This window comes from Lacerta agilis, chromosome 8 (genome assembly GCF_009819535.1).
Source record: "Lacerta agilis isolate rLacAgi1 chromosome 8, rLacAgi1.pri, whole genome shotgun sequence".
Taxonomy (NCBI): domain Eukaryota; kingdom Metazoa; phylum Chordata; class Lepidosauria; order Squamata; family Lacertidae; genus Lacerta; species Lacerta agilis.
The window spans coordinates 6069602-6213336 of NC_046319.1; the positions used below are offsets into that span (position 1 = coordinate 6069602).

At 48.1% G+C, this 143735-nt stretch overlaps 1 protein-coding gene across 1 annotated transcript; it reads left to right on the plus strand.

The window, feature by feature from the left end:
- The first annotated feature begins 15706 nt into the window (after positions 1-15706).
- Positions 15707-97213, plus strand: GFRA2 (GDNF family receptor alpha 2). The gene is made up of 8 exons (XM_033159198.1): positions 15707-16069; positions 34440-34754; positions 41125-41208; positions 58856-59204; positions 82783-82892; positions 85727-85867; positions 87789-87946; positions 96884-97213. The coding sequence occupies exons 1-8, from the start codon at positions 16030-16032 to the stop codon at positions 97010-97012; spliced, it is 1326 nt and encodes a 441-aa protein (XP_033015089.1). The 5' UTR covers positions 15707-16029; the 3' UTR covers positions 97013-97213.
- The last annotated feature ends 46522 nt before the right edge of the window (positions 97214-143735 follow it).

The window sequence follows — 143735 nt, forward strand, 5'->3', positions numbered from 1 at the left end:
GATTCAGATAAAATAGCCAGAAGGAGGGAGACGTTCAAAGCAAGGAATCTCTTCTCCTCGCAAAGAGAAGGCGAAAGGGCCTCAGAGCAAACAAGGCTCTATTAGCAAAACTCGAAGTGAAGTGAAAATAAAATGAAGCAAAGAAAAAGTGAGGAACTAGCGCTGAGTGCAAGTCTGTTATTGATTCCTCTGCACCTTCACATTTTTCCTGTCTTCCGATTTGCTTTTCTCCTCTCATCCTGGCTTTTCTCACTAACATCCAGTTGGTTGTTAAATACAAACCCTCCGTGATGCTGCCTCCCCCCCCCCCAAGTGTTGGATCAGAGGCACGGGCACAATCCTGCAGCCTTTATTTTCTGCTGGTTTCTCTGCCTTGATGCCGTTTATAGGATTGTGTGATCTGCATTATGTTCTATATTGCATTTCTCTGCTCCACTTTTCATGCTGGTTTATTGTTTAGTTGTGTAGCATTTTTCATTCTTATGGTTTATTGTCAAGGAGGAGTTGCTTTTATTGGAGATTGCAAGCTGTTTTGGGGAGGAAAAGCAGGGTTTGAAATGGTAAATAAATAAATGCACGCACAGAAGCACAGAATTTCCCCTCCCACCCACAGCGGTGGAGCAAGCCGATTGGGCGCCTGGGGCTGCGCATGTGCCCTACGCCCAAGGGCGGGGCCAGCCGTTTGCGGGGGCGGGGCAAGCAGGGGCAGGATGCTCCATGGGGCTTCCTAAGAGTCTGCCTGCCTCCTCCCACTCAGCTGCCCTACAGCTGAGGTGGAGGTGGTGGGCGGACCGTTTGGGGCAGTGCATAGCCCGTGGGCGCCCAAGCCACCGCGTCACTACTAGGAAAAATGTGTGGCTCGGGCGCGCTGCAGGCCCTGGGTTGAGTGCCCCCCAGCATTTTGTCACCCCCCAGTGGTGACACCTGGGGCGGTTTAGGGAGCTGGGTATGTTTAGCCTGGAGAAGAGAAGGTTAAGGGGTGACATGGTAGCCATGTTCAAATATATAAAAGGATGTCACATAGAGGAGGGAGAAAGGTTGTTTTCTGCTGCTCCAGAGAAGCGGACACGGGGCAATGGATTCAAACTACAAGAAAGAAGATTCCACCTAAACATTAGGAAGAACTTCCTGACAGTAAGAGCTGTTCGACAGTGGAATTTGCTGCCAAGGAGTGTGGTGGAGTCTCCTTCTTTGGAGGTCTTTAAGCGGAGGCTTGGCAGCCATCTGTCAGGAATGCTTTGATGGTGTTTCCTGCTTGGCAGGGGGTTGGACTGGATGGCCCTTGTGGTCTCCTCCAACTCTAGGATTCTATGGTTCACCCCCTGCACCCCCCTTCCTTCCGCCCCTGCTCTCCCCGCATGTAACTGCCTGCCCCGCCGTGCGTTGACACTTGCTTCCTCCCCATGGGTCTAACTGATGCTGGATCCCTCCAATGGTGTTTCTCCACCAGACCTGGAGCTGCCCTCCCCACCACTGACCAAGATGTCAGGATGCTGAGAACAAGGAGGATCTCTTGAGGTACAAACTGGAGTTATTTTTAGAAACAGACAGCTGCAAGGTTTTGCACTGTGAGGTGCAAATACCTTGCACAATAGCACAGTCAGCCTAAACCCAGGCATGCTGTGAGATTTATGCAGATATTGCAGGTAACTTCAGGAGGCAATTTAGACTTTGATGGTGATGCAGCCACGAAACCTCCGATGTATCATCTGATTATCACCAGTTAAAGGCTTTTGGTGAAATGACTGGAGATTTCAGGCATAGGCCAGTCAGACCCGGGCTAATAATAATAATAATAATAATAATAATAATACAAATTATTAATAATACCCCACCCATCTGCCTGGGTTTCCCAGCCACTCTGGGCGGCTCCCAACCGAATATTAAAAACACAATACAGCATTAAACATTAAAAACTTCCCTAAACAGGGCTGCCTTCAGATGTCTTTTAAAATAAGGTTGCCAGATTTTTTCCCAATGAATCTGGGGACACTTTTCAACTTCAATGGATTTTGTATGGGGACTGGTTTGTAAATCCGGGAACTGTCCCCGGGAAACGGGGATGTCTGGTAACCTTATTTTAAAAGTAAAATAGTTGCTTATTGCCTTGACATCGGCTGGGAGGGCATTAAGCACAGCAGGTGCCACTACCGAGAAGGCCCTCTTCCTGGTTCCCTGAAACTTCACTTCTCACAGTGAGGGAACCACCAGAAGGCCCTCGGCGCTGGATCTCAGTGTCCGGGCTGAGCGATGGGGCTGGAGACGCTCCTTCAGGCATACTGGACCGAGGCTGTTTAGGGCTTTAAAGGTCAGCACCAACACCTTAAATTTTGCTCGGAAATGTACTGGGAGCTAATGTAGGTCTTTCAAGACCTGTGTTACTGGTATATGGTCTTGGCAGCCGCTCCCAGTCAACAGTCTAGCTGCCGCATTCTGGATTAATTGCAGTTTCCGAGTCACCTTCAAAGGTAGCCCCACGTAGAGCGCATTGCAGTAGTCCAAGCCAGAGATAACTAGAGCATGCACCACTCTGGAGAGACAGTCTGTGGGCAGGTGGGGTCTCAGCCTGCGTACCAGATAGAGCTGGTAGACAGCTGCCCTGGATACAGAACTGACCTGCGCCTCCGTGGACAGCTGTGAGTCCAAAATCACTGCCAGTCTGTGCACCTGCTCCTTCAGGGGCACAGTTACCCCATTCAGGACCAGGGATTTCAACGCTTTACGTTCTGTGTAGCTTTGAACCAGCTGCTCTCTGTCAGCCTCACCTACCTCAAAAAGGGCGGCTGTGAGAAGGTGGAATCACCTACACACGGCACCCTGAGCTCCGTGGGAGCAGGAGGCGGGAAGGTGTAGGATAAGCCAAGTGATGCTCTAGGTGGGCAACCAGCCAGGTGTGTAACATTCAAAATAAAGAAGGAAAAGCCCTCTAAATGAGAGCCTCCCTGCTACATCACAGCAAGACCCTCCTAGTCCAGTCTTTGTCAACCAGGTGCCCTCCACTATAACTCCCAGCCGCCCTGTCATCCTTCAGGAATTGTAGTCCACATGTGGTGCTTCACTGTGTTTGCAGCAGTGCCCCCTGCCAGACATAATGACATGAGAACACAAGAAGAGCACCTGCTGGATCAGGCCAATGGCCCATCTAGCCCAGAATCCTGTTCTCACAGTGACCAAGCAGATCCCCCAGTTGGAAACCCGCAAGCAGGATCCAAGCACAAGAGCACTCCCCTCTCCCCCTTGTGGCTTCCAGCGACTGGCATTGCTGCTTTCAACTGTGGAAACAGAACATAGCTGTCAGGAAACCCCCCTCCCCACGGCTGGTGGCATCCCAGGATCGTTTGCAGTACAGGGAACCACCCCCTTTGTTCAGCAGTTTGTCATCCCCCTCCTCAGGAGGAAGCAACCATTCATCCAGTGGGGAGGGTGAGTTGGAGGTAGGAAGTCGGCGCAGGGGCTGTGAAGGGATCGCAGAGCCTGAGCACCAAGGGGGAACTGGGGAACAGGGACAGTTTCCGAGTTCGCAGGCAGGAAAGACGTGGAAGGGGGAGGCGGGGGTTCAGGATCCCGCGCCTCTTTTGCTGGACCAAGAACCGGAAGAGGTCATTCCCGGACTCTGCGGAGGGATGAGATGGACGTTTGAACTTTTGCTCCACTGTAAATATCTTCACAATAAAGAAATTAGCTTTTAGAAGTTCTGCGTTTGGCTGATTACTCATGAGCAACCACTGAACGTCCTTACAATAGCCATCATGGCTTAATGACCATTGATGGCCTTCTCCTCCATGAATATGTCCAACTGTATTTTAAAGCCGTCCAAGTTGGTGGCCACCATTGCCTCCTATGGGAGCAAGTTCCATAGTTTAACTCTGTGCTTCACGGAGAAGGACTTTCTTTTAGCTCTCCTGAATATCCCAACATCCAGCTTCATTGCATGTCCACAAATTCCAGTGTTATGAGAAGAGCCTGGTAGCTGGCTCAGACTTCAGCAGTGAAGGTAGGACTCAAGTGTTATCCCAGCCAGAGCAAGGTTGCTACCGTATTTTTCGCTCCATAGGGCGCACCGGACCATAGGGCGCACCTCGTTTTTAGAGGAGGAAACAAGAAAAAAAAATATTTCTCTGGTTTTCCTCCTCTAAAAGTCCTGTTTTTTTGAGGATCAGCTAAAAGTTTTGCAGCTTTTTTTGCAAAGGGAAAAGCCCTGGTTTTTTTGAGGATTAGCTAAAAGTTTTGTAGCTTTTTTTGCAAAGGGGAAAGCCCTGGGTTTTTTTTTTGAGGATCAGCTAAAAGTTTTTCAGCTTTTTTGCAAAGGGAGAAAAGCAAAGCTCCTTTTGCAAAGGGGGAAAAGCAAAGAGGAAAAGCCCCATTTTTATGGGGTTCAACTCACATTTCTGCAGCTTCTGAAGGAAAGGGAGCCATTTCTACAGTTTCCAGACAGATAATCTAATCAGCCAGTCACATGTCGCTGGGGAAACAAACAACCTCCCTCTGCAGCACATTCAACAATAGAGAGCGGGGCTGAAAGGGAGCCGGGACTCTTATCTTCCTCCATCTCTTGCTGATCAGCTGCTGAGCAGGGTCCTTTCAACACCCCTTTTTCTCTTTGTAAAATAAAAAGCACTATCTGCTTTTGGCCCCTGGGCAATTCGGCTCCAGGGACCACCATTCGCTCCATAAGACGCACAGATATTTCCCCTTAATTTTTAGGAGGAAAAAGTGTGTCTTATGCAGCGAAAAAGACAGTAACTTTGTTCTTCAACCAATCTTCGTTCTTCAATCATTTCTTTAATCTCATGCATGCCTCCACCCCAAGGAGGTGTCCACCTCTCTTGCATTTGTACTCAAAACTCATTGCCCATCCTTTCTGGAGTCTGAAGTGGGAAAGGAAGGGATCTTGTGTTCCTTGGAAATTCCCACTGCCAAATGGGAAAACTTGGTCCTTCCACTCTGGCCAGATTCAAACATACTTTGCTTCAGAATAAATCCCAGACACAGTGTTTTCCGGTCACACATAAACTAAAAATAGTTATGTTGGCCCATAAGGGGGGAAATAATAATCCAAAATCCTTATTAGAGTGATGTCTTTATCAGGCCTAAACAACCCACTAGAGCAGACTCCGTGATAATAGATTTTGAGCACTTTTTTCTGTGTTAGTGGAGGAAAGAAATCAGTCCAAGGCTTTTGTTATAATAATGAATAATGGATCTCTCTCCCCCCCAGAGTTTCTGTTGCCTCCCAGCTAGAAGGAAAGGTAAAAATACTGCCTGGAAGCTTTGTGGAGGAGATCCAGGAAAAGAGTTGAGATGCGGGCTGTGTACACATGACTCCAGCATGCTTCCATCCCTGGCTTTGGATTCCTTGTAAGTACATGAGAAGAAACTGCTGGATCAGGCCAAAGTGTGTGCAGGGTTTAACTTTGGCAATATTGCGCCCTGAGCCAAGACAAAATTTGGCAAACACCCCCCCACACACACACACATTTCCACAATAATAAAAGAGCTATCCTGTTGTTTCTTGAGAAATGCTTCTGTTTGGTTCTTTGCCCTCCAACCAATTTCAACCCAAAAGAAAAACCTGAGCCACATGCACTTTGCAGTTAAGCTGAGGTGTGTACATTTGAGGCAGCCGTTGAACATGTGCAAATGACGCAGGTGGGGTGGGGGGAGTAATGCGGAGGCAGGGAATACAGAAAGGTTTGTGTGCATTGGGTGGAGACTCCTCCCGCCTGCTCTCTCTGATGTGTAGATCGACATGAAAACACAACTTGAAGCCCAGGCAGGGGCGTAGCAAGGGGGGGATAGGGGGCGGTCCGACCCATTTTCCATAATGGAAGGGGTGACAAATTATCAAGGAACAATTACTGCCCTACTAGGGTGGTTCATTTTTTTTTTTAATGCCTGCTCCGAAGGTCTTATCTTACTATACTAGGGATTATATAGCTATATATGAAATTTCATGCATATCGGTTAATATCTTGACCCTCCTCCACCATAATAGCTGTTCACTTGGCTGTTTTCCTATGTCATGAAGGCTGAAATTTCAGTTCAGTGGAGCACTTACTGTTCCCAACCCTAACCCTGTGGAAAGCCATCTAATTAGACTTTAATTTGATTTTGAGATGTTTTTAGGAGGTAATTTAATTATTATTTGATTTTATACCAATGTTATGTATCTGATGTTAGCCACCCTGAACCCAACTTCGGCCGGGGAGGGCAGGATATAAATAAAAGTTTATTATTATTATTATTAGTTATTATTCCTTTGTAAGAAAATATGAAATAACGTAAAACCATTTTTGCAGGGGGGGGATCAATGGGGTGGGGGTGACAAGAAATTTTCCACACTGGGTACCACCTGACCTTCCTACGCCTCTGGGGGGGGGCAATTCCCCCCCCAGGTACCAATTTACCTTGCTACGCCCCTGAGCCCAGGAAACGACTTTCTGCGTTTTAAGTCACTAATGTGTACATAGCCAAGTATGGAATAGCATTGAATTGGCGACTCACATGGTCGCCCCGAAATAGCCAGAAACCACTCTGTGCTGGGAATAGAGGGAACTGCTTTGTACTGAGTCAGGCCATTGATCTGCCCAGCTCAGCATTCTTTATTATGGTGATGGGCCTTTGGGGCCTCAGTCAGGAAGTATTTCCTTCTCCTGCAACACAGAAATAACGGGACCTCTCCATGTGCAACCTGCTTCTAGATCAGGGTGGTCCAATAGGTGGCCCTCAAAGGCCTTTTTTGTGGTCCTCAGCAACTTTTGATGCACCCCCCCCCCTGCAACCCTTGCACTGCCTTCCCAAAGTGAGGTAAGCAAGGCGCTGGGCTGCCGGGACCATTTAACACTGGTCCTGAAAGACATATATTGGGAAGTGAGGCGCTGGGCTTTGGGAAGGAGACACAAGGCACTGATAGGGTCCTAGAGTCCTCCCACCTCCATCCCAAAGCCTAGTTAGTGTTTTCCCACCTTTGGGAAGGATGTGGGAAGGAAGCTTTAGGAAGGCAGAATGAAAGCTGGGGGGGGGCATCAAATTTTGGCCTCACTTCCCACCCCACTGCAAGGCAGTGTGCAACCAGGGCCGGCACGTCCTTTTAGGCGAACTAGGCAATTGCCTAGGGTGGCAAAATGGAGGGGGCGCTGGCCAGGGTTGGGCGGGACAGGCTAGCCAGCCCCGTCTCGTCCATTGGGGCTGATGGTGCGGCATGCCAGGACACCGGCCCCCCCCAGGGGCGAGCCCGCCGGCATACCGGGCACCCACTCCCCAACCTGCCCTCACAGGCGGGTGGGCGGGCGGGCGCTCGCACGCCGGCGGCACAACCACTGCCACCCATGCTGCTCCCGGGCAGGCTGCGAGCCGGCTGCCCAGCCCCGTCTTCAAGCGCAGCGAGCGGGGGGAGCCGCAGGGCCCCGCCGGCGGCCTGCCCCCACCCCCACGGGCAGGCGGGTGCTTGCACCGCCCGCGCTCTCCCCCGGACGCCCCGGACGCATGGGGGCGCCGGAAGGATCGCCGCGCCACAGCGGCACATGTGCCTGAGACGGCCCTGGGGCTAGCAGCAGGAGAGGTGCTGCTTGCCCCCTACACCACCCCCTGGCTCCCGCTAAAGCAGGCTTTGGTGGGGGGCGGGTGGTGGGACGGGCGAGCAGCAGTTTCTCCGCTACAGCAGAAAAACTGCTGCTTGCCTCTCCACCACCCCCACCTCTCGCTAAAGCAGGCTTTGGCGACGACGGCGGGGGGCAGAAGGTGGTTCGCCTAGGTGCAAGAAGCCCTAGCGCCGGTCCTGTGTGCAACCCACGGGTTCCGTGTCCAAGTGTTCTTTCAGCACACTTGGCATGAAAAGTTTGACCTCCCTGTTCTAGATCTTCTCTGCGTAAAGAAGGATCTCTCAGCAGGCTTCCAAAGGCAGCAGCAATGGCTTAGCCCACACCAGTTAAAAGCTCCAGCCTGAAGGGGCCCTTTTCCAAGCCCTCTATTTCTTTTCCATGAAGGCCAGAGCCGGGGAAACCACAGCAGAAGCAGCTGCTGCCAAATTAGGACCTTTCCTAATTGGAAAGATGGAAAGGAAAACAAACACCACATTTATTTATAGTGCTTCCCTTGCAGTTGACCTAATCCGGCTCGGCGGTGGGAGGCAGCGTTGAACTCTTGCCTCAACATGCAACCCTGCTGCGTGTGGTTCTGGAATCATGAGGAGGGAAGTCTGTTCACAATGTTTTAAGCAGGGAAAGAAACCCTGCAATGCGGGGGGGGGGGACGGGATGTGCATTTCTGTCCTTGGAGGAGTGGAGCATGCTGCCTTATGGAGAGGGTCAAAGAGGCATGTGGCTTATCAATGGACAAAGCAGCACTGAGGAAAAGCAGGCACGCAGTTTGACACAGGCAGGGGCGTAGCAAGGTAAACTGGTACCCGGGGGCAAAAAACTTGTTTGTCACCCCCCCCCCCGAGGCGTAGGAAGGTCAGGTGGTACCTGGTGTGGAAAATTTCTTGTCAACCCCCCCATTGATTCCCCCCCCCCCCGGTGCAAAAATGGTTTTACGTTATTTCATATTTTCTTACAAAGGAATAATAACAACTAATAATAAAAAAACTTTTATTTATATCCCGCCCTCCCCGGCCAAAGTCGGGCTCAGGGTGGCTAACATCAGATACATAACACTGGTATAAAATCAAACAATAATTAAATTACCTTCTAAAAACGTCTCAAAAACAAATTAAAGTCTAATTAGATGGCTTTCCACAGGGTTAGGGTTGGGAACAGAAAGTGCTCCACTGAACGGAAATTTCAGCCTTCGCGACATAGGAAAACAGCCAAGTGAACAGCTATTTTGGTGGAGGAGGGTCAAGATATTAACTGATATGCATGAAATTTCATATATAGCTATATAATCCCTAGTATAGTAAGATAAGACCTTCGAAGCAGGCATTTTCAAAAAAAAAATTGTTCCTTGATAATTTGTCAACCCCTCCAATATGGAACCCGGGGCGGCCCACCTCCCGCCCCACTTCCTACGCCCCTGGACACAGGCTGCTCTTTTCCTGCAAAGGGTAATGTTCTTCAGAGTGCTGTTCCCCAGATGGGGTGGAACCAAAGTAGAAAACAAGAACCTAAGAACATAAGAAAGAGCCTGCTGGATCAGGCCAACGGCCTCTTTTTAGTCCAAACAGTGGCAAAGGAAGCCGCTTGGCCACCCGGAGCGGCAAACCCGGGAGCAGGGTGTCGCTCCATAGCACGCATGCGCAGTGTTGCTACGTATGATGCATGCGCCACTACGTAGTGATGCTGCGCATATGCGCTATGGAGCTGTGGCGCCAGCAAACCATGAGCAAGCCACGCTCGGCGGCTTGCTCGTGAACCTGCTCGCCGTGCGCGTTGCTATTTCCGGCTCTGCCGGAGGCGAGGGGCATAGAATCATAGAATCATAGAATCATAGAGTTGGAAGAGACCCCAAGGGCCATCCAGTCCAACCCCCTGCCTAGCAGGAAACACCACCAAAGCATTCCTGGCAGATGGCTGACAAGCCTCCGCTTAAAGACCTCCAAAGAGGGAGACTCCACCACACTCCTTGGCAGCAAATTCCATTGTCGAACAGCTCTTACTGTCAGGAAGTTCTTCCTAATGTTTAGGTGGGATCCAGGGAGGGGTGTTAGCGGCCGCTGCTGATGCCCCTCCCTGGCCCGCCCCTCGCCTCCGCCCAAGCTGGAAAAAGCGAAGGGCGCGCCGAGCAGGTTTGCGAGCCCTGCAGCCGAGCGTGGCTTTTTACTGGGCTTTGGGGCTCGGCTTGGGTGTCGCGGGGGGGGGGGTGGTGCCCAGAGTGTCACCCTCTCCAGGGTGGCACATGGGGCGCACCGCCCCCCAACGCACCCCCTTGCTCCGCCTCTGAGTCCAACATCCTGTTCTCACTCTGACCAGCAAGATTTGCTCACATGCTGCCATCACTGCTGGCAAGTTCCATAGTTTATGTGTTGCATGAAAATATACTTTCTATTATCTGCCCTGAATCTTCCCACCTTCAGCTTCATTGGACGTTCATGAGTTCTAGTGTTTCTCCATGTCACGCATGCTTTTATAAACTTCTATCATGTCACCTCTTACCGGTATTTGCTTTTTTCTCTAAACTAAAAATGTCCCAAACGCCGCAACCTTTTCATTCTCCGTTTTCTTTCTTTTCGTTATCTTCGCACTTTTTGTTGTTGTGAACCAGTTGATGAAAATTAAACAAAAGAAAACAAAAACGAATTCTGAACCTTTAGTTATATTTCCCCTGCAAAGTAGAGAGAGAAAGAAGAAAGCTCCCTCATTCCATGAGGGTGCAAAAGAAAGTCTCACGTGAAAGATCAACATTTTGAAGTACTTTAAAAAACAAGGATCAAAATCAACAATCTGGTTAAGTTTAGAGTGAAAGAAATTTGTGAAGAAAGGGAAGAAAGTAGGAGGATTTATTTTGAATTAAAATTAAGAAAGATAAAAGATAGGAAAATGATTTAAAACAGACGGAAGGATGAATTTGAAGTAAAGTACTGTATGGAAGGTGGAAGTCACTGTATAGACTATTTGTATGCAACTGTATAGATTATTTGTATGGAGCTGCAGTAATGCAGGGAGGAATATAGGAAAGATAAAAAAGTTGAATAATGTGTAACTAGAATTAATTACTGCTTTTTGTTTCCTTTGTTTGTATCTCTCTTGCATTGGAAGAAGCTACTTACATGACTATACACTTAGTCTTACTTTTTCTTTTTTTCTTTTCCCCCTTTTTTTACTTCCCCCTTTTCTACTTTTTGTGGTTCTTATTTTTGTTGCTTTTTTGTTTTTTTCCTTTTGTAGTTGTTGTTATTCCTTTGTATTTGTATCTGCGAAAGGTTTTTAAATTCGTTGTGAAATTGTTAAATCTAAATCTAAATAAAGTTGTTATTATTTTAAAAAAAAGAAAAAAGAAAGATCAACATTTGGTTTGACTTTCATTTTGCAAAACTGTGTTGTGTGTTTTAAGAAGTACCCACCATCATGCTACCTCCATGAGAGTTGAGAAATCTCACCCTGCTGGGAATTCCCTTGGGGACATGAGTGCCTCCTTCTACTATTTCAGCTTTCCAGTGGGTGGCCCCATAAGCCTGCTTGGTCATGTGGAGCTGACTTACCTTGAGCAGGGCTAATTTTAAGGGTGCCCCAGTTCTGCCCTCCTCTATCCCTTTCAGCCAGGCATTGTGCTCTAGATTCATTTCCTCCCACGCTCCTGACTTTGTGTCCAGGGCAGCTGTCTACCAGCTCCATCTGGTACGCAGGCTGAGACCCTGCCCACCCGCAGACTGTCTTGCCAGAGTGGTGCATGCTCTGGTTATCTCCTGCTTGGAGTACTGCAATGTGCTCTACGTGGGGCTACCTTTGAAGGTGACCCGGAAACTGCAATTAATCCAGAATGCAGCAGTGAGACTGTTGACGGGGAGTGGCCGCCGGGACCATTTAACACTGGTCCTGAAAGACATATATTGGCTCCCAGTATGTTTCTGAGCACAATTCAAAGTGTTGGTGCTGACCTTTAAAGCCCTAAATATATACAAATTAGCAAACCAGTGATGTGGACCGCCGGGACCAGGGGCGTAGCAAAGGGGGGGCGGGGGGGGCCCGACCGCCCCAGGTTCCATAATGGAGGGGGTCACAAATTATGAAGGAATTTTTTTTTGAATTTTTTTTTTTGAAAATGCCTTCTCCGAAGGTCTTATCTTACTATACTAGGGATTATATAGCTATATATGAAATTTCATGCATATCGGTTAATATCTTGACGCTCCTCCACCAAAATAGCTGTTCACTTGGCTGTTTTCCTATGTCATGAAGGCTGAAATTTCAGTTCAGAGAACCTTTACTGTTCCCAACCCTAACCCTGTGGAAAGACATCTAATTAGACTTTAATTTGATTTTGAGATGTTTTTATTAGGTAATTTAATTATTGTTTGATTTTATACCAATGTTATGTATCTGATGTTAGCCACCCTGAGCCCGACTTCGGCTTGGGAGGGCAGGATATAAATAAAAGTTTATTATTATTATTACTTGTTATTATTCCTTTGTAAGAAAATATGAAACAACGTAAAACCATTTTTGCGGGGTGGGAATCAATGGGGGGGTTGACAAGAAATTTTTCGCACCAGGTACCACCTGACCTTCCCATGCCTGGGGGGGGGGGGACAATTTTTTTTTGCCCCCGGGTACCAATTTACCTTGCTACGCCCCTGGCCGGGACCACATAACACCGGTCCTGAGAGATCTACATTGGCCCCCAGTACATTTCCAAGCAAAATTCAAAGTGTTGGTGCTGACCTTTAAAGCCCTAAACGGCCTCGGCCCAGTATACCTGAAGGAGCGTCTCCACCCCCCATCGTCCAGCCCAGACACTGAGGTCCAGCTCCAAGGGCCTTCTGGCGGTTCCCTCACGGCGAGAAGCCAAGTTACAGGGAACCAGGCAGAGGGCCTTCTCGGTAGTGGCGCCCATCCTGTGGAACACCCTCCCATCAGAAGTCAATGAAATAAAAAACTATCTGACTTTTAGGAGACATCTAAAGGCAACCCTGTTTATGGAAGTTTTAAATGTTTGATGTTTTATCGTGCTTCTAATATTCTGTTGGGAAACACAGCCAGATGGGCGGGGTATAAACAAACACAAACAAACAAACAAACAACTACAATAATTAATCTCTCCCCACCCCCCCCACCCACCCCCCCCCTCTCTCTCTCTCTCTCTCTCTCTCTCTCACACACACACACACACACACACACACACAAATGGAATACCTTGTGCTCAGAACATAGGAAGCTGTCTTATATGGAGTCAGACCACTGGTTCATCTTGCTCAATATTGTCTACACTGTGAATACGCAGAAATGGACAAACTAACGGGAAGAATCCGAGAGCAGCGGGACCAGAAATTCATCAAAGACTGGTTAAAGTTTACGAACTATTTGAAAGACAATTTACATTTGAATACGTTAATAGGATTTCAAGAAGTTTTGTAGTGAATGTGTAGAACTATTATTGTAAGTAGGATAGTAAAGTAAGGGAAATTCTTTTTTTTTTGAAAATGTAAGCAATGGTTGATTAAAGAAGTATAATATCAAGTTAAAATTTAGAAAACCACTTGAAGGGACTGACGGAAGTCACGGCTTGGTAGCCAAATGGAAAATATATGAAAATGTTTGTTAAGGATTATTGTAGTATTTTAGTGTAAAAATAATAAAAATCATATATATATATAAAAAAACAATATTGTCTACACTGGCAGGCAGCAGCTCTTCAGGGTTTCAGATTCAGGGGTCTCTTCTGAACCCTACCTGGTGATGCCAGGGATTGAACCTGGGACCTTCTGCATGGACGGCAGGTGTTCTGCCCTTCCCCCTCCCCTTCCCGTCCTGGCCAGTTGCAAGAAGGGACAGAGGTCGCTTGGAGGGATCTGTTTCTGCCCCATCCTCTTTGCCCCGGGCAAGAATTCTCATGGGAAGTGGGGAGAAAGTCAGCAGAATCCGCTGCAAGATGCAGGGTGGCCCCAGGGACAAAATCAGCCTCAATGTCACACGGACTCAGGCAGGTTGGGGAAGCAAGAGAAGCAGCGGGAGCTCAGAGCCCCCCCTCCAAGGATGGTGGCTGGGAGACCCACCTAAGAAGCGCAGGAGGAAGGAGATGGCGGGGCAAAACTAGCCTCTTTGGTTGTTGCATCATGTCCCCAGGAATACAGCTGGATTCCTGCATTGCAGGGGGTTGGGCTAGCTGACCCTTGGTGGCCCTTCCAACTCTTATCATTCTGTGATTCTAATGCCTGGAGAAATGAGCCACCCAGAAAGGCCAGGAGGAAAGGCCCAGTGGTTTGCAGGCTGGGCAGAATCATGGCCCTGTCTCAGCTGAGGCTGCCTGGCCACCTGAGAGCCCTCAGAGCAGCCTGTGGCCAGTAGCAGCTGCTCACCAGTCTACTGGGAGACACTCATGCATCTGTAGCCCAGGTTTCTCAGCTAGGGGTGGCAGGTGACTTAGAGGAGGGTGAAAAGGCCTCTCTCAGAACCATCTCAGAAGAATTGATGCTTTTGAATTATGGTGCTGGAGGAGACTCTTGAGAGTCCCATGGACTGCAAGAAGATCAAACCTATCCATTCTCAAGGAAATCGGCCCTGAGTGCTCACTAGAAGGACAGATCCTGAAGTTGAGGCTCCAGTACTTTGGCCACCTCATGAGAAGAGAAGACTCCCTGGAAAAGACCCTGATGTTGGGAAAGATGGAGGGCACAAGGAGAAGAGGACGACAAAGGATGAGATGGTTGGACAGTGTTCTCGAAGCTACTAACATGAGTTTGGCCAAACTGCGGGAGGCGGTGAAGGATAGGCGTGCCTGGCGTGCTCTGGTCCATGGGGTCACGAAGAGTCGGACACGACTGAACTACTGAACAACAACAACAACAGAACCACCTCCCCACCAGTAGGCCCACTGCACAAATCTGCACTCTGTCTCTCTCTCCTTCTCCATGCAGACGCCCCTCTCTTTAGAGAGAATGGGCAAAGGAGTGAGGCAACAGGTCAGATCTAGAAAATAGAAGATTCTCTACCTGGGGCAAACTTTCCAACAGGAAGGTTGTTGAACTGATGGGACAGGCCAGAGTTCCTTATGAGGTGGTGGAGGCTGCAGTTCTGAGATCCTGCACTGATGACCTCCAAGGTCTAAGCAAACTCCAAGACTCTTAAGTGCCTCTTTGCTGGGGGTCAGAAGTGTCTCCCCCAGCTGCTTTCCAGGGGCAGGGGAGGGAGCTCAATGCTGCCTGGAAGGAAGGCACAAAACCAGAAACTAGAGCGTCAGTGCGGCTTGGTGGTTAGAGTGCTGGACTAGGACTTAGGAGAGACCAGGGTTCAAATCCCCACGCAGCCATAAAGAAGCTCACTGGGTGACATCGGGCCAGTCACCGACCTGCAGCCTAACCCACCCCACAGGGTTGTTGTGAGGATAAAATGGGGAGGCGGAGGAGAACTGGGGACACCAAATTGAACTCCGTGGAGGAAAGGGTGGGTGGGATATAAATGCAAAGGTAGAATTCCTAAAAACGAACGTGGAGAGGTTTGGGGAGCAGGCTGCGTGAAATCGGCTGGGAGGGAAACGCACTCTGCACGCCCACAGAGGTCCTTGGGCGTTCCTTTGCTTGGCACGCTTGTACACGCCTCAGAGATGCCCTCGGGGCCGTTTGGCGCCAGCGCGGCAGGACGCCACCGCGAGGCACGATCTCGGTTTGGGGCGGCAGCTCAACGTCCCCGGAGACGTCCCGGGGAGTGGGGGCGGGGGGGAGGTCAGGTAGGTCCCGCGAAAGCGAGGCTCGACGGCGCGCGATCCGACTCTTCCTCGCCGCGCTGCACCCGTCTCTCGCCGCCTCGGAGGGGAGGCACGCCGCCGCCGCTGCTGGGGCAGAAGGTAGCAGCATCCCGGGCGGCGCGTCTGCAGGGCCAAGTTGGACGGCGCGCCCAGGCGAGGCTGTGCCCCGCCCTTGCTCCCTCCCTGGCGGAGCCACCCAGGGCCTCCCCCCTGCCTCAAAAGGTCCCCGCCCGTCCGCGCCTCCGCCGGGGGAGAGCTGTGCACGTCTGGGCTCCGGCGGGCTGCGGAGAGGCTGCCGAGGAGCGGGCGCGGAGGCCGGGCGAAGCACCGCGGACAGCTCCGCCTCCTCCGCCTCCTGCCGGCCACTTTTGCGGCTGCTTCCCGCGGCCGCCAGAGCGAGCCGAGCGCCGTCCTCGTTGTCGTCGTCGGGCAGGCGGAGAGCGCGGAGAGGCGGCGCAGCATGGAGCCTCCGCTCTGAGCTCCGCTCCGTCGTCGTGGAAGAGGCTGGAAGGCAAGATGCTGCCGGAGGAGCGGCGGACGGCGCCTCCGCCTCGCGGGGACTGAGGAGCAGGGCGGCGGCGGCGGCGGCAGGACGGGCGGACGGAGCCGGGAGAGCGCACGGAGCGCGGGAGCTGCTGCTGCTGCTGCTGCCTTGGCGGAGCCGCCGCCGGTCCCGGGGACGATTTGCCTGCCATGATCGCCGCCGGCGTGCTCTGCCTCTTCCTCTGCCTGGGTGAGTGACCGAGCAGGTGCGCTGGGGGAAGGTTGGATCCTGGACGGCGAGGCGGAGGGGCGCCCCAGCCTGGACTGAGCGGGGTGGGGGAAGCCTGGAAAGGGGGGGCGCCCTGATGGGTCTTCTTGTGTGAAGGTAGGACGGGTGTGTGTTAGAGGGGCGCATCTGCCTGGTAGGGGGCGTCTCAGCTGGTGGGGGGCACCGCTGCCTTTGCCAGCTGGGAGCGCGGCAGGAAATGGGACATGGCTGGTGGGAGATTGGGGGGGTCGGGTCGGCTGCTTTGCTTCACCGCAGCGCTCCTGATCCGAACTGCTTCCCCGCCGCCAAGGTCGGGTTGGAGGGCCCCCGCCGAAAGTTTAGTTGAAAGGAGAGCGAGGGGGGTGCCGGCGGCATTGTCACCTTTGTCTTTCCAGGCCAACCGGAGCTTTGGGGGTGGGGGTGGGAGGGTGGTGTATTTGGTTGGCGGGGTGGGGTGGGGGCGCGTCCTCTCTTTTTCTCCGGAGGAATCAACCTCCCTGGCTTACGAGCTGGGGGGGGGGGGGCATAAAAGAGCGCCTCGCTCGCCTGCTGGAGGGTAGTGAGAGGCCAGTCTCCTGGGGTTGCCCCAGGTCGAGTCCTAGGTTGAGGTGCGAGCGGGCGGGCGGGGGGGCGGGGAAGGGGTGTCTTGAAGGGCGAGTTGGAGAAATAGGCCAGGGCGACGGAGAGAGGGGTGCCTTCTGTCCCCCCCCCACACACACACACATGGGGAGAAAAGCAGGATACCTCCATCTCTCCCCAAATGAGACTGCTGACACCAGGCTGCGGGGGGGGGGGAAGCACCTCGCGAAGAGACCGCCTAGAGTGCTTTGCTGGACCTCAGTGGGAGCTAGGCACTCGCCCACCCCCAGAATGACAGATGTCTGTGCAGGGATGGCAGAACCAGAGAGGGAAAGGAAGGGGCTTCCTCAAGAGAAGGTCCAGCCTCGCAAAGGTCTGTGCCAGGAAGACCAGCTGCAGGGGTCCCAGGAGCCCACTGGCCAATCTTTGCCCTCTCTGGACATCCTGGCTATAGGTGGGCATGAGAGAGCAATCCTTGACACACTGGGGGATGCAGCTCACGCCTGCCCTGCTGCCAAAACCTCGCCACTCCCCGTTTGCCGCTTGGGCGAGTGACTGGTGCTGTCAAAGAGAGCCTCAATTCTCAATGGAGGAAGGGTGTGTGTGTGTGTGTCTCATTTCAGGCCTGCTGAGCCCCCCAGCATTTCCCCCACCTCTGCCTCTTCTCTTTCCACTGCCCTTGCCAAATGCAATGCTTTCGAAGGCTGAGGCTGACCCCAGTCCTCATGGGTTGTCTTTCTCTGCACAAATGTGTGTGTATGCAAACAACACAGTGTAAGGAGATGGTGGCCAGGATTGTTCCGTTGGCAACAGCAATGACCAGCAGGTGCCCAGGGCTGATGATGAGGTCCAGGGTCCACCCACCCAACCAGCTGGATCTAGACTGCCCACCTCCTTCCTTTCACCTTGAATACTCTTCAACAACCTGATGCCCTCCTGATGTGTTGGGGGAAGGGCTGTAGCTCAGCGGCAGAACATCTGCCTTGCATGTGGAAGGGCCTGGGTTCAATCCTTGATAGCATCTCCAGGTGGGGCTGGGAGAGATCCCCTGCTGGAAATCCTGGAGAGCAGCTGCCAGTCAGTGTAGACAATACTGAGCAAGATGGACCAATGGTCTGACTCACTGTAAGACAGCTTCCCACGTTCCTATGCAACTTCCCTTGGTGTCCTAACTAACCTACAGCTGTGTGATGCTTCAACGAATAGGAGAGTCACTGTGCTGGTGGAAAAAAAACTGCTCTTATGCTTCTGTGGTGCTGATTCTGGGAGTTGAAGTTGAGTTGCAAAGCCACGGCTGTCTCGTTCTACCCTTCAAGAGTGGCGTGCAACTGAAACCTTTCCCTTTGTATGATAAGGGAAGCTGGAACCTGTAAGCAGAACCAACAGCCCAGCTCCACAAATCTGCTGCCCTCTGTGTGTGTTGCCTCACATATGATTTTTAAAGACAAAGGCCTGCTGTTATATGAATGTGCTGTGGGTTTGGGGGAGAGCGTACAGCCCTGACTAGCTGGCAGTGAGCATTTCTGGCTTTCTTTTTGGGGGGTGGAATATTCTATCTTCAGGAGGTGTGTGTGGGATTTCTTCTTCTCTTGATACAGCAGCAAAGTGTGGGCTGGCACTAGGACAGGTGATCCAGGCAGGGGGGCAAGCCAATTACAAATGCAACCTTTGGAACAGGAGGTTGGCACCCAGACAAACTGCAGGATTAGATTTCCAGATCTGCTTTCCGTTTGCTGGCTGACCACAGGCATCAATAGGTGCCTGGGATAACTTGGGTGTCCAGAAGATTTGGCAGCGAAAGGCATTTGTGTTTTTTTGTCTTTTGCACAAGCCGGGTCTTGGATCACCAATGCAGAGCAGGTCCAAAATCCATGGAGAGTGTCTCATTGTGAACTGACAGGACATCAATTCCACAGATGTCTTTAGGCTGGCTTCTGAACAGGGTCACAAAATGAGGAAGAAGCTGAATTTTTTTAAAGTGGGATGGGCTCAGGCATCATGTGAAAGGAGAGAGATCCCAGTGGGAATGGGGAATATGCCCTTCTCTTCCTGGTTTTTTTGGGGGTGTGTGTGGTTTGCAGGCCCATGTTCTTGATACAGGGCATGGGATGTAGGGACTAGGTCTCCTGGAACGACCCTTTGGGGATTCCTATAGCACTGTGAGCTTTGTGTCCATGGCTTGGGTAAAATTATCCCCGAATGGAAGCATATTTTGGAAACGGTGAAACTGAAACAGGACAGTTTAAGCTGAAACTTAACTAAGTGGAGTATCTTGAGCTGGGTGCTCTTGATTGCAGTTGCAGTAGAGTAAATACGGTTCCTGCTGTTTTGTTGCTAGATTTAGTTCTGTCTTGATACCTTGGGATATAGTGGTCTCATCTGGGCTGGATTATTGTGAGTGGGACCTGTGGCAGTTTGGTGGTGATAAAGTCAACCAGTGTGGTGTAGTGGTTAGAGTGTCGGACTGGGGCCTGGAAGATCAGGGTTCAAATCCCCACTCAGATCTTGGGTGATCTTGGGCCAGTCGTTCACTCTCAGCCTAACCTGCCTCACAGAGGTCTTGGAGGAAAAGTCGGGATATCAATGCAACAAACAAACAAATAATATTCTGCCACCATTTGCCATTGCAGCTTTTCTTTGCTACCTTGCATAAGTGTCTGGTGAAAAACTGGCTAACCTCGTAGTTAGACAAGCACACAGTGCTAGCATGTTGGCCTCTAGGGCTGAAGTGGCTTCTGAATTCCGTCCTGGCCTTCTGCTGACAGTCACACAAGGAAAGGAGCAGGTACTACTACATGGGATGAAATTGTCTCTCAGCACATGTCCCCTGGGCGCTGGGCTCCACTCCTTTCCAGCAATTTGATCAGAGATGCATTGTCTGGTTACGCAAGACAGACTGCTATGCTCAAGGGGGTGTGTGTGTTGCTTTTCCAGGTGAGGGATGAGCTGCGATAGACAAGGGTACCAAAGTTGCCTAAAGGGGGAGGGAACACCATTGCTGAACACCATTCAGATAATGGCTCTCTTCCAAGTGCTTTGTGTGTGTGTGTGTGTGTGTGTGTTGTGGGGGGGGGGCAGGGGAGCAAGGAGCAGGGGGGATCAAATTTCTCCTGCACACAACAAAAATGAATGGCAACAGCCACTTCTTCACGCAGCACATAGTTAAAACTACAGAATTCCCTCCCACAGAACAGGAGGCAGTGATGGATTAGACAACTTCGTGGCAAAGAGGACTCCTAGCCAGTTGCTGGGAACCACTGGAGGGGAGAGTACTTGTGTGTGCTCGAATCCTGCTTGCGGGTTTCCCTTTGAGGCATCTGGTCAGGCACTGTGGGAACAGAATGCTGCCCTACATGGGCCCCTATTGGCCTGATCCAGCAAACTCTTCTTATATGTGCTCATGATCTTACTGTCTGTACCAGGCGAATCCACCTGGTGCTATAGAAGTGCCAGTGGTGGGCTGTTGATTGGTGGTCATGGAGGCAGTGAGGTCAAAGGTCGCAAGCTCCTCTTGCACAAACAACGTGCAGCCAATTTTGGGACTCTTTCCTGAAATAGCTGGTGTTTAAAACTGGTCACCCCTTCCCCAATGTAGGGCTCACATGCTTCCCACCCAACACCCTGTCCAATGACTGTTGTCCACACAAAATCATTTCACAAATCTTTCCAGTATTTTATTGCATTTACCGGTATACCCCACATTTTTCTGCAAGGACATCAAGGTGGAATATGTGGTTCTCCCCAAAGGTCACTGAAATATACTCGGAGTCCAGTGTGACTTTCATGCTCTTTATTCAGCTCATAGTAGTGAGGAATGCAGTTTCCCCAAAACGTTTGCTTTATATACACTATTTACACAACGGGCCCCACGTGATTGGCTAATTCCGGGATACTCCTGTATGCCAATCAGAGTGCGGATTCACTTCCACCTGGAGCTGGATTGGATGGCTCCTGCAGACCAATCAGACTGCTGCAATCTCAATCCTATTGTTCTGGGACCAATCAGACTGCTGCAATCTCAATTCTATTGTTCTGGGACCAGTCAGACTGCTGCAATCTCAACTCAGTACATAACAGTCACCCAGTGAACTTCATGGCTGAGTGGGGATTCAAATCCTGCTTTCCCAGGTCCTAGTCCAGGCATAGGCAAACTCGGCCCTCCAGATGTTTTGGGACTACAACTCCCATCATCCCTAGCTAACAGGACCAGTGGTCAGGGATGATGGGAATTGTAGTCTTAAAAACATCTGGAAGGCTGAGTTTGCCTATGCCTGTCCTAGTCCAACACTCTAACCAGTACACCACACTGTCTCTCAGAGTACACCGCCCCCCCCCCGCTCTGTCCACTGTTGGAGCAGAGCTCTGCTTCTTTGCAACGGGTTTGTTTGTTTACACAACGTGTTTACTTCGTACACGCTACAAAACGGTGTGCATATATTAAAACAATAAGCACCAATTAAAACGATGCAATAAAGCCACAGGGTGTGTGGGAGGGGGACAGCTGGAACGTGAGAAACTCTCCTTCCTTCAGGGCGAGATGCTGATGGAGTAGTTCTGCAGTGGTGAATTTTGCCAGGAACTCAGTGCTGTTGCTTGAGTACAGGAGAAATGTTCCAGTTACAGGTGGGTAGCCGTGTTGGTCTGCCACAGTCAAAACAAAATAAAAAATTCTTTCCAGTAGCACCTTAGAGACCAACTAAGTTTGTTCTTGGTATGAGCTTTCGTGTGCATGCACACTTCTTCAGATACACTGAAAGAGAAGTCACCAGACCCTTAGATATAGTGAGAGAGTGGGGGAATTTCTGAAATTCCTTTGCAGTAAGACAACTACTTTGAGATCTTCTGATTCCTGATATCAGATTTATGTCCATTTATCCTTTGGCATAAGGTTTGGCCTGTTTGTCCAATATAGAGAGCTGAAGGGCACTGCTGGCATTTGATGGCATACACAATGTTAGAAGGTGAGCAATTAAATATTCCTCAGATGGTATGTTTGATGTTGTTGGGGCCAGTAATGGTGTTGTCCGGGTTTATGCGGCAGCAAAGTTGGCATCTGGGTTTATTGCAGGCTCTGGTACCAGAAATAGACTGGAAAGAGAAGTTGCTGAATTGCAACTCATTACCAAACTTAAAACCATGGAGAGACCTGGTCTGAACAAAGACATTGGATTCTTATCTCATTATACATGACAAAGCTATCTTTAGCCATCTCACCCATTGCTTTTTCCTGTAAGACCAATTGCAGTCGTTAACAGCCGTCAACAGGTTTTCCACACCTATCAGCCAATCACCCATTCCCACCACCCTTCTGAGTAATACCCCTCCCCACTCTCTCACTATATATAAGGGTCTGGTGACTTCTGTTTCAGTGTATCTGAAGAAGTGTGCATGCACACGAAAGCTCATACCAAGAACAAACTTAAGTTGGTCTCTAAGGTGCTACTGGAAAGGAGAAATGTTAATACTTCTGCTCTTCCTGCCCTGCCCCCCCAAAACAGAAAGGCTGCCCCCTCCCCTCTAGAGGTGGCAAAGGACTTATTTTTTTTCTGTCTGGAAATGCTCTGAGGCTCAAGTCACTGAGCTTGGGAGTGACCACTGTCATAGGCCAATGGCACTACTTATTGCAGGCACCAGTGGAGGTTTAAGAGAGAATTGGACCAATTCATGGAGGAGAGACCTATAAAGGGTTATGGGCCATGATAGCTATGCTCTCCCTCCACACTTGGAAGCAGTCATGCTTCTGAATCTTGGGGCTTACCTTTCCTCCACTCTTTCCAGTGTTAAAACCAGGGGGGGGGGGGTGAATTGCAACACATTCTATTTTCCCTTATCAACAGGCACAGCCTGCGATTTAAACTCCGTGTCCGAGTGCCCACCCTCTTTTGGCTCTAGAGCTTTCCCCGCGAACACCCACCCTTTAAAATCTCATTCAGAGCAAGCGTCAATCCGCTGAAAAGCCAAATTGATGTTTTTCTCTGATTCAGCTTTAAAGAATGGGTATTTGCAGGGAAAGTTTTGGGGGCAAAAACAAACCCCCTGCTCTGAAAACAGACCTCTGCCTGGAAATAGGGGCGGGAGGGATTGAAGTGAGAATAATCCTCCAGTTGTACAGAATCGCAAGTGGCGAGAGAGTTGCTGTTATGCTCAGCTCCTGCTTGCAGCATTCCCTTTAGGGCATCTGGTTGGGCAATGTAAGAACAGGATGTTGGACTAGATGGGCCATTGGCCTGGTCCATCAGTTTCTTCTTATATTCTTGTGGAACCTCCCGGTCCAGAGGCAGTCTATCCAGAATCTTAAGTTCTTTAGAAGCATTTGGCCACTGTGAAAATGGGATACTGGGCTAGATGAACCCCCTTTTGGCCTGATCCAGCAGCCAGACCCTTCACGTGTTATTTCAACTGCTCCACTTTCGTCTCATTTCCTGAGGAAGGATAGGCCAGGACGTGAGCAGTGCCACACAAACAGCCGTTCCACCCAGTCCTTTCCATATTGCCTACCTCACAGAGCCCTCCGTTTTTGGCCTGCAGACCTCAGGCTAGTGGGGAGGGGGGGGCCTATGGCCCCAGCTGTTTCACCCTCCTGCCTTTGCCCAGGCAGCTCCACCCCGGACTCCCTGAGCCTCTGTGTGCTGTAGAGCCAGGTCAGGAGGGATTGGGGCCTTGATCACAATCAAAACAAGGCCACATGTCTGAAGCAGTCCAGGAAGACTGGCCTCTCACCATTTTGACTCCCAACTGACCAAATATTTCTTTGTCTCAGGAACAAAGGGGGGGGGGTTGCCCCTCCAGCTACTCAGCAGCCCCCTGCCTGGGTGATAATCCCTGGCATCCTGATACCAGAGTGCCAGACAAAAGGGTGTGATTAACTTGGCTGGGAAACAGGGAAATGTAAATATCTCTTTGGTTTCACTTGATGGGTTTTTGGTGGAGGGCAAGAGGAGGCATGGGGCAGGGTCCAGAATGCTCAGATTACTGCTACCAGACCTCCCTTTTCATGATGTATCTGGGGGGTGGTCTTGGGCTACACCCCTTCTGTGATATATGTGATACCCCTCCCCACTCCCTCACTATATTTAAGGGTCCGCTTCAGTGTATCTGAAGAAGTGTGCATGCACACGAAAGCTCATACCAAGAACTAACTTAGTTGGTCTCTAAGGTGCTACTGGAAGGAATTTATTTTATTTTCTTTTGTTGTGATATATGTGTGAGGTTTCTGGGGGGTGGGCTGAACTCCAGCGTGGGGGAAATTCAAATTTCTATATAAGGAAAGGCGGCCCTTTGTTCTAGGTTCTTCCCTGCTCACCTGTGTGTGAGGAAGGAACCCCCTGTTGCAACAGCGAAAAGAAAGACTTTGCTTCTCAATCTTCTCCGGTTGGACTCTGTTATATTCTCCTACCGATGGAGAACCTGCAAAGGGCTCTTGTGTGCCCCGTAAGGGAATAAGGGCAGATTTTTGTTTATTACAGGGGGTCTCCATGCAAGGCTTCCAGGCCAGTGTCCAGGGTCTCCCATAAGCCTCTGGGATGGAGAGGCCGTGTGCTGGCTACTGCCAGGGACCAGGTGCTGGCCTTCAGATGGCCTTGCAATGGAGCAGGCAGGCTCCAGCTGGATGCTGGAAAGTATCTGGAGGAGCAACCCTGCGAACTGCCCCATCTGTGTGTTGCCTTGGGAAGCACTGAGTGGGCCGAGCCCCCACCTGCCTGTAGGTGTCGCTGCTGCCTCACTTCCTAGGGGCTCTGCCTGGTGGGAAGGCTCAAGGCAGCCTTTTCTGTGTATGGTGGTGGCATCAGTGGGGCGGGGAGGGCAAAGGCTCCATGGGCCCCGGATTACAAGCCAGTGCCAGGCTGTGTGTGCTTGGAGGCAGGGGCCTTGGAAAGGAAGCCCTTTTGATCCCCCTCCCCACTGTCTTTCAGCCAAGAAGCTGTTTGGAAGCCTTCCCAGCCTTCCCTCCTTAGTCAAGTGGATGGCGGTGGGGGAACCAAGCAGGGGGGAAGCTGAATTTTCCCATTCAATGGGACGTTCCTGCCAGACCAAGCCAAACAAAGTACAAAAGAAATGGAAGTTCCCTCCTGGGGGAGCAGGGTGGAGAGCTGTAGCCCTGAAATCCTGAGCTTGTTTACGCTGGATTAAGTGGATCAGTTCAGGGTGGGGGTGGGTGGGGGGGAGGAGAAGGAAGATGGGGAGAGACAGAGAGACTCACTCTGGCAAAGAGAGGAGGTGGTTGTGTTTGGACTGCTGGCCTGCTGGGCTCCATGGATGTGGGGCAGGGCCTTCTCTCCTTCCCTTCCAACATAAGAGCAGCAGCCTGCTGGGTCAGGAAAATGGACCCATCTCGTCCCGCATCCTGTTCTCACACTGGGAAGCTTGCAAGCTGGACATGAGCACATGAGAACTCTGCCCACTTGCAGTTCCTGGCCACTGCTTTTCTGAGGCATCGTGGCTAGTAACCATTGATAGCTGTATCCTAATCCCATGGTGGTCCAATCCTTTTGGTCCAAGCTCCGGAGTACAATTTCCATCAGCTCTAGCCAGTGCAGTCATCTTAGGAGTTCAGCATTGCTATGCTGTCTGGAGCTGATGGGAGTCGTAGTCCGGAGCATATGGGGGTGGGAAAATGCCATGCACCCAGCAGGGATGGGCAATGCTCTAATAAACCCCCTAAGGCAGGCCATCCTTTCCCTGAGCTGGGATCTACAAAGCCTTTAAACTTTACTGATGCACTTCAAAGAGCAACTGGGCAAGCAACAAAGTCTTGGGAGAAGATGCCCTTTGAAGGCTCAAGTTTTGATCTCTGCTGGTGGCAGCGGGATCCTGTTTCTCGGGTTTCTTAGCAGTTTCTTCTCACCCACTGCTAAGGGGTTGTCCTGCCACGGCTCCCATCCAGGCCTGTACCTCCCTCTGGAATTGGGGTGGTGGTGGAGAGGTAAGGTAAAGGTAAAGGGACCCCTGACCATTAGGTCCAGTTGTGTCCGACTCTGGGGTTGCGGTGCTCATCTCGCGTTAATGGCAGAGGGAGCCGGCGTACAGCTTCCGGGTCATGTGGCCAGCATGACTAAGCCGCTTCTGGCGAACCAGAGCAGCGCACGGAAACGCCGTTTACCTTCCCACTGGAGCAGTACCTATTTATCTACTTGAGCTTTGACGTGCTTTCGAACTGCTAGGTGGGCAGGAGCTGGGACCGAGCAACGGGAGCTCACCCCGTCGTGGGGATTCGAACCGCCGACCTTCTGATCAGCAAGCCCTAGGCTTTGTGGTTTAACCCACAGCGCCACCTGCGTCCCATGGTGGTGGTGGAGGAGAGAGCATACCCCAAATCCCAGAGTGCCCCTTTCAGCCCCTGTTCACAGTGCTGAGCTAGATGGACCAATGGTCTGATGCTGGATGAACCAGCTTCCTGTCTTCCCAAACTTTTCTGTTGCTTGTTTGCCTTTGTCAAGTTACTTTAGGCAACTGGTCATTTCAAGTTTCCATTGTATCTTCTTGTGCTGCCATTGACAGCCCTCCTTTTCCTTTAGCCTTGTTCTTGGCTTTGACTCAAAGGGTTGACACCACCTTGGCCACCAGCTTCCTAGGTTGCCTGGAACACTTGGCCTTACCTTGGACAACCTGTTCTGCCTCATTCTGTGCGGCGCTGGTCTCTGTGGCTCATATGGCACTCAGTGCAAGTGTCCGAAGCTGAGCAACCACAGCTTTGGCCGAGTATGGATGTCAGGATTGAGCAGCTCAAGATGCAGCCTTTGTTGGCTCTAGTTGGAGGTTCCCAGGAAGCTAAATCATGGGAAGTATAGTACTGTTCTGCTACAGGTGAAACTCGAAAAATTAGAATATCATGGAAAGGTTCATTTCTTTCAGTAATTCAACTTAAAACTAATATATGAGATAGACTCATGACATGCAAAGCGAGATATGTCAAGCCTTTATTTGTTATAATTGTGATGATTATGGTGTACAGCTGATGAGAACCCCAAATTAACAATTTCAACTTTGGGATTTTCATCAGCTGTACACAATAATCATCACAATTATAACAAACAAAGGCTTGACATATCTCGCTTTGCATGTCATGAGTCCATCTCATATATTAAACTCCAGTAGCTAATGAAAACAATTGCTTACATAAATGGACTTTTCCATGATATTCTAATTTTTCGAGTTTCACCTGTATGTTCTGTCTTGGTCCGACTCCACTTGGAGTCTTGTGACCAGTTCTGGTCAACACAGTTTAAGGAGGAGATTGACAAGCTGAAGGTGTGGAAAGCAGGATGGCCAAACTGATCAAGGGTCTGGAACCAAGGATTATGAGGAACGATGGAGAGAGCTGGGTACGTTTCACCTGGGGAAGAGACGACTGAGAGGTGACACAACAGCCACCTTCAAATATCTAAAGGGCTGACCCAAAATAAGCTTGTCTTCTGCTGCTTCAAAGGGGAGGATCCAAACCAATGGATTCCAATGACAAAAAAGGAGATTCTGGCTCAACACCAGGAAGTTGAATGGATTACCTGAGAAGATGGTGGGCTTTCCTTCACTGGAGGTTTATAAACAGAAGGTTGATGGCTATCCGTCAAGAATTCTTAAGCTGTGATTCCTGCACTGCAGGGCATGGTGGCTCTTGGGGTCCCTTCCAGCCTATGACATCAGAACACACCAACTTATTCACCGCTCCCAAATTCCCTCCTCTCCTGAGTCTGCGTGACTTTAATCCTGTAAAGCAGATGAAGACATCAAATCTTGTCATGCTTTCTCTCTCAGCGCATCATGCAGTTTTAATGAAAACAACATGTCCCAGGCATGGAACCGGGTGAACTTAGGTGAACCCTGAGAGGGTGCTGAATTCAAAGGAATGTGTGAACTGTGGCTCTCGTGTCACCTTGTGCTAACCTCCGAGCAGCACCCACATGCCTGACACGTGATGGGGCCCGACCCCTTTGCATTTGGAAGAGGGGCTGCTCTGCTTCAAGGCTGCTGGGATAACCCCTTCGGGGATTTCCAGACTTTTAGCATCTAATTCCTGCAGACAGCAGCCTGAGACCGAGGTCATTTCACAGATGGTGGCTTAGAAGAGGAAGCAGAAATTCTCTCTCCGCTTTCTCACGGGACCCTCCTGAGACTGGATGACTGGAGGGCCAGTGAAATGCAGAAGACCCCCAGGCTGGGGGCAGTGGAAGCCAGGCTCTGCCAACATGGTGCCCTAGCGGCCATCGATAGCCTTGTTCTCCATTCATGTCAAATCTTCCTTCAAAGCCTTCCAAGTTGGTGACTGTCACAGCCTCCTGTGGGAGTGAGTTCCATAGCTGAACTATGAAGACATGTGTCTGTCCAAAATCGTCCAACGTTCAGGGCTCATCCACACCCTGCACTATCTAGGCACAGGTTGGCACTTTCCTGGTCTGTGCCCAAGTGCTACTCCCCCCCCCACCCAAAAAAACCCTGCTCTTTGGTGCTGAATTGGAGCAAACAACAGTTCAGGTCAGGCACCCCCAAACTGTGCCCTCCAGATGTTTTGGGACTACAACTCCCATCATCCTTAGCTAACAGGACCAGTGGTCAGGGATGATGGGAATTGTAGTCTTAAAAACATCTGGAAGGCCCAGTTAGGGGATGCCTGATTCAGGTTTTCTGCAGACTGCTGTTTGCTCCGATTCAGTGGTAAATAATAGGTTTAAACACCTCAATCATGTCCCCCAACCTCTTCGCCTTTTATCTAAACTTAAAAGCCCCAAACCTTGCCTCAAAGTGGACTTCCTCCACCCCACCCCACCCTGATCATTTTAGTCGACTTTTTATGAACCTTTTAGAACCAAACAGTAGACTTTTTGAGGCACAGCAAGCAGAACTGTACACAATATTCCAAGTACAGCCACACCATATAATTACACAATGCCATTCTGGTATTGGCAGTTTTATTTTCCATATCCTTTCCTAATTATCCCTAGCATGGAATTCACTTTTTTTCAACACAGCCACACTCTGTGCGTTTCCGAGCACAATTCAAAGTGTTGATGTTGACCTTTAAAGCCCTAAACGGCCTCGGTCCTGTATACCTGAAGGAGCGTCTCCACCCCCATCGTTCAGCCCGGACACTGAGATCCAGCGCCGAGGGCCTTCTGGCGGTTCCCTCACTGCGAGAAGCAAAACTACAGGGAACCAGGCAGAGGGCCTTCTCGGTAGTGGCGCCTGCCCTGTGGAACGCCCTCCCGTCAGAAGTCAAGGGAATAAACAACTACCTGACATTCAGAAAATACCTAAAGGCAGCCCTGTTTAGGGAAGTTTTTAAACTGTGACTTTGTATTGTATTTTGGTATTTGTTGGAGGCCGCCCAGAGTGGCTGGGGAGACCCAGCCAGATGGGCGGGGTATAAATAATAAATTATTATTATTATTATTATTATCTGGGTCAATGTCTTCATTGAATCCATCTTTGCCTCAAAATCTTGTTCCTGGTCAGTCCTGCCAATTTGAACCCTGTTAGAATATATGTTGAGTTAGGAATTTTTGCCCAAATGTAGAGCTTTGAAGGCTGGATGGGGGTGGACTGGAAAAAAGGGAGAAAGCAGGTATTTCCCCATTTCTTCAAAGCTCTTTTTGTCCCATTCTGTCCTTCCTGTCCTGAAAGGTTTTTGGATTATGAAATATTTTCTTTTAGAAGAAGAAGAAGAAGAAGAAGAAGAAGAAGAAGAAGAAGAAGAAGAAGAGTTTGGATTTGATATCCCGCTTTATCACTACCTGAAGGAGTCTCAAAGCGGCTAACATTCTCCTTTCCCTTCCTCCCTCACAACAAACACTCTGTGAGGTGAGTGGGGCTGAGAGACTTCAGAGAAGTGTGACTAACCCAAGGTCACCCAGCAGCTGAATGTGGAGGAGCGGAGACACGAACCCGGTTCCCCAGATTACGAGTCTACCACTCTTAACCACTACACCACATGAACAAAATGTTTAAGACCAGGTTTTCATATATTTATGCCCTCCAAATGATTTCTAAAGCTGTGTAACAGGAAGACATTTATGTAAGACCATGTACTGTATTGGATCACTACAATTCCTGTGCCCCGAGGACAAGCAAGCCCTGAGAGTACAGCTCAAATGCAAGAGTGACATACGTTTCTGCCACTTGGGGGGCCTTGCCATTGTGTCGAGGGAAGGAAGAAGGATTCAATGCTTTCTTTGTTTGCAGCCTTCCTCTTCTTGGCATAGTTGGTGGGTCTCTTTCTGCCTTCTAGATGAAACCTCAAAGGACTGGGTTTGGGGGAAAGAACAGAGCAACATAATTTTGTTGACATCCAATTCATGCTCCTGAAAACCTGTTGGATCCAAGATTCAAAGCCAGAAATGTAAGAGACGACAGCACAGCTTCTTCATTTGACTGGACTACAAAACACAACACTATCAAACCAATAGTTACGTAAATTCAACTAACAAATATACCCACAATGTAACTGGCTGTGTTTGACTATATAGTGGTACCTCGGTTTATGAACTTAATTCGTTCCGGAGGTCCGTTCTTAAGATGAAACTGTTCTTAACCTGAGGTACCACTTTAGCTATTGGGGCCTCCTGCTGCCGCCACACAGTTTCTGTTCTCATCCTGAAGCAAAGTTCTTAACCTGAGGTACTATTTCTGGGCTAGCAGAGTCTGTAACCTGAAGCGTCCGTAACCTGAGGTAAAGGTAAAGGGATCCCTGACCATTAGGTCCAGTCGTGTCCGATTCTGGGGTTGCGGCGCTCATCTCGTGTTAATGGCCGCCGGAGCCGCCGTACAGCTTCCGGGTCATGTGGCCAGCATGACAAAGCCGCTTCTGGCGAACCAGAGCAGCGCATGGAAACGCCATTTACCTTCCCACCGGAGTGGTACCTATTTATCTACTTGCACTTTGATGTGCTTTTGAACAGCTAGGTGGGCAGGAGCAGGGACCGAGCAACGGGAGCTCACCCCGTCGCAGGGATTTGAACCGCCGACCTTCTGATCAGCAAGCCCTAGGCTCTGTGGTTTAACCCACAGCGCCACCCGCGCCCCTTGTAACCTGAGGTACCACTGTATAAATTCTTTATACATCATATAAACATAACTCACACAACTCTTTTCACATTATCTAATTGAGTATTAACAATTAAGGACCAGCATTTAGAACAGGAAACACAAACAGATAAGTGAGTTATGTTTATATGTTTATACATTGTGGGTATACTTGGACTACAAAACAACACATTGAAGTCTGGATGTCGGGCATGTACTTTTTAAGTGTTGCTGAGTACAGAGCATCTTCATGTATTTGGCCAAGGGATGCAGTCTGGGATTCTGCCAGGCATATCCCTCCTGCAAGATGGCGGCAAGGCCTTTGCTCATCACAACCCCTGACTCCTCCTGCTTCTTAGCTACTTCTGATTCCTCCGTCTTCTGCAGCACATGAAAGAATCGCCATTGTCCCCCCCCCCCCTTGTCTTGCAGTAAGGTTTGATGGATGTTTTAGGAGGCTCTCGGGGTCTGCCGGGATGTTTCTTTGGTGCCTGAAAATAAAAAAGGCAACCGGGTTCTTTAGAAAGGGCTGGCGTTGTAGGACAGCTGTGCAGGAGATGGGCCTTTAAATCCCAAGAATGACTAAAGCCCCAGCATTTCAATGGGGTATTCTTGGCTTTGGAGAAGAAACAGCAGGCCTCTCTCTCCTCCTTTCTCTTCAAACGTGGAAGCTGCCCTTCCATGAACAACACTGAGTTTGCTGTACCCTTATTGCTCCACGCAGCTTCAGCTTGAGCAGTTAGGAGAGTATATATATATATATATATATATATATATATATATATATATATATATATAAAAGCGAGGCTTGGCACTGCTGGGCAGTCCACCTCCCCACTGTGCCCCCAGAACTGACATTCCAGCAACACTTCCATTTGACATTCAGTTGTGACCTTCCTGCCAAAGACATGCTGGCAGCTGGGCGTTTTAAAGTGGCAAAAAGAAAGAAAGAGGAACAAAGCGCATTACCTGCAAAAGAGCTGCCCAGGTGCTTCTGCTGCTGCTGAGACAGGTGTTGCCATCTGCCAGGGCAGCCGATGTGGGATAAATGAGCCTCATGCAACCCACATGCTTCACCCTAATTAATGCACAAAGGGGTTAAGACCATAGAGTAAGCTGTTCTGCCAGACTTAGATAGGTCACACCCCCTCACCTCGAGAGGAAGGGTTACCAAACGCTTTGTTCTCTCACTTCCACCATGTGAACCCTACCTGTAAGGAGGCCTAAGTTAGATATTCCGAGCTTAGATTGCAAGCCACTTTTGTGTTTCTGTACAAATAATTTAGACGTAATTTAGTGCCCTAGTTTAATGTGAAGAAAAACTTGCTTTTATCTGTCCTAAATATTCTCTCTCTGTGTGTGTGCCTTTCCTGCTGTGTGTGTGCAAGGAGGTTCTTGAGTACCCCCCCCCCAGTTTTTCTTCCACATTTTGTGGTGCCCAGGGCGCTTCTTCAGATCTCCAGATGTGCACCTGGTCCGTCAAAGGTTGTCGACTCCTGGCACACCTGGTTTCTCTCAGCAGATGATGAGACACAAGCAGCTTGCATTTTCTTGTGGCCCTTGGTTCATGTGTGGTCCATGCCTTTGATTGCTAGATGCCTTCTCGTCTTTTGCCCAAACAAATGCTTTGAGGCAGTTCCCAGCAAGCATATGAAGTACCATGTTCAGGAAAGCACCCTTGGGTGCTGCGCGATGGCAGGTTCTGGGTGGTGTGCTCTTCACTTCTCCTGGGGCTAGTCTGGGAAAGGATGGTGGGTGGCCTTCTTGTGCTAACACTCGCCAGCTGGGAGGCTTTGAAGGTCTGGCGACCCTGCTGAGTGGATGGAGAGGCAGCCGTTCAGGTGGGGCAGGAGGAGCTTGGGGCTACTCTTTGAATACTTAGATCCTCTCATTGCCATTCCTGGTAACGCAGAAACATTAAAATGTCAGAACCAAAGAACATTTTGGATCAGACCAGGGGCCCAGCTAGACACCCACAAGCAGTTCTCCCTTAGAGATGGAGAATAACTTTTCTCGGTCTACTTTATCCATTTACAGGTGGGTAGCTGTGTTGGTCTGCCATAGTCAAAACAAAATAAAATAAAAAATTCTTTCCAGTAGCACCTTAGAGACCAACTAAGTTTGTTCTTGGTATGAGCTTATCTGAAGAAGTGTGCATGCACACGAAAGCTCATACCAAGAACAAACTTAGTTGGTCTCTAAGGTGCTACTGGAAAGAATTTTTTATTTTATTTTGTTTTTACTTTATCCATGTCAGGCATGATTTTCTTTCATGCCACCCCTTACCCACAGTGTTCGAAATTAGCCAGGCGCCAGGCTCATTTTGCACATGGCTTTCAATCACTGCCAACCTAGCAGTTCGAAAGCACGTCAAAGTGCAAGTAGATAAATAGGTACCACTCTGGCGGGAAGGTAAATGGCATTTCTGTGCGCTGTTCTGGTTTGCCAGAAACGGCTTACTCGTGCTGCCCACATGACCCAGAAGTTGTATGCAGGCAAACGCCGGCTCCCTCAACCTATAGAGCGAGATGAGCGCCGCAACCCCAGAGTCGTTCGCGACTGGACCTAACGGTCAGGGGTCCCTTTACCTTTTTATCTTCAATCACTTGCAACCAAGTGAAGCTGCCTGGGCACCAGGATGACACCTGACATCTCCACCATCTGGGGATTGTTGGATCGGCACAGTTTTCACAGACTAATCCTTTAGCATTCTATCCGTTCTATTTTATCTGCACAGTTGGAGTGGATTTCTGCAACCCAAATGCTTTTTCTGTGCAGCGTGATTCAGGATTAAGAGAAAGAGGTCAGTCAGAACAGGCCTGTTGGACTGTCCCTGGATCAAGTGACTTTTCTTCTTTAAGTTCTCAGCTCTCTTAACCTAGCTCGAGATTGTGCTCTGAACTAGCGAGATCTGTAACTTGTTATGGGGGGGGGGTCACCTAAGCAAAGTCTCCTCCTGAGTAAACTCATTTGGGGTATGGAGTGATGCCCTTAAGGGGACCCATCTCTCTGCCATGATCCAGTAGGCGAGAGACCAGTACACAGGGAGATGCCTCAGCAGGTAATCTTTGGGTGCTTCAGGAAGCCACTGGGCTAATATCCCTCAGCTGGAATCCCATTGTTCTCTCCCAGATAAGTGCTCAAGGTATCTTTGCCAATACTTAACACCCATTCACATTGGCTCAGGGCTATCTCCCTGATATTGCTCTGTTTCCCCCATATGCTAATCTTGTTTTTCCTGTTTTTCCTATATGCCAATCATGTATAACCCTTCCCTTTCGTGATGTAGTGATGATGTAGTGATGATGTTTCCAAACTGTATTCTGGGATATGATAGGAGTTTTTAAAAGTTCTTGTAACGCTGCTCTGGGTGTGCAGTTTGACTGTAACCTATTGCGCAATAAACCCTGTCTTGTCCTTGCTCCAGTGGCTGAACTTCTTTTATTTAACTCCGCAGAAACCAGTGGGCTTATCCCTAAGGGCCAGGTGCCTGGGCAGTTCCACACCTGGGATTTTTCCTTTACAAACTGAGAATCAATCACGGCCAGTCCATCATTTGAAAAACAAGACTCTAGAGCCGCCTTGCCACTGGACGGTGACTAGACATTCCATTTTGGTGACTGCAACCTTGGTTTAAGGAGCCATTTGGCACCTAGCTTATATACCTGACTTTCTAACCCTGCTTTGGGGACGTGGTGCCCTGTGTCTCTGCTCTCTTCCTCTCTGAGCCGCTTCCCTGTGTTCTCCTCCTTGCTTGCAGACAAGATGTTGCACACCTGGGCTGCTTCTTCCTCGCTGACCACCCAGGACTTCCACACCTGGCGGATCCCTGTGGACTGTGTCCGTGCCAACGAGCTGTGTGCGGCCGAGCCCAGCTGCAGCTCCCGTTACCGCACGCTGCGCCAGTGCGTGGCCGGGCGTGACCGCAACACCATGCTGGCCAACAAGGAGTGCCAGGCAGCACTGGAGGTGCTGCAAGAGAGCCCCCTCTACGACTGCCACTGCAAGCGCGGCATGAAGAAGGAGCTCCTGTGCCTTCAGATCTACTGGAGCATCCACCTTGGCTTGACGGGCGGTAAGTGCCACCCTCCCTGGCTGGCGGGGGTGTGGGGTGGGTGTGCATGTGCGAAACTGAGTTGAGCTTTGAGAACTGGGCTGGATTGCTGCAATGCACTCTACACGGGGCCGCCCTTGTGCTTCATCTAGATCAGGCATCCCCAAACTTGGCCCTCCAGATGTTTTGGGACTACAAATCCCATTGTCCCTAGCTAATAGGACCAGTGGTCTTACAGTGAATCTTACAAAGATTCCTGCACCGGAGAGGTAGGTAGGTAGGTTTATTTCGGCCATGTGGCCCATATCACATCGCAAAACACATTCATCATAATACACACAGAGTAAAACAATTTAACAAATTTAAACAATACAGTACGAAACCAATTTTAAAACAACCCATTTACACCCTTCCATCTAAGTCACACTGAGATCTGAGTAGTCCAACTGAACTAGTTTTTTTTAAATTAAAATAAAAATCTGTTAAAATTAATTTATCACCTATTTTATCGCCCCAATAATAGGTCTTAATTATTTTCTGCATTGTCATAAATGGGAAGAGAACCATTCCTCTTCTTTGTAAATAGCACATTAGTCAAAAACCTAGCGACCATATGGGTTCTATTTGGTTCCTCGTCATTTAATAAGTAAATTAATTTAGCATCCTGAGTTCCATCTTGGGTTTTCTTCAAAAGTGGAACCAAAAATTTGGACCGAGCTGCCGAATGAATTGGACAGCAAAAAATATATATGCTGTAAGAATTCTATGGAACCACTATTACAGTCGCAGAGGAGGGAGATTTGACCATTGGAAAGTCTATTGCCCAAAACATTTGATTGGAAAACATTAAATCTGGCTTTTATGAAGGCATACCTATACCTCACAACAGAGAGATTGGTTAAGTAGTGTGGTTGTTTCTTTGGTGATCTGCACCGGAGAGGGTTGGATCAGATAATCCAGGGAGAGGGGGTACCTTTTGGCTCTTACAGTTCTGTGATTCTAAGTGTTACCGTTTAAACTTTTAGCATGAAGTAGGGACCCTGTGAATGAAAAAGAAGGCAGTACCTAGCCTTTGTGTGATATTTACCTCATTATCTCAGTTTTTCTATGCTAATCTGTCACAAACCAACTAGCCTAGGAAGAACAAAATAAAAATAAAAAATTCCTTCCAGTAGCACCTTAGAGACCAACTACCGGTAAGTTTGTTCTTGGTATGTGCTTTCATGTGCATGCACACATCTTCAGATATCTGAAGGAGTGTGCATGCACACGAAAGCTCATACCAAGAACAAACTTAGTTGGTCTCTAAGGTGCTACTGGAAGGAATTTTTTATTTTATTTTGTTTTGACTATGGCAGACCAACACGGCTACCTACCTGTAACTAGCCTAGGAAGATGCAGCAACTATAAGTAAACTAGCAGGAGGGGGGAGGAAAGCAGTGGTGAAAAGGGGGGGTGCTCTGTTGATGGATGCACCCCATTTTACACATACAAGATCTGTGGCACAGTTTCCTGTGTCCAGCAAATGCAAGTCTCTGGGCATATTTCTATGCACCTACAGGCAAAGGATAGTTTGCAAACGGCAAGATCTGCCCTCCTGTCCAAAGTGTTGCCCCTGACCAACTGCCCAAAGGTCCTCTTTGCTCCTGGAAGGAGCCCAGCTGAGCGCTCTCTCTCTCTCTCTCTCTCTCTCTCTCTCTCTCTCTCTCTCTCTCTCTCCCCCTCTCCCTCTCCCTCTCCCTCTCCCTCTCCCTCTCCCTCTCCCTCTCCCTCTCCCCCCCTCTCCCCCCCCCCCGCCCCCAAGGCTGCTCCCATTCCACCTTGGTGCTTTCCCCCCAGAGGCTATTTCTGCCTCCTCCAGCTCAGGGGAAGTCCATTGCCCTTTTGATGCAAGGCAATTTTCCTAGCGAGGGGCAAAGTTTTTCAGATACCTAATTACTTATGGCCCTGGCGAGGCGATATAGAAAAAGAAGCAGCTGAGGCACATGAATTGTGAATGTGTGATTTGTCACTGCAAGCCCAGCGAGGGGGAGATGCAAAGCTGTGGCCTGTCAGAGCAGCCCATGGAGAGACAAAGCTTTGGTTCCACGCCAGCTTCATGTGAGTCCACTGGAGGCAGAAGCAAGGCTTAATCGATTTCATAGAATTGCAGAGTTGGAAGGGACCCTAAGGGTCATCCAGCCCAACCCCCCTGCAGTCCAGGAATCTCATTTAAAGTTTCCCTAGCAGATGGCTATTCAACCTCGGCTTTAAAACCTGCAGGGAAGGAGAATCTACCACCTCTCGTGGGAGTCTGTTCCACTGCTGAACGGCTCTTACCACTGAATCAGACCAAACAGCAACTGACCATTCCATGGATTGCTGTTTGTTCCAATTCAACTGTAAAGAGCGTTTTTCCAGGGGAGCTGTGGGGCAAATGCAAGACCGTTTGGACCTGTGCCTAGAAATCACAGGAGAAGTGGAAAACCACTCGGACCCGAGCTTTTTAAGCAGGGGCGTGGACAAGCCCTGACCGGCAGCAGCTCTCCAGGATTTCAGGGAGGAGGCCTCTTCCAACCCTTCTTGGACATTCCAGCGATTGGACCTGGGACCTTCTACATGCAAGGCAGCTGTTCTACCATTTAGCTATGGCCAACAGACACCAGGACTTTCCTCTCTCGCTCCCCCTTTGCACACTGAGATGGAAGTCAGAGCCTCGTTGGGCACCTTCACATGACCGCTTCCTCCACATCCAGTGCACCCCCACTGCTAAATTTAGAAGCCGCGTTCACACGATGTTAGCCACGATCCGTTTCGGTCCTGCTGTTCCTTGACAAACGCTGCCGTTTCTGAAGCCAGCTTCAATCCGATTAGCGAACTGGGTGCAGAGTAAGGGGTCGTGCGAACGTCTGGCCATCACGCGTGCGCAGGCAACAGATTCGTAAGTAGGAATTGTCAGGGTGGGAAACTGAGAAGGTCCTGCGTGTGTCGGGTTCAGGCATCCCAACCCTCCCCACTTCCCGATGGGAACGATCCTCTGCAAATGCATCTTGGAACTCTGTGGGCAGGTGGAAAATGACTTGGCTGCCTTTCAAGTCGGATTGCAGGGGGGCTGGGCTTGATGACGCCTCTACAAATCTATGATTTTCACGTGAACCTCCCCTTAAGGCACTGTCTTTCCCTTCCCGGGCTCCCGTTCCCTATTGAGAAAGGAGAGAAGCAGCCTGTGTGAGAAGCGTGCCCTTGAGAAGCAGCCTCTGTGCATTGGGGCAGCTGAGCTCGCCTGGCAATGGGGAACAATCCCCAGTACTGTAATGAAATGCATTTGTAACTGTCCAGCGAGGAGCTCCTGTGGTGGGGGCTGACCCTCCTTGGAGATCTCCTGGCTTGCTAATAACCTTGTGTTTGAGCAGCAGAGCTTCTTAATTACAAGAGAGGAGGGGGGCAGCTGCCTCCTCCTCCTCCTCCTCCTCCTCCTCCTCCTCCTCCTCCTCCAGGCTGGAAATATCTTCTGTGAGTAAGCAGCCCAGGAAGAACCTTGGAGGAAGGGAGGGAGGTCTCCTCCTCCTCCACCAGAGTCTTTCCACCCTTTGAGTTTGTTTTACAACTCCAGATCGCAAAGGGTGGAACAAGTAAATCAGGGGTAGGCAACCTAAGGCCCGTGGGCCACAAGCGGCCCATGGGGGGGGTTTGTTTAACCAGCCCACGAACCGCCCCCGAACCAAACCGCCCGCTCGGCGAGTCCCCACGTGCGGCGCTAAACCGGTGCAGCACAGTGCGGGGACTCACTTCCGCGTTGCCGGAAATTGCGTCTACGCAGATGCCGGAAATCGCGGGTGCACGCACTCACACACACACACACGCAATCCGGTCCACGGAGGGATTGCCGCTGGAGTGAACCGGCCCAGGCGAGGCAAACCTTGCCGACCCCTGAAGTGCCATATTTTTCGCTCCATAAGGCGCACCTGACCATAACACGCACGTAGTTTTTAGAGCAGGAAAACAAGAAAAAAAATATTCTAAATCACAGCCTCCTCGGGAGGAGAGCAATCCCTGCAGAGGCCTGGGAGGCTTGGGAGGGAAGCCGCGTGCCCACCGGCCATATAGTTGGCGGGGCGCAGCTTCCATCCCAAGCCTCTGCAGGGATCACTCTCCTCCCGCGGAGTTGGGAGGCTCTCCTTTTCCCCACTTTTTTCTCCCCCTCCTCAAAGAGAGCAGCCCGGGAGCGCGAGGCAACGTCGCACAGCCTGCCCGCCGCTCCCAAACCTTCCCAGGGCTTCAGGGGAAAGGGGAGGCTGCCGGCAGAGTGGCGTGGCTCCCCCACCCCCACTGCCAAAGTGCAAAGCAGCAGAGGGATGGGAGCCGCCTACACGGGTGTAAGCGACTCCTGCCCAGCTCTGCTGCTCCAAAGCGAGCCGTGAAGGAGGGAAGGAAGCGGAGCCCTCCCTTGTGGCTTGCCCCAAAGCAGCAGAGGGACAGGAGCCGCCTACACGGGTGTAAGCGGCTTCTGCCCAGCTCTGCTTCTCCAAAGCGAGCCACGAAGGAGGGAAGGAAGCGGAGCCCTCCTTCGCGGCTTGCCCCAAAGCAGCAGAGGGACCGGAGCCGCCTACACGGGTGTAAGCGACTCCTGCGCAGCCCCGCTGCCCCAAAGCGAGCTGGGGAGGAAGGACGGATGGGAGCCATGGCTCCTGCCTGTCCCTCCTCCGCGCAGCATTCGCTCCATGAGACGCACAGACATTTCCCCCTACTTTTTAGGAGGAAAAAAGTGCTTCTTATGGAGCGAAAAATATGGTGAATGATCAAGGGTCTGGAAATGAAGCCTTGGGAGGAGGAACAGTTGAGGGAGTTGAGTTGAGTTTATTTAGCCTGGAGAAGGGAAGGCTGAGAGGTGACACGATATTCTTCTCCAGGTACCCGAAGGGGTGTCATATGGAGCAATCTTGTTTTCTGCTGCTCCAGAGGGGAGGACCTGAACCAATGGATCCAATTTAAGGGAAGGAGATTCCGACTGAACACTAGGAAGAATTTTCCAGCGGCAAGAGCTGTTTGCCTGTGGAGCAGACTACTTCAGAAGGTGGCGGACTCTCCTTCGGCTTCGGCAGTACATATACTAAAACTGGAACGATACAGAGAAGGCTCTCCTTTGAAGGAGGTTTTTAAACAGATGGTGGATGGCCAGGGATTCTTTAGCTTTGATTCCTGCATTGCAGAGGATGGGACTCGATGGCCCTAGGGGTTCCTTCCAACTCTAAAATTCTATGGTTTAAAGTGGCATTGGGACTAAGAGCTGCCGAAATCCATGGTTTAAACAGGGGCCCTCCCTCCTCTGGATTGCTTCCATGGCCCTCTGGTCTGGTGTGTGAATCACAGTCACACCAGGGCTCCAGAGGTGAATTGGGAAGCCAAGGGCTCCTGGATGAATCTGAAATGCCTTGCCTGAGCGGCTTCAGGGGCCGTTCAATCAAGTTACTTAGGCTCTTGATGCTTAGGACTCTCCGTGTTAAAATAGCCTGTGCCTCTTTCATCCTTGCAACGACCCTGCGAGGCTGTCAGTCCTGTTTCATAGGTCAGATATCAAGAAAAAAAGGGGCAAGTGAGCCAGTGTGGTGTAGTGGTTAAGAGCGGTAGACATGTAATCTGGTGAACCGGGTTCGCGTCTCCGCTCCTCCACATGCAGCTGCTGGGTGACCTTGGGCTAGTCACACTTCTCTGAAGTCCCTCAGCCCCACTCACCTCACAGAGTGTTTGTTGTGGGGGAGGAAGGGAAAGGAGAATGTTAGCCGCTTTGAGACTCCTTCGGGTAGTGAAAAGCGCGATATCAAATCCAAACTCTTCTTCTTCTTCTTCATCTGGAGAAAAGTGTTCGTGAGCTGAATCTGATTTCACAGATCAACTATGGCCAACCTGTGATAGCTGCTGAGCCACACCACCCTCTTATCCACTTCAATCAGTGGAAGTGGTGCTGTTATAGGTGCATAATTATCACTCCACATTTGCAAGAAGTTGGTATTTTAGTGTGGCAGTACCTACTCTCTGGAACTCCCTGCCTATGGACATCAGGCGTGCATCTTCACTGTCCTCTTTTTGGTGCCTGTTAAAAAACATTCTTGTTTAGACAAGCCTGCCAGATCTTTAGAAAGTTGATGTGAGTTTCAATCTGTGCTTAGTCTATTGTCATCTTAAATTCTCCAAAGCCTTACATTGTTGTTGTTATTTTTTCTTATTAGCAATGCTATTGATTCAGGTTTATGGTAAACTGCTTTGAGTTTGTTTTTATAAGAAACAAATCACAGTTATAACAGGGATCCAGAGATCTGTGCCTCTCTGCCCCCCCCCACTCCCACCCCCGTGCAAAAGCAAAAGGACATTATGAGTTGCTAAGAGTCTCTCTTTCTCCTCCTTCTCATTCCAGGAGAAGAGTTTTATGAAGCTTCCCCCTACGAACCAGTCACCTCTCGTCTCACTGATATATTCAGACTCGCTTCAATTGTCTCAGGTAAGAGAGGCCAAGGGAAAAAAAGGCTTCCTGGCCATTTCCATTTGCTGTTTTCCATCAGGTGACTGCAGAACTCCAGGAGAACCAACATCTTCTCCTTGCTCCTTTCTCATGGGAGTTCAGGGCTGTCTGTGTATGTACACATGGCACTTTAAAGCGAATCTGCTGCTTCATGCAGCAGCTAAAAAAGCCAATGCAATTCTGGGCTGCATCAATAGGAGTATAGCATCTAGATCAAGGGAGGTAATAGTACCACTATATTCTGCTCTGGTCAGGCCTCACCTGGAATACTGTGTCCAGTTCTGGGCACCACAGTTCAAGAAGGATACTGACAAGCTGGAACGTGTCCAGAGGAGGGCAACCAAAATGGTCAAAGGCCTGGAAACGATGCCTTATGAGGAATGGCTTAGGGAGCTGGGTATGTTTAGCCTGGAGAAGAGAAGGTTAAGGGGTGATATGATAGCCATGTTCAAATATATAAAAGGATGTCATATAGAGGAGGGAGAAAGGTTGTTTTCTGGTGCTCCAGAGAAGCGGACGCGGGGCAATGGATTCAAACTACAAGAAAGAAGATTCCACCTAAACATTAGGAAGAACTTCCTGACAGTGAGAGCTGTTCGGCAGTGGAATTTGCTACCAAGGAGTGTGGTGGAGTCTCCTTCTTTGGAGGTCTTTAAGCAGAGGCTTGACAGCTATCTGTCAGGAATGCTTTGATGGTGTTTCCTGCTTGGCAGGGGGTTGGACTGGATGGCCCTTGTGGTCTCTTCCAACTCTATGATTCTATGATCCCATCAGGGCCAGCCCTACAGTGAGGCAGAATGAAGCGGGCTCCACAGTCGGCGGATGCTGAGGTGGGGCTGGGAGTGAACAGAGCTGTGAGTGCCACATGACCTGCCCTGTAGCCCCTATGCTAGCCTTCTGCCCTTGAGGGTAGTCATTTCACCAGTATTAAAGTAGGCTTCAACTACCAGTCCAGTTGGCTTCAGGACTGGCCTTGGAGGAGGGTGCCATCTTGTTTTTCGCCTCAGGCAGCAAAATGTCCTTTCCTTAACTACTGTTTTGTGCATGTCTGGTATGTTGGAAACTTGTATCTTGAAAATGATTTGGAAATGGGCTGGGTGCACAGTGGGCCTTGAGTTTCCAGAACTCGGGGCAAGTGAGGAGACCCACAGGCAGTGCCAAGCCCCCCCCCCCCATCCTGAGAAACATGGAGATGTTCAACTGAGAGCGTTGTGGGTCAGCAAACACTCACAAGAGAAATCGCATCTGTGCAGCTTTTTAATATGCTGTGTGCCTAGGACAGAGCAGGGCACGGAGTGTGTCTTTGGCTCTGCGGGCCAGTTTTTGATCAGGATATGGCTTTTGGGCCAAACCGCATGATTGACTGCTGGGTTGTCTCACAAACTCCCTTGTGCGGGTGAATCGAGAAAGGTTTTTACTCCCTCTCTTGTAACACTAGAACTCTTGGACATCCAACGACGCTGACTGTTGGAAGATTCAGGACAGCTAAAAGGAAGTCCTGTTGTCTTTGTCCATGGAGTTTTCTTGGCAGGGATACTGGAGTGGCTTGCCAGTTCCTTCTCCAGTAGTAATGTACGGAAGTGAGAGCTGGACCATCAAGAAGGCTGATCGCCGAAGAATTGATGCTTTTGAATTATGGTGCTGGAGGAGACTCTTGAGAGTCCCATGGACTGCAAGAAGATCAAACCCTATCCATTCTTAAAGAAATCAGCCATGAGTGCTCACTAGAAGGACAGATCCTGAAGTTGAGGCTCCAGTACTTTGGCCACCTCATGAGGAGAGAAGACTCCCTGGAAAAGACCCTGATGTTGGGAAAGATGGAGGGCACAAGGAGAAGGGGACGACAGAGGATGAGATGGTTGGACAGTGTTCTCGAAGCTACTAACATGAGTTTGGCCAAACTGCGAGAGGCAGTGGAAGACAGGAGTGCCTGGCGTGCTCTGGTCCATGGGGTCACGAAGAGTCGGACACGACTGAACGACAACAAAAAAAGGAAGTCCTTCTTCATGTAACGCATAGATAAACTATGGAACTCACTCCCACAGGAGGCAGTGATGGCCACCAACTTGGATGGCTTTGAAAGACGGTTGGACATATTCATGGAGGAGAGGGCCGTCAATGGGGATTAGACACCATGGCTGGGCTCTGCCTTCGCAGTTGGAGGCAGCAATGCTTCTGAATTCCAGTTGCTGGAAACCGCAGGAGGGGAGAAGGCTCTTGTACTCAGGTCCTGCTTGCAGGTTTCCCACTGCAAGAAGAGGATGCAGGGCTAGATTGGTCATTGGCCTGATCCAGCAGGCTCCAATTGTGTGTGTGACCTGCCTTGTTCTTCCTCCTGTGACATCCAGTCGTCCCCCAAAACAAGTTTGTTGGATGGGTGAGCATTGACATTATACATCTGTTAACACCTGATCCTGCTTAAGGCTCTTGCAGCCATCTTCTGCACCAGTTGAAGTTTCTGGACCACTTCTAAAGCCCTACATATATTACTCACCATGGCAACGCAGCCTGCACGTAACTAGAGCATGGATCCCCCGGTGGTCTGGTCATCCCTCTCCAGGAATCGAGAGCAGGCAAAAGGCACCTTGTGTCAGCAAAGTGGGGCAAAACTACCCTTCCTCCACCCCCCCATCCCAGTTCAGGAGCAGATTCTTTGCTTCTCACACTCAACTTCAAGCCACTGACTCAGCATTCAATGGTCTTGGCCAGGAAGGATGCCAGAAAGAGGACTTTGCCCTTCCCCTTCCAAGGAGGCAGGGTGGCATCCAGCTGGCTTCATTTGCATTTTTTTCTGGTAGGTCTGGAAGGGGACGACAACACTTGTCTCCTAGTGGAGTGGTGAAATTCACCCTCCTTCTCTCACCAGGTATATCTAAATCCTGCTCACTCCAGGCATTGATGGAGACAGTCTTTCCTTTGATCGTCCTGTCATGATACTAAGTAGCCTGGGTAAATACAGAAGCTGTTTTTAATTATGATATGTGGAATGTTTAGAGCAGAGGCTTACATTTGATATGGAAACAGAATATCCAGATACGGCAGCAATAAAGGCATGTAAATATTTGAGAGAAGAATAACCTCAAATACCAGTCAGGTTAAAAAAATTTTTTTAAAAAAAGTGAGGGTGTGTGTCTGTTGATTCTGCCCTCTTATGAAAGGGACCCCAAGAGTCTTCTAGCCCAACCCCTAGCTAACCCCTAGCTAGAGCCAGTGTGGTGTAGTGGTTAAGAGTGGTAGACTCATAATCTGGTGAACCGGGTTCGCGTCTCCGCTCCTCCACATGCAGCTGCTGGGTGACCTTGGGCTAGTCACACTTCTTTGAAATCTCTCAGCCCCACTCACCCCACAGAGTGTTTGTTGTGGGGGAGGAAAAGAGAATGTTAGCCACTTTGAGACTCCTTCGGGTTGTGAAAAGCGGGATATCAAATCCAAACTCCTCCTCCTCCTCCTCCTCTTCTTCTTCTTCTTCTTCTTCTTCTTCTTCTAACGAATCCCTGACAGATGGCCATCCAACCTCTGCTTAAAAGGAAGGAGAATCCACCACTTTCCAAAGGCATACTTTCCAGTGTTTAACATTTCTTTGCCCTCAGAAAGTCATTCCTAATGTTTATTCAGAATCTCCTTTCTTGAAACTGTAGTTGGGGAACCTGCTGGCAAGCGGGGGGGAGGGAGGAGCTGGGTTGTTTCAACATAGGTGGGACCTGACTGCTAACAGATGTCAGAAGCACGGGCATTTACTAGCAATGCCCCACATTCTGAGCTCTGTGCAAATGCCCTTGTGCCATCATTCACGAAACTGGAATGAATCAAGAGCTTCATTCTCAGCTTACTGCTACATGCGACCTAAACATTTTATTTCACAAAGCTGTTGAGATCTGGATTGGCTACCTGGCATGGAGTAGGGGTGGGGCCAGCTGCCAGGGCTACTGGAAATTGTAGTCCCACAGCATCCTTGCGGGTTGATTCTGCTTTTGGTGGCAATGTTGCTGTGCTGTTTATCCCTCTTTTCGTTGCCAGATTATTTTATTAATGCTTCTGCTAGTTGCTTGTTTTAAATTTGGGCAATGCTGTGGACATTTTGGCTGATAAATGCTTCATAACAATAAATAAATACTGAACTGGATTCTGTAAACGAGATTGCAAAGATTATGAGCTGACGACAGCTGATGGCAACCCAGAGAGGCGTAATATTAAATATAGCCAATGACTAATACTTGATCTTAGAGGGAAAGTCAGTTTCCACCGTCACGTGGGTACATGCTCGTGGCATTTTAATGCCATAAGAACATAGGAGGAGCCTGTTAGATCAGGCCGAGGGCCTATCTAGTCCAGCATCCTGCTCTCAAAGTGACCAACTAGATCCCCTGTGAGAAACCCGCAAGCAGAATTCAAGGACGAGAGCCCTCTCCCCTCTTGTGGCTTCCCGTAATTGGTATTCAGAAGAATTGCTGCTTCTGACCGTGGAGGCAGAGCAGAGCCACCATGGCTTGGTAGCCATTGAAAGCCATCTTCCCAATGCTTTTGTCCAATCCTCGTCCAAAGCCATCCAAGTTGGTGGCCATTCCTGACTCCTGTGGGGCTGGGTTCCATAGTTTAACTGCACGCTGCATTTATTTTATCTGTCCTGAATCTTCCAACAATCAGCTTCACTGGGTGACCTTAAGTTCTAGTGTTATGAGAGAGGGAGACACGCAGGGCCGTCTTAGAGGGATCGGCCGCCGTGGTGCAACGATCCCTCGGCGTCCCCGGCCTGCTGCCTCTCCACCCGCCTCCCTCCCGCGCTGGCTGCCCCTCGGGAGGGGGGGTGGGCGAGCGGGGGATGAGGGGCGTGGCGTTGGAGCGGGCGCTCGCACGCCGGCAGGCGAGGGATGAGGGGCGGGCGGATGGGCGCTTGTGCACCGGCGGGCGGGCGGGCTGCAAGCCGGCCGCCCTTGCCTCCCGGAGCCCCAGCTGGAGTGCTGGAAGGGCGCGCAAAGCCCCACACCGCTCCAGCGCTCCAGCTGGGGCTCCGGGAGGCAAGGGCGGCTGGCTTGCAGCCCGCCCGCCCGTAGGGGTGGGGGCGGGTTGGGGAGGGGGAGCCCGGTATGCCGGCGGGCTCGTGGGGGCACCCCTGGGGGACCAGCCCCTAGGGATGAGACGGCCCTGGAGACACAACTTTTCTCTGCCCACCTCCTCCATGCCATGTATAATTGTATTCATGTCCAAGCAGGCCTTTGGGAAATTCCTTCAAGAAAGCTGTGGCTCAGGAGGGCAGCCATGCAGCCCCACCGATTGCCCTGTGGTTTGTGTGGGCTCTTTCTTCTCTTTCCTGGAGGTGCTGGGGTTGGGGGCAGCCAAGGAACCTGCTGTGTGTGTGTGTGTGTGTGTGTGTGTTGTGTTGGGCGGTGGGAACTGGATGTGCTCAGACAATGCCCATACACAGAGTTGCCCCGAAGGGCTGCAGGGCCGCTTTGGTCCTCCCTTCCCCTCCTAATTCTGTGGGCAGGAAATATGAATTGACATCCAGAAGGAAATCTGCAAAACTCCCTTCCAAGAAATGCAGCGCTTAGATTCCAGTCGACAATACTTTTCTCTTTCCCCCCCGCTCTGAAGCAAATCCCCATCAATAAACTATTTAGCTGGTGGAAAATAAGGAATGGGCCGTGTTTGGCATCAAGAAGCATTAGCGCTTGGATGTATTTATTCTGGGTCTCATCACCGAAAATATTTTCAGGAAGCGTGTACGCGTGTGGGTGGGGGGTGGGGGCTGAGAGCTGTGTGTGTGTGTGTGTGTGTGTTTGTCCTTGCACAAGGAAAGAAGAAGCTAAACGTAGGAGAGCGTCGCTTTTCCAGCTGCACGGGGATGTAAAACGATTACCCTCAGGTTGGATCCAAAGGCAGATGTGGAAAACATGCTATTTAAATTTCAAAACCTCCCACCCCCTCGCCCAGCGGCTGTCAAACCTGCTAAGTCTCACCACAAAGCAGGTTAGAAACGCAGCTCAGCCTTTCAAAGCTTTCTTTTGCAAAAACCAAGGAGCCCCTCGGGATGTGCTGGGGATGGCAGCTGGACAGGCAGGCAGGAGGTTGGGATGGCTCCAAGATGCTCTCCCTGGGGGAGTGGCATGGCATGTTCTATGGGCAGGACCACAAGGCCCCCTTACCTGCTGAGCATAGGCCAAGGGCCAGGGAGCCCAGGAACGACTGTAGCATCATCCGCAGAGCATGGGATGTCGAGGCATCCGAATAACAAACGGCAATTTATTTATATCCTGCCTTTTCCCCAGACCAAGGCTCACGGCGGCTCACAGATTAAAATGCAAAAACACAAGTAAAACAGAAGAAGCTAAGAACATAGTACAGGGTCAGGTTTAAGGTGCTGGTTTTGACCTTTAAAGCCCTATGCGGCTTAGGACCTTCGTACCTAAGGGACCGCCTCTCCTGGTATGTCCCGTGTAGGACCTCAAGGTCCTCAAATAATAATCTTTTGGAGGTCCCGAGCAACAAAGATGCTAGGTTGGCCTCAACTAGGGCCAGGGCCTTCTCAGTACTGGCCCCGACTTGGTGGAACAGCCTATCACAAGAGACCAGGGCCCTGCGGGATTTGGCATCTTTCCGCAGAGCCTGCAAGACGGAGCTGTTCCACCTGGCCTTTGGGTTGGTTTCTGTTTGATACTTATGCTTCATTCTTTTATTGGTGGGTTATTTGAAAATTGAGACTGCAGTTTTAATATTGAATTTTTAAATTTGTATTTTAATCTGTTATTTTAAATTGATCGTGTTTATGTTTTTGCTGTGATTTTAATTAGTGTTAGCCGCACTGAGCCCGGTTTTTGGCTGGGAAGGGCGGGGTATAAATAATAATAATAATAATAATAATTATTATTATTATTATTATTATAGAAAGGATAATCATTTTTTTTTTAAAAAACCAATTAAACAGTAATAGAATTAAAACAATATTTAAAAATCTATTAAAGGTATAAAAGCTTCATAGTACCACCCCTTTCCTTTAAAAAAAGGTCAGCTACTGAAGGCACAGGTTCGATCCCCATATGGGACAGCTGCATATTCCTGCTTTTCAGGGGGCTTGACCAGATCATCCTCAGGGTCCCTTCCAGCTCTACGATTCTATGCCTTTTGGAATAGAAAGGTCTTTCTTCACCTGCTGGCAAAAGAACAACAAGGAGGGAGAAAGTCTAACTGCTCTAGGGAGGGGGTTCCAAAGTGTATCAGCCTTTCCAAAGGCTTGTTGCCTTTGCTTCCTGTGGGAATGTTTTGGGATGCAGGAGAGGATATATTGTTTAAGATATCCTATTCCGATTTGTGCTTACAAGTCCCAGAAATTAGCAGAGTTTTCATTCCCCTTTTAAACACACACACAGCAGATAGCTTGCTTAGGTTTGTTAAAACCTCTGAAATAAATGTCCTGGTATTTTCCCCATTAATCCCTCTCAAAATAAGACAATACACAGTCTTCTATAAAACCATAAAAAGAGTTTACTTACAAGATATCATCTGTTCACAATTGGATCCCAGAAGGCAGACTTAAACTTAGTAAAAGTATCATTTACTCAGGAGACTGTTCCATAAGGAAAAAACAGTCCCTTTGTGTTCTCTTGGCTGGAAACCAAGAGACCCTCATAGCGATGTTGTTCCTTTGAAAACGGCGTCCAAAAGAGAGAAAGATGGAGTGTGGTCCCTGTGGTTTTGTGTTAACCTGCCCAGGTGAGACCACACTCATCTCCTGTTACACAGAAGAAGTGCATCCCAGCCCAGGGGAAACAGAAAGTTCCGACTGGCTGGCCTAGAGTTCCCTTTCTATGTTACAGGGAACCAGGCAGAGGGCCTTCTCGGTAGTGGCACCCACCCTGCGGAACGCCCTCCCACCAGATGTCAAAGAAAAACAACAACTACTAGACCTTTAGAAGACATCTGAAGGCAGCCCTGTTTAGGGAGGCTTTTAATGTTTAATAGATTATTGCATTTTAATGTTCTGTTGGAAGCCACCCAGAGTGGCTGGGGGAAAACCAGCCAGATGGGCGGGGTATAAAAAATAAATTATTTTTTAAAAAATTATTATTATGTCCACTCTAGCAATGTTGTGTTTGACTGCTCCTGCGTTTTACATCCCACACTTCCTTCCCTGCTGTCATAAGTGCAGAGCTTTTCCGAGTGGTGAACGTCCTTCTGTCATCTAGCTAAGAGGGCCAGCACCCCGAGTTGTGTGCCAAGGCACTGTGACCCCATCGCCCCTAATATAGTAAAAAATAACCAGGCAGGACAAAGAATGTAAGTGTAAAATGGGTCAAATAGACCACAGCCTTATTGATTACAGATGCGAAAGGTGTGGCATAGGCGCTGGGTATACCTTTTGGCACTCCAGCCCTTCTGCTTGGAGTGTTCCCAGGGCCGACACAACTCTGGGGAGTCCTATGACCTTCAGCAAGTAGGGGTACCCCCAGAGGGGTCCCCATCGAGGAGTGCCCTGGCCCTAGCATCCAGTGGCGGAGGAAGCCTCTTCGCTGCCCAGGGTGCACGTCGGATGCGGCATAGAGGCGAGGGGTGGGTGCCCCTCCTTGCTGGCCCGCCCCTCGCCTCCATGCCGCGGCTCTGCAGGCCAGCCAGAGCCGGAAAAGTGGCTGAAAGTGGAAAGGCTTTGCTTCCCCCTTTCCCCCCCTTTCAGGGCTTTTTTTTGGCGCTGGGCTCCCTGGGCGGAGCCACGGCATGGAGGCGAGGGGCGGGCCAGCAAGGAGGGGCTGGCGTGACTCCCCTCCTCGTTGGCCCACCCCTCGCCTCCATGCCGCGGCTCTGCAGGCCAGCCAGCGCCGAAAAAAGCCTAGCGAGGTTTTGGAGGCGCCAATCGCGGGGGTGGGGCGCCACCCGGAGTGTCACCCCCCCGGTGGTAACCGGGGCGGACCACGCCCTACGCTCCCCCCTTGCTACGCCCTTGCTAGCACCCACCTGGGTCCTTGGACAGAAGCGACTCCTCGCAGATCCCATTAACGGGAGGAAATCATTTTCCACGAAGGGGCAGGCAGACGTTTCCCAGAATGTTCATCTGGTTGGCCACTGCGAGATGCTGGACTAGAGGGGCCATTGGCCTGATCCAGCAAGCTCTCCTTAGGTTCTGAACTTTGTTTGTCCCAAGTGTTTTCTGGCGAGCCCTGGAGATGCGGGAGGGCAAAGGGAGAACACGGTTTTCCTTTCTGAGAGTGGAATAAAGGATCTTGGGTATTCGAGGCCTTTTGACGCAGGAGAGCCAGCGGATGTCTCTTTGGCCCCCAAGACCAAATCGGGTCAGCGATGCTCAGCTCCCCTTCTGAAAAGCCCGGCTCCAACCTCCCTTTCTTCTTCTTCATGAAAGTTTAATGCTTGTACCTCATTAATGAGCTCCCCAGAAAGCAAGACTCCTGCAAGCCCTGGATCTATTAAAATGCATCCAGGTCCCTGCTGGTCTCTGGCAGGGCAGGAGCAGGGGGGACACAGGAGGATTAGGCAATCAAGCCTGCTTTTTTTAAAAAATGTATTTTTATTAAAGATTTTCTTGATTTACAAAAGTATGTGCAATGTCTCTCTCTCGTATTTTCTCTCTCTCTCCCTATGTAACATTTCTACAAATCAATTTCATTTGTTGAGACATTGGGAAGAAAAGGAGGAAAGAGGTGGGGGGTGAGGAAGATGGGGGGGTTGGGGTTGGGTGACGATGTTTCTATTTTACTTAATATATGTAGGGTTTGGTGTCAGCGTTGCTTGTGCAGGTTCTCTGCTGTTCGCTTGTGTTCCTTTGGTGGTGAGAGAGGTTGGGGTTGGCCTAGAGAGAGTGTGGTGTAGTGGTTGAGAGTGGTAGACTTGTAATTTGGTGAACCGGGTTCGCTTCCCCGCTCCTCCACATGCAGCTGCTGGGTGACCTTGGGCTAGTCATACTTCTTTGAAGTCTCTCAGCCCCACTCACCTCACAGAGTGTTTGTTATGGGGGAGGAAAAGGAAAAGGAGAATGTTAGCCGCTTTGAGACTCCTTAGGGTAGTGATAAAGCGGGATATCCAATCCAATCCAAACTCTAGGGCAGGGGTCTGCAACCTTTTTCAGCTGTGGGCCGGTCCACCACCCCTCAGACCCAACCAGGTGCCCCAAAGGGAAACCTACAAGCAGGATTGGCGCATGAGTCCTCTCCCGTCCTGCGGTTTCCAGGCATAGCTGCCTCTAACTGTGGAGACAGAGCAGAGCCATCATTGCTAGGAGCCATCGATAGCCCTCTCCTCCATGAATTTGCCTAATCCTCTATTAATGCCATCCTGGTTAGTGGCCGCCACTGCCTCCTGTGGGAGAGGGTTCCACAGTTTAACTATGAAGAAGGACTTTCTGTTGTGACTTTAGGAGCTCTGCATCCCCCCGCCATAGAGGGCCAGGATCAGCTTTAGCAAAAGGAACCGAAACGTTACTCCCCTTGCGGAGAAAGCTGGTTTGAATCAAGAGCAGATGGCGGATGAGGACAGGCTTGAGTTCAAGGCAGGCACGTGGGAGGGGTGCCCCTTTCACTTGCATGTCGTCTCATGCTTTCCCTGGTATGACTTTAATTTCATGCTGTATTAGAACTTGGCACCTGACACATGTTAACTCTATCAGGAAAGCGGTTGACTGGCTCTGTGCAGTAAAGGAAACTGGCCACTGCAGGAGAAGGGGAACTGGGAGCACCAGCACTTCCCAGTAAGCTCTCTTCCCATTAGGCTCACCGGCTTAGGGTGGGGAGGGCCCAGGCGCCATAATGATGAATGTGCTCCTACCATAAGAACATATGGAGAGCATCTGCTGGATCAGGCCAGTGACACATCTAGCCCAGCCTCCTGTTCTCACAGTGGCCAACCATATGTCCGTGAGAAACCTGCATGCAGGATTTGAACACAAGAGCATCTCTCCTTCCTGTGGATTCTAGCCATTAGGATTAAGAAACATTGCTACATCCAGCTGTGGAGGCACAGCAGAGCCATCCTGGCTAACAGCCTTTGATAACCTTTTCCGCCGTGAATTTGTTTAAACCTCTTTTAAAGCCGTCAAGGGACGCGGGTGGCGCTGTGGGTTAAACCACAGAGCCCAGGGCTTGCCGATCAGAAGGTTGGCGGTTTGAATCCCCGCGATGGGGTGAGCTCCCGTTGCTCGGTCCCAGCTCCTGCCAACCTAGCAGTTCAAAAGCACGTCAAAGCACAAGTAGATAAATAGGTACCACTCCGGCGGGAAGGTAAACGGTGTTTCCGTGCGCTGCTCTGGTTTCGCCAGAAGCGGCTTAGTCATGCTGGCCACATGACCCGGAAGCTGTACGCCGGCTCCCTCAGCCAGCAAAGCACCGCAACCCCAGAGTCGTCCACGACTGGACCTAACTGTCAGGGGTACCTTTACCTTTACTTAAAGCTGTCAAGGTTGGTAGCCATCACTGCCTCCTGTGGGAGCGAGTTCCATAGTTGAACTTTGGACTGCATGAAGAAGGACTACCGTATTTTTCCATGTATAAGAAGACGCCTTTTCTTCTTCTTCTTCTTCTTCTTCTTCTTCTTCTTCTTCTTCTTCTTCTTCTTCTTCTTCTTCTTCTTCTTCTTCTTCTTCTGTGATAAATTGAGGGCTTTCTCATACACAGGTTAATATGCTAAGTAAGCGAGGGCTGGTGCTGCGGCAGTAGCAGGGAAATGTCGGAGAGAAGGCAGCTTACCCACTCTTCCCGGCTTAGGAAGAGTATTTGATGAGTGCCAGTATGCGGACAAAGGTCCGTATAGTTAAAGCTATGGTTTTCCCAGTAGTAATGTATGGAAGTGAGAGCTGGACCATAAAGAAGACTGATCGCCAAAGAATTGATGCTTTTGAATTATGGTGCTGGAGGAGACTCTTGAGAGTCCCATGGACTGCAAGAAGATCAAACCTATCCATTCTTAAGGAAATCAGCCCTGAGTGCTCACTAGAAGGACAGATCCTGAAGTTGAGGCTCCAGTACTTTGGCCACCTCATGAGAAGAGAAGACTCCCTAGAAAAGACCCTGATGTTGGGAAAGATGGAGGGCACAAGGAGAAGGGGACGACAGAGGATGAGATGGTTGGACAGTGTCTTCAAAGCGACTGGCATGAGTTTGGCCAAACTGCGGGAGGCAGTGGAGGATAGGGGTGCCTGGCGTGCTCTGGTCCATGGGGTCACGAAGAGTCGGACACGACTGAACGAATGAACAACAACAACAACAATTATGCAGTGTATTACGGCACCAGTTCCGTCAGCCAGAGCGGGGGATCAACGAAAAGCTGCTCAACAGCTCAGCGAACTTACAAAAGAAGCTCAACAACTGTTGAGGGCTTCCAAAAATAGGGGTCGTCTTATACATGGGGTTGTGTTATACATTGAAAAATACGGTATTTTTTGTCTGTTCTGATTCTTCCAAAGTTCCATTTCACCGGATGCCTGCGAGTTCTAGTTTTATAAGAGAGGGGGACAAACATTTCTCTATCCACTTTCTCCATCCCAGGCATCATTTTATAAACTTCTGTCAAGTCACCTCTTCCTTGCCTTTTCTCCAAACTGAAATTCCCCCAAAGCTGCAACTTTTCTTTACAGGGGAATCACTGCAGCCCCTTGATCATCCTTGTTGCCAAAGGCAAGGAAGCTGCTTTGAAGACTCAGGCCAGCTTGTGGCAGACTGAATCAACTCCCCCAATGAACATCTGGAAAGGATCTCTGAGGTCAGAGATCTGTGCGCTGCTCAGGGAGGCCTCGTAGTCACTGGAGGCAGCACATGCTGGGGGGTGGGGGAGCCAGGATGAGTGCATGCTGTCTCTGAATGTAGCGGTGGATCTCTTGTGGTGTGGCCCCAAAACTTGCTTGCACAACTCTCATTCAGATTACGTGCTTCAGTGGGTTTTGTTGAAAAATGAGTATGTTTTGGGAAGAGAAATCCATTTTACAACCTGTTGCTCCAACCCCTTGATCCTTTTAGTTGCCTTTTTCTGATGCTTCCCCCCCCCACCCAAACCACAACTCCAGATCACCTCTATATATCTGCTTCTTGACAAAGAACTCCAAGAGGTTCTAATAGGTCCATGAGGTATGAATTTCTGGCTGAGGTTCTGGGTGGCTATGGAGCAGACTATTGGGGGTGGGGGGGACAATGCTTCTTTCAGACAGAAATCCCAGCTTTCATTTTTCCTTGCAACCTTCTCTGTTTATGCTAATATTTGGTGATCCAGGGCAAGATGTTGAGAATCCAACTGCACTTGGCAGGAGAGGGTTTTCCGCTTTGGGTGTGGGTCATATTTCTCCACCCAGGGTTAATGGCAGCTTCAGACATGTCGTGCTCCTTTCTTCTGGTGCTTCTGGTGGGGCAAGGCGGTCCCCTGGGGGCATGTGGGGGTCTCCCTGCTGCCCACCTGTGTCCAATTTCTTTTTTTTTTAAACAAGAATTTATTGGTTTTCCACATTAAAACAGATACAACAAACAACAACAGAAAAACAGCAAATACAACAAAAAATAAAAAATCAAAGAAAATACATACCCATACCGGAACACCAACACTCCATAAATTTAATTCAAATCTTATTTCTAATCTAATTAGGGGGACTTCCCCCGTTCTCTCCTCTGCTTCCAATTCTAATTTACTTTAGTAACTTTCAACCGATTTCAACAATTCATTCATCTAAATTCATAATCTTCATCTCTAAAACTTATAACTTCTTAATATATATCTTAACTTCTTATAACCTTATCAATCTCTTCTACCACTAAAACTGCTGCTGATATTTCTAATTCATACTTATAAAAATTAAACTATTCTTTAAAAACAGTCCAAGTATCTCTTCTCTATTCCAAATCGCTTTTTAACACTCTGACTTCGGGGTACCGTGATAAGCCTTCTTCACCCTACCCCTCTTCTTGCCATTTTTCTCCCCCCCCCCCTCAGAGTCACCTGTGTCCAATTTCAGCTGCAGTTTCCAGGAAAATCCTTGAGAAAGTGAGCAGAGGAGCCCCTCCAGGGATGACTGGGGGCCGGAAGAGGCTTTCATTCGGCTCTGCTGCATTTTCTGCTTTTGTCCAGTTCTGCATTTTCAATTGTGACCTTTTTTAAAAAGTTGGTGCCCTGTTATTCTTGTTGTATGCTGGCCTACAAGTTTCACTGATGGGCACCCTAAAAATCTTTTGACTAAATAGTTTAGGGCTCCAGAATGCTCTGCTGGTGTTAGCCCTTGAGGGTCTCAGTGTTTGCCAAAGTGGGCAGGGGGTGCTAAGAGTCAAGGGGGTGGCAGGGGGGTGACGGAAGTGTAAATGACTTTGAAAAGCTGGTCTCGCTGGATCAGTTTTGTTGAATTAATTAAATGAAATACTTTTAATTGGCTTTTGAATCACTGCAATTAATTGTTACTGTTTTGAAATTTTATTGTGCTATTATCTTCCTTTATGGGTTGTGCAAATTGATGTTGGGAACAATGTTACACACACACACACACACACACACACGTAAAACTCGAAAAATTAGAATATCGTGGAAAGGTTCATTTCTTTCAGTAATTCAACTTAAAAGGTGAAACTAATATAGGAGATAGACACATGACATGCAAAGTGAGATATGTCAAGCCTTTGTATGTTATAATTGTGATGATTATGGCGTACAGCTGATGAGAACCCCGAATTAACAATATCAACTTTGGGGTTCTCATCAGCTGTACGCCATAATCATCACAATTATTTTATTTTTATTTTTATTTTATTTTTAATAGAAGAATGTTTTTTATTAAAGGTTTTCTTGGTTTACAAAGTGTTGTAATGTCTCTCGTATTTTCCCATAAAACATTTTTACAGATCAATTTTGGTTGTTGAGACATTAGGGAGAGAGGGGGGGAGGAAGTGGGTGGGGTGGGTGGGATGTTTCTATTTTCCTTAATAATAATAGGAATAGGAATAATTTATTATTGGCCAAGTACATTTTCCAACATACTTGGAATTTGTTTCGGCTACATTGCAATGTAAACATACAGACACTGTTCCTCTCACAATACAAAGAAGTAAAGAAAACCCACCCATATTTTACCTCCCCTTAAGCTATACAACTACGAATTTAACAATTTAATGGCACAAGGGAAAAAACTATTCTTGTGCCTGGCCGATTTTGTATATGAAGTCCTGTAGCGACGTCCAGATGGAAGTAAATCAAGCAGATGATGACCGGGATGTAAAGGATCTGCTACAATTCTCTCTGCTCTCTTCCTTACTCGGGTAGCATAAATTGTCTCTATTGAAGGCAAGCTAACACCAATTACCCTTTCTGCAATTCTTACAGCTCGTTGGAGCTTTTTCTTGTCTCTCTTGGAGGCTGTACCGTACCAAGCTGTTATAGAATTACAGAGAACAGTTTCAATGATGCCTCTGTAGAATTGAATCAACACTTCCTGGGACAATTTAAATTTCCTTAGTTGATGCAGGAAATACAGCCTCTGGTGGACCTTTTTAATAATACTATTGATGTTGCTTGACCAATTTAAGTTATAAGAAATTATAGAGCCCAGGAACTTAAAGGACTCTACTATTACAACCATGTTACCAAGAATGGAAAGTGGTGGCAGAAGAGAAGAGTGTTCTGTAGGATTTGGTATCAGCGTCGCTTGTGTTGGTTCTCTGTTGTTTGCTTGTGTTTCTTTGGCAGTGAGAGGTTGCGATTGGCGTAGGGTTTGATTGTTCATTTGTGGTTGGCTGTGGTAGTCTTCAAACAAAGGCTTGACATATCTCGCTTTGCATGTCATGACTCTATCTCACATATTAAACTCCATTAGCTAATGAAAACAATTGCTTACATAAATGGACTTTTCCACGATATTCTAATTTTTCGAGTTTCACCTGTATATATGGTAAGGTGTTGGGCTTTGGGGAATGAGTTTATGGAGCCATGGGAATGGTGGCCCAAAAAGTTTGGGAGCCACAGAGCTAGTGGGTCAGTGCTTCTGTGGTTTGGTGAGAGGGAACAGCTGCTCTCCTCTGGATGGAGGGGAAGGAAAGGGATGGGGGGGGCAAGCCCCACAAGGATGCTTCTGTGCCAGTCCCTTCTCTCTTGGCTTGATTGCCCCTTCTGGGCATTTTAGAGGTACCCATGCCAAATCTCCCAGGTGCACATCCTTCAAATTGGATCAGAGGTGCATGTAATCTTGGACCCAAATGCCATGCTTGGGAGTTCTCCTCCTCAAATGGCTGCAACCTGCTGTTCCCAGAATCCCACCTGCTGCGAAAGGATCCCAGAGAGCAGCCAGAGGAGGAGGGCATGTCTCTCTCTCGCACGCCCCATAGCACCAAGGGCACAGATCACCCAAAGTGCACATTATAAAGGACCACTCTGGGAAGTGCGCAGAGAATCCTGCGGCACATGATGGAAGAAAGGTCTTCTTCAGACAGTCCATAGGTAGACTATGGAACTCCTTCCCACTGGAGGCAGTGATGGCCACCAACTTGGATAGCTTTAAAAGAGGATTAGACAGATTCCTAGAGAAGAAGGGCTATCGGGGGCTCCTACCCATGATGGCTATGTTGTCCCTCCACAGTCGGAGGCAGCAATGCTTCTGCATACCTGTTGCTGGAAAAACAGGCAGGGAGGAAAGGGCTCTTGTGATTGGCCACAGTGAGAAGAGGAGGCTGGACTAGGTGTGCCCTTGGCCTGGTGCAGCAAGCTGTTCTTATGCACTTTTGTTGTTTAGTCATTCAGTCGTGTCCGACTCTTCGTGACCCCATGGACCAGAGCATGCCAGGCACGCCTATCCTTCACTGCCACTCGCAGTTTGGCCAAACTCATGCTAGTCGCTTCGAGAACACTGTCCAACCATCTCATCCTCTGTCGTCCCCTTCTCCTTGTGCCCTCCATCTTTCCCAACATCAGGGTCTTTTCCAGGGAGTCTTCTCTTCTCATGAGGTGGCCAAAGTACTGGAGCCTCAACTTCAGGATCTGTCCTTCTAGTGAGCACTCAGGGCTGATTTCTTTGAGAATGGATAGGTTTGATCTTCTTGCAGTCCATGGGACTCTCAAGAGTCTCCTCCAGCAGCATAATTCAAAAGCATCAATTCTTCGGCGATCAGCCTTCTTTATGGTCCAGCTCTCACTTCCGTACATTACCACTGAGAAAACCATAGCTTTAACTATACGGACCTTTGTCGGCAAGGTGATGTCTTTGCTTTTTAAGATGCTGTCTAGGTTTGTCATTGCTTTTCTCCCAAGAAGCAGGCGTCTTCTAATTTCGTGACTGCTGTCACCATTTGCAGTGATCATGGAACCCAAGAAAGTGAAATCTCTCACTGCCTCCATTTCTTCCCCTTCTATTTGCCAGGAGGTGATGGGACCAGTGGCCATGATCTTAGTTTTTTTGATGTTGAGCTTCAGACCATATTTTGCGCTCTCCTCTTTCACCCTCATTAAAAGGTTCTTTAATTCCTCCTCACTTTCTGCCATCAAGGTTGTATCATCAGCATATCTGAGGTTGTTGATATTTTTTCCGGCAATCTTAATTCCGGCTTGGGATTCATCCAGTCCAGCCTTTCGCATGATGAATTCTGCATATAAGTTAAATAAGCAGGGAGACAATATACAGCCTTGTCGTACTCCTTTCTTATGTACAGTAACCACTTTTTCTCTTCTGCCGGGACAGGGATGGACTCGACTGCCAACGCCAAAAGCAACCACTGCCTCGACGCGGCCAAAGCCTGCAACCTGAACGACAATTGCAAGCGCCTCCGCTCGAGCTACATCTCCATCTGCAACAAGGAGATCTCCTCCACGGAGCGCTGCAACCGCCGCAAGTGCCACAAAGCCCTGCGCCAGTTCTTCGACCGCGTGCCCCACGAGTACACCTACCGGCTGCTCTTCTGTTCCTGCAGGGACCAGGCGTGTGCCGAGCGGCGCCGGCAGACCATCGTCCCCCATTGCTCCTATGAGGACAAGGAGAAGCCCAACTGCCTGGAGCTCCGCGAGCTGTGCAGGTCGGACCCCCTCTGCCGGTAAGGAACGCCTCACTGTGAAGCCAGTGGGGCTCACGAATGATCTGTGAAATTTGGGTTTTGTTATTGGCAGAGTTTTCAAACGTGGGAGAAGATACCTAGGAAGGAAGGCCTTGAGCACTGGAGATTATTTCCAAAGGAAGGTCACTAAGGAAAACGGGTTCAGCATCCTGGGCTCACCAATGAAACGTTGTCATTGTGGCCCATTTGTGGCTTTGAGTCTTGGGTGTGTGTGGTTTTTGATGGAGTCTCCAGCATCTCTGGCGATGGATTGCTTTGATGCAGTGATTTGGATGTGCGGCTGTGCGTTTGGGTGCATGCTGGGAGTGTTCTTGGGGAAACTTGTGGGAATGTTTAGGAGTGTGGATGATGATATATTATTTTATATATCTCATCCCAGCTTGAGTTAACAAGCTCCAAACTTAGCAGAGTTACATTCCCTTTTAAAGCACACACAGCAGACACGCTTGCACAGGATTGCTAAAGCCTCTAGAACAAGTATATATTCCTGGTATATTCCCCTTGTTCCCTCTTAAAAGTAAAGACACAACACAGTACTGTTTATAAGATATAAAAGAGTTTACTTACATTACTTCCTGAGTTACAGTACAGGCTCAGAGAGGCAGACAGGCTTAGATAAATGTATTTACATATAGTGAAGCTGATTCCATAGGGGAACAGGCTTCACCTGTGCTCCTCTCAGCTGCAAGCCAAGAGGGCATCCTGCTTCTTCAAGAGACGAGGCAAAATGGTGACTGGTCTTTGGGATCTTGTTCCCAGGTAAGGCCACACCTACTTCTGGTTCCTGTAACTCAGTCCAGGTAAACAGGAAGTTAAGCCTGGAGGACTGAGTTACCTTCATGTCCACTCTAGCAGTGTTGGGTTTGGCTGCTCTGTGTTTACATCCCACAAAACTCACCTTTTCAGGGTGACCACTTATGCCTTGCTCCCAAAGAGGGTGCAGATCTGCCTAGGCTAACTTATAGGTATAATGCAAATTTACAATAAAGAACACAAAACCAACCAGACTGTGACTGGTGAGCTGTGAGGTCCCTGCCACCCAGGTGTTTCTAACCGTGGGTGAGCAATTTCCAACCACCTCTCCCACCTAAGGACCCGAGCTGCCCTCCGAATAGAGGAAGCCTTCAAATAATGGGTCTTATGACTGCCCTTCTCAATTTTCACTCCACATGCAGGATTCGAGCACTTTCCCCTCCTGTGATTTCCAGCAGCTGGTTTTCAGAATCATTTCTGCCTCCAACTATGGAAAGCATAGCAGAGCCATCCTGGCTAGTAGCCATCGATAGCCCTCTCCTCCATGAATTTGAAGGGCTGTGAAGGGGAAGATGGGGAAGCCTGTTTTGTGCTGCTTCTGAGGGTAGGAGCCAAATGAAAGGATTCAAGTTACAAGAAAGGAGATTCTGGCTAAACACCAGGAAGAAATTTCTGACAGTAAGAGCTGTTTGACAAGGGAATGGACTTCCTTGCAAGATGTTGTACTCTTCTTTCTTATAACTTTTTGAACAGAGGTCAGATGGCCACCTGCCAGGGATTGTTTAGCTGCGATTCCTTCGTTGCCGGGAGTTGCGCTACACGGCCCTTTTGGTTCCTTCCAGCTCTACAATTCTATCGCTCTAACGCAGATGGGGTGCTGTTGGGGAAGGTGACAGTGCTGGCCATGCTGGTTCACCCCTCATGTCTGCCACTGTGAGACAGGATGGGGATCCTGTCAGTCATCTGGCCCCAATGGTCCAGGCAACCTGGAGATGACTTTGCCAAGAAGACAAGCCTGCTTAGGAAGGCAGGGGAAGGGAGCTGGTCTAGGCGTATGTGTCTGCGTGTTTGTGGGGGTGGGGGAGAGCACGTGATGCTCTGCTAGGGCCGGACACAGGGGCAGGGAAGTGTCTCAGGAGATCAGGGAGAAAGAAATTGCTAGTGATGTTGAAAAAGGAGGTGTCAAAGTGCTGGCCAAGGGGGAAACATCATTAGTGCTAGACTTGTCTCCCTGAATTTCGGTCTCTTGCTCTGCCCTGTCTCTCTGGTTTTGTCTCTCTGTCTCTCCAGCTGCCAGAACTCCCCCGGCAGTCTAATCAGCTGCCAGGGCAATATTCTCTTCCAAGGGCCAATGGGCACTGCCGATCCTTGTGTGCCTCCCCTTGCCCCTTGCTAAACGCTGGGTACAAAGGGAGGAGGCGGAGGGAAGAAAATCTGAGCTGCTGGAATGGCTAGTTGATGAACCATCGCACATAGGAACATGCGAAGAGCCCTGCTGGATCAAGCCAATGTTGGCCCATCTAGTCCAGCTGTTCTCCCAGCGAGTAACCAGATGCCCCACTGAGAAGCCCACAAGCAGGACCTGAGCACAAGAGCACTCTCCCCTCCTGTGGCTTCCAGAAACTGATATTCAGAACCATAGTAGCCATCGATAGCCCTCTCCTCCATGAATTTGCCCAATTCTCTTTTGAAGCCAACCAGATTGGTGGCCATCACTGCACTGCATAAATAAGTCCTTTTTAAACATCTGCATTGACCCTTCCAACATTCAGTTTCACTTGATGTCCATGAGTTCTAATGTTATGAGAGAGGGAGAAAACGTTTTCTCTATTCACTTTCTCCAATTACAGGTGGGTAGCCGTGTTGGTCTGCCATAGTCAAAACAAAATCAAAAATTCTTTCCAGTAGCACCTTAGAGACCAACTAAGTTTGTTCTTGGTATGAGCTTTCGTGTGCATGCACACTTCATCAGATACCTGTTGTTTTGATTGGTAGCCTGTATCTGAAGAAGTGTGCATGCACACAAAAGCTCATACCAGGAACAAACTCAGTTGGTCTCTAAGGTGCTACTGGAAAGAATTTCTGATTTTGTTTTCACTTTCTCCAAGTCATGCATAATTTTATAAACTTCCACCATGTCACCTTTTACTCTCCTAAACTAAATTAAAAAGTCCCAAGCACTGCAACGTCCCTCTCTGCCTCTTGCTCTACCCTTTTCTAAACCAAAAAAGGTCGTCTTATTTCCCAGGCTCTCCCATGGTTTAAGGCCATAATAATGATAATAGTAGATAAATGCCTTTTATGGGACTGGGAAATGGTGTTTGGAGAAGAACTGGGCCCAGACCCAACAAGTGCTCAGGAATGGGGAATCCCTGGCAAAGCCTCACCCTGGAAGAGGGATGATTCCTGTCTCCTGGTGGCCAGCCAGATGTGGGAAGCCTGCAAGGACGACCTGAATGCAGGAGCATAAGAACATCGGAAGGGACTGCTGGATCAGGCCAATGGCCTATCTGGTCCAGCATCCTGTTCTCATAGTGGTAACCTAGATGCCCCAAAGGGAGACCCATAAGCCTATGGGAAACTTGCCCCAGCTTGGCCCTGCCTACTCAGTAGGAATGTTGGGCGGCCACCTCACCTTCCTGCTGCCCAAGAAAGACTCCCTGGGCATGGCCGGCATCTCTTGCTTGGTGCTTGTGCCTCCTCTGCACACTCTTCAGTGGATGCTTGGCTAATCATGTAGCTGTTAGTTTCTTCCTATACATTACAGAGGTTAGCTCTGCTGTGGAACTGGGAGCAGTGAATTTTGGGTGGCAAATGGGACCACCGAAATAGGTTTGGAATCAACCAGGCCATTCTAAAGGGAATTTTGTTTATGGAACATCCAGCATTGATATCAATGCACCTTTCTGTGGGATGTGAAACACGGGGGCAGTCAAGTACAACATCCCTAGAGTGGACATGAAGGGGGTCTCGGTCCGCCAACTGGAGCTTCCTGTTTGTTCTAGGCTGGGATAGACTTCCTCTGTGTAACTTGAGATGGGTGTGGCCTCACCTGTGCAGGAAAAGACAAAAAGCACAGGGGCCAGACTCCATCTTTCTCTCTTTCTGACCGTCTTTCAACAAAGCAACATGTGCTTAGGCAAGCTGCTCTCTTGGCCTCCAGCCAAGAGACTAGAAGGAGCTATCGCCCTTAAGGAATAGTCTCCTAATAATGTATATACTATTTTCTAAGCTAAAAGTCTGCCTTCTGGGATCCGATTGTGAACAGATGATACCTTGTAAGTAAACTCTGTATATGCTTTTATAGAAGACTGTGTCGTGTCTTATTTTAAGAGGGATTAAAGGGGGAAATACCTGGACAGTATTATTATAGAGACTCTAGCGAGTCTGAGCAAGCTGTCTGCTGTGTGTGTTTAAAAGGGGAATGAAAACTCTGCTAAGTTCTGGGACTTGTTAACACAAGTTGGAATAGGATATCTTAAACATGTCCTCTCCTGCATCCCTAAACATTCCCACACTTTCACTTTCCTTTCACTTTGTTCCCTCCTTTAACAGCCTTTGCACAAGGTACTTTCATTGTCCCATGTGGAATGTCTTCAGAAGGGTTTCCCCTGGCATCTGGTGGGCCACTGTGAGAACAGGATGCTGGACTAGATGAGCCCCCATTGGCCTGATCCAGCAGATGCTCTTCTTAAGGGACCTGCAGAATATTCTGCTCCAGCACAGGATAGTTTGGCGAGTGTCAGGAAGTGGGCAGGGGCCACACCTGAACTTTTCTGAGACTCTTCTGCTTTGAGGGAGAGCCTTCCATGGCACCTTGGACAGTTCCATACAGGGCTCTGTCTGAAGGCTCCATAAAAGCCTAGGTGTTGTTGTTTCAGCCTCTGCGCTCCAAGGCTGAGTCCTGAATAAGAGCTGCAGCTCCCTCTCCGTGGCTTGCTCTGTCTTTGGTGGCAGAAACTTCTTCAATTAAAGCAGTCTAGCTGGCTTGAGCAGTGTAGGAGAGGTGATGGTTTCACTGGGGCTTCCGAGCTGGAGTCTGAGGAGGGCAGCTTGGCCTCTGTGGCTGGGGAGGTCCTGGCACAATGGGATCCTCTTGCCCAAGTGCTTTGGGAAGCTGAAGCTGGTACAGAATGCTACTGCCCATTTATTATCTAGAAGGGCAAGACAGGCTCATATTTCACCAATGAAATGACCTGGCCCAGTTTCAAAGTGTTGGTACTAATGTACAAATCCATGAATGACTTAAGAGCCCAGTACTTGACGGAGCTCTTAAGTCATTCATGGATTTGTACCAACACTTAAGTGTACCAATTAAGTGTACCAACACTTAAGAGCCCAGTACTTGACGGAGCAGGGACCCAGGTGGCGCTGTGGGTTAAACCACAGAACCTAGGGCGCTAGCCGATCAGAAGGTCGGCGGTTCGAATCCCTGCGACGGGGCGAGCTCCCGTTGCTCGGTCCCAGCTCCTGCCCACCTAGCAGTTCGAAAGCACGTGAAAGTGTAAGTACATAAATAGGGACCGCTCCGGCGGGAAGGTAAACGGCGTTTCCGTGCGCTGCTCTGGTTCGCCAGAAAGCGGCTTTGTCATGCTGGCCACATGACCCGGAAGCTGTCTGCGGACAAACGCCGGCTCCCTTGGCCTATAGAGCGAGATGAGCGCCGCAACCCCAGAGTCGGACACGACTGGACCTGATGGTCAGGGGCCCCTTTACCTTTACCTTTACTTGACGGAGCGTCTTTCCCAGTGCCGACCAGCTTGGGTGTTAAGAGCTGCAGGGGAGGCTCTGCTGGGGATCCCCCTATTTAGGATGGTCTGAGGTCGGGGGCTTCTTGGTGGTGGCATCCTTTTTGTGGAATTTATTCTCTTTGCAGGTCAAGTTGTCTCTCTCTCTCTCCCCCCTTTATTCAGATGCATTTATGTTCTGCCATGCCTTTGGGACAGGATGCCTGCGGCACTTCGGATTGTGATAGGCTGCTTAATGGCATTTTTATGGCTGTATTTTTAGCCTGTGCTTTCAGGAGTCATTTATTGCTATATTTTATACATTGGTAGCTACTCTGGGCTCTACACGAGGAGCAGCGAGATAAGGAATGAAGGATAATATGTATGTATATAAATCAGCCCAGAAAAGATAATAACAGAAGTGGAGGAAAGTGTAAAAGAGAGCAAATCCAGGGGGTATCCTAGTATATTAGGATGGGCTGGTGTTTTCTGCTATTGGCAGAGGTTACTGCCATGAGGGCCAGGGCACGGGCACAAGGGGACCAAAGCCGAAGACGTGGTGGGAAAGGGGAGAGGAGCATTGCAAGCCCAAGAGGGCAGCAAGGGGAAAGGGAAATTGGGTGGCTGAAGGCATTGGAGAAAAGCACACAGGTTGGAAGTCAAAAAGCATTAGGGGTAGATTCCACGGAAGCCAGCCTTCCTGCCACCATGGCCTCTGAATAATGGGCAGGTGGTCACTGCATGCACCTTGACCTGAAGCAGCAGCTCTAGCTGGACTGAGCGGGGGGAAGAAAGTCCTTCTTCACAAAGCACATAGTGAACCTGTGGAACTCTCTCCCACAGGAGCCAATCATAGAGTTGGAAGAGACCACAAGGGCCATCCAGTCCAACCCCCTGCCAAGCAGGAAACACCATCAAAGCATTCCTGACAGATGGCTGTCAAGCCTCCGCTTAAAGACCTCCAAAGAAGGAGACTCCACCACACTCCTTGGCAGCAAATTCCACTGTCAAACAGCTCTTACTGTCAGGAAGTTCTTCCTAATGTTTAGGTGGAATCTTCTTTCTTGTAGTTTGAATCCATTGCCCTGTGTCTGCTTCTCTGGAGCAGCAGAAAACAACCTTTCTCCCTCCTCTATATGACATCCTTTTATATATTTGAACATGGCTATCCTATCACCCCTTAACCTTCTCTTCTCCAGGCTAAACATACCCAGCTCCCTAAGCCGTTCCTCATAAGGCATCGTTTCCAGGCCTTTGACCATTTTGGTTGCCCTCCTCTGGACACCAATCCAGATGGCTTTTAAAGAGGATTTGTACAAATTCAGGGAGGAGAGGGCTATCGATGGCTACTAGCCAGGATGCCTGTGCTCTGCCTCCACAGTCAGAGGCAGCAATGCTTCTGAATACCTGTTGCTGGAAACCACAGGGGTGTGTGTGGAGGGCTCTTGTGCTTGGATCCTGCTTGTGGGGTTCCCAAAGGCATTGGGTTGGCCACTTTGAGAAACAGGATGCTGGTCTAGATGGGCCATTGGCCAGATCCAGCAGGCGCTCTTCTTACTTTTTTTAATGAAACATGCAGTGCCAGGTGCAAGAGACCATGTGGAAGGCGCTGCTTGGCCTGTCTTTGCTGCTCTTGGGGAAAAATGCCCCCTTGATGCTCATTCCTTTGGCTTTTAAGCAGGCCTGAGTGATGGGACTCCAGCCACAACCAAGAACACCGCACTTACCACCCCGATAACAACCTAGAGACAGAGGGAAAGATAAGGTTTCTGTGCTAGGAGGACAGCAGGTAATTAAACCTCCAACCCAAGAGCTAATAGGCAAAAAGATGAGCTGTAATTGGAGAGCCTTTAAAGAGAGTTGTCCCCCCCACCCCCTTACTGTTATCTCAAGTGCAGGAGGACATCAGAGGAAAGGAGGCGGGGAGCAGGTTGCCCCTTATAGGACTGGGGTCAAACTGGGGTGGGGGGCAGAAATAAAGAATGGGAACGTGGCTAGCAGGGGACAGGCTAATTAACACCGTTGCTCCCTTGTGCAAATCTTCATTGGGTGTTGTTTTTTTAAAAGATACAGTAGGTTGGATGGCCGCCCATCAGGGATTCTTTATTGGGATTCATGCATTGCGAGGGGTTGGACTGGATGTCCTTTGGGGGGTCCCTTGCCACTCTACAATTCCATGATTCTAAGGGCTAAGCACACATCACCCCTCCCTTGCTCAAAATCACAGCCTCCCAATGACCCGCTTTTCATTAAAGCAGCAGCCAGGACTCCCCCCCCCCCCAATGCATTTGTATGTCACGTGTCGTTTGCCGCCCCTTGGGACCCGGCTGAGAGTGGCAGAGGCCCCGCATCCCACCCCAGGGTGTCTGGATCAGGCTCTCCCCATCCCCTTGGAATGGAAAAAAGGTGGTAGGGGAAAAAAGGAGCAGCCCCCCTCCCTCTGCTGACACCCTCATTCCCCTCTGTGTGGCTTTTCTTCTCTTCCCCGCAGCTGCGGGGATTTCTGACAGACTCTTTGCACCACGGCGCTGATTGTACCGGACAGGTTTTAGCTTCAGAATATAAAACCTTTTGCAAAACCATAACCTCAGCTAAGGGGAAAGAGGAGGGGGAAAGGATGAAAAGAGCTGATTTCAGCAGCTGCAGTTTGCTGTATTTTTTTCCATCTTGCATCAGCAAATCAGGACCACAAATAATCTGGTCTTAACATGCTTCACTGAATGCTGCCTCGGAAGAATTTCCCATCTTCTACAAAGGCTGTATTTCCACCGTCTCCAGAGGCTAGGAGAGACCTTCATTTTTCATTGGGGTTCTTCCTTCAGTTCCGACTCTCTTCTCCTCACCCTCCAACGGAAAACCTCGAAAGAGGAGAAGGTGGCGCTGATGAAATGACCTGACTTTGAGAGCATTCGTGTCCAAAGTGGGTTGCTTGCTTTTTCTTTTCTTTTTTTAACCTGGACCCACGAGCTTCACACCCTCTGCAGCAATGGGCAAAATGTCATCTGGTAATACTGTAGATGCGTCTCTGGAAAAAACCAACAACCAGAGCGGTTCGGCCTTCTCATTACACTACGTAATGAGAAGGGCTTGGAGCAGCTGTTCACAGGCCCAGGTTTTAGCCAGAGAATAGGCAGCGCAGGAGAGGAATCAGAATTGCCTATTAATCTGTGGAAAGGAGGGGTTCAGTAATGCTTCTTAGGGAAAGAGCCATATATTTGTGGTGTTGAGCTCGTCAGTTCTTTGTGGGAGTTGAGCCCAATGTGACTGGCCAGATTTTCTAGCGTGTCTTGGCGATCTGTACTAATGAAATGCAATGTAATTCTTTTCCTGCTATGCTTTCTCATGTGTAACCAAGGTTGGGGGTTTCATCCAGTTGTAAGGATTCTGCCACCTTTAGGGTAAAGGGGCCCCTGACCATCAGGTCCAGTCGTGTCCGACTCTGGGGTTGCGGCGCTCATCTCGCTCTATAGGCCGAGGGAGCCGGCGTTTGTCCGCAGACAGCTTCCGGGTCATGTGGCCAGCATGACAAAGCCGCTTCTGGCGAACCAGAGCAGCGCACGGAAACGCCATTTACCTTCCCGCTGGAGCGGTCCCTATTTATCTACTTGCACTTTGACGTGCTTTCGAACTGCTAGGTGGGCAGGAGCTGGGACCGAGCAACGGGAGCTCACCCCGTGGCAGGGATTCGAACCGCCAACCTTCCGATCAGCAAGCCCTAGACTCTGTGGTTTAACCCACAGCACCACCTGGGTCCCTTTCCGCCACCTTTACTGCTTGGTAAAATGGTTGTTTGGATCAATAATGCCACAGGGATCCATGGTCAATGGCTTACCTTGGATGCTTTGCTCTCATGGGAAAAACAAAGCGTGAGCTCAGGCTTAGCATTATGTAAGTCATAGAAATCACACACACACACACACACACACACACACACACACACACAATTTCTCTCATGACAGAATGACATGGTCCTTCACACCGGACCATGGCCTTCTCTGTAGATATATAAATTAGAATACTGTTCATGGAACCAGATGGGGAGATGTCAGCTCTCCTTGGTCCCCATCAGGGAGGAATGGAGGGGAAGGGCTGTACCAAATGGAAACTGCTCCACAAGGGGGAGGTGACCCCGAGCCTCCCTCTGATTGGACAGGTCTCATGACACCCATATATACCTCCCTCTGCTCCCCCTGACCTGAGCTTCGTTCTTCAAGGGGGTGGGAAAACGCTCATCCCTGCAAACATACTGTTGTGGGGTTTTGTGTGTGTGTGTGTGTGTGTGTGTGTGTGTGTGTGTGTGAAGGCCAGTCAGGATGATGCCTTTAGACCCTCCAATTCTTGGGGTCAGCAAGGGTCAGAATCTAATAAAGGATTCTATTGTTGAATTAGTCAGATAAGTTTCTTCATATGACAAAGACCTTAGCTGGCCACTTAAGTGTCCTCATCACCACCCCAAGAATGAGCCAGGTTGCAAGAGCTACAACTAAGTGCTGGGACCCTCCAAGCTAAAGGATGGGTCATTCCTCACCTAGCTGCTAGGCAGGAGAACAATAGCCAGGGTAGTTTGTGGGAGCTGAGCTTGGATGTAAGCTAGAAGCGGGATACACAGAGACCTGCTTGCTCTGTGCTGGAGCCAAAGCTGTGATTAATGGAGAAGAAAGGTCTGCTGGGGTGTTGATGCTGTGAACCCCTTCATCTTATGCTCAGTATGTCGGTGTGAATAAAACCACATACCCTAAAGTTGCAACAGGCTCCACTGACCTTCATTCCAGGGAATCTGAACCCTGGCAAAGCATGCAGGAGCCCTGGAGTCTCTCATCGCTCAGAGACTGGGGGAGCGTGGAACAATACATCTGGGGGAATTGAGGCTCTTCGATTAGCTCTGAAAGTGAAATAAGGCTGGCGACTTTTTGTTAGGGAATCATTGATCTCAGCTGGCTGATATTCAGCTCCAAGGCTCGCTGGGGTCGTGCTTTGATTCGGGAATGTATGAATGGAAAGATACAAAAATGGAAAACTGCCCTCCTTCTCCCCGTCCCTAGCTGTGTGTCCACCCCCCACCACCGAAGGAGCATCTGACGATGCTGAAGATGTGAGAGACCCTCTATCTCTCTATCTCTCTCTGAGCCCCCAGCCCATTCCGGGGAAAGCCAAAAGAAGCCTTTTTCAGTTCTGCGGCTCCCTTTGCTCAAGGCTAACCACCATCTTAACACAATAATAAGTCAATCCTCACTGAATAATTAAACAGGGAACTTTCATAAGTATTGACTTAACGTGACAGCAAGTCTATATCGACTCGGGGCTTGCTTATGTAAACACAATCCTGTGTTCGGCTTAGTTAGCAGTTCAATGGGATAGAACAGTCCTTCAATTAAAATCAAATGATGCATGCCCTTAATTCTTCCCTTCCCTCGCTAGGTAATCATGGCCTCTGAGCACAGGTGAAGGGATGCCATGGGGAGGGGGGCTCCTCTTCAAGTGCATTTAACCGCCATGAATTAAAAAGAAAACATCACACCAGCAAATACGGAGGTGGGATTTGAAAAGGAAGTTTTGCTAGTGGAACATAAGCCTTTGAGCACAATCCCCCCCCCCCGGTGGGTGCATTGAAATGTACCAGAACGATGGAAGATGCTGTCGGGGACCTCCCATTCACTTCAAGAAGTCTCGCCATGCCAGATGTTCTCTGTGGCTGGCTGGCTGCTGCTTTCTCTGACCCAGCCCTGGCTGGCCTCCTAAGTGAGATAAAAAGGTAAAGGGACCCCTGACCGTTAGGTGCAGTTGTGGACGACTGTGGGGTTGCGGCGCTCATCTTGCTTTATTGGCCGAGGGAGCCGGCGTACAGCTTCCGGGTCATGTGGCCAGCATGACTAAGCCGCTTCTGGCGAACCAGAGCAGCACACGGAAATGCCGTTTACCTTCCTGCCGGAGCGGTACCTATTTATCTACTTGCACTTTCGAACTGCTAGGTTGGCAGGAGCAGGGACGGAGCAACGGGAGCTCACCCCGTCGCGGGGATTCGAACCGCCGACCTTCTGGTTGGCAAGCCCTAGGCTCTGTGGTTTAACCCACAGCGCCACCCGCGACCCTTCCTAAGTGCGATAGACACCGACAAATCTCCACCTGCACTCTATGGTCCCACTGTGGTCTGATCCAGCACAGGTGATCATGTTTTTAAAAGATAAACACATCTACCTGTGCTGGACCAGACCAAGATTGGTCCATAGAGTGCAGCCGGGTTCAGCTTTGTAGCCTCCACCTCTATTAGATTATCACTCCCATCAGCCTCCGGTCCACAACACCCAGAGGGCACCAGGTTGGGGAAGGTGGATCTGGAACCACATACCCTTTGCGTTTGCTGCTGCAGGCGCACACTTCCAAAAGTTGCAGGCGAATCCAAAGTTTCCGGGGACCAGAGGGGAACTGAGGCTTCCAGAAGAGAGGAGCAAAAAAGTGAAAGAGCTAGAACTATAGTCTAAGGGACTTGGATGCAGTTTACTGCAAGGATAGACAGACAAAATAGACACGTGTCTTTCAAAGGTCAGGGCATTAAGAGAGACCCTGAAGTGAATAGAGGGCTACACAGATGACATCTCTGGGAAAGGTTACGTTTCTTCATGGCCTACATTCCCCAAAGGAAAGGCTTCTTCCTAGGAAGATGCGGAACAAGGTGACTAGAAAGGAGATATTTTTTTTGGCAGGAGCTTTTTGTGAAGGAGGGAAGCAAAAGGCCAAAGCGATTGTGCCAGTTCAGCAGACTCCCTCCCCCCCTCTCTCTCCCTCTCTCTCTCTCTCTCAGTTTTGGAGGCTCCCAAAACATCCGTTTGAACAGTTGGCTCAATTACCTTCCTCTGTATAAAATAAGAAACTCACTTAATGTTCCTTGTGGATTTTATAGTTGTTTTTTTAATGGGCTGCCGTTCTCAATTCTATTTGCCATTTTGGCTTGCCTTGTGATGAAAAGAAATCCACACGTGTGGTTCATGGACTTTCATGGGAACAGTCCAGATAATCCCACCTAAAGGTGTGCATTTTAATGTGTACGTTTTGAGTGTGTGCGTTTTAATACATGCATGCATACATAATTTTGTTTGTATGCCACCTTTCCATACTTTAAACCAGGCATGGCCAAACTTGGCCCTCCAGATGTTTTGGGACTACAACTCCCATCATCCCTAGCTAACAGGACCAGTGGTCAGGGATGATGGGAATTGTAGTCCCAAAACATCTGGAGGGCCGAGTTTGGCCATGCAAGTACATAATTAAAATGTCCCAAAAGTAGTCATAAACAAGCAGACATCAAAAAATACACAGTTTGAACAATTCCCACATAAATCACAATAATTTCTAAGATAAAGATACAAAAATTAATATCAATTAATGAACAACTACACAGAACCTTAAGACCAGGGCTACTCCAAATGTTGGTCTCCACCGAGCCAATACTTCTGGAAGATAGAATCTCTCCAAGTCAGCCTGTCTAAATTTGCCAAATGAAATCCATTCTGTAATTGTCCTCTCCTTCCAGACACCCAGCTCCCCTCAGCCCTTTACTTCTGGTGCCTCTAGGGACTCTGCAGATACTTGCAGGTCTTGGACAAGCATAAGAACTCTTAAGCATATGAACATAAGGAGAGCCTGCTGGATCAGGCTGGTGGCCCATCTAGTGCAGCATCCTGTTCTCCCAGTGGTCAACCAGATGCCTCTTCTGGGAAGCCTGCAATCAGGATTCATGCACAAAAGCCCTCTCCCCTCCTGTGGTTTCCCGCAGTTGAAGCTAGTGGCCTGGCTCCATTAATTTCTGTCTAACCTCTCTTAAAGCCATCTAGGTTGATGACCATCACTGCCTCCTGTGGGAGGGAGTTCCAGAGATTAACGACATGCTGCGTGAAGGACTTTCTCATCTGTCCTGAATGTTCTGACACTCGGCTTCACTGGATGCCCACAAGCCATTTACTCCTCTGATTATGGTTAGGTGTTAAGTGGTAAATAGCCAGCATTGTGATCCCCAGTATTACTGATTGATTGATTGATTGATTTCATTTATAGCCCACCTTTTTCTCCAAGGAGCTCAAGGTAGCATACATGGTTCTCTGCACCCTCATTTAATGCACCTGCTGCTTAATTCTCCAGGTCTCCTCCCCCTTGACACCTCCGCTCTAGACTTGCTCTTCCATTATTTGATTGCAAATGCCTAGTTAATTATTTCTGCTGTGCGCTTGCACATCTGCAAATCAGCACATGCACAGAGCACTTTGAGAGCCAGTGTGGTGTAGTGGTTAAGAGCGGTAGACTTGTAATCTGGGGAACCGGGTTCGCGTCTCCGCTCCTCCACATGCAGCTGCTGGGTGACCTTGGGCTAGTCACACTTCTCTGAAGTCTCTCAGCCCCACTCACCTCACAGAGTGTTTGTTGTGGGGGAGGAAGAAGAAGAAGAAGAGTTTGGATTTGATATCCCGCTTTTCACTACCCGAAGGAGTCTCAAAGCGGCTAACATTCTCCTTTCCCTTCCTCCCCCACAACAAACACTCTGTGAGGTGAGTGGGGCTGAGAGACTTCAGAGAAGTGTGACTAGCCCAAGGTCACCCAGCAGCTGCATGTGGAGGAGTGGAGACACGAACCCGGTTCCCCAGATTACGAGTCTACTGCTCTTAACCACTACACCACACTGGAAGGGAAAGGAGAATGTTAGCCGCTTTGAGACTCCTTTGGGTAGTGAAAAGCGGGATATCAAATCCAAACTCCTCCTCTTCTTCTTCTTCTTCTTCTTCTTCTTCTTCTTCTTCTTCTTCTCCAGGCATGCTTTGAAACCCAGGCCTGGGCTGAGCTGGATCAGTGTTGTAAGGGATAACGTATCTGACTATGGACAAGGAGATTGTAGCTTCAACTCCTGTCTGGCTCCATGGTTGAGAGCCAGTGTTGTGTAGTGGTTGGACTAGGGAGAGACCAGGGTTCCAATGTCCCCACTCAGCCATGAAGCCCACTGGGTGGCCTTGGGCCAGTCAGTGCCTCTCAGCCTAGCCTACTTCACAGGGTTTTCTGGGGGATAAAATGTGGAGGGAGAGAGAACCACGTGGGCCATCTTCAGCTTCTTGGAGAAAAAGGTGGGGCAGAAATGCAATCAATAAATAAAAATTAATGCCACAGGAAGCTCAGGGGGTTCTGTGGATTAGGCCAGCGCTTGATCATGGCCCCGTCCCATGACAGAGGCCCAGGGATCCAGACACTTTGAGCGATGTGTGCTCTTCGTTTGCCAAGGAGACATTCTCAGCGTGTCCCGGCCAAGTCAAATGGCTCCAGAAGGAAAGTACATTCATGTAATGAGTTCATCAAAGAGGAACAACTGGGAGATTTAATTTTGAAATGGAGCCCTTGGAAGCCAGCCTGCGTTTTTCATCTGTTTTTCTTTATACCTTTCTCAAAAGTATTTCAGGAAAGGAACCCAACCAAGTTTTTGGACTCTTCTCCTGGCCTCCCTTCAGCGTTAATCCCGTTTTCCAGAACCTCAGCCAGGTCCCCCTTCAGCTTTGAAGCCCGGACAGGACCACCTACCTGCCCCAGGAGTGCTTCAGTGGCAGCTTGGCTTGACTTCTCCATGCCACCACACCCAGGGACTTGGCCCCAGGGCTCCCGACCGAGTCACTTGAAAGACGGAAACCTGAGAAGCCCTGGAATGGCTCCAGGAAGGTTTATTCCTGGCAGTTAAAATCTCATCCAATGACTGTGAATTCATTGTGCCTAATGGAAAGAGCGACATCTGGCTTGGATATTACGCAAAGATTACCAGCTGGCCTGTCATGTATTGTGCAAAGAATAACATTTGCCTTGGAGGATGCTACAAGCCAGGAGCAGGACGCGGTGGGGTGTGTTGGTGTGTGTGACAAATTTCTCTCCTTGTTGGCAACGAGCTTGTGACACTTCCTGGGGCAATTGACCGACTCTGATCCTGTGATCGGGGATGCAGCAGAACCTGAGCATTGAGATATCTACCCAGGGAATGAATCTGTGAAAATACAACATGTACTCTTTCTCCAGGTTTACACCAGAGGGTTGATTGATTGATTGATTGATTGATTATACCCCACCTTTTCCCTTGACACAGACCTCAAGGCTGCTTATAGATCAAAATAAGAACAGCTTAAAAGACAGGGGGGTCATTAAAAAACAATAACATTTATACAGAGAGAGAGAGAGAGAAGCATGGTGCCAGCTCCTTCCTTAAAAGCAGTCAGTTCCCAAATGCCATTTTGGGAAGTCTTCAGCTGCCAGCAAAAGGACAGCAAGGAGGGAGCCAGTCTGGCTTCTCTAGGGAGGGAGTTCCAAAGTCTGGGAGCAGCCACCAAGAAGGCCCTCTCCTGCGTCCCCACCAAGTGTGCCTGGGAGGTTGGCAGGACCGAGAGAAGGGACTCTCCCGAAGACCTCAAAACTAGGGCAGGTTCTTATGAGGGAACAGAGTATTTCAGATAGCCTTGATTTAAGCCATATAAGAACCAAGCCATATATTCCACCTGGAATATTGCTTATTCTTTGTTTGCTTCCTTTAGCCCATGGTTAAACAAAGAAGTAACCATTCATAATTCTACCCGCCACCCTGGACAAAGCAGGTCTCAGCCGAGGAGCAAAACAAGAAGAAGCTTCCTTAGTATTTAGGTAGCTTTATCCTATGCAGGTGCTGAACGTCTCTCGCAGAGAACCAGTGTGGTGTAGTGGTTAAGAGCGGTAGACTCGTAATCTGGGGAATCGGGTTCGTGTCTCCGCTCCTCCACATGCAGCTGCTGGGTGACCTTGGGCTAGTCACACTTCTCTGAAGTCTCTCAGCCCCACTCACGTCACAGAGTGTTTGTTGTGGGGAAGGGAAAGGAGAATGTTAGCCGCTTTGAGTCTCCTTCGGGTAGCGAAAAGCGGGATATCAAATCCAAACTCCTCCTCCTCCTCCTCCTCCTCCTCCTCCTCCTCCTCCTCCTCCTCTTCTTCTTCTTCTTCTTCTTCTTCTTCTTCTTCTTCTTCTTCTTCTTCGCAAGCGTGATGCCAGAAATCTTTATACCAACTGTATATGGTAGATATTTACCTCTCAGTGGTTCCCAGGCATTTTATTTCCATAAACTCACCCCTACTGCCCCTACCCCCTAAAAAGGGTTATCCGGAATAGTAGTTTGCACCACCCACTAAGAAAGATAAGCAGTGTCTTGCTGGTGCCCAGCCTGGCTCCACGAAGGGGCTGAAAATGAAACGGCTCCCCTTTTCTCCTGCCGCGGCCACAACACCCTCCCCACCCCCACCCTGGAGCCTCCCTCAAAGTGAAGAAGGGTGAAAACCCATCGATTCTCTTGCTTCATTACCTGCCCAGAACAAGCCAGCTTTCCAGAAGGAGATGCCGCAAGACACCAGCATGCCCAGGCTCCAGCGAGAGGCAGAGAGAACATGTCAAACTCGGCAATGCATGCCAGGATTTTATCATTGCCAGCCTGCCCTGTGTAGCTGTGAAGACGACGATGTGCCCATGAAATGCCAACAGGCTGAATTGTTGGAAGATTTGGGCAGAAAGGGGTGCTTCTCCACCAAACCACGTAGTTAAACTGGTCGCTCCACAATACACGCCATACATTTGCTGGACACATTAAAAGGGGGTTCAGTGTTATCTGGATTAAACGGGGGTGCAAGTTTCTTTCTTGATAGGATGGGGGAAGAGAGAGCTGTGAGGCCAAAGCCAGCAAAATGAAACGCACATACTCCCCAGGCACACAGATTAAAAGGCTTCCTCCAGGCAGGCGGGCTGAATTACGAGCGGTTATTTATTGGTTCAAAACCAATAGGTTTTAAACGTAAAGTCCTACACTTAGACAGGAACAGTGAGATCCACAAATAGAGAATGTGGGGGGGGGGAGACACCTGGTTTGGCAACAGTATGTGTGAAAAGGATATAGGCGACTGTGTCTAAACGTTAGGAAGAACTTCCTGATGGTAAGAGCTGTTGTGCAGTGGAGTGGACTCACTCGTGAGACGGTGACCTCTCCTTCGTTGGAGGTTTTTAAAGATAGGTTGGTTGGCCATCTGCCAGGTTCCTTAGCTGTGATTCCTGCATTGCAGGGGGTTGGGCTAGCTAGATGGCCCTTGGGGTCCCTGTGGGAATGTTCAGGGAGGCAGAAGAGGATATATATTTTTATTTATATCCTTGCGTTAACAAGTTCTACAATTAAGCAGAGTAACGTTCCCCCTTCAAACTTACATGGTGGATAACGTTTTGCCAGGCTTGCATAAAGCCTCTAAAATAAGTTTCCTGGTAATTCCCCTTTATTCCCTTTTAAAAAGAATAGACACGACACAGTTTACTATAAAAAGTATAAAATAGTTTACTCACAGGTTCATTCAGTTCACAAGAGGATCCCTGAAGGCAGACTTGAGTTACAAAGTATATACATGTGGAATCTATCCCATAAGGGGATAGTTCCTTTGTCCTCTCTTGGCTGGAAGCCAAGAGAGCATCTCAGGCTAGTGCTTCTTCGATGAAAGCAACATGGAGAAGAGAGAGATCATAGAATCATCGAGTTGGAAGAGACCACAAGGGCCATCCAGTCCAACCCCCTGCCAAGCAGGAAACACCATCAAAGCATTCCTTGGCAGCAAATTCCACTGTTGAACAGCTCTCACTGTCAGGAAGTTCTTCCTAATGTTTAGGTGGAATCTTCTTTCTTGTAGTTTGAATCCATTGCTCTGTGTCCTCTTCTCTGGAGCAGCAGAAAACAATCTTTCTCCCTCCTCTATATGACATCCTTTTATATATTTGAACATGGCTATCATATCACCCCTTAACCTTCTCTTCTCCAGGCTAAACATACCCAGCTCCCTAAGCAGTTCCTCATAAGGCATCGTTTCCAGGCCTTTGACCATTTTGGTTGCCCTCCTCTGGACAGGTTCCAGCTTGTCAGTATCCTTCTTGAACTGGACACAGTATTCCAGGTGAGGTCTGACCAGAGCGGAATACAGTGGTACTATTACTTCCCTTGATCTAGATGCTATACTCCTATTGATGCAGCCCAGAATTGCATTGGCTTTTTTAGCTGCTGCATCACACTGTTGACTCATGTCAAGTTTATGGTCTACCAAGACTCCTAGATCCTTTTCACATGTACTGCTCTCAAGCCAGGTGTCACCCATCCTGTATTTGTGCCTTTCAATTTTTTTTTGCCCAAGTGTAGTACTTTACATTTCTCCCTGTTAAAATTCATCTTGTTTGCTTTGGCCCTGTTCTCTAATCTGTTAAGGTCATTTTGAAGTGTGATCCTGTCCTCTGGAGTATTAGCCACCTCTCCCAATTTGTTGTCATCTGCAAACTTGATCGGGATGCCCTCAATCCCATCATCCAAGTCATTGATAGAGATGTTGAATAAGACTGGGCCCAAGACAGAACCCTGTGGCACCCCACTAGTCACTTCTCCCCAGGATGAAGAGGAGCCATTGATGAGCACCCTTTGGGTTCGGTCACTCAGCCAGTTACAAATCCACTGAATGGTAGCATTGTCTAGCCCACATTTTACCAGCTTCTTTACAAGAATATCATGGGCCACCTTGTCAAAGGCCAGTCCTGTGCTTTTGCTACCTGCACAGGTAAAGTCATGCCCACCTCTGGTCACATGTAGAGGAAGTTTTGTCCCAGCACAGGAGGAAACAGGAAGTTTATCTACTGGCTGGACAAACATCCCTCTTCATCTCTAAACATGTCCACTCTAGGAATGTTGTATTTGACTGCTCTGTGTTTCACACCCCACGGTCCCATCCAAACCCTGCCGTTCTACGATTCATGCAGAGATCGAGATGCCACAACACTGCAAAGCCAATTCAATTTGGCCGCGTGAAGATGTCACTGAGGGTTAACTGAGAGAAAAGACAGCCAGTTGTCAACGAAGGAAGTGCACAATTTCACAAGAAGGACGTGGGGAGCAAATGCTAAGGGTGGCTTTTTTTCTTCTTTTTTCTTTTTTGCACTGCCAGAAAAATTTATGAAAAGCTGTGAGTCATTTCAGCCCAGCTCTAGTTTCTGTGCTTCCCTGGGTGATGGTCTTCACGCCTCTGTGGTCATCTCGGACATAGATCTTCCTGGCAGCTTTCTCTGCCTTCTCTTACTCAGAGTGTGAGGTCCAGGAAGAGCCACAAAAGGTTTGGGAATATGAGTTGTGACATGATGACCACCTCCTGCAGCTGTTCAGACCCTTGACTGCCTTTATTCTTCATTCTTTATTCTGTTTTATTGATTTGCGAACTACAGCCAAAAGTGCAAACGTAACAAAAAAGGCAAAAAGAGAGAGAGTCAGAAATGCAAACCATAAAGCCTGCAAGGACAAAAGTACAATGATAATAAAATCATAGAAATGTAGAGATGGAAAGGGAGCCAAAGAGTCATCTAATTTGAACCTTGCAAAGCAGACATCATAGTTAAAGATACAACACAGCTCCAAAGGGATAATAAAGTATTAACTCACAAAAATATTCCTTTTAAAAAACCCAAAAAGATTTATAAAAATAAAAGTATTCTCCATCTGTGAGTTCCATCATTACCGAGAATAAAAGGTAGAATCTACACACATATTTAAAAAAACACAGTGAACATGCTTTTTTTTCTTAAAAAAGTTTTGAAAAATGCATTGAATTTTGCATAGCTCCCTATCGCCACCTAGTGTCACATTTGTACATTGCACTTTACAACACATTTTTAATGTTTTATTTGCAGCTGTGTAGATGTGTCCAAAGCTGCAAATAAAACATTAAAAAAAGTGTCCAAATTTTGTGTAGGCTTAAATGAGTCAGACATTTGCATATGCTGGTGGCACTGACCAACCATGTGCCTCAATATTTGTATAAGAAATAAAATCATGCCATATGAATGAACTTTCTTATGGTTCGAAAGTGGAATGGACTCCCTTGGAAGGCGGTGAACTCTCCTTCATTTCAGCTTCTTAATCAGTGGTTGGACATCTGTCAGGGATGGTTTAGCTGTGATTCCTGCATTGCAGGGAATTGGGCTAGACAATATTTGGGGTCCCTTTCAAATCAGCAATTCTTTTTTTTTTTTTAATAAGAATTTATTGTCATTTTCATAACAAAACATAACCCACACCCACACCCACATATATAAATCAAATACAAACACAAATACAATTCTTCTTATTTCCTCACTTAAGAAAATCTTCTAGTTCCAAATCTTAACAATTGACTTCCCCCACCCTCTCTCCTTCAGTTTTATATCCATTATTCTACTTTAATAACATCCTTTCTCGAAAAATTTTATTCACTTAATACAATTCGAACCTTAAACCACAATCTTAATAACAATTCTTTGGGTCTTAACAAATTGCTCTTATATTAAATCTAAATTATTCTTCTTCCCTTAAACTGTTGCTAATATCAAAAAGTTTCAGCATATCCCTTTTCTTATTAAAAATTAAAATAAAGCTTACAGTCTTAACCTTCCAATTTCAGATTACCATAACAAAGCATTTATATTTTATACTTAGTAAAGTTCACCCTATCCCCCCTCTGTCTAGTGTCCTTCTCCGTCTTTCACCGGAACCGCTCCTCGGATTGTCCTTTTTTCTTATACGTCCACAGGGCCAGACCAGCCAGACACCGTCCCCAACCATCTTTGCATCGAGTATCAGGATACACTGTTCATCTCTCGGCTTCTCCCATTCAATGCTGCATTCTTCTATTTGTAAATATCTTAATTTCTTGACCATCGCTCCCGAGCTCACACCTCGGGGGCTGGATATAACATTCCTTGCCGTTCTCGAGCTGCCACCACCGAGAAACGCTCCTTTTTCCAGGGATCGCCATGCCAACTCACTCAATTTTTCAAACAACTCCTTCAACTCTTTGCCCAGACATTCTTCCATAGTGTCGAGTATCTGGAAGGTCTCCTCTGTGGGAAATATATTTTCCTTCAAACCCCCACTCAAAACCTTCAATTTCCGATTAATCAATTCCAGTTCCAGTAAAATAATCCTTTCTTCATCAGTTAGTTCAGAGTCCAAAACAATTTCAAAAACATAGCCCAGCATGGTGAGGATGGGCATAGGTATCAAATTTCAGTTTCTATTTCAATGTAACAGTACTCAGTACTTTTCCACTTCGGTTCAGAGTTTTCGCGGCCATTTTCTCTGAAACCGGGACGCAAAGACTAAAACTTTCAAAAGGAATATTTTCCATCCTCTTCCTCCCCCAGGGGAGATCTATAAAGTCTCACTCCTCAAAAAGTCTTAACAATGTATCCATTCAATAGCAACAGCATCACTATCTGTTATTTTTCTCAGTTCCGAAGGGAGACAGGCGGTCTGCCTTTGTCTGCAGCCTCCAGGGTCGTTAAGTCGTTAAGTCTTTGAACTCAGCAGTTAATCCAATTAAGTACTTACGACCCTCAGCTTCTTTTCCTTTCATCTCTCTCAGGTAGAACGTCTCGCTCACCACGGCCGGTTCTCGCCGCTTTTCCGCCCGGTTGGGGCATTTCCCCTAATGGCCCAGCTCCGCATTCCCTTCACCCCCACTCCCCCTTTACAGGGGGAGCGAGGGAAGGGCGCGTAGCTTAGCGGGCCCGCCGGGGAGCCCGAGGCACGGGACGCTCTTCCCGTGCCTCACCGGAGCCCCGCGTAGCGGTGGCAGGGCTCCAACCCCCGGGCTGGATGGGTCGCCTCACTGCCGAGGCAACCCACGACCGCCGTGATGGCGACCTCGCCGGAAGTCCTTCAAATCAGCAATTCTATGACTATTATATATAGCAAAAAAAAGGCCAATCGAACCTTGCCCTTTAGCTACTTTGTTTATGAGATACCCTTTCAAGAAGGACCATTTGCAAACCATCAATCCAAATTACAGTGGTACCTTGGTTCTCAAACGCCTTGGTACTCAAACAACTTGGAACCCAAACACTGGAAACCAGGAAGGAAGTGTTCTGGTTTGCAAACTTTTTTCGGAAGCCGAACGTGCTCCGTTTTGAGTTCCACGCTTCCGTTTTGAGTGTTACGCTGAGGTCTGTCTGTTTTTGCGTCTCTCTTGTTTTTGTGACTGTGTGGAATCCAGTTCAGCTACTGACTGATTGATTGTGTGACTGCAGTACGTTGTTTATCGCTTTCATTTTATGGATCAGTGGTCTCGTCAGATCATGGGTAGTCAAACTAAGGCCCGGGCGGGCCAGATGTGGCTCAGTCGCCTTCTAAATCAGGCCTGCGGACGGTCCGGGAATCAGCATGTTTTTACATGAGTAGAATGTGTCCTTTTTATTTAAAATGCATCTCTGGGTTATTTGTGGGGCATAGGAATTTGTTCATTCCCCCCCAAATACAGTCAACCCCCCCCCACAAGGTCTGAGGGACATTGGACCAGCCCCCTGCTGAAAAATTTGCTGCATTAGATAGTAAAATTGACCCCTGCATTAGATAGTAAAATTCATGTTAAATGGCTCTTTTAGGGGTTGTTTTTAAAAGTCTGGAACGGATTAATCCATTTTGCGTTACTTTCCATGGGAAAGCACGCCTTGGTTTTGGAATGGACTTCCGGAACTGATTAAGTTTGACAACCAAGGTACCACGGCACTAAGATTAAAGGTCTTCCAGGATTTGGCAATACCATGGTTCCCTTAATCTCCTCTCTCTTCCCTCCACCCCAACTCTCTTAAACAACTTGCTACGCGGGTGGCGCTGTGGTCTAAACCACAGAGCCTAGGGCTTGCCGATCAGAAGGTTGGTGGTTCGAATCCCCGCGATCGGGTGAGCTCCTGTTCGGTCCCTGCTCCTGCCAACCTTGCAGTTTGAAAGCAAGAAGTGCAAGTAGATCAATAGGTACCGCTCCGGTGGGAAGGTAAATGGTGTTTCCATGCGCTGCTCTGGTTTACCAGAAGCGGCTTTGTCATGCTGGCCACATGACCGGAAGCTGTACGCTGGCTCCCTCGGCCAGTAACATGAGATGAGCGCCACAACCCCAGAGTCAGACATGACTGGACCTAATGGTCAGGGGTCCCTTTACCTTTTACTTCTTGAACAGGGCAGTATTTTAACTTTCCTTCCCCTTTCCTCCCTTGTCTTTGTCACCAGGTCAAGACTGGCAGATTTCCACACGAATTGCCAAGCCTCTTTCCAATCGCTGACCAGCTGCCCTGGGGACAATTACCAGGCTTGTCTTGGTTCCTACGCAGGCCTAATAGGTGAGTGGCATTAATGGTCTCATCCACACTGGAGCTAATGCTGAGTTGAAACTGCTTGTTGAGTCTTTCATTTTTTTTATTTTTGGCAGCGTCCACATGACATCCTGCGTTGCAGGGGCTTGGACTAGATAACACTTGGGGTCCCTTTTGTGATACATAGATAGCAGTCAAATACAACATTCCTAGTATTCCTAGAGTGGACATGCAAGGGGATGTTTGGTCTAGCCAGTCGGAACTTCCTGTTTCCTCCTGGGCTGGGACAAACTTCCTTTAGCATGTGACTAGAGGTGGGCATGACCTTACCTGTGCAGGTCACAAAAGCACAGAGCACGCAGCCCCCCCTCTTTCTTCTCTTCGCCTTCTCCGTTGCAAGACCAGCAGCTTTTTAGCTAGAGATGCTCTGTTGGAGACTATCTGCATATGGGATAGTTCCACATGTATATACTTTTGTAAGTCAAGTCTGCCTTCAGGGATCCACCTGTGAACTGAATGTGTGAGTAAACTTCTTTTATATAGTTTACACAAGATTGTGTCGTGTCTATTCTTTTTAAGAGGGATATAAGGAAAATTTCCAGGAATCTTATATTGAGAATCTTAAACAAACTTGCAACAAGCTAACTGCTGTGCGTTTAAAAGGGGAATGTAAAACTCTGCTAAATTACAGAACTTCCTAGCACAAGTTAGGAAGAATATTATTAAACAATATATCCTCTCCTGCCTCCGTGAATATCCCACACCTTCCAGCTCTACAGTTGGACTCTGTAATCTTCCTCATTAAAATAGTGGCTTGTACGCTCCCCACCCCACCCCCAAAATCAGTTTTTACTGAACCATGTGTAATCTGATACAGGAAGAAAATCCAATATAGAATTGCATGTTACCCCGCTGTGAATGTACTGAATGGGGCTGGCCCAAGGCGTTTTGCCTCCCTGCCTCCTCTGTTCCTACCTGAGGCTACTGGAGGCAGGGAGCCCTGATACATTAAGGTGGCAAGGGAGGGAAAAAAGGATGTTTGGATCTGCTGCCCCACCCCAACTGTCCTCACCAAGCACATTGTGTGGGTGGTTTCCCCCCACGCAGGGTGACGTTTTGGTAGTTGCCGTCCATTGCCACACACGTCAAACCCAGGGCTAGCACACTGAGAGCTGCAGCAGAGTCTAAAATCAAGTCACAGCTTGTGCAGCAGGACAGCATTAGGAATGTAGGTTCGTGGAGCTTTCTTATCCCAATTAGCTGCACACAGCAGCTGACCTCTTCCTGCCCCTCTTGCAATGAAAAGACCATCTGAAGGGATATGATAGGCATCTTCAAATATCCCAAGGGCTTGGAAGATGGAGCAAGCTTGTTTTCTCCTGCTCTGAAGGGTACGACACGAACCGATGGATTCAAGTTACAAGGAAGGAGATTCTTTCTACCGTATTTTTCGCTCCATAAGACACACTTTTTTGCTCCTAAAAAGTAAGGGGAAATATCTGTGCGTCTTATGGAGCGAATGGTGGTCCCTGGAGCTGAATTGCCCAAAGGCCAAAAGAGGATCATGCTTTTTATTTTACAAAGAGAAAAGGGGGTGTTGAAAGGACTCCGCTCAGCAGCTGAGCAGCAAGAGATCGGGAGAGAGATAAGAGTCCCCGGCTCCCTTTCAGCCTCGCCCTCCTTTGTTGAATGTGCTGCAGAGGGAGGTTGTTTGTTTCCCCAGCGACATGTGACTGGACAATTAGATTATCTGTCTGGAAACTGTAGAAAAGGCTCCCTTTCCTTTAGAAGCTGCAGAAATGTGAGTTGAACCCCATAAAAACGGGGCTTTTCCTCTTTGCTTTTCCCCCTTTGCAAAAAAGCTGCAAAACTTTTAACTGATCCTAAAAAAACAGGGCTTTTCCCTTTGCAAAAAAGCCGCAAAACTTTTAGCTGATCCTCAGAAAAACAGGGCTTTTCCCTTTGCAAAAAGCTGCAAAACTTTTAGCTGATCCTCAAAAAACAGGGCTTTTCCCTTTGCAAAAAAAAGCTGCAAAACTTTTAGCTGATCCTCAAAAAAACAGGGCTTTTAGAGGAGGAAAACCAGAAAAATATTTTTTTTTTCTTGTTTCCTCCTCTAAAAACGAGGTGTGCCCTATGGTCCAGTGTGCCCTATGGAGCGAAAAATGTGGTAATTATCAGGAAGAACTTTCTGACAGTAAGAGCTGTTTAACAATGGAATGGATTCCCCCAGGAGGTGGTGGAATCTTCTTCATTGGGCATTTTTAAGCAGAGGCTGGATGGCCATCTGTAGAGGATGCTTTAGTTGAGGTTCCTGCACTGCAAGGGGTTGGACTAGATGACCCTTGGGGTCCCTTCCAACTCCACAATTATATGTTAAGTGGGTTAAAAATGCTCTGCTTGCAGATGCAAGGTCTCAGTCATGCATTGTTCCATGCAAGGATAATACAGGCAAAATAGTCTTGGGTAGAAAATACAGCCAGAGTCAGACATGTGCTCTAAGTGTAGAGGTTGCTTAAGCACATGGCTGAAAGGAGGAGGAAAGAATCTTTGTTTCCTCTTTGGAGAGGGGCATGACTTAACTGAGTCTATCTAGCAATACAACGTACTCCTTAACCCCTTCATGTACTAACTAGGAGTCATGCTTAGTTCTGTTTGACTGCAATCTCTCACAATAAAGAACTGGGTCTCTGAGATACACACTGATGCTTAAATTGAACCCTGGGGGTCCAGTACCTGATGTGCGCTGGACAAATGGGGCAGGGTTTTGAGAAAGGAATTACAAAGAAAGTGGCATTTGCCCATCCCTCTGTGAGTAGGAGGCGGCAGACTCAAGCTTTACCCTCTCCCTTCTTGGACAGGGTTAGACATGACACCCAACTATGTCGACTCCAGCACTGCCAACCTCGTTGTGTCGCCGTCGTGCTCCTGCCAGGGCAGTGGCAACATGGAGGAAGAGTGTGAGAAGTTCCTGAAGGACTTCACGGAAAACCCCTGCCTGCGTAAGTCATTCTGTGGTGCCCAGAGTAGAAGTTGGCCAGAGGGAGATTAACGCTGTTCTCAAACACTGTGGAGCCTCGTGTGTGTGTGTGTGTGTGTGTGTGTGTGTCCCTGAGAGAGCGCCACATGGAATGGTATTGATGGCTACTAACCATAATGTGATCAGGCCTATGGCCCATCGAGTCCAGCATCCTGCTCTCACAAGTGGACTCCATACCATGTGCCACTTTTGAGAAACTTGCAAGCAGGATCTGAGCACAAGAGCTTCCAGCAACTGGAATTCGGAAGCCTTGCTGCTTCCAACTGTGAAGGCAGAGCTTAGCCTTCATGCATGCCTAGTAGCTCTCGCTAGCCCCCTCCTCCATGAATTTGCCTAATCCTCTTTTTCAAGGCATCCAGTTGGTCGCCGTTGCCGTCTCCTGTGGTTACATTCATTACTAGCTGGCCCGGCCACACCTTGCTGTGGCTCTTCCCCCCCCCCCCGTTCTCGCCTGGTTTCCCACAGCTTATGGCCACGAACTTCCGTGTGCCCCATTTCAGTCTTCCCTCCCCCCCCCGTTTTCGCCTGGTTTCCCACACGTTATCCCGATGAACTTAAGCCAGCCTCCTCTCAGTTTTTCCCTCCCGTTTTCACCTGGTTTCCCACAGCTTATCCTGATGAACTTCTGCCTGCCTCCTCTCAGTCCCCCCCCCCGGTTTTCGTCTTCCTCCCACTCACGTGGCGTGATTTGTTCCCCTCCCCCACACTCTCCGTGGTTACTCCGAAACTGTGTTGATCTCCTGCCTCCCTTCTCTCTGCCGCCGCCCCCCCCCCCGGTTTCGCCTGGCTCTCCACAGCTTGTTCTGTTGAACTCCTGTGCTGTGATTTGTTCCGTCACCTCCGCACTCTCATGTCCGTTGCTCACTGTTTTAAAATGGGAATTGGCCGAGCCTGAGGCAAGGAGTTGTTATGGCGGTGGTAGCTAAAAGTTGACTCGGCCCCCCCCCCCCCCGCCAACAGCCTATTGCCTGAGGTGACCTCAAGTTCCGCTCCCCCTCCCACCCTCTTCTGAAGTCTGTTGTTGTAAACCGTGTGTTCCTTTGACGTCCACTGGAGGGCGCTGGTTTTTTTGCACAAATTCACGGATTTACCTGAGAAAGGTGTGATATTTTTTGCAATCTAGGTACTTAGGAACCTTCCCATATGGCCAAGGAATGTTGTGTCCAAATTTGAAGGCAACTGGTCAAGCGGTTATGGAGCAAGGCCTTCGCATCCGTGCACCCATCTTGAACATTTATATGTATATAGATATCGCATTCATGTCGGGCTGCAGAACACTTGCAGGAAGCAATGGACCAGTCGAGAGGGGTGGGTCCCCAACAGGGAAGCCTGATAGGAAAGGGGATGGAGGTTTCTTCCATCACCTCTGCACTCTCATGTCTGTTGCTCACTGTTTTAAAGAAACATTTAGGTACTTGATAAGATGTGTTATTTTTTTAATATCTGAAATTGGAATCAGAAGGAATATAGGCTACAGTGTAATAAAGTTAAGTTAAGAGAAGACAAAAGAAGTTGAGATGTTTGATAAGAATAAGATTTAAAATATGTTGATTATAATTGTAAGATTAAGATTAGGTGTAAGAAAGTAGATTTTATAAAGTTACAAAGTTACTAAAGAGGATTGGAAATGAACGCAGAGGAGAGGATGCGAGGAAGTCCCAAACTTAGGATTTTAAAGAGGATAAGGATAGATAAATAAGTATTTTGTTTGTGTGTATTTTGTTTTGTAGTTTTTGTAGTGTTTGTATTTGTATTTTGTGTATGCACATTGTTGAAATCCGATAAATTCTTATTAAAAAAAAAAAAAAGGAAAGGGCATGGAGGCGATGTCGAGGAGGAGCTTTTGTTGTTCCTTCAGTAAAGCTGTCTGTTTCCCTCTCCAGGAAATGCCATCCAGGCTTTTGGCAATGGCACGGACCGGCCTCTCCCTCCGATTCAACACATCACCTTGCCGCCCAAGATGGAGACATCAACATACGACGCCAATGACAGCAACACCATCTACGACACACGTGTGACCACCACTTGCACCTCCACCCAGGTAAGTCCTGTGAGACGGCATCCCTGCATCCCTTCATGGCGACTCAAGAGCACAGGTTTGCTTAGCAGGTCACAGAGTGTGGAGTCTGAAAGACCCAGCCTTCCTTCCTCAGTGGATGGGGCATTTGGCCAGTCCCACCAACTCCACTTTCTATTCATGTTCTTATTGCTTGTGTAAGTTTTAGCTCCAAAGAGCAGCTGATGAGGGGGGTCAGCTCACGGAGAGTGACGGGGAGGCACAGCAGACACACTCATGGTCAGTCTGCCTCCGATGAGTGGTCATTTGAACAGCTGATGGACTTGGAGATGTTTAACCTGGAGAAGAGAAGACTGAGAGATGAGAGAGCCACGTTCACATATCTATAGCGCTGACACATGGAAGATGGAGCAAGCTTGTTTTCTCCTGCCTAGGAACCAAACCAAAGGATTCAAATGACAAGAGATGCTAACTAAACATTAGGAAGAGCTTTCTGAGGGTAAGAGCTGTTCAACTGTGGAACTGACACCCTCGGACGGTAGGTTTTGTTCTTGTTTAAAAAATGATCTTCATTGGGGGGCAGGTTGAGGTTGGATGGCCACCTGCCATGGATGCTTTAGTTGAGATTCCTGCATTGCCGGGGGTTGGACTAAATGACCCTTGGATCCCTTCCAGCTCTACAATTTTATAATTATACTAGCTGGCCCGGCCACGCGTTGCTGTGGTTGTTGTTGGTTTTTTTTTAAATTCTCCTGACCCCAAGAATATTCTGGAAGCTCCTGTTTTCATTCTTCCCTGTCCCTTTAGAGCAGGAGTCAGCAACCTTTTTCAGCCGTGGGCCGGTCCACTTTCCCTCAGATCATGTGGTAGGCCAGACTATATTTTTTGGGGGGAAATTAACTAATTCCTGTGCCCCACAAATAACCCAGAGATGCATTTTACATGCGAAGCTGCGGGGGCCATTTTAGGTGAGGGCACTGGCGACCTTAAAGAGCATTCTCCTGCACCCCAGTCCCAAAATCACGCACCCCAGCAACACAATCCCCTCAGAGCTGGTCTTACTCAGTGCGACCTCTCAGGCATGCCTCCTGCTCCGTGGTTTTTTTTTTCCCTCGGCGCATGCGAAGCTGCGGCGGCCATTTTAGGTGAGGGCACAGGCATTGTTGCTCTGGCCAGGTCTGATGATGTCGACAGGCGACCCGCTTTTCTGTTGGATGCTGTTGGAGTCTTCATTCCTTTTGCTGGTGAGGTATAATAGGTGTGCCACTCCCCCCCTTTATCCTTTATTTTAGGTATGACAGGTGTGGTTTTTTTTTTAATTTTTATTATGCCAGATCCTTCCTTGATGGTCAAGTTACGCTTTGTCCTAATTTGATGCTGTTTGGTGCAGCGGGTACGGAGAACATAGGTTTCCGGCATACACGCAATGGGAACATTTATATATACCGGTATATAGATGACCTGTGAAGGTGATGGACTCTCCTTCATCGGAGGTTTCTGAACAGAGACTCGGTGGGCATTGGTCAGAATGATTTCTGAATTGCAAAGGGCTAGACTACATGGCCCTTGGGTTCCCTTCCAACAAGACAGTTCTGATTCTGTGATTTATGCCACGCTTGGACATGACTCGAGGGAGCAGCAGGAGCACGGAGGCCTTGCCACATGGCCGTTCCAGTGAGCCCTTCGTCAAGGGACACATTCCCATGTGCTTGGAGACACAATGCCTGTTGCACACACACACCCACACCCAGCCCACCTGCGAGACAACTCTCCGCTGAAGCCCTTCCTCCTCTCTCGGGGGTCTTGTTGGCCATTTGGATCCCTTCCTCAGCTTGGTGAGCAGATGTAAAAGGCAGCAATGTCACCCTTGGGCAGCCTCTAATTAGATCCGGCATGCCTGAGAAATTACATCTTATGCTTCTCGTTACCGCCGCATGAGACAATCAGCGGCTCAATTTCATGCTAGAGTTGCATCGCATCAGAGGCCCGGTGCTCCGTTTGCGGGCACCTCTACTCGCGACAGAACCTCTTCCCCCCCCCCCATGGCAAGTGGGGGATAGGACAGAACGTTTTCCTCTCCATTAGCACATCCTCAGCCCCATTGACTGGAACAAGGGACATTCATTAGCCAAGCCTGGGGTCAAACCCTGACATCCTTTGTTATATCTTGCTCAGGCAAAAAAAAAAAAAAAAAGTCTTTTGGTGCTGTAGTTGACAAAGACCACCTCCAAACTGTACAACCCCCCCCAAAAGACCCAGAGTGCCCTATTCTAGAATTTTTCTGGAGGTTTTGACTTGGTGGCTCAGTTGGTAGAGGATGAGACTCTTAATGTCAGGGTCGTGGGTTCATATTGGGCAAAAGATTCCTGGCCTTGTGATCCCTTCCAGCTCTACAATTATATGCTGCTAGGGTGTGTACCCCATAATATAGGGATACGGGTGGCGCTGTAGTCTAAACCACTGAGCCTCTTGGGCTTTCCGATCAGAAGGTCGGCAGTTTGAATCCACGCAACGGGGTGAGCTCCTGTTGCTCTGCCCGAGCTCCTGCCAACGTAGCAGTTTGAAAGCATGCCAGTGCAAGTAGATAAATAGGTACCTGTCAGGGGGCTGCCCTCGCCTCACGGCAAGGAGTTGCCAGGGCTTTACCGGTATCGCGAGCCCCCGCCTCAATTGCTGAGCAATTCATCTTCCTCCAGTGAGGAAGGCAGTGATCCCTCTAGTGGGGAGGGAGATATGGGACTGGGAAGTAGGAGTCAAGGCTCTGACAGGGAAAGAGAGCCCGTGCACCAAGCAGAGGCTGGATGGGAGGCACCTCTTCCGTCTCCCCACTTGCATAGGGGGGAAAGACGCAGAGGGGTTAGGCGGGGGTTCCGCATCCCGTGGCTTTTATGCTGGGCAAAGAACCGGAAGGGGTCATTCCCGGACTCTGGCGAAGGATGAGCTGGACGTCTTTTCTATAGCTGCACTGTACATATTTGCACAATAAAGAAACCTAGTTTCAGGAACCTCGGAGTCAGCCTGGTTACTCATGAGCAGCCACTGAAAACCTTACAGTACCGCTGTGGCGGGAAGGTAAATGCCGTTTCGGTGCGCTCTGGTTTCCATCATGGTGTCCTGTTGCGCCAGAAGCAGTTTAGTCGTGCTGGCCACATGACCCGGAAAACGTCTGTGGACAATTGCCAGCTCTCTTTGGGCTGAAGGCGAGATGAGCGCCGCAACCCCATAGTTGCCTTTGGCTGGACCTAATCATGCAGGGGTCCTTTACCTTTTTACCTTTACCTTTCCCCCCATAATATGCACTCATTGCTGGACATAGTGCCCTTTTGGGGGTGGCTTAACAGCCTTTGTACACCAATGTAGATATCCTCTGTTTTTCAGTATATCAGCACACCAGTTTCCATCTATTCTCTTCTTAAACTGTGAATATTTATTTCGAAAAAAAATTATACACCTCCTGATAGTTTATAAACACACACCTCAAAATGGTGTACAAAAAAGCAATAAAATCATTACTAAGAAAAATAACAAGAATGATTGAAAATTTCCAATGTTACTGGGTCAACTTCAATAACTTTGGACCAGTCTACCTGTGAGATCACTTTGCCCATATGCACCCACTTGGCCGCTTCTATCGGTGGAAATTCCACCATTACAGGTGCCGCATAAGAGCCGTCCTGCTTTCATTCGAATCATAGATTTGTAGAGTTGGAGGGGACCACAAGAACCATCTAGTCCAACCCTCTGCAATGCAGGAATCGAACTCGCTCTTTGAGTGTGCCATCTTTCCGGCCAAACTGCTTTGGGATTTTTATTTTTCCATTTTCATTTTTTTACAAACCAGCGGTGTATAAACATTAGGAAACAACCAAACAATATGCTAAATAAGCAAATTAATAATATTAAGTATGTGGGCCCTTCCTCAGCTAGACGATTTGCTCAGCCATATTCCCTTATGCACCCCACTCCCAAGACACAGGCAGACTTTGGTAATCTTTTGTAATATGGCGCCCTGTGCAAGGCCAACATTTGGCACCCCCAAATGGATCTCCTCAGTTATGGGTCTTCTCAATTTTGCACCCCTTTTGCTTGGCACCCTGTGCGGCAGAACCGCTGCCCAAGATCTAAACATTTATGAAGAAGAAGCAGCAATGAAGTCCCTTCTCTTATTCTCGCCTCTTCCCCCCTCATTAAAAAAAGGAAAGGGCAGGAGACTCCCAGGGAGCTAAACGTGGGAGCCCTTCTCTTCTTGTTCCCTCTCCAAATCTCTTCTGGCAGTTGGAGTGTCAAGAAATGCATGCAGAGAGGCGAAATATTTAAGCAAACAGATAGCATCCAAGCCTCCCGCCTCCCCAGCTGGGTAATTGCCGGCTTGTGATGAGCATGAGAATTTGTCCATTGCCCTTGGGCCGCTTCTTCACAAGGACACCAAGCCCCGGAGTTCAGCGCGCACGGATCCAGGGGGCCAGGCGTAGGTGTCACAAGGTGTCGCCTGTGAGGGTGAGGGGGCAAGCCGAGTCTGCAGGCAGGGAACCCAAGGAAGAGCACCACTGCAGACCTTTGGCAAAGGAATGGTCTTTGGGAATCCAGATGTGTTAGATGTGGGAATGTGGTGAGTAGCAGGAGAGGATATATTGATTAAACATTTTCCTTCCTAACTCACGCTAGTGAGTTTATTCATATAGCACATCCCCCCTTTTACACAGCAGGAAGCTAGTTGCAGGTTCGTTAGAATCTCGTAAGTTCTATTATTCCTGGTTAAGACCCCTTTGAATCCTCCTAAAAGAATAAAGACACAACAGTCTTGTTCATACAATAAGTAACAACAAGAAGTTTACTCATGATCAGAGCACAGTGTGGTCCCTGAAGGCAGGCTTTAGGCTTGAAGTTACAAATAAGTAGAAGGAGTGGATTTACCCCATATGGGTACAGTATATCCCAGCAGTCCAGGAGGCAAAAAGAGGAGATGGCTGCCTGGCTGGACCTTTTGTTAGGTCTGGAAGGGTCACGCCCACCTACCTGGTCACATGCAAAAGGAAGGATGCTCCAGACCAGGTGTAACAGGAAGTTCAACTGGCTGGACCAACATTTTCCTGCATGTTCACTCTAGGCAAACAGGAAATGTTGTACTTGACTGCTCCAGAGGATTACCGGTATATCCCATATTAGAGATGGACAGGTATCTCCCCCCCCCCCCCCGCTCTGCATACTGGGAATTCTGGGACCAGGGTTCAAATCCCCACTTGACCACCATCCTCTCATCATTCATTCGTAATTTTATTTGTATGCCACTTTTCCGCTCAAAAAAATCAGGCCAAAGCGGCTTACAAGCAAGAAAACAGGAAGGCATTTCAAAACCAAAGAGCGCAAAAACGTTTCCCTAACGTTTCAGTACTATAAATGTAACAAGATCAGGGATTGCCATCTGTCATGGGTGTTTTAGTTGAGTGTTGTAACGTGGGGATCATGATTCAGCAAGTGATTTCAGCTCTGACATAGCAGGCAGGAGACAGCTTCTTCATGTAACACTCTTTATTCAGACAAACAAGACTGGGGAACTGCGGAGAGGGATGCTACATTTATAGGGACAGTAGACTGGCTAGAAAGGATACATTTTGGAGGGAACAATCTCAAGCAATCACAAAGCTGCCTTTTGGTGGGAACCAATAAGACTGAGGATCCAAATGCAGCAACTTGAATGAACCAATGGTAGCTGTTCCTTCTGGAACAGGAAGGCAGTTACTTTCCCCTAATGTGAATACAGACAATAGTAATCAGATATGATAACCCTTGAATCAATACACAACATTGAGATTCCTGCATTGCGGGGGGTTGGACTAAATGACCCTCCGGGGTCCTTTCCAACTCTACAATTCTATGAGTACGTTAACAATACCCAACAGCAAAACTAACTTGGGAGCTGGGCAGTTTCACCTTGGTCCTGGAAAAACCCATCCGATGATGTTCCTCGTTCATCATGAAGCAACCTGGGTGACCTTGGGCCAGTCCTTGTCTCTCAGGCTAACCTACCTCACAGGGCTGTTGTGAGGATTACATGAGGACTGGGACTTGGGAGACCAGGGTTCAAATCCCCACTTGGCCATCATGACACCCACTGGGTGACCTTGAGGCAGTGACTGCCTCTCAGCCTGACTTCCCTCCTAGGGTGTCATGGGGATTAAAGGAGGAGGGGGCCAAAGAACCATGTATGCCCCCTCAAGCTCCTTGGAGGAAAAAACTGGGATAGAAATGTAATCAATCAATAATAATAATACATAGTAAATCATGAATGAAGACCACCCTTCCTCTGCTCCCTCCACCTCTCTCGACGGGACGTTCTGGTATGACTGCGTCCCCCTGTCGCCCAGGTCACATTCCACTTAATCAGTTCAGAGATGGTTTTTATATGTACAGCAGCATCTCATAAACAAGGTAATTTGCTTGTTCTCTGCGGCTTGAGGAGCTCCTGAAGGAAATCCATCTTGTGGAATTTAATGAGGTCTCTCTTTTTTTGCAGCTGAAGTTATCTCTCTCAAGTTCATGAAGGGAAAGGGACGTGCGCCTTTGATGGTTTCATGCCAAAGGATGGTGCTCTGATCCCCGCTAGCTCCTGGTTTTGAAACATTAGTGGCTCTTTGGTCCTTTCTTGCCCATCCCTGAGAGGAGCCTCTTCAAAGCTCACTGTCGCTCAGAGATTTCAACTGGAGGGGACAAATAACAGAGAAAGTCCCCTCTGACATTATTTAAGTCCCCATTTCACACAAAGAATCTCTCATTTGGGGATCAAAAGAGGTGCCGGAGTGCAGATTCGAGGGACCTGCGGACTATGTACTCATTTTAAAGAGTGGGGGTAATTACCAAGTTGCAATTACCTTGGGGTCTTAATTACAAAAAAGTAAACAAAACAAACCAACACTCTGTGAGGTGAGTGGGGCTGAGAGACTTTAGAGAAGTGTGACTAGCCCAAGGTCACCCAGCAGCAGCTGCATGTGGAGGAGCGGAGACGCGAACCCGGTTCACCAGATTACATGTCTACCGCTCTTAACCAATACACCACACTGGCAAACCACTCCAGTATTTTGCCAAGAAAACTCCATGGACATAAAACGGGAGAAGCTTTGAGAAAAAAGTGAGAGTTCCCAAGGCATGCTCTGGTTCATGGGGTCACGGAGAGTCAAATATGACTAAGACGGCTAAACAACAACAAGAGGAGATGGTGATCAGGAGAAGTGGGGAAGCTCCTTTTCCCAGCCCAGTCCAGACTGTTTTCCTCTTTAGCGTAGTAGATTGATTCTATATATTTTATTAAATATTTATAGACAACCATTCGTTATCAAAGGATCGTAACAATCCCAGTCTGTGTACACAGCACATTGAAACCAAGGTCCATTAAAAGCCGACAATTAAAGGAATCCGCAGTCAGAAACGTCAATTGAAAGTATCTGTATGCATGGCTGGTCCACACTTCTGCTTGCCTTATGCCTAGGAAGTGCAGGTCCAAGTGGTTTTCTGCTTTCTAGGCACGGGTCCGAGTGGTTTTGCCTTTGTCCCGCTGCTTCCCCCCAGAAAACCTGCTCTTTAGCGATCAATCAGAACAAATAGCAATCTGCGCAAAACCTGAATTCCATTTGCTCCAGTTCAGAGCTAAGTCGTGGGTTTTCCCGGGGAAGGCAGCGGGGCAAGTGGACTTGTGGATGAGCCCATTGTCTTCATTGACTAGCAAGGGGTTGCCTTGCAGGGAGAAGAGAGACCTTTCCTATAATCTCCTGGCTGAGATTGTTTTCAGCCGGGGGTTAAACCCGCGTCCTTCTGCATGACAAGGGTAAGGCTCTGCTGCCAGTGAGTGGTGATCCTTCCCCAGGAGGCTGCAGGGAGACTTGAACTCGGGACCGTCAGTATGCGAAGCAGATGTGATAATAGTGGGTAGGGGTACATGCCGTGTGTGTGTGTGTGTGTGTGTGTGTGTGTGTGTGTGTGTGTAGAGAACAGTGGCTGGTCTAAGGTCCGTCCATGAGTTCATGGCTTTGACCCAAGCTATTTGAGGGACTACATCCTCCCATACAAACCTGCCTGGGTTCTGAAATCTTGAGGGAAGACCCTTCTCTCTGTTCTGCCCCAATCACAGGCCTGCTTGGTGGGGATGCAGGAGAGGGCCTTATTGGTGGTTGCTCCCAGGCTTTGGAACTCCCTCCCTAGAGAAGTTAGACTGGCTCCCTCCTTGTTGTCCTTCTGACAGCAAGTGAATATGGTATTATCCCTTTGGGAAATGACTGTTTTTTGTATTTTTTAAAGAACTGCTGTGCTGCTTTTATTCTTTTTCATTGTCTGCATTTTAATAGATCTGTTCTTTAGATTGTTTTAATTCTATTTACTTTTTAACATTTCTATACGATTGTAGCTTTTCGCATTTTATCTGTGTTGCTTTGATTTGGTTATGCCGGCTTGAGTCTTGGTCAGGGTAATACCGGGGGGGGGGGATATAAAGAAACAACAACGCTCTCCCATCAGATGTCAAGAAAATAAACAACTACCTGGCTTTTATAAAACATCTGAAGGCAGCCCTGTTTAGGGAAGTTTTCAATGTTTGATGTTTTGTCCTGTTTTAAATTTTCTGTTGGAAGCCGCCCAGAGTGGCTGGGGAGGCTCGGCCCGCCCATTAATAATAATAATAATAATAATAATAATAATAATAATTTAAAAAATTGATGCAGAGCCTCCTGCAGTCACTTTCTGGGCTTTTACTCTCTAAACTCCCCAGGAGAGCTGTATTGCTTTGCATGCCCACAATGACATTTGCCAATATCCTCGCTCGAAACCAAGAGGTCTGGGCTCCTTGGCTTGGAAGGAGAGAAGCAGCTCTTTCAGGAAAAACTCCAGTGCCCTGGGGTGGCTGCCGCTCTGTTGAACTGACCCTCCTTTCTTCTTTTCCTCTCTCTCTCTCTCCCCCCTCCTTTCTCCCTGCAGAAGTCGCTGACCACAGACATGATCCCCGAACAGAAGACGTTTGTGGACACAAATGGATCTGGCATCCGGCCTTCTCTCCCAGGGACCCTCTTTGCTCTCCCTCTCCTCCTTTTGAAAGTGGCATTATAGAAGAAAAAATGGGATCAAGTGCTCTGAGGGGGTGGGGGAAGCCGCAGCCCAAACTTTTGCGCACGCAGAGACGGACAAAGACATCTTGAAAACGTTTCCTTCGGCCTTTGGCCTTCCGGAGTCTCTGCTTTCGAAAAGGTACGGCGGCAAGTTGCAGGAGCTTGGACAGGACATTTTCCCCAGGAAAATCTGTGCTTGAGGGAGCACTTAAACACTGGGAATTCTGCATACTTAAAAGGAGGGTTTTTTTTGGTTTTTTTTTTGCTTTGTGTTTCTTTTTGGTTTGAAGTGTCTACTAGAGCAAGAGTCCAAGAGTCTCCCATTGTGTCAAAATACATCCATGTTTGAAAGGGGTTCGCAAATGGCGATTCAAAGAAGCACGCCTGCTTTTGCAAGCACTTGGAGAATCTCGAGGATGGGGAGACTGAGCCAATTGTGGCTTATGCGCCTTAGTTTGCCAAACTGCTCGGCAGGGCAAGAGACAGCTACGTCCCTTTCCACCTGTCCCCCCTCCCCAGCCTCCATACCGTTCCTTTTTGCTGCTTGGAAAAAAAACCCAACAACTGTCTCCTTCCTCCCCTTGGCCAAGCTTGGCTTCCGTCACCCACAGAAGTGTCTTAACTTTCTCCTCTTGAAGCAGAAGGTGGAGAAGATGTTTGTGCAGCTGGCGGGGGGCAGGGGGGTCCCTCCAGGAATGCAAGGAGCACTTTGAGATGAGCAGCAACAGCCACCCCATGATTTTCTAGGCCTTCAGGACAGCCTTCCTGGTAGCAAACCCAGTCAAGTCTCGTGGTGGAACAAGAAGAGTATCGGACAGCTCCAGAGGAGACACCCCGTTCTGCTGTTCCTTCTGATTCCCTTCCTCTCTCTTTTCTGGGATTTTTTTTTGCTGCCCAGGAGGTGAAACTTCTTAAGGTTGCCCCAATGTCACTTGGGGTTCGTGATGGATGGAAGCAGCCATAGCTGGCAACCAGCATTCATTGCTCTCCTTTGATCCTAGGCATATCTAGAATATGTATATCAAGAGAGACCCGCTTCTTCTATATACATATGGATATACGTAACCAAACACATAAGCTGGATAGGGTTCCGTTAGCTTTCCTGTCTTCTTTTTTTAAGGATCAAAACCACAAAAAAAAAAAATGTATTATTGTAAAGTTGTTGTGTTTTTCTTTTTTTAATTATTATTTAACCAATGTCTACAACAGGGAACAAAATATCTCTACCCTCCATGTTCAAGGTGAGCTCCTCCAGAGTCCTGTGGCTGGTGGGGGGCGTTGGCAAGAGGGGAGCGGTTGGGAGTGCTTAACCAATATCTAAAATAAACATACCAAGAAGCAAAGTGTGTGCTGTTTGTGTCACTGGCCGTCCCGTCCCGTCCCCCACCTCCATAGAACACAATGCTACTTCCCCATCATGCTTGAGGAAGGTGAGGGTAAAGCCCAGAAGGGCTGTACTGCTGCTCAGAGCACCTGCCTCAACTTGTCTTTCTGTAGGTGAATACAGCTGGAAATGGTCAGACCACCATATTTCTGGTCTGTGCCTATTTCATTTATACTTTAAAAAAAAACTATATGCTTAATTTTGTTGTTGTTTAGTTGTTTAGTTGTTGAGTTTGGCCAAACTGCGAGAGGCAGTGAAGGATAGGTGTGCCTGGTGTGCTCTGGTTCATGGGGTCACGAAGAGTCCTGTCTGACTCTCCGTGACCCCATGGACCAGATCACGTCAGGCACTCCTGTCTTCCACTGCCTCCTGCAGTTTGGTCAGACTCAAGTTGGTAGCTTTGAGAACACTGTCCAACCATCTCATCCTCTGTCGTCCCCTTCTCCTTGTGCCCTCCATCTTTCCGAACATCAGGGTCTTTTCCAGGAAGTCTTCTCTTCTCGTGAGGTGGCCAAAGTATTGGAGCCTCAGCTTCAGGATCTGTCCTTCCAGTGAGCACTCAGGGCTGATTTCTTTAAGGATGGATAGGTTTGATCTTCCTGCAGTCCATGGGACTCTCAAGAGTCTCCTCCAGCACCATAATTATTAATATGCTTAATAGACCAAGCCTTACGAGGAACAGTTGAGGGAGTTGGAGAATGTTTAGCCTTGAGAGGTGGAGGTGGAAGGTGGAGAAAGCTTGTTTTCTGCTGCTCCAAAGAGGAGGACCTGAACCGATGGATTCAAATGGTAAGACAGGAGATTCTGACTAAACATTAGGACGAACTTTCTGACGGTAAGAGGTATTTGACAGAGGATTGGACTCCCTCAGAATATGGTGGAATCTCCTTCATTGGAGGCTTTGAACCAGTGTTTCCCAGCTCCTTTCGGACTACAACCCCCATCATCCCTGACCACAGCGATGACGGGAGTTGTAGTCCAAGAACGGTTGGAGACCCAAGTTTGGGAAACACTGTTTAAAACTGAGGTTGGGTGGCCGTCTGTCTGGGATTTTTCCAGCCGTGATTCCTGCATTCCCGCAAACCAGCTTTGACCTGATTTGGAATCAAAGAATCGCAGAGTTGGAAGGGGCCTTGAGGGTCAAACCGTCCAACCCTCTGCAATGCAGGAATACACATAAGCCATATGAGGGCACCTATGCCCCCTCTCCACCCTCTTGTGTGGACCGGCAGCTGGCAATGTGGAAAAATCCCCAACCTTTATGACACACACATGACATTTGAAACGAAGGTCCTAGGATCATGGGGAGCTGCTTCAGAGGCAGGCCATGAGTATCTAGCTCAGGGCTCTCTCCATAGAGTGGCAGCAAATCTCTGGCATTCCAGGTGGGGCCACTTCCAGCCATACCTGGAGACGTTACTGGATGCTGAAATACCATGATGGTGCTGCCCTGCCTCCACAGCTGGAAGCAGCAATGTTTCTGAATACCAGTTGCTGGAAACCCCAGGAGAGGAGAGGTCACCTGTGTTTTGGGTACAGCTTGCTGGTTTCCCTTTGGGGCGTCCGGTTGGCTGCTGTGAGAACAGGATGCTGGACTAGATGGGCCATTGGCCCGATCCAGCAGCCTCCTTTCATGTTTTTGTGGCTGCGGGGCTCAAATGAGGCCGGGTGCAAGAGATGGTGGGTCCGAATGGTCTCATTTGCTAAGTGGCAAACGGGCTGCTTGTTCAGGTGACTGATCGGAAACAAGCTCAGTGGAAGAACCAGAGCTCTTCTCAGAAATACCCAGGCCCATTATACATGCTCTCAACAGCCGCCTCTCCAAATGGGGAAGAAAATAGATACAATCTCCGGAGGGCAATGAAATTGAAAGATTCTGATGTGCCTCACAAGCAAACAGAGCTCCACGAAATTGCCTATTGCCGCTGCCTTTATGATAATTGCCTTCCACCTGTTCTACCTGCAGGTGGAGATTGGGGGAAAGGGGTGGGGAGCAGGAGAGAACGCATCTTTGCAAGGTATTCCAAGGCAAAGGAAATCACTTCTGGGCTGAAGGGAGCCAGGACAGAAGCCACGGTGATGGCCATGGCTTGAAATTGCCCGTCAGCTGCAAGCCTGCCTTTGGTGGAGGGAAGTCATTTGCTGGGGTTCTGCGCCGCCTCCCCCCCCCCCCCCGCTGGGTTTTATTTTTTTTTGTCCTTGGGGACTTGCTGGTGAGCCAATTACAGTGGTGACAAAATGAGTAGGGTGCATCTATGCAGAGACCGCACAGTTGCCTTTAAACAGGATCCATAACTCATTAGTGACACAAGGAGGTTGACAAGCTCAATTGGTTAGAGCACAGTGCTGATAACACCAAGGTTGCAGGTTCGATCCCTGTATGGGACAGCTGCATATTCCTGCATTGCAAGGGGGTTGGACCCAGGGCCGTCTCATCCATAGAGGCTAGTGGCGCGCCGCGCCAGGGCGCCGGGCCCCCCAGGGGCGCCCCCGCGAGCCCACCGGCATACCGACCACCCCCCTCTCCAACCCGCCCCCGCCCCCACGGGTGGGCTGTCGGCCGGGCGCAGCCACTGCCGCCCATGCCGGTCCCGGACGGGCTGCGAGCCGGCCGCCCTCGCCTCCTGGAGCCCCAGCTGGAGTGCTGGAAGGGCGTGCAGAGCCCCACGCCGCTCCAGCACCACTCCCCTCATCCTCCGCTCGCCCATCCCCCCCTCCCAAGGGGCGGCCAGCGCGGGAGGGAGGCAGCGGAGAGGTGGCACGCCGGGGGCGCTGGAGGGATCGCCGTGCCACGGCAGCCGATCTCCTTAAGATGGCCCTGGTTGGAGCAGCTGGTCCTCAGGGTCCCTTCCAACTCTACAATTCTGTGATTCTGGGTCAGACCATTGGTCCATCTATTGTCTACACTGACCACCACCAGCAACCTGGGGTTTCAGGCAGGAGTCCCTTCCAGCCCTGGGGGTGCCACTGGGGAGTGAACCTAGCCCCATCTGCTTTCAAGGCAGATGCTCTAACCACTGGTTACTGAAGTGCCAGCTGGTTACTGAAGTGGACGTGGAAGCATTGCAGAAGGGCAAGGCTGCCCATGGGCCACATGACTGGCCAGAGAAAGCAGCTCGTCTCTTTCTCTCAGGGGTGAGACACAGGGACATGCCCACCAAGAGTAAAATGTGCCACTTCCACATTTATTTTATTTTATTTTATTTTATTTTATTTTATTTTATTTTATTTTATTTTATTTTATTTTATTTTATTTTATTATTTATGTGGGGTGTGTGCATAAAAAAATATCGAAGTGCTTTACAGCCATGAAAACTATTGTAAAAGTTTAAAACAGATATCCATTAACCATTATGGAAGGATGCATTCTTCATTGCCTGCAGGCATTTAAAAATTGGCAGAGAAGGTGACTGCTAAATCTCCAGTAGCAGAGAGTTCCACAGGACTGGGCCGATGGCACTAAATGGCACTGTTTCTCGATGCTGTCAGATGAACGCCAAAACTTAGGGGGTGAGCAACGATGCTCTTGCAGTTGATCTCAGTGACCAAGCTGGGATGGAAGGGTTCAGGAGGTCCCCTGAGGTCCCCTGGACCTAAGTTGTTCAGCACTTTGTGAATTAATGAAAAGATCTTGAAACTGCCTCAGGAGTAAGTGGATAGGCAGTTTGGGCCGTCATCTGAAATCTAAGCTGATCCACCAACAGAACAATCATCAGTGAAGAAGAACAGTTAATTTTCAAAGAGAATAGTTCATTTATTTATTTTCAGATGCTACCTGTCTGTGCCATATCAGGGGGCGCTTCCTGAAATGGTGCTCTGGGGGCTGGCGGCTGCCTCTTCTATCTATGACGGTGCCAATCTTCTTATAAAATAGGACTTCCTATAAACAGGAATGCAAACGTATTTTAAAAGCTGCTGCTTGATTTAGCAGGGGAGCTCTTTTTAAGAGAGAAATGCAACCGATCAGTTGACTACCGGTAAATGGTGCGTCTGAACATTTCCCAAGCTATGCAGTGCTCCTGCAGGAGAGCTCTGGCAAAGTGTAGGCTCTGCTTCCCCCCCCCCCCCGCCCGCATTCTGAATTCAGGAATTCTATAGGCTGAATTGCAGTCATGACGACAGCTAATAAAGCATGATGGTGGAGGGAGGCAGGATTGCTGACCAGGGTTCGATTAAATGACTGCTAAGACCCTTTCTGGAACAATGATTCCTGAAGTTGCTGGAAGCTCCTCAATGAGCAGGCCTCGTTAAGAGGTGTGGTGTGGTATAAACACTCCAAATACAGACTTACATCTAGATGCTGACACCAAATCCTACATACACTAAGGAAAATAGAAACATCGCCTCCCCACCCCACCCTCCCCCCACCCACCTACCTCCTTCCCCCTTCTCTGCCTAATGTCTCAACAACCAAAATTGATCTGGAAAAATGTTACATGGAAAAATGCGAAAGACATTGTACACACTTTTGTAAACCAAGAAAATCTTTAATAAAAAAACAAAAAACAAAAAACAAAAAAGGGTTTACTTACAAACATCTGTTCACAGTAGGATCCCAGAAGGCAGACTTAGCTTTAAAAAGTTACATGCACTTGGAGACTATTCCATAAGGGAGATAGTTCCTTGTCCTCTCTTGGCTGGAAGCCAAGAGGGCATCTCTGGCTAAGCATGTGATGCTTCCTCATCGAAGTTTGGTCAATGTTAGGGCGCCAACAAGTTGGCATGTTGAAGTGCAGCAGTCAGAGTCAGATAAGCCGAGGTCGAACCGTCCGGGTCAGAAGCCAGCTGAAGTCAGATATCAGCACGGGGTCAGGAGAAGCCGAAGTCAGGAACAGTCCAAGTCAGTCAGGAACAAGCCAGGAGTCAGGAACAGAACAAGCAAGAGCAACCATGCACTCAGCACAGCAGTTGCAGGTGCTAGCGAAGGAAGCAGCCGGCCTTTCTTTCTTTTCTTTTTTTTAGAATATCTCTTTATTGATTAAAATCGTTACAAATAAAACTTCAACAAACAATATCTAACAATATCTAACCCATATACATACCTTTCATATATACAGCAAACATCTTACATGCATACATTTATTCTCACATACCTTATACATCTTCTTTCATCACTTAAAATCATTCACTCTCAACACTTCCAATTATCCTCTTTGCATTTCTTGACATATTTTCTTTAACATAACGTACAGTTGTTTATCCCTTTTATTTCTCATATTCGTATCTCAAATTTTCCCATTTGCTTACTAAGGTTCAATCTAAATCTGCTTCCAGGATTCCATTCAAGCCACTTTCCAATAAGTATTCTTTAAATATCCTCCATTCCTTCCAAACCTCTTGGTTGGTCTGTCCTCTTATTTTACCCGTTATTTTGGCTAACTGTAAATACTCTATCATTAAATTTTGCCATTCGGCTATGGTTGGTACGATTTTACTTTTCCAATTCCTGGCCACTAGCATTCTCGCTGCCGTGGTGCCATACATACATAATACTCTTTTTTCCTTTTTGATTTCCTCTGGCAAAATACTAATCATGAACATTTCCGGTCTTTTTTTGAATGTACTTTTTGTCAGTTTTTTTTAGTTCTTCATAGATCTGACTCCAATAATTGTTTATTTCAGAACAGGTCCACCACATATGTTTATATGACCCAATTTCTTTTTCACACCTCCAGCACAAGGGGGATCCATTTCTGTATATTTTTGCTATTTTTTCTGGTGTGAGGTGCCACCTATACATCATTTTTAATATATGCTCTCTTAGATTGTAGCAGGCGGTAAATTTTATGTCCACCCGCCACAATCTCTCCCATTGGTCCATTAATATATTGTATCCAAAATCCTGGGCCCATCTCACCATCGTCGATTTGACCTCCTCCTCCTTTAATTCCCATTCTAGCAGTATATTATAAATACGCGAAATGTGTTTCCCCTTGCTTTGGATTACTTCTTTTTCGAATCTAGATTTTTCTCTTGCTATACCATTTTTTTGTCAATTGTGAATCTTTGATGAATTTGAAAGTATTGTAGCCAATCGTTGAGGTGTTCTTTAATTTCTTCGTATTTTTTCAGATGTAGTTCGTTTTCTTTTTCTTCTAATAGCATACGGTAAGTGGTCCTTCCTCCCTCCATGTTTATTTTTTTAATTATTATTACATCCAAAGGTGAGGTCCACAGTGGGATTTTCGGTTCCAATATTCCTTTATATTTTATCCAAATTAAATATAGAGATTTCCGAATTAGATGATTGAGAAATCCTTTGTGGACCTTCACCTTTTCATACAGCAGGTAGGAGTGCCAACCGTATCTATTTTCCACCCCTTCCAAATCTAATAGTTCCGGATCTTTTAGAGTTATCCACTCCCTTAGCCAATTTAAAGCTGCGGCCGCATGATATAATTCTAAATTTGGCATGGCAAATCCTCCTCTTTCTTTCCTATCGGTTAGCAGTTCAAACTTAATTCTTGGTCTTTTTCCATTCCATATGAATTTTGCCAGATCTTTCTTCCATTCTTTGAAACATTTCATTCCCCCCAAAATTGGTATTGTCTGGAATAAAAATATCATTTTTGGGAGGACCTTAAGTAGCCGGCCTGTAACCACGTCTCTTACGAGTTGCAGCTGCCTCTAATTGTTCCCTGTGTCTCTCAGCTCTACGCTCTACAGCTGAGAAGGGAGGAGGGGAGGGACCCTGCCGGTTTCTCTCCTAACAAGGGCCTGATTCTGGCTCGACTTCCTCCTCCTCCTGTTCTGGTCTTTCCCCCTCTCCATCTGACTCTTCCTCTTCCGAGGAGTGCCGCCACCAGTCTTCTCCAGGTACGAACTCCTCCATTTCCCCAGGTTCTTCCGTGGGTGCAGCCTCGCCGGGGGTGGGGGTGGGGGGGCTTGCCACCACTCCTCCTCATCTGGCTCAACCCTGACAGTCAAAAAGAGAGAGATGGCAACCAGCTCCTATGCTTTTGTTTTACCTGCAAAGGTGAGGCCACACCCACCTCTAGTCACATGTAGAGGAAGTCTGTCCCAGCCCAGGAGAAACAAGAAGTTCTGATTGGCTGGTCAAGGCATCCCCTTCTAGGGATTGGCTGGTCAAGGCATCCACTCTAGGGATGTTGTACTTGACTGCTCCCGTGTTTCACATCCAAAAGTTCCAGCTGAGCACAGAGTGTTGACATGGTTTGTTCTCTGCCTTCTCCCCACTCAGAGATGTATACGGTGAAGCACACGAGAGGGTGAACTTAAAGGGAGCAGTGCATTTGCCTCCCTATTACTGAAATAAATCAAATTTCCTTCAGCTTAGCAAGGGTGGCAAGCAGGGGAAATAGAAGGCGCACTAATTGTCTGGCTGGCATTCCGCTCACATGTTTGTGCAAAGGGAATTACTTGCCTGCTGGAGTGCCGGGGAAAATAACCTCCTCAGCCGGCACTCAAATATGTTAGAGACTCATAAACAAAGCTGGTTGCTCAAAATGGGCGGGGGGGGGGGGCGGGAGTTGCAAAGGACTTGATTTGGGTCATGTTCACCTGCAGTTTTTATTTTTACTAGCATGTGATTTCACGGACGTGGCTCCACACAAGGGAAGGCAGCCATCTGGCTATTGTTAACCAGTTAAAGGTAAAGGTAAAGGGACCCCTGACCGTTAGGTCCAGTCGCGGACGACTCTGGGGTTGCGGCGCTCATCTTGCTTTACTGGCCGAGGGAGCCGGCATACAGCTTCCGGGTCATGTGGCCAGCATGACTAAACTGCTTCTGGCGAACCAGAGCAGCACACGGAAACGCCGTTTACCTTCCCGCCGGTGTGGTACCTATTTATCTACTTGCACTTTGGCGTGCTTTTGAACTGCTAGGTGGGCAGGAGGTGGGACCGAGCAACGGGAGCTCACCCCGTTGCGGGGATTCGAACCGCCGACCTTCTGATCGGCAAGCCCTAGGCTCTGTAGTTTAACCTACAGCGCCACCCGCATCCCCTGTTAACCAGTTAGCTGAACACAAAGGGGCAGGACTGGACATGGCTGACCCAGGCATCCTCTTGCAAAGGGCAGCCTTTGTCTAGGGCACACAGAGTTGCTACTGAGATGGAGGGACATGGGACTGCACTGATGCATTCACATGACAAGAAGGGAGATCGCGACCAAACCAAACCAAGTTCACAGGAATAACTTTCTGATGGGGAGAGCTGTTCGACAGTAGAACGGGCACCCTTGGGTTTTTAAACAAGGTTGTGTGGGAGATTAGCAGCCAAACCTAACAAATGCATATTCTTGCTGGTTGCATACCTTCCGAGTGTCCCGATCTTCCAGGGACAGTCCCGGAATTTCAGTCGCCATCCCAGTTTCTGGTTTGTTCCTGGAATGTCTCAGCTTTCCTCTCCTCCACGTCTCAGAGGACAATTGAAATTGCTGTCTGTGGGCGTAGGTGCAAAAACGGAGTCCTGTTTATATGGAAAATAAAAATGCCTGCACCAAATGAAGCAAATAGGGAAGCTGGCGTATGAAGCCCTTCCTATAATTTTGAAGGAAAATGTCACCAATCCACTTTAAATTCTTTAAATGAAATGCTTCAGCAGCCAGCCATATTTTTAAGGAAACGCAGGGAGTGCAATTATTTTATTTACCTTTATTGGAAATGGAGCTACAAGCCTTTACACGTCTTCTCAGAAGTAAGTCCCATTGTATTCAAAGGAGCTTTCTCTCATGTTACTAGGGAGAGACCATGTAGTTTACATTGCAATCCTCTGCATTTTTACTCAGAACTAAGTCCCACTGAGTGATTCCTGCAATGCAGCAGGCTGGACTAGATGACCACTGGGGTCCCTTACAGCTTGATAACCTATGGAAAGAGATTCTGACTAAACCTTAGGACTAACTTCCTGACGGTGAGAGCTATTCAACAGTGGAACAGTTCTGTGATTCTGTGACACTGGCTCGCTCCAGCTGAAGTGTTCCTTGTGAAAATGGATGCTGCACAAGAGCAGGCCCATCTTACTGATGGAGACTAGTGGCATGGGGCACCAGGTGATTCTGGGGAACACCGAACGAGTGCGCTGAGTGAGTGGGTGCGTGCACCGTTCCTGCCGAGTTTCAGCTCGGTTTTTTCCCCTTGTAGCCTGGAGGACTTTACACGTCTTCTCAGAAGTAAGTCCCATTGTATTCAAGAGCATATATTTAACTTATATGCAGAATTCATCATGCGAAAGGCTGGGCTGGATGAATCCCAAACCGGAATTAAGATTGCCGGAAAAAATATCAACAACCTCAGATATGCTGATGATACAACCTTGATGGCAGAAAGTGAGGAGGAATTGAAGAACCTTTTAATGAGGGTGAAAGAGGAAAGCGCAAAATGTGGTCTGAAGCTCAACATCAAAAAAAACTAAGATCATGGCCACTGGTCCCATCACCTCCTGCCAAATAGAAGGGGAAGAAATGGAGGCAGTGAGAGATTTCACTTTCTTGGGTTCCATGATCACTGCAGATGGTGACAGCAGTCACGAAATTAGAAGACGCCTGCTTCTTGGGAGAAAAGCAATGACAAACCTAGACAGCATCTTAAAAAGCAAAGACATCACCTTGCCGACAAAGGTCTGTATAGTTAAAGCTATGGTTTTCCCAGTAGTAATGTACGGAAGTGAGAGCTGGGCCATAAAGAAGGCTGATCGCCGAAGAATTGATGCTTTTGAATTATGGTGCTGGAGGAGACTATAGAGAGCCCATGGACTGCAAGAAGATCAAACCTATCCATTCTTAAAGAAATCAGCCCTGAGTGCTCACTGGAAGGGCAGATCCTGAAGTTGAGGCTCCAGTACTTTGGCCACCTCATGAGAAGAGAAGACTCCCTAGAAAAGACCCTGATGTTGGGAAAGATGGAGGGCACAAGGAGAAGGGGACGACAGAGGATGAGATGGTTGGACAGTGTTCTCGAAGCTACTAACATGAGTTTGGCCAAACTGCAGGAGGCAGTGAAAGACAGGCGTGCCTGGCGTGCTCTGGTCCATGGGGTCACGAAGAGTCGGACACGACTGAACGACTGAACAACAACAGCCTGGAGGCGCCGAATTCTGCGGGGCGCCAGAAGGCTAAAAGAGAAAAAACCGAGCTGATGTTTGGTGGTAGCGGCACACACGCCCTCGCTCGCTCAGCGCAAGCCTGCTCATTCGGTGTGCTGCCTGCCGTGGCCACAGTGGCACAAAGTGGCCAGCTGAGCTGGGAGGCGCCGCATCCAGCCGCCGCCTCTTCCCCGCCGGAGGAGCCACCTCCTCCAGCCCTAAAAAGGTCAACAGCGCTGGGGGGTGCTGGAGGGATATTTGCACCACGGCGCTGGATATGCTTAAGGCGGCCCTGCACAAGAGCATGGAAAGAGTGCAGTCCTTTTGCACCAAGTTCCACTGCCTCGTTTTTGTTTTGTCCCCCTTAGCAGCACACGAGATTGCAGCTGAGATGTACAGTAAAATATATGCTTTGTGGTAAAACTCCGAAAGCAGCCACTGTAGAAGCGTTCGTCTCAATAATTTCAATATGCTGTTTGGTGGGTTCTCTCTCCCCCCCCCCGCCCCTTCTTTCCTCTGTATTGTTTTCGTGCTTGGGAGCAAGAATACCTTGTTAATTTATCACAGATCCGTGCATTCTATCAAAAGAGAAAGGCAGTGGTGGTTTCCCTAACTTATTTCCAGTAAATTAATTATAGGGATGAAAAATGTTATCATTGCATGCAGAATTACTTTAAGCTGCACATGGTTGGTACAAAAGGGAAGTCCAGGGATGGAAAGCGATACTGTCTGCTAAATAATTCAAACTCCATAGATGCTTATGTTTCATTTTAGCTCTGCAATTGTTCTGCTATGCTGGGGAACAAAGAAGGTTTTGCTGTTTCCTAATAGCTGTACTTGCAAAATGATTGATGATGTGCAGTGAATATTTACTTTTATTTGTTTTAGTAAAAAAAAAAAAAAAAACCCCAGAAAGATTTGCTTATTAAATTTTTTGATTCTAATCTCTTCCCAGTCTTACTTGGAAGTACCAGCTGTAAATGCCTGTTTACTTGCTTGCAGCTCTTAAGTAAACAGGCATTTACAGCAGGTACTTCCAAGTAAGACTGGGAGGAGATTAGAATCGAAAGCTGCAAGAGTTCGCCGAAATGGCCCAGTTAACCAACAATCTGAGAGGGGGATCAAAGCAAAAGTTTCAAGAAAATTGGGCCACATATACAATGTACGTACAAAAATATACTAAGGGACGGATAGCTATGCCAGCTTGGAGATAGAAAGAAGAAGTTGATGTGACAACAGGGTACTGGTTGATATTGCAGTGAAATGAAGATAGTAATGAAGATATGTAGACTTGTCGACATACACTCACAAGTAAGAATGGGTTATGCGTTTGGGTTGGACAGGAAGTCAAACGGGTTTGGATCATTTGTTGGTATTGGTTTTTGTCTTTTCTGTTTTTTTCTGTTTTTTTAATTATTATTACTATTTTCTTTTTTTTAATTTGGGCGGTGGGGGGAATGTAAAGTTTGTCTTTTCTTCCTCTTTTGTTATTTTTTATGTATTTTTTCTTTAGCCTAGTGTATGATGTCATGCTTATGTTTGGCTTAAAGTTAACCGATGTATGGTAAATATTATTTGAATACTATCTAAAATAATACAGACGCTTTCTTATTGATAAAATTGTAAAGAGCTATGGAGCAGCAACTAAGCAAAATGATGACAATATGTGATAACTGCTTTCTTTCAAAGTTTTTATTTTTATTTTTATTTTTTTTTAATTTTAAATTTTTTATTGAATTTTCAGCAAACAGGAAAGAAAAAATAACAGAAATAGTAATACAGCACTGTATAATATCTATATCTCACATAGATCTATACCAGTATCTCCAGGTAAATGAAAAGAAGAAAAGATTATTCTTAAGCTTCTCCCTTATACCGATTCTATAGTTTGTCACATAGCTGTTAAGATGTATTCTGTTCAATTAAAATATCTCAAATATATTTTATGCTCGTTGTTTGTTACTGGAGCAAAAGAAGAACAAAAAAATAAATAAATAAAAAACTAAAAAAAATAAACAAAGATCAAACCCATATTACCCCCCCTTCTGCTTCCCCCCAAACTTCCGCTGTTTTATTTTGTCAGGTATTTCCGCGGTTTACCCTTCTTTATTGTGTATGTCTACTGTCATCTATTTACACTCTAATAACTTAAAATACATTCTGTAAGTATAAACAATTCTTATCCATGCATGCCCAACTTACAGATTATTATCTCATACTGTTTGTACTTTTTGTACTTTGATGATATTATATAATCTACTTCAAATTCCAATAAAGAATTATTTTCTGAACTATGACTGTTACATTTTTTTTTATATTGTATACAACTTATTTAAATATTTCCTAAATTTGTCCCATTCTTTTCCAAAGTTCTCACCTCCTTGTTGCCGAATTTTGGATGTTAGATTTGCTATCCCCATATATTCAACCATCTTTTGACACCACTCTTCTAAAGTAGGGATCCTTTGCTGTCTCCAGAATTGGGCCAGCAGGATCCTAGCTCCTGTCGTCGCATAAAGGAATAACCTTACATCGTTTTTTTCAATATCTTCCCCAACCATTCCTAGTAGAAAGGCAGTTTTTATTTTTATTTGTAATTGGAATATTTACCGTAATTTCCGTAAAATACTGTGCAAATGATAAATAAAATTTTAAATAAAGAATGGGAAAAAATGACAATTTACTCGAGAGAGCGCTGTAAGCAGATGAAAACATTAGAAGGATTGTGATAACGCTTGTAATGTAGAAATTATTATGGATAAAATGGAGAGACATAAAATTTGGATGAGGAAATAAGTTGGAAAAGGTTGATAATGGGACCCATGGAGGGGAAGGAGGGAAGTCTGGAGATTTGGAGAAATCTCTAAATATGGATATGTGTATGAATTTAATTCTTTACGGAGGTCCGTTCTTAACCTGAAACTATTCTTAACCTGAGGTACCACTTTAGCTAATGGGGCCTCCTGCTGCCGCCGCGCGATTTCTGTTCTCATCCTGAGGTAACACAAAGTGTTTATAACCCGAGGTACCACTGTAAAATTACACTTGTAAAAATCAAATAAATGACTCCATATATATGCTTCTCTAGTTAAAAACAAACAAACATGTTTGGGCTTTTTTAAACAACCGTAAAGGGGGAAATCTGGGCGGCTCTGCCGCTTTTACCTGGCCCTTGACCCCGCCCCCGGCCTCTGCCCTTTGTCCCATCCTGGACGGAGGCAGGCCAAGGGCAGACCTGAGCCGGGGGGAGTGGAACCTGACCAGGTGATCCCGCCCGGTGCCGCAAACACCGCCCACCTGGGAAGGGAGGGCGGGAATTGCTGCAGAGGTTGCTGGAAATGGACACCACCTCTGCCAGAACAAAACTGGTGTTAGGGTGTGGAGGGGGCCTAGAAAGGGGCGTAGCAAAAAGGGATGCTCGATATATATATATATATATACACACACACACACACACACACACAGGGAAATGTCACACTGGAGAGCCAATGTCGTGTAGTGGTTAATAGCGGTTGACTCGTAATCTGGGGAACTGGGTTCGCGTCTCCACTCCTCCACATGCAGCTGCTGGGTGACCTTGGGCTAGTCACACTTCTCTGAAGTCTCTCAGCCCCACTCACCTCACAGAGTGTATGTTGTGGGGGAGGAAGGGAGAAGGAGAATGTTAGCCGCTTTGAGACTCCTTCGGGTAGTGATAAAGCGGGATATGAAATCCAAACACTTCTTCTTCTTCTTCTTCTTCTTCTTCTTCTTCTTCTGTTGTCTCAAAAGGAGCAGTTTGGAGTTGCATTTTTCGAAACTTACTGGATGATCCCTGGATCAGGGAAGTCCAAATTTATAGGGGAAAACCAACCGGGTAGGAGCAGTTTGAGGGAGATGTCATGTGGAAGATGCTGGCTATATGGGCCCACAAAGAGCTTCAAATACACGGTCAACTGCATTTGACAGTCAGTCTGGTGTTGTGGCTAGAGTGTCATACAAGGAAGGGCCTGGGAGAGACCAGGGTTGAAATCCTCACTTGGCCAGGAAGTGAGGGATTGCATGAGCTCTATGGAGAAGAAGCTGGAATACATAGGCAATCAATCAATCAATCAATCAATCGAATAAAAAAGTTCAATTCAGTTGTGAACAGGCCTGGAGCCACTTGCTATACAAACCCCCAGGATAATGCTCAGCCTTGTATATTGCTGCGTTATTCTCCCTAACATGCCGTTCCGGGGAACTTATGGTTGTGTCTATTAATAATTGTTTTGCGATTATCTTTATCAGATGTGAATGGGACCTGGGAGTCTTAGGAGAACACAAGCTGAGCATGAGTCAACAGTGTGATCCAGCAGCAAAAACAAGCTAATGCAATTCTAGGCTACACCAACAAAAGTCTAACATTCAGTAATAGCAGCCCTCTATTCTGTCTTGGGGAGTCCAGCGGACCAGACAGAACATTGGACAGCCATGTTTGGATCCTGGGTGCCTCAATCTAGAAGACAGGAAAGGGGATTCTAACCTGAGAGGAAAATGTAAAATGCAATATTCAGAATTAAATACACATTTTCAAAAAAACGGTGCAACTATTTTCAAAATTCTTCCACCATAACCCCCCACCCCACAAAACATTTTGCTTTCATCAGCACTGCCCATATTATTTTCTGACTGATGTTGGGGGTGGGGGCAGAATTCAACCAGCCTTTAAAAACATTTCACATCCCATCAGAAGCCCAAATGTCAGGGAATTTCACAGAACGTTAAAAGCCAACAGGGCTTTGTGCATTCCGCTGGCTTTTCAATCGAATCGCAATGATTTAATCTGGTGAAACACCCCCTTTGCAGCTTCATTTTCCTCTGCACTCTAAACTGAAACATTTCATCTTAATTGACATTTTCCAGGGGAATCTCGCAGAGGGATCATATCATCTGGCAGGGAAATTGGCGGTGTGAAAATTCCCCACCCATTCTTGACAAAGCTTTTAAAACCCAAAGGAATTGCAGCTCGTGGATGACCAAGGGGAGGGGAGCTGGAGACTGATTGCCCGCACATGTCTCCCAAACATGCACCCAGTAAGGGGTGGGCAGGGGAGAGGGTAGGAGGGCAAGCTTTTGTGAGCAAGACCATTCCCTTGGCCGGCCCTCGTGGCTGGCTTTGTGGGGAAACGATTCAGAATGGAAAATGGCACAGGACAAGGGCACGTGGCCTGAAAACGGGGTTATCCTTTTTCTGATCATCCCATCTGGATCAGGCCAATGGTCCATCTAGTCCAGACCATAGCTGTCAAGTTTCGGATTTGAAAATAAGGGATCAGCAGTCTCACCTATCCCGGGGACAGTCACATGTCAGTGGTGGGCGGAGCCAGAAGCAAAAGTGGGCGGAGCAGCAATGTAAACTCCAAGTGGGCTCGGAGCGGAGCATAGAGGAGGGCAGCCAGCAAAGAGGAGGGCAGCCATGTGCTCCGCACAATGGAGCCCCATCGTCTTCTTGTCTGATCCCATCAAAACAGGACAGGAAGCAGCAGCTGCTCAAAGGCAGCCAGGCTCCGCCCACCAGCTAACCCTATTGGCCGGCTGAGGGGCTTGGCGGCAATGGATAGGGGCTGATGCAGGGGGAGGAATACACCCCCCTGTAAGCACGGGAAATGGATCCCACTTTGAGGGCTGAGGCATTTCTCTCCAAGTAGGCGAGGTCTTCCCACCCAGTCCCTGGCCAGCAGGGGAGGAGCTGCTTCCATTAAAGAGGGGAAATTTAAGGGAAATAAAAAATAAGGGAGAGCAGCGGGAAACTGCTTGAAATAAGGGAGAATCCCGGGAAAAACGGGATACTTGACAGCACTGGTTCAGACTCCTGTTCTCACAGTGGCCAATCGGATGCCCCAAAGGGAAATCTGCAAGCACGACTTGAGTGCTTCCCCGTGGCTTCTAGCAAGTGGTGTTCAGAAGCATTCCCGCCTGAGGCCACACACACCTGGATCAGCCTGTGAACATGCTGTGTACATAGGTGCGCTGGAGACGAGATCTGAATGCGCCGGACTGAATAGCTGCAGCAAGGAGGGCCATCCCTCCCACCCTTCCTCCTTTCCTCCCTTCCTTCCTCAAATAGATGGCCTTAGGGGGAGTCAGAGTGGAGAATCATGGTCTTCCTTTTGTCATTTACATAATGGCAAAGCTTCCCCACTTTGCAATTACTGGCCTTGATGTACCTTGATTTAAAAATAGACACAATGCAGCTTGCAGACAGGTTGAAGAGAAAGGCAGAAACACAGGAGAGCCGATTACCGGTATTTGTTGCACAATTGACAGCAGCCCCCAAATCTCCCAGTTGGGGCACGTTTGTTTGTGTGTGTGCATGATTCCGTTGAATTATAGACTTGTAAAGTTGGAAGGAACCCCAAGGCCCACAGCTCCAACAGGCTGATCATGTTGTTTAGTCGTTTAGTCGTGCCCCACTCTTCGTGACCCCATGGACCAGAGCACGCCAGTCACGCCTGTCTTCCACTGCCTCCCGCAGTTTGGCCAAACTCATGTTAGTAGCTTCGAGAACACTGTCCAACCATCTCATCCTCTGTTGTCCCCTTCCCCTTGTGCCCTCCATCTTTCCCAACATCAGGGTCTTTTCCAGGGAGTCTTCTCTTCTCATGAGGTGGCCAAAGTATTGGAGCCTCAGCTTCAGGATCTGTCCTTCCAGTGAGCACTCAGGGCTGATTTCCTTCAGAATGGATAGGTTTGATCTTCTTGTAGTCCACGGGACTCTCAAGAGTCTCCTTCAGCACCATAATTCAAAAGCATCAATTCTTTGCCAACCAGCCTTCTTTATGGTCCAGCTCTCACTTCCATACATCACTACTGGGAAAACCATAGCTTTAACTATATGGACCTTTGTCAGCAAGGTGATGTCTCTGATTTTTAAGATGTTGTCTAGGTTTGCCATTGCTTTTCTCCGAAGAAGCAGACATCTTCTAATTTTGTGACTGCTGTTACCATCTGCAGTGATCATGGAGCCCAAGAAAGTCTCCATTTCTTCCCCTTCTATTTGCCAGGAGGTGATGGGACCAGTGGCCATGATCTTAGTTTTTTTATGTTGAGCTTCAGACCATATTTTGTGCTCTCCTCTTTCACCCTCATTAAAAGTTTCTTTAATTCCTCCTCACTTTCTGCCATCAAAGTTGTGTCATCTGCATATCTGAGGTTGAGATTTCTTCCGGCAATCTTAATTCCAGCTTGGGATTCATCCAGTCCAGCCTTTCGCATGATGAATTCTGCATATAAGTTAAATACCGGTAAGCAGGGAGACAATATACAGCCTTGTCATACCTCTTTCCCAATTTTGAACCAATCAGTTTTTTCATATCCTGTTCTAACTGTAGTTTCTAGGCTGATCATAGAATCATAGAGCTGGAAGGAACCCAAGGGTCATCTAGTCCAACCCCCGCAATGCTAGAATCTCCACTAAAGCATTCATAACAGATGGCCATCCAACCTCTGCTTCAAAACCTCTTTTGAACAGCTCCTGCTGTCAGAAAGTATTTTTTTTCCGAATTGCCCCCCCAAGCATCAGCTAAGACAACTGCAAACACCCACCCACCTTTGTACATAGGAAATGCAGAAGAATGAAGGGAGGAGTAGAAAAACATGCTAATGCTCATGTAAAACAGCCGCATCCCACCCTTTCGTCATGCTGGTGTAAACACTCTGCCTGTTGCAGCAAGACTGGATTAACAATTCACTCCCTGGGCTGGGATACGGAAGGAGGGCCTTTCAAAGGGATCGTTTAATTAGCAACAAGAGGCAGCCTGTGTGTTAATTTGGGCCGCACGAGTTCCTGCCCTCACATTCCAGTTGCTATAACAACTTTAATTTGTTTTGAAGTCGTTGCTGATGGCTTATGGGCGGGGGCAGCTGGTTGTTTATAACCCTTCTCCTGCAGAACATTCCTTGCCATTCTGCACAACTAGACTATCAAGATTCTGCAACCTGGTCAGACTTTGCCGATGGGGGTAAATGAGCCCAGTTCCTGCTGTTTTCTGCAGTCAGAGCTACTTGGCGTCCTACTGGCTTTTGAAGCCAGAAGGGAGGGCAGGAAGCTCTCCAAGTCATAGAAGAAGTCCCTTCCACTACTGAGAGGTTGGTTTAGCTGCAACCCCGCCCTATTCTGGAAATTTCTCTCCCACCTTAAGTAAAATCCTACCCATTTTTTAAGCAATAAGCTATCCAAGAAAATGAATACTATCCGAGAAGCACCAGCTCAGCTTCTTTTGCACACCTGTGGAGCCATGGTGCACACAAACAGGTGTGCATGCACACACAGATAGAGGTGGAATCTACACACATTTTTTTAAAAAGCAACGCTGTGAAAATGTTTTGTTTAAAAAAAGTTTTGAAAAATACATTGACTTTTGCATAGCTCACTCTTGCCATCTAGTGTCACATTTGTATATTGCACTTTGCAACACATTTAAAATGTTTTAGTTGCAGCTGTATAGGTGAGTCCTAGACAGCCCACCCTACTATGTCACGCCTGTCAATGGTTTGAAATGTGATTCATGAAGTAGGACCACAAATGTTGTTGTTGTTGTTGTTGTTGTTGTTGTTGTTGTTGTTGTTGTTGTTGTTGTTGTTGTTTAGTCGTGACCCCATGGACCAGAACACACCAGGCACTCCTTTTTTCCACTGCCTCCCACAGTTTAGGACCACAAATATTCAGCTTCAAATTCGGTATCCAGTCACAAAGCTCACTAGATGGTGTACCTTTAGGGGTTGGGTGGTGATAACAACCTTCCCCGGGGCACTGAAAGGACAAATAAAAATTAACAAACCATGATACAGATTGTAATAATACTGCAATGATAATGATAATAATAATGATAATAATAATAATAATAATAATAATAATAATAATAATAATAATAATAGAAAAACAATAAAGCTCTCTGAAGTTCTCACTGAAAAAACCCCCCACTACACCAGTCCATTTCATACAGAGAGATCCTTGAAAGAAAACAAACATGCTAAATATCATCCATGGGACCAAATTATAGAGAGAGAGTCCAGAGCATTTGGACCTCACTCTTGGGCCAAGAAAGACTCTCAGGACGGCTTAAATACAAGCAATTCAAACAAGGCAGTCCCTGCTTGGAGGGCTTAGAATCTAAAAAGCACAACACACAAGGGGACAGGGAGGGGGGGACGGGGAAAACACACTCAGGCGCCAGTTACTGAAGTTAGACAGTCGTTCTTCTAACGACCAGCTGGGAACGATTCAGGAGCAGGAGATGGAACCGGCCTTTCAGCAGAGCTGATGGAATGAACTCTGCTTCTAATCCAATCCGTTCAACAAAATCCCTTTTGGCCTTAACATGTTGTGTTAGGCATGTTCCATGTTCATTCAAGCTCCCCAATGCCAGGAAACGAGGTCGCTCCCAGCAAGCTATAGGGGTACAATTGTACCAGGGGCCCTCTTTCTTTCTTTCTTTCTTCCTTCCTTTCTTCCTTTCTTCCTTCCTTTCTTCCTTCCTTTCTTCCTTCCTTTCTTCCTTCCTTTCTTTCTTCCTTTCTTTCTTCCTTTCTTCCTTTCTTCCTTCCTTCCTTCCTTCCTTCCTTCCTTTTCAACATTTCTGAAGAAAGTTTGAGCAGAAAATGTGGAGGGATCTCTAATGCTTTGGCACTTGGCAGTCAGCATCCTTGCAAAGGATGCTTAATCACTGTTGCTAAGCAAGCAACAAAAAAGAATGCTATCCCATAGCTGTCAACCTTTCCCTTTTTTGGGGCGGAAAATTCCCTTATTATAGCATTGGGAAACAGCAGGGAGGGTTGACAGCTATGGCTATCCCCAGGGGCGTAGCATGGTAAATTGGTAGCCGGGGGCAAAAAAAATCTTTGCCCCCCCCCCCGGAGGCATGGGAAGGTCAGGTGGTACCGGTGCGAAAAATTTCTTGTCAACCCCCCCATTGATTCCCCCCCCCGCCGCAAAAATGGTTTTACGTTATTTCATATTTTCTTACAAAGGAATAATAACAAGTAGTAATAATAATAATAAACTTTTATTTATATCCCACCCTCCCCGGCCAAAGTCGGGCTCAGGGTGGCTAACATCAGATACATAACGTTGGTATAAAATCAAACAATAATTAAATTACCTCCTTAAAACATCTCAAAATCAAATTAAAGTCCAATTAGATGGCTTTCCACAGGGTTAGGGTTGGGAACAGTAAGTGCTCCACTGAACTGAAATTTCAGCCTTCATGACATAGGAAAACAGCCAAGTGAACAGCTATTTTGGTGGAGGAGGGTCAAGATATTAACCGATGTGCTGAAATTTCATATATAGCTATATAATCCCTAGTATAGTAAGATAAGACCTTTGGAGCGGGCATAAAAAAAAAATTCAAAAAAAATTCAAAAAAATCCAAATTTGGTTTTTTTTCAAAAAATTGTTCCTTGATAATTTGTCACCCCCTCCATTATGGAACATGGGGCGGACCGCCCCCCGCCCCCCTTGCTACGCCCCTGGCTATCCCCCACCTCCTGGGACTCAGGAGAGCACCCTTCCAGAGTAGCAGGAGAAGCTGGATAGGAGAAGTTACCATGGTACGTTTGTTTCAGTACTTTGCTCCTGTCCACGTTATTTCATTCACACTCACACACCCAAGTGTGCTGCCTTTCAGAATAAAATACAGCTGGTTGGTTTTGGAATGCTTTATTCAGAAGTACCTCTCTTGAAATAAATGAGGTTTGCTCCCCACTGAGAAAATATGGTGATATTGTAGTCACCCCCCTCTGATTTCCCATGCCCCACCCCACAACATGACTGCCCTGCTTGCCATCATTTATTAATATACAGTAACCATCAAACAAAAATAGAAACTACAGAATGATCATAAAACAATTAAACACCTCACAGCTGCAGCAAATTAAAATCCCTGTAGACTGTACTTTTAACACTCTATCTATCTATCTATCATCTATCTATCATCTATCTATCTATCTATCTATCTATCTATCTATCTATTTATCTATCTATCATCTATCATCTATCTGTCTGTCTGTCTGTCTGTCTGTCTATTATCTATCTAAGTTAACAATATGTTTTGTGTGTTTGTGTATGTTTTGCTGAGAGCTGCGAATCTACACAGAATTGTTGCTTGCTCTTAACACGGCAGCAAAATGTTAAGCTACTTCACCCCCCCCCCTTTTTTTTGCTCCCAGAGAGAAGAAGAGCTGCTTGTGGGATTTTATGCCTCAAGTGCCAAAATAATTTGGCTGGCCATTGGCTGCTCTGCTTCTTGGATCAGCCCTGGTCAATGGAGTACAAGGAGAGAATCAGCTCCGGGGCAGAGTCACCCACAGCCAGTGGGAGGGTGGAACGGCCTGTTTCACAGAAACTCCCCTGGAAGAGGAATCCTGAGGAGGAGGAGGAGCCAGTCAGGCACGAAGGTAGACAAGGCAGTGGGAACGGAAACTGACAGTCCAGAAGGACTAAACGCTTCTGGCGCAACGGAACACCATGATGGAAACCAGAGTGCATGGAAACACTGTTTACCTTCCTGCTGCGGTGGTACCTATTTATCTACTTGCACTGGCGTGCTTTCAAACTGCTAGGTTGGCAGGAGCTGGGATAGAGTGGGGATTCCAGTCCCTGCTTCTCTGACTCCACTGCTTCTCTGACTTGCACTGGTTCCAGTGCTGTCAAGTATCCCGTTTTCCCCGGGATTCTCCCTTATTTCAAGCAGTTTCCCGCTGCTCTCCCTGATTTTTTATTTCCCTTAAATTTCCCGTTTTTAATGGAAGCAGCTCCTCCCCTGCTGGCCAGGGACTGGGTGGGAAGACCTCGCCTACTTGGAGAGAAAAGCCTCAGCCCTCAAAGCAAGTGGGAGCCGTTTCCCGTGCTTACAGGGGGGTGTATTCCTCCCCCTACATCAGCCCCTATCCGCTGCTGCTGAGCCCCTCAGCCGGCCAATAGGGTTAGCTGGTGGTTGGGGCCTGGCTGCCTTTGAGCAGCTGCTGCTTCCTGTCCTGTTTTGATGGGATCAGACAAGAAGACGATGGGGCTCCATTGCACATGGCTGCCCTCCTCTTTGCTGGCTGCCCTCCTCTCTGCTCCGCTCCGAGCCCGAGCCCGCTTGGAGTTTACATTGCTGCTCCGCCCACTTTTGCTTCTGGCTCCGCCCACCACTGACATGTGACTGTCCCCGGGATAGGTGAGACTGCTGATCCCTTATTTTCAAATCCGAAACTTGACAGCTATGACTGGTTCATTCTGCGCTGTGGGTGACTGGAGGCCAACGATGATTTACTACCTAGTTGCCGAGCTACTAGCAAGCCACTACTAGCGCCATCACTTTTGCTGAATAATGACGTTCTCCATTTTGTGACTTTCTTTTACTAGGACTAAAATTTATCTGTCACATGCTGCAGCGAACCCATTCAAATCCATGCTGATCCAAGAAGCACACGCAAGCCCTTCTTTCTGCCCCTCGTCCCACTGCCGCCTTAGAGCTCTCCCACCCTGCCATTTCTCTCATGTATCGCAGGCTCGGGAAGAGATTGGCTTGGAAATGAGACTGTGAATGGCACCACAGCCAAGCCATTGTGCTCTTTGCGTGTGTTTGTCGCAGGCTTGCCTCCAGAATTAACTGGAGCAGGAATAGAGTTGCATCGAAGCTGACATTAATAATAGTCTGAGTCGGAGCCTTGCTGAGGAGTGGGAAGCCAAGGATTCTTGGCTGTGCTGGAGAAGAAAGGTTCTCATGGAAAGCGATCTGGAGGCTGGCTGCTCCATTAGAAAAGGAGAGTGAGGCGTTTGATTGGAGGAGGAGGAGGCGGCACCCCTCTTCCCTAGGACCCCACCCAGGGTGAGCAAGAAGTGGCCCCCCAAAGAGGGAAGGAGGTCCTTCGGCAGAGGAAGCTACAATGTCTGTGGTGGTTTATACAGCAGACATTGACAGAGTAACACCACATCCTTCTCTGTCCTTCCTGTAGAGTTCGCCCACCTTGGCTTGGAGGCTTCCAGCATCGGTGTATATTGTTGTTGTTGTTCAGTCGTTCAGTCGTGTCCGACTCTTCGTGACCCCATGGACCAGAGCACACCAGGCACGCCTATCCTTCACCGCCTCCCGCAGTTTGGCCAAACTCATGGTTAGTAGCTTCAAGAACACTGTCCAACCATCTCATCCTCTGTCGTCCCCTTCTCCTTGTGCCCTCCATCTTTCCCAACACCAGGGTCTTTTCCAGGGAGTCTTCCCTTCTCATGAGGTGGCCAAAGTACTGGAGCCTCAACTTCAGGATCTGTCCTCCTAGTGAGCACTCAGGGCCGATTTCCTTGAGAATGGATAGGTTTGATCTTCTTGCAGTCCATGGGACTCTCAAGAGTCTCCTCCAGCACCATAATTCAAAAGCATCCATTCTTCGGCGATCAGCCTTCTTTACGGTCCAGCTCTCACTTCCGTACATCACTACTGGGAAAACCATAGCTTTAACTATACGGACCTTTGTCGGCAAGGTGATGTCTTTGCTTTTTAAGATGCTGTCTAGGTTTGTCATTGCTTTTCTCCCAAGAAGCAGGCGTCTTCTAATTTCATGACTGCTGTGCTGTGCTCCTGCACTCACAACGCCTAGCTCTCTGCCACACCCGTTTGAGCAAAACCCCTCTTCCAAAGCCCTTTGCTGCCTGCCATTGCCGATGGGGCCGGCAGCCGCCGCACAGAGCAGCTCCTCTGCCACGAGCCCCCTCCACCCGAACTCGTGGCCTGACCTATTTCTGGGAACGAGCAAAGCTATTTGCAGCAGCTTCCACCCGTAATTACGCAGCCCCTACGAGTAGCAGAAGCACGGCTGCTGTCTAAACAACTCTGTAATTAGCCTGACATGTTTAGATATGCCTGTCTTCTAATCGGCCCCGGCGAACAGAAGGTGCTTCTCTGCAGAGGGAGGCCCACCTGCCAGACTTTCCGCTCCAATGAGGCCCTTTGCCTTCAGCCTGCCCCTCTGGTGCACTCCCTCCCCGTCCCACGAGTGGGGTGCCCCCTTCCTCCGTGAGCCCATAGGCTGCTCCCTCCCTGCACAACACCCAAATCCCCAATTGCATCCGCTTTATAACTCCCCATAAAGGAGACTTTCCATCTCCTGCCTTGCCTCTTTTTAATTACCTTGCAAACAACCTCATTCAATTTACAGCTTATTTGACACCAGCAGCCATAAATATTAAATGCCAGCAACAATGGCAATGCACCAAGTGCCCTGGTTCCTTTGGCTGTTAACTGCCTTCATTCTTAGTCATTAATTTCCCTGTTCTCTGGAGCTGCCTGCAATTACTATCATTAGACGGTACATGGGTGGCGGTGGTGGTGGGGGCCTCCTAAGGAAGAAAAAGGTAATAATTGGCCAAGTAGCTTCTAAAATGATACACTTCCTTTAACCCAAATACAACAAATGTTGCTAACTGTAGGCAAAAGGGATTAAAAAAAATTTATTTTATTTTTGTAATGGCCTTGGCTGCCAAGATTCAAATGTTCGACTCCTTTTGAATAGGAAAACGTCAGCTACATGGTGGTATCACCTGGGATTATAATGAAAAAATAAATGCGTCCTACCTCATTTCCATCGGTTCTGCCCTCTCTTCAAAGCGGAAAGCAGCCTTTGAAACCCTCTCTGGCTGCAGGGCTATGATCGGATCCTTTGTTACTTGAGAAGAGATTCACCTGGACACGGTAAGGGGAACACAGCCATGGGTGTGACCTTGGGTGTGTGTGTGTGTCAGTCAATGCCTCTTTGCCTAGCCTACACCACAGGGTTGTCGTGGGGATTAAATGAGGAGGGGGAGTACAAGGAATGCCACCTTGAGCTCCTTGGAGGAAAGGGTGGGATTTGAATGCGATGGACAAAGAAACTCCTCCGGGTGCCTAACTAGTATGTGTGACTGCCAAAGGTGACCTTGTGCTTGAGATCCACGTTTATGGGATGTTAAATGCAAACAGAAGCTGCTGAGGAGGACAGTTGATGATCGGGCCGGGAGAGGGGATGGGCATCATAAAAATTATCAACACACACACACACACACACACACACACACACACACTGATTGTCTGCTTGCCAGCATCATCTAGATTTCTGTTCCTTCTCCAGGCTAAAGTAAGAACATAAGGAGAGCCTCCTGGATCAGGCCCAAGGGGGTCCATCTAGTCCAGCATCCTCTTCTCACAATGGCCAAACGGATGCTCCAAAGGGAAACCTGCAAGCAAGACTTGAGCCCTCTCCCTTCCTGGGGCTTCCAGCAACTTCAGTAGAAGAAAACATGTTCTAATGTTCCCCGCACCACAAGGGCACTTCCTTTCTTCATGGGGTATCTTCTCATAACGGCCTTCTTGCATTGCTGAAGGTAATGCCCGACATCGGGCCAAAGTGAATGCCCTTTGCTGCTTTGGGATTTCAAGATTAGCTACATATGACATTTGGGCGGTCAAATATCGTCCATTTTCACTAATCAGAAATTTTGGGGAGCTGGCCAAGTCAGCTTGTCTTTGAGTGTCTACCACTCGCTGTTTAATAGTGTTTCTTGCCCCTTCATACCCCATGGCAAGCAGGGTTTGTGGATTAAATCCCAGGGTTGCTATTATTTTCCCCACTGCTCCTTTCCATGTTGTTTGGAAGTCATCTTTGATGGTCAACGGAGCCAGGCCACTCCGGAAGAAGACTAGTCTCAGCCAGTAATTTAAAATGGCCAGCCACACTCTCGCCTCGATTCTTAGAACTCCAGTCTCGAGGCGTATGGATGGTGGCATTGGAGACATATCTGGGTACTTGCAAAGCAGATCTTAGGAATTTCGATTGCACCACTGCTAAAGGGGCATAGTTGATAAATGGGCCTAATTGAGCACCATATAGCAATTGTGCAATTGATTTGGCCTCAAACAACTGCAGCAACTGCTATTCAGAAGCATTGCTGCCTCAAACTGCGGAAACAAAATAGAAAATTCTTTCCAGTAGCACCTTAGAGACCAACTGAGTTTGTTCTTGGTATGAGCTTTCGTGTGCATGCACACTTCTTCAGATACACTGAAACAGAAGTCACCAGATCCTTATATATAGTGAGAGAGTGGGGAGGGGTATTACTCAGAAGGGTGGTGGGAATGGGTGATCAGCTGATAGGTGTGGAAAACCTGTTGACTCTTAACGGCTGCAATTAGTCTTGCAGGGAAAGGCAAGGGGTGAGATGGCTAAAGATAGCTTTGTTATGTATAATGAGATAAGAATCCAATGTCTTTGTTCAGACCAGGTTTCTCCATGGTTTTAAGTTTGGTGATTAGTTGCAATTCAGCCACTTCTCCTTCCAGTCTATTTCTGAAATTTCTTTGTATTAAGACAGCTACTTTGAGATCTTTTATAGAATGTCCTGGGAGATTGAAGTGTTCTCCTACTGGTTTCTCTGTCTTGTGATTCCTGATATCAGATTTATGTCCATTTATCCTTTGGCGTAGGGTTTGGCCTGTTTGTCCAACATAGAGAGCTGAAGGGCACTGTTGCCATTTGATTGCATACACAATGTTGGAAGATGAGCAATTAAATAGTCCTGAGATGGTATGTTTGATGTTGTTGGGACCAGTAATGGTGTTGTCCGGGTTTATGTGGCAGCAAAGTTGGCATCTGGGTTTATTGCAGGCTCTGGTACCAGTGTCCATGTTGAGTCCTGTTGTTGTATTATTGTGGATGAGGAGCTGAGATTGGGTGGCTGTCTGTAGGCGATGAAGGGTCTTCCTCCCAGAGCTTGAGAAAGAACAAACTCAACCAAGAACAAGCTCATACCAAGAACAAGCTCATACCAAGAACAAACTCAGTTGGTCTCTAAGGTGCTACTGGAAAGAATTTTCTATTTTGTTTCGACTATGGCAGACCAACGCGGCTACCCACCTGTAACTCCAACTGTGGAGGCAGAGCAGAGCCATCCTGGCTAGTAGCCATCGATAGCCCTCTCCTCCATGAATCTGTCTAATCTTCATTTAAAGCCATCCAAGTTGGTGGCTACCACTGTGTCCAGTGGGAGGGAGTTCCACAGTTTAACTCTGTGTTGCATGAAGGAGGAGTTCCTTTCATCTGAATCTGAAACTGATGTCCACCAGTTCCAGTGTTATGTGAGAGGGAGAAAAACCGTTCTCTATCCACTTTCTCAATGCTAGGCATAATTTTATATACTGTACTGTACTTCTGCCTTGTCATCTCTCACTTGCCTTTTCTCTAAATGAAAAAGTCCCAAACGCTGCAACCTTTCCCCCTAGGGAAGTTGTTCTCCTTGATCATTTCAATTGAAACAAAACCGCCTCTGAAATATGGTGACAGAATGATCTTCCTGTTGAAAGAAGGGGAGTCAACATTTGAGGAGCTTGGGGAATCCGCTCTGATGGCTGGTGGGCATCAGATTCAAAATGTTGTCAGAACAATGGAATGGGGAGGAAACTGAGATGGTGGTGTGAAGTTTGGGAGGGGGAAAGAGAACATGCCTTAATAAAACACAGCGCATCCTTCTACAATGTCCCTCTTTTAAGCAGAATAAAAGTTCGGCTGGCAGCCAGTCCTGATGTGGACACCAGGAAGCCCATTTCGTCCTCCTGAATCCTGATCTAAACCTCTTGCTTCGCTAAGGGGACGTGCCCCAGTCGCTATGGATTTTCATTCTAAAAAGTTGCTCTCGCCCGCTTTGTCTTCAGTTTGGTTTCTATTGTGTCTCCAGTTTGGATTCCATTCTGTCTCTGACATGTACCCGTGCAACACTGTAAGACAAGCCTCCTGGATCAGGCCTAAAGGGGACCATCTAGTCCAGCACCCTGTTCTCACAGTGGCCAACCATATGCCCTAATATAGGGTTGCCATTCACCTGAGATTTCCCGGATGCTACTGGGGTTTCAAAGGTCCAGGGGGAATTTCTGGAAGGCGGCGGTTTGTCCTGGATCTTCGGCAAGTAAACTGAGAAATCGTGGTTTTTTTGTTGTTGTTTTTTTGGTGTTTTTGTAAAAGAAACTCAGAAACTTTTGGGTGTTCCAAAAAAAGGGGGGAATTGCCAATTATGGGTAAAACTAGCAATATTGATAAGTGGCAAAAAGAGATCTCAAAATTTCTGTGGAGAGGTAAAAGACCTCAAATTAAGCATAAGATATTAATAAATACAATAGACAGAGGTGGCTTTGGTCTACCGGATCTTAAGATCTACTACGAAGCTGCTTGCTGTCTCTGGCTAAGGGACTGGTGTTTGCTATGAAATTGGGAAGTTCTGGATCTAGAAGGCCACAATTTGCGTTTTGGTTGGCACGCCCATCTTAATTATGGCAAAACCAAAGTACATAGAGGCTTCTCCAATCATATAACAAGGAATGCAATCTATAATGTATGGAATAAATATAAAAGATACTTCAAAACGAAAACACCAAGATGGATCTCCCCTTTTGAGGCCATAGCGTTTAAAAGAAAAAATAATGAAATGGGATTTGAACACAAGAGCGTTCTGCCTTCCTGCTTTTTCCAGTAGCTGGTATTCAGAAGCATTGCTACCTCGGATCATGGAGGCAGAACAGAGCCATCATGGCTAGCATTGTGTAAATGTCATGAACTGGCAGGAGAACAGGGAGGAGAAACTGGTCCATGGTCAGAGTCTAAGCAAGCAGAACACACCACGAAGGGTCAGAGCATAGGTTTGGCATAGGCAGGTGATCTGATAACAAGCAGAGGAGTGCAGAGTTGGTGTGTGGATGTTGTTCCAGGCCAGCATTAGTGGGGGGGTTTTGAGCTGGAGCTGCTGGAACGACCCCCCAGCCTGAGCTGACTCCTCTCAACTCCCTTCTCTCCAGAGGTCTCCTTGAGAGAAGGGTCTCACTCCCAAGGAGACATAGCTCCAGAGGTGTCCTTGCCTGTATATGGGCTGTATTTCATAGAATCATAGAATCATAGAGTTGGAAGAGACCACCAGGGCCATCCAGTCCAACCCCCTGCCAAGCAGGAAACACCATCAAAGCATTCCTGACGGATGGCTGCCAAGCCTCCTCTTAAAGACCTCCAAAGAAGGAGACTCCACCACACTCCTTGGCAGCAAATTCCACTGTCAAACAGCTCTTACTGTCAGGAAGTTCTTCATAATGTTTAGGTGGAATCTTCTTTCTTGTAGTTTGAATCCATTGCCCCGTGTCCGCTTCTCTGGAGCAGCAGAAAACAACCTTTCTCCCTCCTCTATATGACATCCTTTTATATATTTGAACATGGCTATCATATCACCCCTTAACCTTCTCTTCTCCAGGCTAAACATACCCAGCTCCCTAAGCCGTTCCTCATAAGGCATTGTTTCCAGGCCTTGGACCATTTTGGTTGCCCTCTTCTGGACACGTTCCAGCTTGTCAGTATCCTTCTTGAACTGTGGTGCCCAGAACTGGACACAGTATTCCAGGTGAGGTCTGACCAGAGCGGAATACAGTGGTACTACTATTACTTCCCTTGATCTAGATGCTATACTCCTAATGATGCAGCCCAGAATTGCATTGGCTTTTTTAGCTGCTGCATCACACTGTTGACTCATGTCAAGTTTGTGGTCTACCAAGACTCCTAGATCCTTTTCACATGTACTGCTCTCAAGCCAGGTGTCACCCATCCTGTATTTGTGCCTTTCATTTTTTTTGCCCAAGTGTAGTACTTTACATTTCTCCCTGTTAAAATTCATCTTGTTTGCTCTGGCCCAGTTCTCTAATCTGTTAAGGTCATTTTGAAGTGTGATCCTGTCCTCTGGGGTATTAGCCACCCCTCCTAATTTGGTGTCATCTGCAAACTTGATCAGGATGCCCATCTGGCCTTTAAGGCACTGTCTCTTCCTCTGGCTTGGGACCTGTTTGGTCAGAGGATGAACTCGTTGGGAACAACTGGGGAATACCAATTAATCCTGATGTGTGTCCCCCCCCCCCATGTGTGGGGAAACTGCAAAAGAAAAACAGTTCGACTGCCTGACTTCAAAAAGGACATGGGGCTTGACTCACTCTCTAGCCAGAAACACCCCCCGCAGAGTTTAAAACAGCAGGGAATATAGGTTGCCAGGTCTTTAAATGTTCCAGTATTAAGTGCTTACAATTACTGTATGCTTTCTGGCCTCTACCCTTCTTGGAGTGAATAGACGACAACCTTAAGTAAGTTTAAATGCTTTACTTATAGTAATCAGAGGTCTCACTCATGCATTGTTCAATGGCACCGCAGAAACAACGCAGGTAAGGTATCCTTGGTTACGAAATGCAGAAGTCGGTCTCAAACGCGCAGTCTGAGTCTAGAGCCCCAGCCTCAGATGTCTGCTCAGTTGCAGGATTGAAAGAGAAGACAGAGAGAAAGGAACACGAAGCAAGCCTTAATTTCTCCTTCTGTGAAGGTGAGAGTGCATGATCTAGCCGCGCCCTCTCTAGAAATTTACATCTCTATGGTGCTTAACTCCTTCATTTACTAACTAGCATAGGTATTCAATGTTAGATTCAACTGCAATATCACCCACCCTGCGTGTTGGCCGTGTCACAGGATCCCTGACGGGGCTTTGTAGAAGGACAGGGCCTCCTGATCTTCTCTTCATGAGGCCTCCCCTGGCTGGGGAATTGCAGAGTTTGAGCCAAAACAGGCATAGGCAAACTCGGCCCTCCAGATGTTTTGGGACTACAACTTCCATCATCCCTAGCTAACAGGACCAGTGGTCAGGGTTGATGGGAGTTGTAGTCCCAAAAAAATCTGGAGGGCCGAGTTTGCCTATGCCTGACCTAAAACATTCCAGTGTCCTAAATAGACACTGAAATGCGTCCTATCATGGATAAGAAAGATGTGAAGGAACAATAAAGATGGTGTCTTTGAGCATGTACAATGAGGGGGTGCTAACATTTTTGGACCCCCCCCCCCGTGGTGGATGCACCCACATGTAGCTCAGCTGAATGTGTGTGTAGGGGGCAGGAGTTATTTCTGCCTCCTTACTCGTCAAATAACTGGGGTGACGATGTTGGAATGGACTCCCTCGGAAGGGAGGTATTTAAGCAGAGGTAGACTGGCCATCTGTTGGGGATTCTTTAGCTGTGGTTCCTGTATTGCAGGGGGTTGGACTAGATGACCCTTGGGTTCCCTTCCGACTCTACAATACAATTCTTGCATCCCTCCATTGTGAGAACTGCCCATCCAGTCCTACTCTGCCACGATCCTTCTCTGTTGCCTGTCTCCGTCCTCTCTTGCAATGCACATTCAAGCAAGAGCATTGATGAGACAGGGACCCTATCAGCGGAGTCCCTCAAGTTAGCCATCCCTCTGGCTCCCTCCGGCCTTTCCCCACAGTCTAAGAGGAACTCTGCTGTGGGAATGTGCTTTCGAACCCTGCAAAAGTGCTCTATAATTATGACCCGGTAAAACAAATCTACCACTCCCCAACACCTGTGTGGAGCCTGAATCTATTAACCAAGGTTCAACAGACAATATAGGAGGGGGCCGGGCTCCCCCTGTAAGTACTTCAAGCTTTATGAACTGGAGAAGTTCATTTCTGAACACTCCCACCCCACCCCCCTTTGGCGCCATCTCTAATTGCTAAACTCTCTCTCTCTCCCCCCCCCCCTTTCCCAATCACAGATGTCTTTCAGTTACAAGCAATAAGGGAACTGGCTGGCATGCAACTTGTGTCTGGAGATGGTTGCAAACTTATTCAGTGCATATTTGGGCTGCATGTAGTAATTACCACAACACATATTTTATTGTAACATAATAGATATATTCACTGCACCCAAAATGACAGCGTGTATTAATTATACACAAGCAGACCTCGAAAATGGGTTTGTTTACTCTGATGTTCAATTCAGCAGATTTTTTTTGCAGCTTGTTAAACTTAATCAAAAGCAATCAACGTATGCACACATATATTATAACAAATTAATTTCCAACCCAAAGAGAAACTATTGGGTTGCTCAGATGGAAAAAAAAGAGACACGGGCGGAAATTCTGAGGCAGACCGCGAGGCAGATGCAGGCGTTGGGCACAGATTTCTCTGGTGCGCTTTGGGATTGGAATTAGCCAGGCAGCGGGGGCTGCTCTGAGCTCTGGTGAGTTTCTACAACAGGAGGGAAGATGATGGAGACACAGCCATGGCAGCGCAGAGACTTCATTCCATTTCAGGCTGTCGCCAGAAGAGATCCTGAAGCAGCCACTGTTGACAGGGAGCGATGGAGTTTGTGCATGGGGCTTGAATGTGCATTCATATTTTGGTCATAGAAAAACAGAATTGTGCAGCTGGAACGGATACCAAGAGCTATCTGGTCCCATCACCCATAAAACGAAGGAATCACAGATAAATAATCCCTGGAAAGTAGCTGTAACGGTAAATCCCAGGTGTGGAACTGCCGAGGCACCTGGCCCTTGGGGATAAGCCCACTGGTTTCTGCGGAGTTAAATAAAAGAAGTCCAGCCACTGGAGCAAGGACAAGACAGGGTTTATTGCGCAATAGGTTACAGTCAAAACTGCACACCCAGAGCAGCGTTACAAGAACTTTTAAAAACTCCTTTCATATCCCAGAATACAGTTTGGAAGCATCATTACTACGTCAAGAAAAGGGAAGGGTTATACATGATTAACATATAGGAAAAACAAGATTAACATATGGGGGAAACGGAGCAATATCAGGGAGATAGCCCTGAGCAAATGTGAATGGGTGTTTAAGTATTGGCAAGGATACCTTGAGCACTTATCTGGGAGAGAACAATGGGATTCCAGCTGAGGGATATTAGCCCAGTGGCTTCCTGAAGCACCCACAGATTACCTGCTGAGGCATTTCCCTGTGTACTGGTCTCTCGCCTACTGGATCATGGCAGAGAGATGGGTTCTCTTAAGGGCATCACTCCATACCCCAATGAGTTTACTCGGGAGGAGACTTTGCTTGGGTGACCCCCCCCATAATTCCCGTAACAGTTGCCCCTCAACTTGTGCTTCAATCGCTCCAAGGGTTGAATCCCTCCATCACCTTCCAAGGCAGCCTCTGTTCCACTGTCAAAGTGCTCTTACCATCAGAATGTTCTTACTTGTCGTTGGAATCCATTGGTCTGGGTCCTCCCCTCTGGAGCAGCAGTAAGCAAGCTTGCTCCTCCATCCTCCTTGTGACAACCCTTCAGATATTTGGAGACAACTATCATTATCCCATGGACTTCAAGAAGATCAAACCTATCCATTCTGAAGGAAATCAGCCCTGAGTGCTCACTGGAAGGCCACCTCATGAGAAGAGAAGTCTCCCTGGAAAAGACCCTGATGCTGGGAAAGATGGAGGGCACAAGGAGAAGGGGACGACAAGAGGATGAGATGGTTGGACACTGTTCTCAAAGCTACCAACATGAGTTTGACCAAACTACAGGAGGCAGTGGAAGACAGGAGTGCCTGGTGTGCTCTGGTCCATGGGGTCACGAAGAGTCGGACACGACTAAACCAGTGTTTTTCAACCTTTTTTGGGCAAAGGCACACTTGTTTCATGAAAAAAATCACGAGGCACGCCACCATTAGAAAATGTTAAAAAAATTAACTCTGTGCCTATATTGACTATATATAAAGTAATTCTCTTGAATAGGAATCAAATAAACACAAAGAAAGTATTTTATAATTACTTTTCAATTTTTCCCACGGCACACCAGGCAACATCTCGCGGCACACTAGTGTGCCGCGGAACAGTGGTTGAAAAACACTGGACTAAACAACTAAACAACAACAATCAAGTCACCTCTCAGTCTTCTCTTCTCCAGGTTAAGCATAACCAACTCCCTCCACTGCCCTTCCCCACAAGGCTTGGCTTCCAAGCCCTTGATCATCTTGGTTGTCATCCTCTGCACACCTTCCAGCTTGTCAACATCCTTCTCGAGTATCTTCATTCACCCAAACCAGCAAGCTGCACAGCACTTGTGTATGGGATTGCCAGGTTCCTCCTCCCACCCTCCATTGGCTGGTGGGGTCCTTGGACTGTACCCAAGAGCCGATAGGGAGTCATATGGGGTGGCCCAATGCACCCCACTGCTGCTCAGGATTCCTTGTTCCTGGAATTGCTTCCTGCACCTCTGGCATGAAATAGGACCAAAAGTCCCCCACCCCTTCCTGGCCTGGTATGGTTTTCCCAGTAGTAATGTACGGAAGTGAGAAGTGAGAGCTGGATCATAAAGAAGGCTGATCGCCGAAGAATTGATGCTTTTGAATTATGGTGCTGGAGGAGACTCTTGAGAGTCCCATGGACTGCAAGAAGATCAAACCTATCCATTCTCAAAGAAATCAGCCCTGAGTGCTCACTGGAAGGACAGATCCTGAAGCTGAGGCTCCAGTACTTTGGCCACCTCATGAGAAGAGAAGAATCCCTAGAAAAGACCCTGATGTTGGGAAAGATGGAGGGCACAAGGAGAAGGGGACGACAGAGGATGAGATGGTTGGACAGTGTTCTCGAAGCTACCAACATGAGTTTGGCCAAACTGCGGGAGGCAGTGAAGGATAGGCATGCCTGGTGTGCTCTGGTCCATGGGGTCACGAAGAGTCGGACACGACTGAACGACTGAACAACAACAACAACAACAACAACACCATAAAAGCACTCTTATTCCACTTTAACAGTCATGAGTTCCCCCAAAGAATAATGGGAACTGTCGTTTGTTACAGGTGGTGCCTAGATGGCCATTTAGATATTTGAGCCAAGGTTGGAGCCTCACAGTTTGCTGAACAGGTTGTTTTGGTTTTTCGCTGCAAATGGGCTCCCTCTAGTTTTCCCACAACCCCCCCCCCCCCCACAAATCCTCTCAGCTGCCTGAAACTCCTGGGCTCTCCAACTATCGCTGGGTTGAGTCTTTTCTGTTAAATCCTACAAACAGAGTAAATCCCGGCTCTCGCCCATGTTTTCATTTTCCTTCAGAGAGCTTTGAGCGTTTAATAAACTCTTAATTAAAAGCCAAACATCTCGCGTATTTCTGTCTGTTGGGTTCGGGGGCTAAAAGTGAAGCGGTGCCCCCGACCCACAATAGGAATCTTCAAAATGGTACCCACACAATGCCCAGCTATGCCCACCCTCCCTCAGTCGACACACTGAGCATTAGGAACGCAAAGTTATATTTACACGATTCTATTGACATTTTGAGGCTGAAATCCTCCCTGCTGCTAATAATTCATTGCTAAATTAAATTATGAATGTTTGGGAGGTGGTAATTTCTTTTGTTCTGTGAACAGATTGCTTTATATATCTGCCTATATTAGCAAGTTATTAATTTAATGATTTCATAATAGCTGCTCATTCCTTTGAGTAATATCGCGGAGAGAGGGGAGCCCTCCCTGCACAGCTCTGCCAGACAAGCTGTCCCTACTGGGACCGAAGGGTTTAGGAATAAAGATATTATTTCCAGCGCAGTGTTAAGCCCTGCAAGACAAAGCAGGTAATGTAATAAGCCGCCCATCTCCTGCGAGGAGCCCCCACTAGAGATGTTCCCACTGAAAGAGCCACAGAGAGAAAAACAGCCAGGATAGGGTAATAGAATCACGGATCTGGCTGGGTCCTTGGAAACGATCTAGTCCAACCCCCTAGTCTGCCCCACTAGTGAGCACAGAATCCTAGAATCCTACAATTGGAAGATGCCTAGCTCAACCCTTCCTAGGGTTTTTTTTTAAGGGCTTTAAAAACTCTATTTTAACATTGGCCAGGAGATGTGCACCAGCAAAGTGCCTAAGTGCAGAGCCTGCAATAAACCCAGATGCCAACTTTGCTGCCACATAAACCCGGACAACACCATTACTGGTCCCAACAACATCAAACATACCATCTCAGGACTATTTAATTGCTCATCTTCCAACATTGTGTATGCAATCAAATGCCAACAGTGCCCTTCAGCTCTCTATATTGGACAAACAGGCCAAACCCTACGCCAAAGGATAAATGGACATAAATCTGATATCAGGAATCACAAGACAGAGAAACCAGTAGGAGAACACTTCAATCTCCCAGGACATTCTATAAAAGATCTCAAAGTAGCTGTCTTAATACAAAGAAATTTCAGAAATAGACTGGAAAGAGAAGTGGCTGAATTGCAACTAATCACCAAACTTAAAACCATGGAGAAACCTGGTCTGAACAAAGACATTGGATTCTTATCTCATTATACATAACAAAGCTATCTTTAGCCATCTCACCCCTTGCCTTTCCCTGCAAGACTAATTGCAGCTGTTAAGTGTCGTCAACAGGTTTTCCACATTATCAGCTGATCACCCATTCCCACCACCCTTCTGAGAATTTTCTAAGTGCAGTGTGGGTAACTGTTCTTTTGTGAGTTGCATTTAAAGTCCTAAAGAACCTGGGAGCAGGATGTCTAAGGGATTTCCTTGCCCTATCTACCCCTGCCCGGTAATTGTGCTCCTCTGTTGGGGAATTTGCTGAGAGTACCGTATGCCCCAGAGGTGCGCTCAGCCAGTGCTAGAAACTGGGCTTTTAGTGTTGCACCTCCAGCCCCCTGGAATCAGTTCCAAGCTGAAATCGGACAGCTGTCTAGCAGCATGATGTTTAGGCAGGGATTGAAGACGTTTTTGTTTTGGAAGGCTTTCCTTGGGGTGTTACTTGGTCGTTTATGGAAGATCAACTGCATCTCTGAAGAATCTACTACTCCCTCCCCATCGAAAAGCTTTTATGCTCGTGAGATTAAATGCCTTCCTCTCTGCAGTGACGAAAGGTAGATTCTCACATACCCCATATCAAAGCCCACCTGTATGCCTGCAACCAAGAAGTACCTGATTCAATGGACCACATTCTCTTAGGTTTTGCTCTCTACACAGTAGACCTCACCAACTGATGCTGAGCAAAATGTTGGACCTCCGACCTACAAATCCGAATATAAAAAAAAAAAATTCCTTCCAGTAGCACCTTAGAGACCAACTAAGTTTGTTCTTGGTATGTGCTTTCGTGTGCATGCACACTTCTTCAGATACACTGAAACAGAAGTCACCAGACCCTTATATATATATATGGGTCATGCACATGAAAGCTCATACCAAGAACAAACTTAGTTGGTCTCTAAGGTGCTACTGGAAGGATTTTGTTTATTTTTATTCTTTATTTTGTTTTGACTATGGCAGACCAACACGGCTACCTACCTGTAACTACAAATCCGAGAAGAAGTCAAATGAGGTTTCTCCTGGCAGATGGGGACAAAGATATCACTGGTTTAGTAGCTTCTTTTTTAGCCACAATTTGACCTGAAAGGGTTCCCAATGAACCATCCTTTTGGGGAACAGACAGGGCGAAGCAGAATATCAAAGTGCACACGATCACAGTGTGACCTTATGACTCTCGACAGCTTCACCCTTGTCCTTTTAATTATCCCAGTGACCTGAAATGTTTTATACTGTGATGCCAATAAAGGTATTTAATTTGATTTGAAAACTGCATCTCTGATGAAATGGTTACGTTTTTAAGAGATGGTTTCTTTATTGTTTTAGAGTTTGCAGAATTGCTTTTACTCAACTTAGAGCTTGTGTTTATTCTGTTTCATTTTGTACACCCTATTCTATAGATTTCTGCTGTGATGCGGTTTGTAAATCTGTATACTAATAATAATAATAATAATAATAATAATAATAATAATAATAATAAATTTTAAAAGAACATCCTTTATTGCCATTACTTAATAATCCAAAAGTGTAGTAGCAGGTCATTACACCATGCTACATACAAAGCAAACAATCAATAAATAACAGGGGAAAGAAATGGAGATGCACTGATGTAAATCAAGGCACCCGTATTTCTTGAGAAGAAGAGTTGAAGAAGAGTTTGGATTTGATATCCCGCTTTATCACTACCCGAAGGAGTCTCAAAGCGGCTCACATTCTCCTTTCCCTTCCTCCCCCACAACAAACACTCTGTGAGGTGAGTGGGGCTGAGAGACTTCAGAGAAGTGTGACTAGCCCTAGGTCACCCAGCAGCTGCATGTGGAGGAGTGGAGATGCGAACCCAGTTCACCAGATAAGAGTCCACTGCTCTTAACCACTACACCACACTGGCTCCCTTGAGCTGGTGTGAATGGTGAATGTTCAGCATCAAAGACTGAAGCAGTGGAAATAAAGTCCCACCAGGTGATATAAAAGCCTTCTGGATCCTCCAATCCTCTGGAAACACACAGTTTGTGTTTAGGAAAAACACAATAGCCAAAGTCCCAAAGTTATAATACCACAAAGATGATGGTGATAGATGCATTATTATACAAATTATCATACATATAGCACCATATGCATACCATATAATGTAGATTTCCTAAAGTAGCCCTCACATGTCTGCATACAAATGCTTAGGTAGACCAACCTCGATCAACCTCAAGCTGCATGCATGAGCCCATTTTCAATGCTTGTCTCCTCCTTCCTTACTCTTCATTCTGCTTATGAGCTTCTACTGGCCTGGAGGAGACATTTCTTGGCACAGTTGTGTGCACCAGCCCAGAGTCTGAGACGCCAGATGTTCCTCACGCATGCCAGAGCTTCCCACTCAATGATGTCAAAGTCACTTAAGTCACATTTACATATGGAAGCTTTGAGCCATCTTTGGGGACTGTTTCATTGTAAATCAAGGCCTTTGGTGCATATAAATATTTCATACTGTGGCGATCAATACACTGAGAAGAAGAACTAACCTTCTGGGCAAAGCCATGGGACAACCCTTCGGATCACCTCTCAGACTTCTCTTCTCCAGGCTAAACATCTCCATCTCCTTAAACCAGGCTTCCTCAAACTCGGTCCTCCAGATGTTTTTGGCCTACAACTCCCATAATCCCTAGCTAGCAGGACCAGTGGTCAGGGATGATGGGAATTGTAGTCTCAAAACATCCGGAGGGCCAAGTTTGAGGAACCCTGCCCTAAACCATTCCTCATAAGGATTGGTTTCAACTTTCTGGTCACAGAACTCCAGGTTGGGTCTGACCAAGGCAGAACAGAGTAGAACTATTACTTCCCTCAATCTGGACACCTCTCAGACTTCTCTTGATGCAGCCTAGAATTGCATGAGAGGTGTTTTGTTTGTTTTTCGCCGGCGCATCAACCTGTGAGAATCCATCTGTTAATAATCTATTGGGAGAGAAAGCTGTTGTATTGAGGGGGTTCTAGATTGTGGTCAACTATGCAAAGGTAGGATGTGACGATGAGGAAGAAGGTGCCATTTGCAAACTCTACAACAGATCCGCCCTATTCCCCCTGGCCTCACCAAATGAGATGTGCTGGATATGCAGCAGAGCAAATGCAGGCAGCGCCAGCATAAGAATATTTGCAACACGGTGCCATCAGCGCTTGAAATAATGTGTTTAGGCACTGGATGAATTTGTTCCAAGCAAAGGTCCATCATTCATGTCAAAGGCAGTTAGCGCATTGCACAGCAGGAATATCTATTTCCCATTAGTTTCCCAACCCCAAACTTAACACGTGTCACTGTTTTGCCATCTTTGGGGGGTGGAAATCTACTCTGACAGCTTGGTTAACTTTCTCACTCGAGATTCTCAAAATCCCAGCTGTGAGCAGCTGCAGAGAAGGAGGCAATGCACACAACCCCCTCTGATTAAACTGAGGGCTTTCATCGGGTTGAAACAGCAGGGCTGATAAGGACTGTGGAATCGTCCATGTCTAGCGGGAGGCTGGGGTGGGGTGGGGTGGGGAGGGACAGGTCCTAAATCAGAGCATCCTTCTTTCGCATCCTGCCTTGATCCAGTTCTCAGCAGACCCTTGAAAGGGGCTCTGTCCTCTTCCTCCATTGCCAGACCAATAGCAGCACACAGCAGAGCAAGCCAGCAGGCTAATTCCAGCCTCCGAATTTGGCACCAGCAATGTGGTTCTGTTTGGCAAACAATTTGTGGCACGATTTGCAAACGATTAGTGTGTTCCTGCTGCTTTTGCACCACAAGGTGAGAACTTTCTCTGCCCCCCCCCACCAGGTGTGCACTGGGGAAACAAACTGTTGTTTAAACAAAATAGAAGATTCTTTCCAGTAGCACCTTAGAGACCAGCTGAGTTTGTTCTTGGTATGAGCTTTCGTGTGCATGCACACTTCTTCAGGTATCTGAAGAAGTGTGCATGCACACAAAAGCTCATACCAAGAACAAACTCAGCTGGTCTCTAAGGTGCTACTGGAAAGAATTTTCTATTTTGTTTCGACTATGGCAGACCAGCATGGCTACCCACCTGTAACTGAAACTGTTGTTTGTTAGCATAGGTTTAAGCATTATAGATGCACATCTGTACTGAAAATGGCATAAACTGTGGTGGACAGATGAAATTATTTCCTCCCCTGCGGTGGTCCTGAGAAAGATATTTGCTCTGGAGGTAATGTTTTCATTGGCACCGGTTGCCATATGGACCCCCTGGGATTATGACAGCCCCTTTGCAATGTCTCATAAAGGGACCCCTGACCATTAGGTCCAGTCGTGGACGACTCTGGGGTTGCAGTGCTCATCTCACTTTATTGGCCGAAGGAGCCAGCGCACAACTTCCAGATCATGTGGCCAGCATGACTAAGCAACTTCTGGCGAACCAGAGCAGCGCACAGAAACGCCATTTACCTTCCCACTGGAGCAGTACCTATTTATCTACTTGCACTTTGACATGCTTTCGAACTGCTAGGTTGGCAGGAGCAGGGACCGAGCAACGGGAGTTCACCCCATCGCAGGGATTCGAACCACTGACCTTCTGATCGGCAAGGCCTAGGCTCAATGGTTTAACCCACAGCACCACCCACATCATTATGTCATACAGGAGCCCAAACTTTGGCATTGGAGGATGAGACACGCCACCACAATCTCCAAGGAGTGAGGGAATCCAGGGGTTCCAGATGTTTATCCAGGTCTGGTTGCCTTGCAAGCAGAGACTCTGGTGTCTTTAGGATATATGGTTTTATTTACACACCTATAGAACATGAACATAGGATGGTGGGGCTCACAGCATTCACACCCCAGCAGATTTCGCTTCTCCATTAGTCACAGCTTTGGATCCAGCACAGAACAAGCAGGTCTCTGTGTGTGTTCTCCAGCTCCCAGCCGGCTCCCAGCTCAGCTCTCACGTACCTCTCTGGCAATTGTTCTCTTACCTAGCAGTTAGGTCAGGATGGGAGGCCTACCCATTCATTCTATGGCACAGAGCAACTCCTTTGGTTATGCTAATCATGGTCAGCCAAAGCCATTGTCTGGAGAAAGGGACTGGTTTGGCCAGCTTGCTCTCATACCTTCTACCCCCAGAGACACAGGACCCCAAGAATTGGAAGTCACTCAGGGCATCATCAAGACTGTCCCCCCCCCCCAAAAAAAAACTCATAACAAGGGAAGGTTTGCCAGACAAGTGTCATAAGGCAAGCGAGATCTGCCTTGCCTCTCCTTGAATTGAAGAATGAGCTCATTTTGCACAAAAAGTATCCCAGAGAGGGCAGTTCAAGTTCACGCTGATGGCAGAAGTTCCTGGGAACACAACACACAAACCCTTAGGAGGTCATTTGGCTGGAAGAGTTGAACACATGCCGGGCTGAATGGTGCCAGAACCAGGCATGGCACGGTTCTGCCTTTGGGGCTGCCTTTGACCAAGGGGTCAACGCTGAAACCCTGGAAATTGGGGAGATGGAATGCCATGCAGTGTGAGTAATCTGAGAAGAGAGGTTGCTCCTGCTCCTGCTGCAGAACTCAAAAAGGCTGTTTCTTTTTTAAAGCTGCCTTTGTCCAGGAGAAAAGGGAGAAGGCAGGAGAGGAAGAGGCTTGACAAAACCCAGCCTTGAGCCGAGAGTCAGGAGCTAGGAGACATCCAAAGGGCTTTGGTGAGGGCAGGGGGCTGGTCACTGGATATAAAGTGCCCCCACCAGTGGAGAGGAGAGGAGAGGAGCTGTCCCTCAATGCAACTTCGTCCCTGAAATGAAGAGTGGAATAGGGGAGTCTCCCCAACAATTCCCATCAACTGTTCCAGAGTTTATTACTTTTGGATCAATTGCTGCTGATCTCCTGGCCTCAGAATCATGGACTCCCCCAAGACAATGGAGAGATTCGGGGTGAAATCCAGAATCAGCAGGTTGCAAAAAATAAAATAAAAAAACCAGTGGAGGAAAGACGTGTATAAGAGTGGACACAACAGAGGAGTACAAAGTTAAGCGTGGTGATCTTCTCCCTCATTATCCCAGAAGCAGCTTGTGCCATACTTGTGCCCTTCCAATCTGCTTGGCCACAATCCGAAATGGAAGTTTGGATCAGATGGGCCTTAGGTCTTATCCTGCTGCAGGCAGTGGTGCAGGGATATTGTGATGGCCTGGGAGTCAGACTCTGATGCTGAACCTGAGGGATCCCAGCCTGCACAGGATTCCCCGCCTCCAGAACCAGCTGAGCCGGGGCCAGGGCTTGAGCCTGAAGGATCCCCACCTGTGCTGGATCCCCAGGTGCAGGCATCAGCAGAGTCTGCTCTGGCGCCTGATGGGAGGGAGGACCCGTTGCCTGCAGGTGCTCCACTCCCAGCCTCTTCAGAGGAAGCTGAGGCAGCCCCTGGGTCCAGTAACCCACCAGCCTCTCCTGAGCTACAGAGGCTCAGGGCAGAGAGGCAAAGGGAGTTAAGTGTCTGCAGGAGGAGTGCTCGCCTCCAGGCCCGGAGGAGAGGCGAGTCTCCGGAGGATCGGGACCGCCCTAAGCATAGGGCCAGATAAAAGCCAGCCAGATCCAGCCCAAGTTGCGTGAGCAACTTAGTTGCAAGCGTATGCTCAACCTGCAACCTCGTGCCTGAACCTGCCTTGGACCTTGACCTGCTCCCTGCCTCGCTCCCCACCGGACTGACCTCCTTTGGACCCCTAGACCCAGGACTGGACTTGGACCTTGCTTCATGGACAAACCCTTGGGGCCAGCACAGATATGGGAGAAGCATAGAGGCAGCACTTTTGCCTGTGCTGGGCCAGGATCAGAGGTTGGGGTGTGCCTAACAATAATTATAGTACCTTGACACAGCAGCCTGCATGTTGGGACTCTGTGCGTTCTTTAAGGTTTGCTTCATTGGAACAGTACTTCCAAACTTTTCACCACTGGCTGCTGAATAATGAAAGAATATTGCTGTGTGTTTCGGGGGGTCAGTCCGGATGACGCCCTGAGTCCCTTCAAATTCTTGGGTTTCTGTATCTATGGGGGGGTAGAAGGTATGAGAGCAAGCATGCCAAACCAGCCCCTTTGTCTAGGTAATGGCATTGGCTCACTAGTCAAGTGCCATGACTAGCATAACCAAAGGAGTTGTTCTGTGTCATTGAATGAATGGATGGGCCTTCCCTGCCCCTCTCACCTAGCTGCTAGGTAGGAGAAGAAGAGCCAGAGGGTTGTGGGTTGGTCTGTACTGTAAGCAGGCTGGAGGTTGGAGACACAGAGACCTGCTTGTTCTGTGCTGGATCCAAAGCTGTGACTAATGGAGAAGAGAAGAGAAGACTCCCTAGAAAAGACCCTGATGTTGGGAAAGATGGAGGGCACAAGGAGAAGGGGACGACAGAGGATGAGATGGTTGGACAGTGTTCTCGAAGCTACTAACATGAGTTTGGCCAAACTGCGAGAGGCAGTGAAGGATAGGCGTGCCTGGCGTGCTCTGGTCCATGGGGTCACGAAGAGTCGGACACGACTGAACGACTGAACAACAACAATGGAGAAGTGAAATCTGCTGCGGTGTTAGTGCTGTGAGCCCCTGCTCATGTTCTATAGATGTGTAAATAAAACCATATATCCTAAAGACACCACAGTCCTTCATTGCAAGGAAATCAAACCCTAAGTAAACACCTGGAATCCTGAGGTCTCTCACCACTCTGAGATTGTGGTCACGTGCCACAATATTGCGGCACATGAAACATTCTTTTTGCTGCAATAGACTCATATGGCATCTCCAGTGGGAATCCTTTTGGCTCCTATTTGCAGAGGTCATCAAAAGCTTGCTCAAGAAGACTCTTTTGACTCCTAGACCTGCTGCTGGAGCTCCCCTCCTCCCCATCTGCCTCTGTCAAGCCCTTGTTGGACAAATAGGATGTTTTGGGACTTAGTTCATGCCTGCAAAAGAGAGCTCTTGTGTGTGGCATTGCTAATGACCAGAGTGACTCTCAAATGCCTGGTTTTAGCAGACAGCTGCTAGAACAAGGGCTGTGTTTCAAAGCCATGCCTGCAAACCTGCAGCTGCCTCGTACTCACTAAGCCTCTCAAAGAAGCTCCTTTTTATTTTATTTTATTTAAAAGCAGCCAATTGATATTTATTTAGTGGATCAAAACAGCTTTGTTAAATTGGAGTTCCATTCAACAAGCATTTAGAGACGGGGAATTTAGCATGCATGAGTCAGTGGGGGAGAAGCCTCACACAATCAAGGGTAATTACATTCCTCCTTCCTTGGAGAGTGACCTCTCAGTGAGTGAGCGAGTGAGTGAGTAATGCAAAAGAGAGAGGAAGAAGGGAAAGCAGAGAGGGAGTGATGAGAGTCTGAGCCTTTGAACTGCTGTAATCTGTATCTCAGATAGGTGGGTTTTGCCTCTGGAGGGTCTGCATGGATCTTATAGGAAACTCAAAGGAGAGGCAGATCAGAGAACCAACCAGCTGACAGTGACTGAATTAAGGTGGGTCACCTCTGGATAAAATGAAGAAGAAGAAGAGTTTGGATTTGATATCCTGCTTTATCACTACCCAAAGGAGTCTCAAAGCGGCTAACATTCTCCTTTCCCTTCCTCCCCCACAACAAACACTCTGTGAGGTGAGTGGGGCTGAGAGACTTCAGAGAAGTCTGACTAGCCCAGGGGTCTGCAACCTTTAAGACAAAAAGAGCCACTTGGACCCGTTTCTGAAGAGAGAAAAAAAGTGGGAGCCGCAAAACCATTGCGGCCCACAAAAATATAAACACCCAGAAGCTCATAGCACAATTTAGACAGGTAATGAAGAGCAGGTAATGAAGGCAAAATGTCAAAATATCACGAAACGCCCCCCCCCCCCCAGCCAAACAACAAGCACTGTATTAAAGGAACCGTCCGAACGCCTGACGCTGCAGGGGCAAATCTAGAAGGGGAAATCCAACCCCCCAGAATACTTCCGCCCCATGAACAGCACAAATGCAACCCTAAAAGTTTAGCAAACTTATGCAAAAGCACACAGCATGCACACTGCCCCAATCACTATTGGCCAGCAGAGGGGCTGGGCAAGGCAGCTGAGAGGGGCTGAAGCAGGGGGCTGATCACGTCCCCCCTGCAGGCGCAGGAAAACATTCCTTCAGAATGGATAAAACCCTTCTTTCAGTCCATGGAACTCCCGCTTCTAGGGGGGCAGGGGGCTTCTGGGGGGGGCACTGCCCCCT

What these genes read in the sequence shown, in the direction of transcription:
- GFRA2 (XM_033159198.1), top strand. Translation starts at nt 16,030, where the DNA reads ATGATCGCCGCCGGCGTGCTCTGCCTCTTCCTCTGCCTGG. An exon ending in CTGCCTCTTCCTCTGCCTGG is followed by an intron (nt 16,070 to 34,439) that starts GTGAGTGACCGA and finishes CCTTGCTTGCAG; the next exon opens with ACAAGATGTTGCACACCTGG. An exon ending in CCACCTTGGCTTGACGGGCG is followed by an intron (nt 34,755 to 41,124) that starts GTAAGTGCCACC and finishes TTCTCATTCCAG; the next exon opens with GAGAAGAGTTTTATGAAGCT.